This window comes from Mixophyes fleayi, chromosome 7 (genome assembly GCF_038048845.1).
Source record: "Mixophyes fleayi isolate aMixFle1 chromosome 7, aMixFle1.hap1, whole genome shotgun sequence".
In the NCBI taxonomy this organism is placed as follows: domain Eukaryota; kingdom Metazoa; phylum Chordata; class Amphibia; order Anura; family Limnodynastidae; genus Mixophyes; species Mixophyes fleayi.
Window position 1 is genome coordinate 143485866 of NC_134408.1, and position 128367 is coordinate 143614232.

Below are 128367 nucleotides of genomic sequence, written 5' to 3' on the forward strand. Positions count from 1 at the left end.
AGTGCCTTTTGCACTTGTATATGAATTGAACGTGGCTGAGTTCTGTGGCTTGTGCAGAGTAATTGTGCGGATTGTCCGCAAAAAATTGTCGTTTAATCAGTCCTTTAACTACAAACAACTTTGGTTTTGTTATCTTCAAATAACTTTTGCCTTGTACAGCATGCTGGGGTGTGTAGTTCCTCAACAGTTGGCTGGTTTAGTCCTCAAAGGCAGCTTGCTTTCATTTTGGTGTCAGATGCAGTAAAGCGGACCTCACTGGACCAATCCTGTGGCCCAAATCTCCTGGCGGCAGATTCAATATCCAATTTGGACACACAAGAGGCCAGATTGCTTCTGGCATAATCAAATCCTATCCGTGCAGTCAGAAGTTTACCGCACAAACCTGTTGATTGCAGTCATTCTTCGATCAGATTTACCAAGCTACAATTTACCTGCAATGCTCCCAGTGATTTTAATCAGGTTATTGTTGGGCATCTGTATCATATTGTGTGCTCACGCTGTGATATCGGGTGGATTGTCCATTATCCCTTTCAAGTTCTCAGCGTGTGGTCAGCATATCAAATTTCCAGGATCCTACGGCCATTCTATAATATAAGAACATAAGGGTCTAAATTATTGTAGATTTCTAGAGGCAAATAAAAGGAATGACCTAGAAAATGATGGAATCCCTATCTGAGTAGACATAGGTAGCTAAAAAGATTTTTTGTTTACTAGTCTATATTTCATTTTGTTTAATACTGAGCAATGTATTTCCTTAATGGTTCCTATCCACAAAAAAAACAACTATTTTGGTAGTTATTGATCCTTTACAACCAGAGTCGGCCCTTTAAATCAGGCACACTTGCCATCTGTCATGAAGCAGGTCCCAGCATTCCTCTCACTCTCTCATACAGATAGCAGTGTGGGGTGCCAGGAATGCAGGTTACACGTGCCCTTCGGCACTGCACGCACTGTCAGTATAATGTTAACACACACTATTTACTAAAGGATTCTGACACAGAGGCCCAACATTCCTTGCCCCAGAACCTTTTGTAACATAGCTGGTAGGTGTGATCCATCACAAGGTGTAATGTAAAGTACGTTATTCCTTTTATTAAGTCCTCTCTACTTTGCAAAACAATCTGACTTCCTCAGAACCAACAGAATTAAGCAGTAGAGCAGTTAGTAATGTTCCATATATTCTGGAAATTGCTTCACGTAACTTTTGTGTCGCGTTAATAACGTCTGTAGTGCTGTTGATCGACTTAAGCACCAGCTCGTTAAACCAATTGAATTTTAAATAAACAGTCATCATATGTTCATGAGTGTAATTTGTGTTAAAATTTTGTCCTGTGAATGTTTTTTTATGACTTTTAGTGCTGTTTATTATTTATTCTTGTATTGTTGTAGAGCGTTATTATAGTTCCTACACTTTAGTCACCTAGGGCTAGATTTACTAAACTGCGGGTTTGAAAAAGTGGAGATGTTGCCTATAGCAACCAATCAGATTCTAGCTGTCATTTATTTAGTGCACGCTACAAAATGACAGCTAGAATCTGATTGGTTGCTATAGGTAACATCTCCACTATTTCAAACCCGCAGTTTAGTAAATATACCCCTTAGGGTCTGATTCAGAGAGAGACACTCGCCTGTTTGTGTTGCGTATTTTTGCTTTTTCCCCCACTGCGCATGACCAAAAAGTAAACGTACACAACTTTGGCTATTCAGACCCGCGGCTCTTCGTCACTTACGACGCCTTACGCCTGAAGAGGGGGAGGTAAGGGGTGTCATAACTTGAGAATTGTACAGTAAGGGTGTTTTTGAGCAAATGTGCATGTACTCAGACTGGGACATAGTCGCAGATATGTCTGAAAAAGCGGCTTTATTTACGGGAAGTCAGGGGTAGGTATAAGTAGCGGATGACAAACACCCGAACTAGTGTACCGCTTGTAATTAGAGGTTTGTGAATGATTCGCAGACGCTTATAGAGACTTTAGTAGTCGCTCAGTAATAGATTAGGATTTTCCGAGCATGTTGTAGCAAAGATTAAAAATAAAATAAAATATATATATATATATATATATATATATATATATATAGATGTATATAGATATACATATATATAGATATACATATTGCCGCCCTTAAGAACCTTTCACGGGAAAACTGAGTCCCTGACCATACATGTCATTCAGACACGCTTCTATGGCCGTACAAACAGGGAATAACAATATTAAACACGTGCGCTGAAATGAAAACAGAACTTTGCAGTACCCACATGACAATTAAGAACCTCCTTTTGTTATTATCCACGTGAAGGGAAGTGCTAGAAGTATGCAACTGAGAATTCTGAATTTATTAATACTTTAGAAGCAGTTTTAATTAGTCTTTTTTTTTTTTTTTTCTGCTGGTAGCAGCTGGGTGCTGGGGGGATGCTGTGTATTTTTTTTCTCATTTTTATTTAACCCCTCTGCTAAAATGCATCCTCTACTCACTGTCTGCGAGGACTGGTTACATACTACCTTAAGGAATTGTTTTTATGGGTTCCTGCGGGGAACAGGTCCCACTGTGAGATCTCTGTGGCAGACCTGGGGTGTCCTTACCACTGGTGGCTCATATTATATACAAGTTAACCCGTGCATGATACTCATGCATTCTAGTCAAATCAAGCTACTTAAGGTGTTAAAAAGGTTCTTGTCATGCATTTGGGCCTAGCCCAGGCCTCCTCAGGGGAAGAGCGTTACTTCCCTAAGCAAGCGCCCGTTTTTGACGTGGTTTTGTCCACATGTCGCCACCTCATCATTTTTCTCCATCACCTCATCCTTCATCTTCATCGCCACATCCTTCATCAAGCTACTTAAGGTGTTAAAAACTCCCCACTGTCACCCTCGGCAACCACCAACCACTCCCAACTGTCACTTGTCCTTCAAGAAATATATAGGTCAGTGTATAACTCTGCCCAGCAGGTGGTGCTGCAGCTTGTTTTGTTTTTTTTTCACACACGCCACTAGGCATTTATATAGTAGATATTGTCTGTGAAGGTAAAATATTTTGTTGCAGTTTTACAGTGGAAAAAACAAACAAACAATCAAATAAAAATCCTTTTCTTCAGAGGTAGCGGTTACCTGCTGTGTAAGGAGGTTGCCATAGCAACTCATCTTATTTCTGTCTCATTTTAGACCAGGCTTAGGCAGGAGGGGGGGGGGGGAGGGTCCCTTGAGTCCAGCTGACCAACTAAAGACAAATAGTTTAGCATCGTGGATTCCATTGGGACTTAAAGCTGAGTCATTTCAATTCTGACAGAGAATATGGCTCAACATAGAAAACTTTTCTTTAGTGAAAAGAATACCTCAAAACATTGTAACGCTTATTCAAGAAGAACTGTTACATTTGTTTGCTATGATTGCAAAAGGCTCCTCTCAAATGTTGACAATTTTATTTTATTTTTTTCTATTTTGAAGCAATTTTTTTATTATTTTTTATTAACAAACGCATTGTCCTCTCCAAGCTAACAGCGTCATAATGATTGAAGCGACCTGGGCGAATGCTGCTGTTCTCTAACAAGCTCACCAGTGTTTGTGTGACCTGGCGGATGTACAATGGGCACGAGTGAGGGCACTGGTGGGAGGGGGCAGTAGGAACTGGGCAGACAGGTATAGATGAATATACCCGCTGCCCACCCAGTTATGTTTATCCAGAATGGTGATGGCCAGTGCATATTGACAACTTGACCCCAAAAAGGTGTAGTCATGACAAAAATGTGTATTTTGAACATGAAAACAGAAAGAAAACTAATTATGTTGAATAATATTATATAGTTGTCATGAAACCTTTATATCTAAGAGGTCTACTTATTCAGAAATATAATTTTTAGTGTTCTCTCGTAACTCTTCTAACAGCTGAAGGCTTCAATTAATTAGCCCCTACAACTTAAGGGATAGGAAAACGACATTTACCGGCATACGTTGCACTTCCCTGTCTTGTACTCACTTGTGCTATTTGTTTCTGCCCATCTGTGAGTCATAACTTAACGTAGCAGTGCTTGCCAGACCGGGGACAGAGGCAATGCCTGGGAACAATCATATCATTAATTCAACAGTTTAGCTTTTATCATCATCATCGTCATCGCCATCATCATCATCATTACCATTATCAGTGTCTTCGTCGTCATCATCGTCATCATCATCATTGCCATTGTCAGTGTCGTCGTCGTCATCATCGTCATCATCATCATCATCATCGCCGTCATCATCATCATCGTCGCCGTCATCATCATCATTGCCATTGTCATTGTCATCATCATCATCGTCATCGTCGTCATCATTGTCATCGTCATCATCGTCGCCGTCATCATCATCATCGTCATCGTCGTCATCATTGTCATTGTCATCATCATCGCCATCATCGTCATTATTGCCATTGTCATCGTCATCATCATCATCGTCATCATCATCATCGTCGTCATCATCGTCTTTGTCATCATCATCGTCATCATCATCATCATCGTCGTCATCATCGTCTTTGTCATCGTCATCATCATCATCATCATCATCATCATTGCCATTGTCAGTGTCGTCGTCATCATCATCGTCATCATCATCATCGTCGTCATCATTGTCTTTGTCATCATCGTCGCCGTCATCATCATCATCGTCATCGTCGTCATCATTGTCATTGTCATCATCATCGCCATCATCGTCATCATTGCCATTGTCATCGTCATCATCATAATCGTCGTCATCATCATCGTCGTCATCATCATCATCGTCGTCATCATCGTCTTTGTCATCATCATCGTCATCATCATCATCATCGTCGTCATCATCGTCTTTGTCATCGTCATCATCATCATCGTCATCATCATCATCATCGTCGTCATCATCGTCTTTGTCATCATCATCGTCATCATCATCATCATCGTCGTCATCATCGTCTTTGTCATCGTCATCATCATCATCGTCATCATCATCATCGTCGTCGTCATCATCGTCTTTGTCATCGTCATCATCATCATCGTCATCATCATCATCATCATCATTGCCATTGTCAGTGTCGTCGTCATCATCATCGTCATCATCATCATCGTCATCATCATCATCGTCGTCATCATTGTCTTTGTCATCATCATCATCGTCGCCGTCATCATCATCATCATTGCCATTGTCATTGTCATCATCATCATCATTGTCATCATCATCATCGTCATCATCGTCATCATTGTCATCGTCATCATCATCATAGTCGCCATCATCATCATCGCCATCATTGTCATCATTGCCATTGTCATCGTCATCATCATCATCGTCGTCATCATCATCATCGTCGTCATCGTCGTCATCATCATGTCATCATCGTCATCATCATCATCGTCGTCATCGTCTTTGTCATCATCATCATCGTCGCCGTCATCATCATCGCCATCATCGTCATCATTGCCATTGTCATCGTCATCATCATCATCGTCGTCATCATCATCATCATCGGCGTCATCATCGTCATTGTCATCATCATCGCTGTCATCATCATCATCGCCATTGTCATTGTCATCGTCATCATCATCATCATCATCGCCATTGTCATAATCATCATCGTCATCGTCATCATCGCCGTCATCATCATTATCATCATCGCCATCGTCATCATCGCCGCCATCATCATCACTGTCATCATCATCGTCATCATTTATTTATAAGGTGCCACATCTTTCGTTGCACCGGACAATGGAACAAGAGTGAATATGATGAATGGATGATGCAGAACGACCATATTTTAATGAACATGTAACTACAAAGATGTGTAGTTTATTATTTGTGGACTTCAAAGTGTACCTGAAACCTGCACAAAGTGTAGGCAGCAAATGGAACAGAGGTGCAATGCAAAAAATCATCTTTGCCCCCCCCCATCTCCCCTGTCGATTTGTGAAAGTGCATCTAGATGTCCACCAACATCCATAGGTTAACAGAAGAGGGTGGTTGAGCGGAATGAAGCCATTGCAAAGTGCGGAGTAGGCACACTACGCTAGCAGTACAAACACAACACTTCATTTTGCGTGAGGTTATTGAAATGAAATAAAGAGGTGGAGAGGGCACATTTTGGGGTGTTCTTTGCTGTGCAGAGGGGCGCAGAGCCCTTTTGGAGGACTTGAATTTTGCACGAGAGTTTGCACTTTTCAGATCTCATCCTTCATTTTCGGAGAAGTGCATGCATAGACAGATCATCCACTATGTAACCTAAGCTTTCAACTACGGCCCAGTGGACAACAAAGGGCCCACATTACCTAAACCCATTTTGTTCCTTTAAAAAAGGATGGGAGCAGGGGCTCAAACCACTATGTTGACTTTAATGTTGTATTTCCACTTTTGCACAGGGCGACTCTTGAAGTTTTTCCGCCACTCCGTAAACCTAGACACTTCTAGGTCGTGTAGGCGTCATCCTGAGAACGGAGTGTAGGCATCATACTTTGTGCACAGGACCATCCAGGTACACCGGTGCAAAACCAGGGCAAAGGAGACCCATCGTGAGTGAGTTCTCTGTACAGCTGTACTGGTGGGGCTATATAAATAGCTAATGACGATGATGATTGTGTGATGGTGATTGTCACAGTATAAGTTGCTGAGATTTGCCTTGCTAGTCAAAAGCCATTTAAATAACCAAATGATCGATCATGGACCCCACGCCCCAGTGAGCCCTGCTGGCATGTTTATTAAAAAAAATAAAACATAGAAAAATTGACTTTGCCTCCCATGTCTTTGGACCACCCTTCATTATTAGCAGAGGTGCCGGAGACATCCGGTTGCTTCCAATTCTCTCCTCGGTTATTTTCAGTCCATGCCTGCTGTGATAATGGACCGATTCCTCTTTGTCAGCTGCGCTATAACACCATATTTGGTCAGCATTAAATTGGCCTCTGTGGGGCCCTTTACACGGCAGTCAGACACTTTCCCGAACCTCATCAATAAAATGCTGATTAAATGTAATTATTGTACTTCATCATTCAGAAATGCTGAAAGCTGATTATTGTTACATCTCAGAGTTCTCTATTTAACCCCTTCCTTATAGCACAGCACCAATGCAGTGCTGGTGTCATGTTAGTGTAATATACTCATTCTCTGATTCACACTAATGACCTCCAGCAGGGGCAAACACAGGATTTGTAGAGGGGGGTTTCCACACTACGGTGCCAGTGGGCGTGACCAGCATGCATGAGGGCGTGGCTATAATTTTAGACAGTGCTTGGCTGCTCTCCGACTCTCCCTATCCCCATAATATACATGGGCAATGCTGCATGCACTACTGTTAGGTGCACGCAGCTCTCCCTTTTCAAGCAGAGCCGTGTGAAGCGGGAGCAGGGTCCAGCCACCTCAATTATACAGTGCCCCAGGCTTGGAGGGGGTTTTCCAGGCACTAGGTACCCCCCCCCCCCTCCTCGGTTTGCCAATGGCCAGGAACATTATGATGCATTGTGAACACCATAACCATCCCTACAGCACTAGTATGTTATCTGTCGTGCGTGTCATGCTTGTGGTTATAATATGTATACATGTGCCTGTGTGCTTCAGAAATGTGGGTGCAAATGGAGCCAGCGTACTTCACATCTCGTAATCCTGAACTGCTTCTAGTATGTTATGATGCAATAGGATTTCCTACGGTACCAACATGAAGGCCTCATCCCCCAACTAATACTATGTCTAAGATGTGCATGTGCTTTGAAGATAGGGCAGAGAGATTCACGGGCTCCCTGCACATAGTGAATAGACAGAACTCTGACGTTACCCTCATGTTTAGGGATTCTACTGAGGAAAGTTCTCTCAGCCTTCTGAGTGACAACTCAACAAAGGCTGATCCCTAATAAAAGACTATGGAACAGGGACCTCAACGTGGGTAGGAACACACGCTCAGCCAATGTAAATAAACAATTGCTTATACAAACAGCAAGCTGTACACCACCAAAATAAGAATATATACACTGTACTGGCCTGAGATCTTAAAAGAAACTGAGAATCGGGGTGCGCAAAATAAGCATCCCGTTGCTTGGAGAAAGAGAGGAACTTTCCAGGTGCAGCAATTTGAGTCTTGGTGACTCAACAACAAACCAATTTCACATCATGGACAGAGACAACATTCATCTCTTGATTGATGAGTAATAAGCGCTTTGCATCGAAACAGGTGAATATGAATATCATTAATGATAAAATGTTAGCAAAGGAGAGTATGTTGGAACCTAAAATATTTCATACCGAACATATAGAAATATGTCTATTAACAAGCTGTTAGTTATTAAGAATATCAAGGGCCTATAGGTGATCACAAGGCTGGTAGAGGCCTATGGGTTAGGATTTGGTCAGTATAGCATGCAGATGTGTTAGCTAAGAATAAAAGGCTTAATAATTTAAGTATACTGCCAGTGCTGTGCTGAAAAGGTTAACGGGGTTTACATCCTGAAAGCGGCAAAGATCAATGCAATATTGATAGAGGTAAATAGATTTGCATGTTTAAATCACAATTATTGGATAAGGAAAATGACTGCGGGGAAAGATAAGGAGATTGCGCTGATGATCATTAGGGAATAATAACGGATATGTCCAACATGATGTCAATCTTTTCCCAATCCCGTAATTCACGCCCGGATGCTATAAATGGTCATTGTCATAAATGGGAGGAGGAGGGTCTCTTGCTCCCAAGAATTTAGCAGCAAGGTACTGGGAGATGACTCTGCCGATTTTGAGTGTATCGTACGCAAAATCAGTCTGCGCGTGCTCAGTCTTTGTTCGTAAAGGACACTTACTACAGTCTACTATTTCGGTGAGGGAACGGGGCTAGGAAGGGGCATTTGGCCATAGTCAATTTATAGTAAGGGCGTGCCAAACCTGAGCGCACACAGCCACGTCCGAATCAAGTTAAGGGCGTCTCAAAGTTACTTGGTTTTCTGCCGTATCACTTGCTCCAGCTACAGGGTTAGTCTAAGTCCCGAGTCCTAGTTATGCATGCTACAACATGTGTTTGCAATTGTGAGCAACTGTAAAAATATCTGTTATGTACAATAGAAATTAAGGACAGCCTAATAAATGTTTTTCCAAGGTATAAAAAAATATATAAAAAAACAATTTCCATGTATAATCATAAATTACTATATTGACAGGTAGCATTAATAGGTTAATATTTTTTTTTCTGTGTGTTCTTTTGAGATTTTATATCCCACATAGATATTGTACAGATACTTTACTGTCTGGTCTAGTACAGCTGAGTAAACCTACAGTTCCTACCGTTCCTTGTTGACTTCAGGAGTACGCAGAGCCGATTTACGTGCGGTTTAAAACAAATGCACAATGCGCTCAGTATGCGTACCTTATTATGTCTAACTTTAAACCCACAACAGATGTCCCTACATGGAATCTAATCCAAATATACTTAAGGTTGGTATCCCTGAGTATCTGGTCCAATATATAATCTTATAATGGATTCCTCAGGGGGACTCCAAATAATGGTATAATGGCCAAAATGAAGAACAAGTCACTAAAGATCATGCTAGACACTGGAGAGTAATCTTCAATACCAACGCAGAGCATAATCTAGATTCAGACCCCCCATCAGTATATGATAAGATTTGATCACCAAAAAGAAGGAGCTGTGGGAGACTATAGTACATCATAGAAATAGTGTACATGTAGTCACTGTCGGACTGGGGCATGGAGAGTCCACCGGAGGACTGTAACACTAGGGGCCCACCAAAGTGGGTGTGGCCAGCCATCAAAGAGGCGAGACCAGACACTAGAGGGATAGTGGTCAGCTCACAAAGGACAGCTAGCACCATAGTGTAGTATATAAAGAATGCAGTTAGTATATAAAGAATTCACAGTCTTGACCTGCCCTTTAGATTGGGCAGAACCCAAAAAAATCTGGATGGTCCCACTAGACTCAGAACATTTGACAGACTGTCCTTCCTGTTCTTTTCACTTTCACCACCTGTGGCTGCTGGTTTCTTTAGTTGCGGCTTGTCTGGATCCTGGAATGTTGGGGGCCCTATTTCTAAAAAAAAAAATGGGTACATTTAGAAAATTCTAACCAGCCCCGGCGTTAAATCAATAGGACCCACAATTAATACTTAGGCCTTCTTCTAGCCCCAACATTAAAGTAATAGTATTCACATTTGATAAATAAATCTATTTCCCTTCCTCCAGACAGCCCTAGCAATAAATTAATAGCAGAGGGCCAAGATTGTAGCACCCCAACATAGGGGGAGGGGAGGATGTGCCAGACTTAGAGACAGTGAAGGAGGGTTGGATAGATAATTGTAGGTAAAACATCTGTATTCCTGAAACCTCCACTAGTAGGAGAACACCATTTGAACTCATGATATGTTGCAAGATGCCACTTTGCTTCCCCAATGATCTTCATCTATCCAACCCTTTAGAAGTTCCCAGAGTACAGGATGTGTTCCTCAAACAGATTCAGGACCACCTGACGGGGTCTCTCATAAAGACAGTTATAGGGATGTACAAGCCATATCTAGAGGAGGAGACCCCCGGCCCTGCTTAATCAGTAATGATCAAGACCTTTAGAAAGAGAGGATCTTGGATTCAAATTGGAAGGGAACTTTACAGGCACTGGAAACCATGGTTAACATTTATTTAATATATTGCCTTCATATTCCATAGCGCTTTACAATTGGACCCAACTCACAAGCTTACAATCTGTAGGACAATACTGGTTTAATACATGAAGTTAAGTCCTACATATTGCATATTGGTCCAGCCAGATTGCATAGGAAGAAAGTGCTTAGTGGGCTGTATGATCCGGTCACACATCAATGTTGGTCAGAGGGTTGATTGAATATAGAAGGAACACAATTCTTATGTATACTGTGTACAGATTGGTAATAGGGTGCCCCAAGGAGGTTAAGAGGGTGGTTGAGGAATATAATAAGCTTGCCTGAAGAGGTTTGAAGACTAGAGGAAAGTCTTGTTGTGCGTGGGAGGGAATTCCACAAAGTGGGTGCAGCCCGAAAGAGAGTCCTGTAACTGGGAAGGGGGGCAGGTAATGAGCGTGGGTGAGACGCAGATCTTGTGAAGAACGGAGGTGCTGAGTTGGGAGATATTTTAAGGCAAGTTAAGAGATGTAAGTTGGAGCAGCTTTGGTCTTGACACAATGTGTCAACAAACAAAGATTACCAGAGAAAGTGCAAGGTGATTTGGATCTACATAAACCTGCTACAATCAGGGCCGGATTAAGGGAATGGAGGCCCCTGGGCTAAGGGGGCCTCCATTCCCCCGTGATCTGATCCGCCCCCCCCTCCCCCGGCACTTACCTCCTTCTCCGGCGCGCTGTGCTCTCTTTACTGAGGAGATCTCGTGAGAGTGAGACTCACGAGATCTCCTCAGTACGGAGACTACAGCGCACCGGAGAAGGACTGCAGTAAAAGTGCTCAGCAGCACTGATCGCGCCGGGAGCGCCCCCGCTCCCAACCGATCAATACTGCTGCTGAGCACTTTCAAGGGCCCCCTGGATGCCATAGGCCCCTGGGCTGTAGCCCAGTTATCCCTATGGTTAATCCGGCCCTGGCTACAATTCATCAGTTTCCCCAACCTAACAGAAAAAAAGGTAGCACCAGAAGCTGTGGGAGTACATACATGATTTGCCACACACAGGACAGAGTTACTTGTTTCATTTGTTGAAGTATATACATATTCATTCTATGGCTGTATGAGTGTGCCACATGAATATGTGTATATACAGCACAGTATTGAAGCAACGATTGTGACATGGTTAATTGCAAAGGTTTATCTAAATGTTAATTGGCCTATAGTGGGTGTTGGTGAAAACAGCACAAGGAAAAGTGTGAAGAGAGTGTGATTAATTAACAAGGTGATCAAACAAAAGTATAAGAAATAGCGAAAGTCTGTAACACCATAAACTCTCTCCTTATTCACACAGCAAGTCACAGCTTACAGATCCGCAAACATTCTCACATTCCGTATTATTTATCGATACCGTAAGTCATAGGGTGAACAATCTTGTACATTCACCTGTGAAACCTGCAAATGCAGCTGCAGGTTCTATTAACCCGAACAGTATGCAGATATAATCATGTATAACCACCAATGCAATTAACACATGATTGACTCTGTCTTGGTGTCACACTTGACTCCACTCTCTGCTTTATTCCTCACATCCAGACTCTCTCCCAGTCCTGTTGACTCCACCTTAGTAATATTGCCAGAATACACCATTTTCTTACCCAGTGTACAACCAAAAGTCTTATCATCTCCCGTCTTGACTACAGCATTCCCCTGCTATCTGACATCCCCAGCACACGTGTAGTCCCCACTTCAATCCATCCTAAATGCTGCTCCACTTTGCAAATCACTACACTGGCTCCCTGTGTCCTCCAGAATCCAATTCAAATTACTCACCCCTCCCCTTCTTAGATCTACCTCTGACCTGCGTCTCGTCTCTAGTAACCACCAGACTGAGAGTTATATAGTGGAAGGAGCAGGGTCCCCCAGCAGCACAGAGTATATCAGGAGATGAGTGATGTGTTAGTGAGGACAGGGCTGCATGTGACAGGGGGAGTGACATGATGTGAGGAGGGAAATAGCGGCAGCAGGAAGCCACAGACTGAGAGTTATATAGTGGAAGAAGCAGGGTCCCCCAGCAGCACAGAGTATATCAGGAGATGAGAGATGTGTTAGTGAGGACAGGGCTGCATGTGACAGGGGGAGTGACATGATGTGAGGAGGGAAATGGCGGCAGCAGGAAGCCACAGACTGAGAGTTATATAGTGGAAGGAGCAGGGTCCCCCAGCAGCACAGAGTATATCAGGAGATGAGTGATGTGTTAGTGAGGACAGGGCTGCATGTGACAGGGGCAGTGACATTATGTGAGGAGGGAATGGAGGCAGCAGGAAGCCACAGACTGAGAGTTATATAGTGGAAGGAGCAGGGTCCCCCAGCAGCACAGAGTATATCAGGAGATGAGTGATGTGTTAGTGAGGACAGGGCTGCATGTGACAGGGGCAGTGACATGATGTGGGGAGGGGAATGGAGGTAGCAGGTAGCTACAGAGTGAGTGTTAGTTAACAGAAGGAGCAGGGTCCCAGACAGCACAAGTCGGTGATGTGAGGGCGTCTGTCAAACTGCTTAAAATTGAAAATTATGGTGTCAGACGCACCTCAATACTTTATACATCCTCACACACACTTGTAAGTTAGTTCTACTGGTTTAGATGTCAGACTTTATGAAACAATCAGAGCAAATTTTCCCATTATTATTGTCTCTACTCTCTCACTATAAAGGGAACAGCAACACCCCTATGAGAGCGCTGATCATTACAGCTTCCAGCGGGGTGAGGCTGAGATCACAAACTAAGTATAACAGACCTAATTATCACTTTCACATATATTAATAGATGCCTCATTCCTGGATTTTTTTAAAGACAGTCTTTGTCTTTTTTTTACGATACAAGAACAAATATTTCAGACTTTTTAAGGTCAAAACAGGGTTTCATATTATTACTTTATATATTCGTGAAAGTCTAGAAGATAGACACAGAAATGTATTTAGACTGTGAGCTCCAATGGGGCAAGGACTGATGTGAATGAATCCATCGAATAGCAGCGGAACGTAATGTAAAGTGCTTTGAGTCTTATAGGGAGGAAGGCGCTATATAGATAAATAATTATAATTATTTGTATGATGTCACCTCCCCATTCTCTTTTTCAGCTCCGAACTCCTGCGCAGTCACTGCCTGAAGAGAGTTGATTATTGCAGGTAACTCACCCTGCAGGTGACAGAATGTTTCAGGAATGGGTTCTGGGGAATGTTTGGGGGGCGGGATGCAGTAAATTTGACCCATACAGAGCAGTTTTGTGTCCTATTCAATCCAGCGAACATAAACAAACCTACCTAGGTAATACTAAGGGTTTAGTGAGAAACACAAAAGGTATAAAACATAATATCAGTATACTTCGCGGGCGGGTGTGCACAAACTGCTAAATTAAAGCTGTCTGAGGGTGGATAACAGAAGATCATCATAGATTTTTTTTTTTCTTGATGGTGGAGTGCAGAGCCGGATTTACACCTCATGGGGCCCTAAGCAAGATATCGGTTTAGGCCCCCCACCCCACTCACACACACACAGTGGCCCCTCACACACACATAATACACACACATAATATATGCACGCAGTGGCCCCTCACACACACACATAATATACGTACACATGAAAAAACAGACAGTATTTAACTTATGTGCAAAATAGAAAACTAATTTTCACCCCTTTCAGTTTAACATGGTTTTGTCCAGGAGACTTCAGTAAGAGATTTCTTGCCTAAGTTTCTTAATGAATTAGGCCCCTGTTGTCATGTGAAATGAACAATTATCAATTTGTAATGCACTAATTGTCAATATGACCCGGGTGTAATGTGACCGTTTACTTTATTTCCCACTTGTTATTCTTTGAGACAACGTACCAGCAATGCAAGCACATACATGTCTATTCATACCACTGGTCTTACCACAATAATACTATTTATTTATTTATTGCTTTTATTATTTTCCAGGTCATGTTATTCAACCTCTCCAGTAAATAAGTTGGATACGCGGGTGCAGTTAGTGATACCCAGCACTATGAAAGGACTGGATACAATGAACAGAGATGAACAGGGTCACTGCATCCAGATGTTACCCAGGGAATTTAAATCCTGCAGCTTGTCGTCTTCGTTAAAACACAATGTTAATAGATAGCGCTGTATGTCTTGGGGATTATGGGCAGGCTTAAGCCCTAACCTAGTTGCCGCTGTATAGATTTAAGCCACAATGCTGATGTCTTTTATGAAAACGTCACATTGTCCCTTTTTATTCACGAGCAAAATATTTATTTTATTTCATCGATCTACGCTGTTCCCTCTCTCTCCCTTGATGTTCGCAACTCGGGATTTTCTTGTGTTGCTTAGTTAGTCCTGACCTTGAGGGCTAAAGACGTTGCTCTGATAATAGCTAAATACAATGCTATAATAATGGCTAATAGCTAAATACATTAATAGATAATATAATAATAATAATAATAATAATAATACAATAATAGATATTAGCTAAATACAATGTTCTCGATAATCCTGCTGTTTATAAGGTCACTAGGTACTAATGGGGCAATTCCCACAAACCACAACCAGATGTATCCTAAACTGCAGAGAGTCATGGTATTAAAACGCAGGCTCGGGTTGGCACTAGGGCAACCGTGGCACTATCCAGAAGTGCTGTTGTGCCCAGGGGCTGGCTGGGTTTGGGGGCACTTGCCCCCCCCGGGCTGGTCCCATAGGGGGCTATCTTGGGCTGGGTCACTGGACAAACTGCATTTTTTTTTCCGTTAGTATGTTCCTAATAGGTTGCTGAGACGGGCTAAAAATTGCCAACCAGCCCCTGGTTGTGCCTGAAGGTTTGTGGGATAGCCTTGGCTCCCAAACTTTGGATAAAATGGGCCCCTCAGTCCTGCTTTTAAAGTCCTCAGACTGACGCAGCCGAACACTCGCTCTCCGTACCAGCTTTTTAAAATCTATTCTCAAATACTATTTTGTAGTTGTAAATAATATATTAGTACTCTACCGTAGTAATATACTTTAGTACCAGACTCATATGCATTTATTAGTTCATCATCATCACCATTTATTTCTATAGCGCCACTGATTCCGCAGCGCTGTATAGAGAACTCATTCACATCAGTCCCTGCCCCATTGGAGCTTACAATCTAAATTCCCTAACACACACACACACACACACACACACACAGACTAGGGTCAATTTTGATAGCAGCCAATTAACCTACCAGTATGTTTTTGGAGTGTGGGAGGAAACCGGAGCACCTGGAGGAAACCCACTCAAACACGGGGAGAACATACAAACTCCTCACAGATAAGGCCATGGTCGGGAATTGAACTCATGACCCCAGTGCTGTGAGGCAGAAGTGCTAACCACTGAGCCACAGTGCTGCCCTGTTCTAGTCAACTAATACTCAGGACTATTAGTCTGGGGTGACACATTGATAAGGGATATAATTATTAGGAGGAAAAATAGGATAATATCTAAAACATTTGGTGTGTCCTGTGTGCTGGGGATTAGTATAGCATTCACCCATGTGTGCTAGAGGAAGTTTGGTTAATGACAGACCCCTATTTTGTTTATTTATGTACCCCTTATAACTGGGTAAGTGCCACAAAACTGGGTGAAAGCAGATGTGGTACTAGTGTTTAAAAAGAGAACATTGGAACCAGGATATTATAGACCTGTAAATCTGCACTTTACCACACTGTCCCTCACTTACTCACTTTTCATTGTTAAGGGTCAATTACGGGAAGGGGTGGTAATTTAGAAAATAATTTTATAACACAATGTCAGTATGGTTTCATGAAGTACCTGTTCTGCCTAGCACATATAATTAGGTTATATATGAGGAGGTAAGTTTCAAATTGCAATCAATGTGATATTGGATTTTGCCAAATCTTTCATTATTCTTCAACATGACCTTATAGATGGACTATGATATAAGGTATCCTTATTTACTGAAGACACCAAGCTACGTAGAATTACTGACATGACATCATAGTAAATTTGCTACATAAAAATTTAGACAAAATGGGACATGAAATTGCAGATGACATTTGATATAAAAAAATGTAGGGTTATTATTATTATTATTATTAATTTTTATTTACAAGGCGCCACAAGGTGTCCGTAGCGCCGTACAGGAACAAACAAATTACAATACAATGGGAGACAGCACAGTACAGTAAACAGTAAGCACAGTAACTCAGTAAGCTCAATGCACAGCTAGAGAGGGCGGGGAAGGGGGAGGGAGGATCCGCAAACGACGGGGCCCAAGAAGGAGGGTGCGAAAGACAGGGAGACCCCCAGGGGGGAGGAGGGAGCGAGAGTGGACGTGGGGTGGAGGACCCTCGAGGAGGAGGGCTAAGTAGCTGGAGAGCAGAGTTAGAAGTGGTGGAAACAGGAGGAGAGATGGCCCTGCTCAGAGGAGCGTACAATCTAAGGGGAGGGGTGGACAGACAGAGAGACGCAGGGGAGAGAGGGAGAGTAGGGGGACGGAGGCAGAAGATAAGGTAGGAAGTTAAGTGGGAGACAAATAGGCTTTAAGAAAAAGGTGGGTTTTTAGGGCCCGTTTAGGGTTATGCATTTAGGCTGGGCAATGACTATGGTACTTACACATTAAATTGAAAACAATCGGGGAAAACTGAGCTGCAAAAGGACAGAAAGGTGAGCGAGTAGCACACAGTGCCAGGCAGTGGCTGCAAAAGGCCAAGCAAATTCTTAAAGATTACCAGCCAGTGTTTGCGCTGATTCCAGCATGTGACAACGTCATCCGCTATCCCTAGTCTTAGGTTTGTATGTTTTGGAAAAAAGGCATCTTAGAGGTGACCTAATTAATATGTACAAATATCCAAGATCATTACAAAGATTTATCAAAATAACTTGTAATCAAGGATAAGACTGTGGACAAGAGGCCATCAGTTGTGAATGAAAGAAAGATGGTTCCATTGTCAGCATAGGGAAGGGTTCTTTTCAGTAAGGGCAATTAAGCTGTGAAATTCCTTGTCACATGGTGTGGTCATAGCAAATTCTCAAACAGAATTTAAAAATAAATTGGATGCCTTTCAGACAAGAAATGGTGTCTGCTGCTATAATTAGTAGAGGAAATAATGGGGGTCAATGATCCAAGGTAATTATGAGATCCAACTGGTGGATTTGTTTTGCCTTCCTCTGGATCAACACATGGGAGGGCTACAAAATTTTATCCCGGGTGGCAAGACTCGACTCGGCAGCCTATTTTAAAGGGAAAGAAATGTAGGTGAACCTGTGACCCAGCCGAAGGTAGCCCACCATGGGACCGAACAAGGGGCAGATGCCCCCACTGCCCCCCAGCCCAGCCAGGATCAACACAATTTTAATTTATAAAAGGTTAACTACGATGTCTGTGTCTTTTTACCCCAACGTGACGTGATCATGCCCAATTTATAGAAGCGCATATTCACTTTTTATTTATTAAATGTGATGTGAATTATGAGAATGAATCTCCTGCTGATTCCTGAGATGCAGACCACAAAATTTGGTTTGCACAGGCTTTGCTATCTGGAAGTGGGGGACAAGTAACACCATTCAGTAGACATGGCCCATAGTACACAGTGTTAGTGAGAAGAAAACCCAGAGTTCCGTCCAGTAACCTTCATTCAGCAAAGTGCATGAAAGAAGTGGAAGAGAGTTAGTGAAAGGTTGAACATGTCTGGAGATTCCATTAACCAACTGCACTAAGTGGAAGCTAATATTGGTGTTGGCAATGTGCGCACAGTACAGTAAATATCAAGATGGTTTAAAAGGGTCACTTCCTTGTGTGTTTATTTGCTTCCTCCTCATTACATCATTTTCAACCTTCTATTGTTTCAGAAACATCTCTGGTGATTTCAACCTTCTTGTTTTATTTACAGGGCACTTGTTAGCTGCATACACTGATAGTAGCCATTTTGTTGGAGTAAACGATGGAGAATTACTAATGACATAACTCATAACTACCAACTTTAGTCTTATTGAAATCTGGACAACAGGGACGTTGGCCAAACCCAAAACACCCTCCCTTGAAAACACCACTTGTGTCTTACACCAATGGCAGGTGGGTGAGGCAGCCGCTCAGCGCGGTACCGCCCAACTTCCTGGGAGTTGGGAGAAACGCGCAGAGTGTTGGGGCAGCAGGGAAGGTACCATCAAATCGGGCTGACCCGTCTAAAGATTTGTCCCTGGAAATTTCTGTGCCTGGAGATGTCACTTAATTTTCAATAGTGACCAACTTATCTACAATAAAATTCTGTACTTTGTATTGACATTGTTATGATATGGGCAGCACGGTGGCTCAGTGGTTAGCACTTCTGCCTCACAACACTGGGGTCATGAGTTCAATTCCCATCCATGGCCTTATCTGTGTGGAGTTTGTACGTTCTCCCCGTGTTTGCGTGGGTTTCCTCCGGGTGCTCTGGGTTCCTCCCACACTCCAAAAACATAGAAGTAGGTTACTTGGCTGCTATCAAAAATTGACCCTAGTCTGTGTCTGTGTGTGTGTGTGTTAGGGAATTTAGACTGTAAGCTCCATTGGGGCAGGGACTGATGTGAATGAGTTCTCTGTACAGCGCTGCGGAATTAGTGGCGCTATATAAATAAATAGTGATGATTATATCTAGTCTTATTCGTTGGGTTTTGTTATGTATTATTTAGTGAAGTGGAGCATTTACGATATACAAAGTAACAATATAAGACATTCTGCAAGCGCGCACAGTCTATATACACACTGCACAACATGACCCTGGATTTGTTTTCAGAATATTGTCAGCTTTGTCACTGAGATGTGTTTTATACAAGAAATGTAAAACTATTAAAACTATAATCATTAATAAAAATATATGTAAAAAATAAATAAATATATTTTATTTTAAATATATAAAACTTGAATTTCTTAATGCGTACTTTACATAAAATAAATTTGTATAGTTTATCTTACTTGCAAACACATGTTGTAGCATGTATGTGTGTAGTTATCACTATCAGTCGGCACTTACATTTGCCCTGCAGCTTGTGCAAGTGAAACAACTAAAAAACGCGCAACTAAGAGTTGCCATGAACTGAAATTGGCCACATGTGTGTGCGTCTTACCTCTGCGTTTTACCTCAGCGCACGGCCTTACTGTACATTGCTCACGTGCGTCCGCCCCTTCCCACGTTACGCCCTTGAAGTTGTGGGCAGTCGAATGCGTCATTTGCATTCGACCATGAATTGCAAACAACTACGTTCACTGGCGTAAGTCTCATTCTGGCTCTTGCGCCAGAGCGGTTTTACATACGTCATGCAAATGGACTTACGTCCGAAAGATGAGTCAGGCCCTGTATATCTAATATGTACACCTACAGCCAGCTGATGTGGGGACTGAGTTTAGGCAGAGGACTGCATACGATCGCCCTCTGCCAAATGAAAAACTGCAGTAAAAGGAATGTTATATACACTGACTCTGCTAGAGCGTGTTTTAACCACAGTTAGATATAGCATGATTCTGCCCCCTCCCCCCAATAACCCCCAAAACAATTAAGAACCAATTGCAAAACTTCAAGATCCATCTTAAACTGCACTGGTTCCAGATCATTCAATTTATATTGATTTTATTGCCAGACAGAGACATGTGCAAAATGTACATTTATCTCTCACCTGCACATGACAGAAGTGGATAGAGAATAATTGGATTTAGTTGTATAAGCTAGTATAGATCCTATCTGTCATATACTACTATTAGTGCATTACATTATCTGTGTATGAGAGACCCACACAGCGTGGATCATTACATTACTTTATAATACGCCCCCTGCAGGCAGCATCATTGTGTGCGGGAAGCTGTAGATGTTCAGTATATTTTTTAAAGTGCAAATGCTCCTAATTGTCTGCAGGGCACTTACAATGGTGAATTGTCAATTATTTACCTGCACGAGCAGACGCTTTGTGCAACAGTTTGTGTAACCGTGCTCTGTAAGAAGGAAAAGTGGAGGTGTTGCCCATAGCAACCAATCAGATTCTAGCTAACATTTATCTAGTACGTATTAGAAAATGACAGATAGAATCTGATTAGCTGCTATGGGCAACACCTCCACTTTTCCTGTTTAGTGGTTTTAGTAAGTCTACCCCCAAAATCTAATTTGGGGAAAGAATCAGGTGTATTACTACAGAGAGCTTCCGAATCCAGCCAACATCTTCCACAGTAAGGGGCAAAGTTTGATGCACCTCTAGGGGTAAATTTATCAAAGGTTTGATTCTAGCTTTCATTTTGTAGAATGTACTATTTAAATGATAACTAGGGGCCTGATTCATTAAGGATCTTAACTTGAGAAACTTCTTATTTCAGTCTCCTGGACAAAACCATGTTACAATGCAAGGGGTGCAAATTAGTTTTCTGTTTCGCACATAAGTTAAATACTGACTGTTTTTTTCATGTAGCACACAAATATCAACTTTAAATTTCAGTGTACAAATAAGCTATCAAGTATTTGTGTGCTACATGAAAAAACAGTCAGTATTTAATTTATGTGCAAAACAGAATACTAATTTGCACCCCTTGCATTATAACATAGTTTTGTCCAGGAGACTGAAATAAGAAGTTTCTGAAGTTAAGATCCTTAATGAATCAGGCCCTAGAATCTAATTGGTTGCTATAGGCAACATCTCCACTTTTTCAGACCCGCAGTTTAGTAAATATACCCCTTAGACACACTAAACCATCTGCTTACCCATGATGTGCAAAAGTAGCAATCATGCTAAAATAGCCACATAACGAACCTGATTCACGTGCAAACACATCCTGCACACAACTTGCATTAAAACAAAGAACATGGAACTTTAGTGTAGTTCTGACCGTATTCAAATCCAAATGGATCTCTAGATACGTTTCCATTTGAATCTGGGTGTCAGTTCGATCTGCCTAAACGTTACTTGCCGTATGTGCGATACAAGCTCACATAATAACATATTCAAAAAATGTATATTATAAAATAAATGAACCACTCTAAACCGGTGGTAATCGAGTGATTGGTGCTGTAAACACTGACACTCTTTAATCCTCCACAATTATTCCTATACTTAACAGAGCGACGAAGGAAAAATAACTACTTACTAGTAAAAAGACAGAGAGTAAATCCGAAGACAAGTAGATTGGACTGTTGTAAATGACATCACTTACAGCTGCGACTTGCAAAGTTCCGAATTTAAAGCGGCAACGCACGGAACCAGGTAAGTATTAGCTTTCAATTACCGGGTGGGTGTAGGGTCTTAACCCTAAGTCCTAACCCCTACCCCTAACCTTACCCCTAATATGTACTTAGTTGCACACACATGTTTTGTGCTAGCTAGCGGCACACATACGTTTGCATGTCCAACCAAAGATTATGCCGGGTCAGTCATTACTATCAGCCTGCACTGTAGCTGGTGCAAATCATACAACTGAAACCAGTACATTTAAAAGAAATCCAGGACGGATCTGTGTAAGAATACTGTGTTCTGCCTATGTCCATCCCTTCCCTTCCCTGTTCAGCCCATCAAGACGCCGGCAGTCGTAGGTCATTTGCGATCGGACATGAATTGCTTCCAATAAGGACATAAGGTCCGTTATTGAGCACGCAAGATACAGCGCACAAGTCCACTTATGTCCAAACATGAATCAGATCCAACATCTGAGATGGAGGAAACAAGCAGCTGTTTCATATTCTTCTTCTGTCCACTGAAACACCACAAAGCATTGACCAAACGCGGTTTGAATTTCATTTGTTACTAAATTACTGTTGGATCCTAAACAGTGATAGATGTCACTGAACAACTGAACTGAACAGTCTGATATATGTAGCACCCTGAATCTCAATATCTCATTTACAGAGCACATCTTCAACATTTCATAGTGATACCTTCCACAATCTATTTTCCAATCCTTCTCTCTAGATCTGCAGATCCCACTTAAAAGCCTAATACAGCCTCAAGTCTGATTTAGTTTAACCCTTTATTTTTTGGACACCTGCAATGGGCAAGAGATCTGTTTCTGTAGCAAAAGTCCTTACAGGAAATCTGTTTACTTGGAGCAAAACAGTGTTTGTGACATCCATGGACGACCACTAATTCTGCTCTAAAAATAGAGGGGGAAAAAAAAAAATAACCATCAGCTGAAACGCAGGTAACTGATTTGTTCTGAGATTAAAAAGCCATGTGTGTAATATTAATATGCTCTGGTGCATATCCTTATGTAGGATACAGTCTGCAAAAACTTCACTAATGAAGACAGAGAGGGGGGGTACTCTCAGTAATTATGGCGCACCAGCTGTCTAGGGTGACTGAGGGCATTCTCCTTGGATAAACAAACACTGTTCTTATTTACCTGTATATAATGATGCTATAGCTTGTATATAAGAGGGTCCCAGCTCTATATCAGACATAGTCCATACATGGGGAATGGGGAGCAGGTAAACAGCATACAACTCTGGGAGAGTGGGATGCTGTGCAGTGATGGGGGTACCCCTGGATGCCAGCTGTGCCCCCTGTGTGTGGTACCCCCAGCAGCACACACATCTCTGTGCATTTGATGGAGTCACTGCCTCCCCCTGCACTGCTGAGTGATGCAGGCTGTGTTCAGTGGAGGCTGGAGCAGTATTTAATTAGACCCTGTGTGTTACTGTCCTCTCCCAGGCTGGCTGCAGCTCTCTCTGGATGTCATGAGACTGCACTGAAAGGCTGTGGGATTGTAGGAGCGATCAGACAGCAGCACAAGCAGCCTCACCCTCTCTGCCAGCAGCACCTCGGTGCCACATTCCTCATCTCACCATGGACCCCTTCGACACGGAGCTCTGCTACCCCCCGGACCCCAGCATTGTCCAGCCCTCCTGTAACGGACAGACAGCCCCGGGACGCCCGGAGCAGGCACCCAGCAAGAGTCTGGAGGTTCCCATCCAAATGGACCAGCAGATGAAGATGAGTGAAAGTGGCCAGTTCACGGATTTTGTGGAAAATAGAGGTGGGTGAGTCCCGGCAACTTCTTTACAGTAGATTGGTGCTCGGGGACCCCGAGAAGCGCAGACAGAAGTTTGGGGGGTTTAGGTCTGCACTGAATGCAAGAAAGTAAAAGAGGGTCCAGCTAGATCAGTGTAGTCTGTGATGCACTATAGGAAACTAACAATTCCTGTAAGACACTAATTGTGTCCTGTGGTCACTACATAGTGTCAGATCTCCAGTATATGGCATCTGATCAGATACATAGTGTTAGATCTCTAATATGTGATCTGTGACCAGATACATAGTGTCAGATCTCCAGTATATGGCATCTGATCAGATACATAGTGTCAGATCTCTAATATGTGATCTGTGATCAGATACATAGTGTTAGATCTATAATATGTGATCTGTGACCAGATACATAGTGTCAGATCTCCAGTATATGGCATCTGATCAGATACATAGTGTCAGATCTCTAATATGTGACCTGTGATCAGATACATATTGTCAGATCTCCAGTATATGGCATCTGATCAGATACATAGTGTCAGATCTCTAATATGTGACCTGTGATCAGATACATATTGTCAGATCTCCAGTATATGGCATCTGATCAGATACATAGTGTCAGATCTCTAATATGTGATCTGTGATCAGATACATAGGGCTAGATTTACTAAGCGGCGGGTTTGAAAAAGTGGGGATGTTGCCTATAGCAACCAATCAGATTCTAGCTTTCATTTATTTAGTACCTTCTACAAAATGATAGCTAGAATCTGATTGGTTGCTATAGGCAACATCCCCACTTTTTCAAACCCGCAGCTTAGTAAATCTAGCCCATAGTGTCAGATCTCTTATATGTGACCTGTGATCAGATATATAGTGTTAAATCTCTAGTATGTGATCTGTGATCAGATACATAGTGTCAGATCTCCAGTATAGGCCATGTGATCAGATACATAGTGTCAGATCTCTAATATGTGAACTGTGATCAGATACATAGTGTCAGATCTCCAGTATATGGCATGTGATAAGATACATAGAATTAGGGGGTAAATGTATTAACATGCGGGTTCTTCAACACCCGCGAGTTCAGCGTCTTCGGCGATTAAATTTAAAGCGGCGCTGCATTGTAAAGGGAAGCCTTTACAATGCAGCGCCGCTTTAAATTTAATCGCCGAAGACGCTGAACTCGCGGGTGTTGAAGAACCCGCATGTTAATACATTTACCCCTAGAGATCTCCAATAAGTCACCTGTGACCACTATATAGTATCAGCTTTTTCATAGGTGATCTGTGCTCAGTACATTGTGTGATGCAACATGAGATATTATTCTTTCCTATAAGACATATGATCACTATAGCTCAGGAATAGTGTTTTATCTAATATGTAAATTGTGATCAGATACTTTGGGCTAGATTTACTAAGCTGCGGGTTTGAAAAAGTGGGGATGTTGCCCATAGCAACCAATCAGATTCTAGCTGTCATTTTGTAAAAGGTACTAAATAAATGAAAGCTAGAATCTGATTGGTTGCTATAGGCAACATCCCCACTTTTTCAAACCCGCAGCTTAGTAAATCTAGCCCATAGTGTCAGATCTCCTATATGTGACCTGTAATCACTACATAGTATCAGATCTCTAATATATGGCATGTGATCACTACATAGTGTCAGATCTACAGGACGTAACCTGTGATCACAACAATACCTTCTCACCTCTTTGTCTGTCTTACCCAGTCTGTTTATTAGTTTACTATGTTTGTCCCTCATTTTGTAAAGCGCTACGGAATATGTTGGCGCTATATAAATAAATGATGATGATGATGATGATGATGAATTACTGATCCCATTAACATCCTTTCTGGTATCACATGCTGCAGGACAATAAGTCACTCAGCAAAGTGCAGGTGTAAAAAAGGAGCCACATGGCCCATTAAATGGCCAGTAAACCTAAAACACAAGTAGCCTTTCCTTAAGAACTAACATCAGTCACAGATAAATATGTAAAAGTTTACACACCTTAACAGAAGTTGAAATATTTAACATTGTATTAATATGTGCTGTGTAGTTGAGTGCAAGCTATTGCTCTCTGTTATCAGCTGTGTCAGACTGAGGAAGACGCTGGCTTTAGTGGTGTTACCTGACAGGAAGTGAACTTCGTGTAGGAAAATATCTTGCCACACAATCACTTTATCTCAAATATGTTTCCTTCTGAAGCTCTACACATATATATATATATATATATATATATATATATATATATATATATATATACATACCATATTGATTGAACTTGTTCTGCAGTCTTATGGAAACTGCATCCTGGATTCCTAGAACCTAATGAATGCACTTTAATGTCGATTATCCCAAAAATACGTAAGTTAATGGAGCTGTATGTACACACTGCCTGACCAGCATTCACTGTGCTTTGCGTTACTTCTCAGTCTGATATAATGTACTTCTATGTTAGCGCTAATACAGTACATCATACACTATGCTGCAGGGAGGCTCTGAGAACACGTCTAACATTCTGCTTAAAGCAATGACAAAGTGCAAGTTTTTATCTATCCTTTACCAAAAAATTGTGTCTCAATGTCTGTGTGACGGAGACCTGAGGACTCACACTAGTGTATGATCTATTTATAGACTGTCATATTAGTGGGTTATCCCAGTACAATCCATATAAGATGTATGTGTCATTTTAAAAATAAGTATAAATGAAAGTTTAGCGTCTTTGAAGTGGTGCAGGTTCCTTATTCCCAGTTTAGACAAATACATGAGATTGACAACATTCCAGGATAGATGCAGATTACACAAGTCACACATCAGTGTGTTTAACATTGCGTGAGTCAGTGACGACCCAACTCAGAAGTGCCCATTGCCATACAGCTAGCTGCTGTCTATCTGTGACCTGTTATCTGCATTTATGTGTGACCTGTACCTCAGTGTGTGTATGTGTGTGTGTGTAAGTGTGTCTGTGTGTGTGTGTGTAAGTGTGTATGTGTGTGTGTATATGTGTGTGTGTGTAAGTGTGTATGTAAACGTGTTTGTGTGTGTCTGTGTGTATACGTGTGTATGTGTGTGTGTCTGTGTGTGTGTATATGTGCGTGTATATGTGTGTGTATACGTGTGTGTATACGTGTATGTGTGTGTGTTGGGGGTAGGTGCTTTCAGCTATTCAGATGTTTCAAGGGCAGAATGAATAATTTAAGACAGAGTAAGATGTGGAAGCATAAAATCAAAGCGGAGCCATGGCCGGGTCACATGACCAGTTAACCAGAGAGGTAACAAACTGCATTAGTACTGAGAGCAGTGTCAGGTTATTAATAGATATTCATATATTGATCACTGTGAGCTGGACTGAGATGGGTAGTTAGATAGATAGATAGATAGATAGATAGATAGATATGAGATAGATAGATAGATAGATAGATAGATAGATATGAGATAGATAGATAGATAGATAGATAGATAGATAGATATGAGATAGATAGATAGATAGATAGATAGATAGATAGATATGAGATAGATCATACTTGCCAACTCTCCCGGAATATCCGGGAGACTCCCGCATTTTGCGAGAGTCTCCCGGACTCCGGGGAGAGTTTGGCAATCTCCCTGAGAATTTTGTTCAAACGCCGCGATTCCCGTTTGGCTAAAATGCCGTGATTTACGGAGCTCCGCCCCCTACACGCCCACCTCCCTCCCGCAGCTCCCGGAAGCCATATGAAAAAAGTTGGCAAGTATGAGATAGATAGATAGATAGATAGATATGAGATAAATAGATACCGTAGATAGATAGATAGATAGATAGATAGATAGATAGATAGATAGATAGATAGATAGATAGATATGAGATAGATTTGAGATAGACAGACAGACAGACAGACAGAGAGATAGATAGATAGATATGAGATAGGTAGATAGATAGATAGATAGATATGAGATAGATAGATTGATAGATAGATATGAGATAGATAGATAGATAGATAGATATGAGATAGATTTGAGATAGATAGATAGATAGATAGATAGATAGATAGATAGATAGATAGATAGATAAATAGATAGATAGATATGAGATATATTTGAGATAGACAGATAGATAGATAGATAGATAGATAGATAGATAGATATGAGATAGGTAGATAGATATGAGATAGATTTGAGATAGATAGATAGATAGATAGATAGATAGATAGATAGATAGATAGATAGATAGATAGATAGATAGATATGAGATATATTTGAGATAGACAGATAGATAGATAGATAGATAGATAGATAGATAGATAGATATGAGATAGGTAGATAGATATGAGATAGATAGATAGATAGATAGATAGATAGATAGATAGATAGATAGATAGATAGGAGATGGATTAGATAGATAGATAGATAGATAGATAGATAGATAGATATGAGATAGATTTGAGATAGATAGGTAGATAGATAGATAGATAGATATGAGCTAGATGGATAGATAGATAGATAGATTTGAGATAGATAGATAGATAGATAGATAGATAGATAGATAGATAGATAGATAGATAGATATGAGATTTTTACTGTATACTGTATTGAGATTACTGTGATTCGGACTTGACCCTTTCACCGCTGATGCAGGAGCCTTCTGCTGCTCTCTGATTTTTTGTATTTGTTAGTGAGATGAAGGGTTAATATCGTCACAAGCCCTTTCACTAAATATAGTTATTGATTGTCAGCGGATGATTCAAGCCCCCTGTACCATAGGGATTTATCAAGCGGTTTACAAGGGATTAAAAAGGGAGAACAAAGGCAACTGATGACCATATGGCTGAGACTCTGGCTCGAATAACAGCCGGATAATATAATAGATGGGACCGGAACCTGTACAGTCCCTATAGGAACCAGCCGAGCCCGGTAGGGGGGATGTGTTTAATATGCCTACACTATATATATATATAGGATACAGTTATAGAGAGCGACAGACATAGATACAGATGGGATGCGGAGGAGGCGGAAATCTGGGTCTATTTTAGGATTTATACTCTGCTCTATAAATGTGCCTGATGGGGGAATATGCTGTTTCTCTCTCTACAATAAATATATCTTTGCCCAGAAATAATTGTATTTGCTGTAGATTTCTTTCTATAACTATTTCCAAATCACTTGAAACAAACCCGGTGTCCATCATTTTGCTACATAGCAACAATGCAATGTATCAAGGCAGGCTTAGACGGTGTGGTGCGGCTACGGCTACTCTAGAACTACAAGTTCCAGCATGCCCTACCAGTATGTGATTTAAACTCTATGGTGAGAGTGAAAAGGAATTACTAGGATATAAGAAGTGCTGGATTTGAGAGCAAAAATGAGCCCTATTGCAGACGCGATGAGCATTGTGGGTCCCAGAATTATTATAATATATAATGTTTATATAAATAAGCTCAATTGCCTTTAAAAACTAAATTTTTTGCCAGCAATGGGACTTTTTACCCTTTCATATATATATCTTATAGGTCTCACAAAGAAACAGCCACCACCCAGCCAGAATACTAAACACAGCCAGTGTCGTGAGCACAGCCTAAGTGGGTGTGGTTTCCTATTGGTCCATGAAGGCCACACCCCCACGTAGATTATATCTGATGACATTACTGCTCTCCAGGTCACTACACTGATAATGATATCCATGTATTGCATACTTGCCAACTCTTCCTCGTTGGCTTCAGGGAGATCCCGGGGGAGGTGGGTGTGCGTGGACAGGGCTTGATGAATCGCTAAGCTTACACGATATTTGCATCATTAAGCCCCACCCCCACCACTTATCTATTGCAGGGGCGAGAACCGGGAGGTTGCCCTGCTCTCCCAGAAATACGGGAGTCTCCCGGACATTCCGGGAGAGTAGGCAACTATGCGTTAAAGAAAAGCAGCTAATGAATCTCTAGAGACTGAAGTGTCTTTTACATTTCTGTCTCCATTACTGAAGTCATGTTGTCTTACCTGTCAGTCTTTGATTAAATCTTGGTCTCCATGAAAATGGCCACCTCCATAGGCATCAATACATGGACATAGGACACAATTTCTGAACTTTGTCATCATGCAACAGATGGCGAAGCCAACCACGTCCTGTACTGGCTCAGCATCAGGGAGAATGCCAGACTCTTCAGGGAGTGAGGGAGATCACCCCTATTTCAGGGAGTCTCCCTGACATTCAGGGAGAGTTAGCAAGTATGATGTATTGTAGCGTTATACGCTATATAGATAGTAGGTGATGAATTAGAATGAACTAAGAAATGCTGAGAATGACGTGTGCCCGTGTTTTTCTTTTCCCTTTTTTTAGGATTATTAGAAAGCAGCACTAAACTAAAGCCTCACGAAGCTCAGAACTACAGGAAAAAAGCATTATGGGTATCCTGGGTTTCCATCGTGGTCACACTGGTATTGGCGGTAGCGGCTTTCAGTGAGTATACCAGACCTTCACCTATAGACATTACAGACATATGTTAGATTACATAGTTGCCAAAAATGTTTAAAAAATTCCAGGGGGACCGGCTGTTGAGTCTGTGGATCAATGCAGGTTACATGCAATACTGTCTCAGCGGACCACAGAGAACTACAAGGCCCATCATGTCATGTTCACAGAAGTAGATTATTTGGCACAGTAGTTACCACCATGTCTGATTCTGGTGCTGTCGCTTTGAGGCCGCATGCGGCATTTACAGATTGATTACGATATTGAAACACGTGGGGTTAGCATTGGATATGTTCAGAAAACAGGCCACTCCCCCTTGTGTCACATGACTATATCTGAATGCATTGATCTGTTTACCGATGTTCATTCATTGATGAGCCGCTCTGATCAACAATAAAAACCCAACGTAATTCGATTTTTGCATCCATTTGTATAGTAACGAAAATATCTCAATGTTTTATTTTATTGATGTTATATGAGCTTGGGGACGATGGTGACATTAGAATAGCTACTAAATAAATAGCCCCGTGATATGTAAAATAAGACACTCATTTAATTTTTCAGGGAAAATAATTGTACAATTATTCTTTTGCGCTATATAATGACATGTACTCAACGAACCAATCTTTCCTCCTGTTATGTACAAATAATTACTGGTTAGGAGAGAAGACAATAAGTGTTTAATAACAATAGTGAAGTATTCTCTGCATTGGAGAATAGACGTGTGAGCAATCTGCAGCACACGACCAGAGGGCAATTGTGTCAACTCCCAAGAGGGATTATTGGAATTTTCCCAAGTACTCTCTGCAAAACTTAGCATACATTACAGGAAGCAAAGCAATCTATACGGAGAGAATGGTCCAGCCACTACGGTGTACAGAAATACATTACCATATTGAATTGAATCAGGATAGATGCATAGAGGAACAGATGGTATGGTGAGCTGGGTTTAGTTGACGTACTGAAGTGTGAATAGAGGGTTTTCTCTCTTATCTGACGGCTTTAGAACAGGCGCCATTAAAATATGCAAATATAAGTTATCTTTTTATGTGTGTTTTTGAAATACTAGAAGAAAGGGGAAAGTTAATGGACAGTTGTGGTTATTCGCTAGTTTTAACTTGTTCTTGTTGGATAAAAGGGAAGAATTTTAATTTATCTATGTAAGTGGCTAAATAGAATTTGACAGGGTTCCTTTATTGCATAAGTTCCAACATTTAATTATACCGCCGTGGTTGCCTAAAAGTTGTGAAAATATTTATCATATGACTTTGCACTGAATTTGTTAATTTGGCTCTCAAGCATAGTTGCCGTCCATCAGTAAATTTTTAAAGATATATTGTTAAACTTCCCAGACATTACAGTATTGTATATTGAACTACCAAGCTAGTGCGTCTGAGACACTGTGGGCTTATACAATATTTTCTTTCCTTTCCTCCTATAATTGTAGAACTTTGTTTCAATTTTGGAAACTTTTTGCTTTGAGTGAAAGATTCAAAACTGTTCAGCAGAAATATTTATTATTACTATTATCGTTTATTTATAAGGCACCACAAAGGGTCACAGCGCCGGTCATAGAGGATATATAAAACAATACAAGGCAGCGCACTACAAACTAAGCAGTATAGTAGAATACACAGTAAAAGAATAAGTGAACCAGCAGGAAGTTCAGAACTCAGCGTGAATAGTCTCTTACAATGACTTGAGGAAAGAGGCAGGAGAAGTGGGGGACAAATTCACACAATCGGAGTCTGTACCCAGGAGTGTAGGCACAGGGAGCAGTAGCAGAGCCGCTGGTTGGAGATAGGAGGGAAGACACAGGCGATCTGGCATGAGTAATGAGAGGAAGAGCTTACAATCTAGAGGGGAGACAGTGGCGCACGCAGGGGGGGGTTTCTGAGTCTCTAGAAACCCCCCCTGCGCTAACTAAGTGGCCACTGTCCTATACAGCAGCCGTCAAAGAAGCATCCGCCACCGCCGCAGACGCTTCTTAGACAGCGCTGGCAAAACGGAGCTGCTGCGCATGCGCAGCAGCTCTCTCTGGGTTTTTTTTTTGTTGGTTTTTTTTTGGGTCGGCGGGGAGAAACCCCGCCCCCGACAATCCTCCATGCGCCCCTGGGAGATGTAGGTGAACAGGGTGACACCCAAGGAACAGAACAATGAGGAGGGGTAGAGAGCCTGACTGGGAAAGGGAGTGAGTTCCAGAGGAGGGGAGCAGCACGGGAGAAGTCTTGGAGATGGGAGTGTGAGGGGGTAATGAAGGAGGTTGACAGGCAGGGGATCGTTAGGAGAATGGAGAAAGCAGGAGGGAGTGTGGAGAGAGATGAGAGAGATAATGCTGGAGCTGTAGTAGGAGGTGGTGGGGGGTGGATGAGGAATTTATAGGTGAAAGTAAGGAGTTTGACCAGGACACGATAGCGGAAAGGAAGACAGTGCAATGACTGACAGAGGAGGAATTTGGTCTTAAGAGTTTCGTGTTCGTATCATCCCTCAACCAATCACTGCGCAGAATGAACCCACGCTGTTGTCCCAACACTATTTCTAGACTATAACTTCGGCAAAATGCAGAATTTACAAATGCTGAGCTGAATGTTAATATTGTAGCGGAACTGAACGATTGTATCATTAACACTTAGCACCTCTGTTCCAACGCAAATTCGCCCCATCTCTGTGTTTTGTTATAACATCATTTTGTGTTGTTAAAAATACTGCCCGTCAGGAACACGGGGAGAACATACAAAGTCCACGCAGATAGTGTGTGGTGGGAATCAAACCAGTGGTCCCAGCACTCTGAGGCTGCACTGCTAACTACTGTGCAACCTGCACGTTTTGTAGCTACAAAGTAACTACAATACTTTCAATGCTGTGCAAGGCATTAAACATATGAAAGTTAACATTTGGCCAGATATGTTTTGCCTCAGACAATGTCGAATAAAATCTTATTAAAATGGTAACTTGTACAAATGAATGTGACCCATAACTATCACTAGACTGACTTTCTTTAGTGAAACGTTCCAGAACAGAAGAAGAAAAGAAATGAGTTTCTATTGGGGCAATCTGTGATTCTCCTGTTATATTAAAATGTATCAACATTATTATTATCCTTTTAAAAAGTAAACATTACTCTCTATTGTAGAGTCATCCTTTTAGTGAAATATTTAAAAAAAATGCAAAATAACAATGTCTAACTGCTATTATGCTTAATTTATTTGTTTATTATACTTATTATCATATTAGTTTTATCTCCTCTCTTTATTCACTTGAATGTTTGTGCTATAATTCAGCACTTCCAATTATTCCTGAATTATTTATCTTAGGTTACTAAGCAACTACTTATCAAAATTCTAATATACAATATCTTAAATCAGCTAGATCCAATTAAATCCTCTAATTTCAATTCAGATTTGGGTCGATACCGATTGTATGTATTATTTGGAGTTAGCCAACTGTGTTTAAATCTTAAATAATGGCACCTGATTGAGTGTTGTTATTTCCAAGTGCCTAGATAATCTCATAGTCATTGCATTGTAGGAGAGAATCTATCAGAGATTGTGTTATTCATATTATTCGTCACTCATTTATACATTGTAGGTGACACCAGACCGTTGTCATGCCTCTATAACTATAGGTTATTGACCAGGTCTTATTATTAGCTAGACACTGCTGTGAATTTTAATTATTAAGAGGAGTAAGCCTAGCGAATCCCGACGCGCGTTTCGCTAACTCGCTTTCTCTTTTGCCTAGATAAGTTTAATGAACAAATACATTAAACATTACAGAGAGGGTTAGCAGTTAAATCCTGCTAATTTATTCCGCTTTATTTTGAACTTGATTCACTTTATTGTTTTTTAAAAAAAATATGTTTTGCTGAAAGGATGACACTACAAGAGAATGAAGTAAAATTTACTTTTTAAACAGATACTAATGAAGTTGATACATTTTACTATAACAAGAAATTCACAGAGTGCCTTAATAGAAGCTCATTTTCTTTCTTTATTCTATTTTGGAATGCTTCAATATTCATAATGCCTGAGAAGTATAGAAATGTTTATACTTTACTTTGGCATTTTATAATATTTAATAGTATTTCAGGTCAGTGATGACTTGGTGTGGAGGATTCTTTTTGTATTCATTTTCTTTGGTGTAGAGATACTTTGTGTTGTTTGCGACTACAGGGCGCTATTACATGAGAACTATTGGTACACTAGGGCTAGTTTAGTAACATTGTATTTAGGTACAAAATTTGCACTAAGCTTTAGGAACCAATCAGATGCTGGCTTTCATTGTGTAATGTGCACAAGAGAGTTAAAAGCTAATTGATGATTGGTTGTTTGAGGTTCACTGAAAATGTTGTATCCAAATGCAATGATAGAAAATGAGTTCTAGGGCCTGATTCATGTTTGTATGTATGGCCCATTTGCGTAGCTGATGTTGCATGAAACAGCTCTGCGCATGTCCAGAAACGGATATTACGCCAATCAATGCCCCAGTGTCTTCCTTTTTAAAACCATGGTACTTTATGGAACTGCCTGTACTTGTGTTTGGATTATTACAGATTATTAGAGATGCTCAGGCTCGGTTCCCCGAGAACCGAACACACACGAACATAGCGGCTCGGTACTTTCGCACGCCCTTGGAATTGAAAACGAGGCAAAATGTAATTGTTACATCGTCGGATCTTGCGAGCTTTGAATTCTATAAGTACCGCCCTCCACGGCGATCCAGCACCATTTCACAGAGGGACACAGAAGGGGTAGCACAGTTGGCAGTCTCTAGTGCAGTTGGGCATCGCATAGGTAGAAAAGAAAGAGGAGGGGTAGCAGTGTTCTTCAAAGTCTCCAGTGACATTCAGGAGAGCTCCATTGCTCCATTGCTAATTGTCATTGCTGAAATAGAAATAATAGGTCTGGCAGGCTTGGTCTTCTAAATCTGCAGTCTTTGTTTGAAAGTGTATGAAAATAATATTGTGACCTGTGAGGTGGTCAAAATTGACTGCAAATGACTTGAAATTAGTGTTATTGAGGTTAATATAATGTAAGGGAAAAAAAGAAAAAATATGTGATTTTAGCAAAAAAATTGGGATTTTAGAAAAAAAATCGGAATCCAAAACCAAATCCAAAACACACAAGGGCGGTTTTGCCAAAACAAAAACACGAAGTTAATCCAGATCCAAAAACCAAAACCAAAACCAGTACACGGGGGTCAGTGAACATCTCTACAGATTATAAGACAGCCATGGAACACAGACCAACCATGTCTGGCTGTCGTAAAATTACAATACATAATAATATACATATTGATAGTTAATCTCTGTGGACTTCTATTTTTAATAAAAAAGGTTAAAAAAAAAAACAATTAAAAGACATTAAGCATTGAAGAGCAGAGCATTTTTTCTGTGATATTCTTCTGCTATCCTTATCCTTAGATTTTTTTTGATTTCGCCCTTTAATATTCATCCATTAAGATTTTGCCCTTTAATATTCATCCTTCACCTATCATTACCCAATGGCTGCTGTTTAAATGCCTGGCTTGCCCTATTATTCGTTTACCTCTTATGTCACATCCTTAAAAACTTTTCCAGCGCTCACTAGTGGATAAAGAGACACAAAGATCACCATGTTTTTTTTTTTTGAACAATCCTTCTTGCTAACTGACAGGTGACAAGTTTTGTGATAGAAATAATCCCCCATTGTTGTAGCTCAGCCTCTGGTGTAGCCTAAGAGCTGGATACACTTCCAGGGATCGATATTATACTCTGGATGTATCAGTCTGTGAGTGAAGGTTTATTAATCTGCAGTTACTTTACATTCTGACTTTAAATTATTCATATACACAGCATCATTTTTTTTCTACCTTTAAGGGAAATTATACCCATAATTTATGTGAACTAAATATGTCTTCTCTGTCTGTTACATATATGCACCTGCGTTCACATGCATAGGGAGATACAATATCTTATAACAACATTTATCTTGTGCTGATTTTCTACTAGTGTTTAGTGTAGGTAATCCAAACCTCCCAACATTTCCCACATTCTTGAGGTAGAACAAAGAAATAGCTGGGACTGAATTAGTTCTATCTATCCTGTTATACAATCTATAATTATATTGTGCTGGTTTGAGCTGAATAGTGTGATAATTGTGTTATAGTCACAAAAATAAATACCAACCGGGGTACTATGTTTGGATAATTGAATAGAGGAGTTACGTCTGTCACGAATATACCAACTAGAGGCCATATATTAATCAGAGTGGTAGGAGGTCTCCACACTATGGTTGGTGAATGACTGTAACTATCTACCAATCAGAGTGCAGGAAGCTGTCAGACCTCCTCTACATCACTCTGCGAGACACCTTGAGACAAGTGATAAGTAATTCATTTCAGTCGCCATCAGAGATGTGGGGTCTGTATAGAAAATCCACCATGTGTGGGGTTGGGGTGTGGAATTAAAAAGCAATTGGAGATCTGGTAGGGTCATTATATCATTAACAGGAATGAGGGGGATCTCTAGGTGTGCCATCCTTAGATCTGCGGTCCATGTAACAAACCCACCAGAGATTTAGGGTGGTCCTTTTGTAAAGCCAGCAGAAATTTGGGGGTCTGGAATTGTATAGTGGCCCCCAGAACAGATTTGGCATTGAATAGTAGGCACTGGTGTGTATTGTGGTATGACTAGTGGTCATTATAATGCTCTATGTATTGTATAGAGGTCGCTAGAATATTATCTGCATTGTGTATGGTTTATTAAGATGCCCTCTCTTATTTATTGGTCACTAGGAGGCTACCTGCATTGTATAAAGGTCATTAAAATGCTTGTATATCTATAAATCTTGTTAATTTGTAAAATTGTAATCTGTCACTAGAAAATATGTGCATTGTAAATCATCGGTAGAATATTGTAAGTATTGCATAGATGTCACTGGAATGCTCTCTCTGTTTTTCTGTTGTATTATGTGCAACTAAAATGATCTACATAATGTATAGAAGTCACTCTCTGTTGTAAACAGGTCACTAGAATGCTCTCTGTATTGTATAGAGGTCACTAGAATGTCCTTTCTGTTGTATTGGGTGTCACTAGAATGCTCTGCATATTGTATAGAAGTAATTAGAATGCTCTCTCTGTTGCAAACAGTTCGCTAGAATGCTCTCTGTATTGTGTGGAGGCCACAAGAGGAAGGGAGAAGTACATGCATTTTTAACGTCTTATAAACTATATCACATATCCATACCTCCCACTTTTTTCAATTGGGAATTGGGGAAAATGTACAAGCGCCACTGAACACGCACGTACCAGAAGAGGATGCTATCACGCTACACCGGGGGGGGGGTGACCATTTCACATTGGGGAGTGCCATACTCCGCTACGGTTTCCAGCGTTGCGCTGTCCCCCAAGCAATAATTGGCTATAAGTATATATACATTTCACAGTAACATAATATTTCTCTAGAAGGAGAAACAGCTTTTTCCGTTGCCGTTTTTGCTGAGCAAGCTTCCAGAGACAGTCTGGGACACTCCCCGTCTCCTAAGGAGCTTCTAAGATTGATTTTGCTGTGCATCCGATTTATGCTGCAGGTTTAATGTAACAAGAGAACTCAGCTTAGTAAGGAATACAAGACAAAGCAGCTTCACGTGAAGAGCATGTACCAGTGAGAGTTATAACGCTGCTGTCTGTCCGTGCAGCCGTCTGTGAGCCCTTGGAACACATCTTGGCCACAACTGTCGCAATTAAACTGGAGACATAATTATGAAATATCAGAAACAACTAAATACAGTTATCTCAGGAGGCAAACAGAACGAGAGAACTGAGGTTACTTATAAAATAAATAATTATTCTCAGGGGTGGGGAGGGAGCAGTAAAAATAATATAACATATATTATATCTATCACTGTATTTTTTTGATATAAACTGGAAGCTCAGACTGGGTTGGGCCCCCGAACATGTTCAACGGAACAGAACAAGCTTCAGAGCGATATGTAATTAAGCCTCATAGTTTAGCCACTGTAAATAAGTATACAGTTTTTCGATTGGCCAAGCCAGGTCATGTAAATATCTGGATCCTGACTTGTAATGATGGTGAGAAACTGGCAGCCAGTTAGTATTGAACAATAAATTCAATGAATATGCATGTAAACAAAACAAACATTAATCAAATCAACAGAAAATAGACTTACTCAAAAAAAACAGTTAACCCTCAGTTAAGCAATCTTATATGAATCAGCCCCTGATATGTAGAGCATACTGTAAAAGTAAACACTACGGACCTCAGTCATGACCGTCCTTTTGCGTAGCGTATTTTGCGGGAAACTGATATTACACCAGAAAAACCAGTGACATGCAATTCATGGCTGAATGTAAATGACACTTACAACTACCTGTGTCTTCATGGTGGAGGGAAGAGGTTGAGTAACATAGGCCGTGTACAGTACAGGCATTACAATAACGTAATGTGTTCTTAATGTGTGGTTTCATAGAACGCCATTATATTGTATCGTGCAATGCAACGTTCACGTTGATGAAAAGTGAGTGATTGTCAGAAAAAGTATCCCAAGTTCAATTCACTTGTACACATTAAACATTTAAAATCATCCACTTGTACATTGTCTGACACGGGTTGGGTACGCTTGATCGATGTGGAAAAATCCGACATCGACAAGCCCTACAAATAAAATTCGAATTTCTGCAACACTGATTGTAAAATAAACAGACTTACCTTGAAGCCGACGCTGGAGATCTCCCATTGGATCACCATGCTGACAGCAAGTTAACCCGATTGGACAAATGTTCAGGACTGCAGCTTGATTCGCGATGTCTGTCAATAAAAAATTTAATGCGGCAATGTCGGGTTAAGTGTTTAAACACTTAACCTTAGGGGTCACCACATTGCCGCTTTATATTTCTCTTGACAGACGTCGCGCTGACATCAAGCTGCAGTGCTGAACACTTGTCCAATCGGAATAACTTGCTGTCAGCATGGTGATCCAATCGGAGATCTCCAGCGTCGGCTTCAAGATAAGTCTTTATTTTCCAATCGGTTTTTCAGAAGTTCGGTTTTTCTTTGTAGGGCTTGTCGATGTCGGATTAGAAAACGATTACCACCGGTCTAACACTACTAGGGGCTTAAAATATAGGAGGCAAACCCTGTGCGAACATGCTTTGATTATAAAAAATTCTATTTGATTACATTTTCCATACTTCCACTTCCAAATTTCCTTTTCAACCACTCTGTATAAATGTAATACAATGATCGAAAAAGATTTATGAAGGAGTACGTACCTTTGAAATTGGGCTAGACAACGACCTTGACCAATGTTCTAACCTGTAACTGAGCGGTCGGTCATAAAAACATTAATCTAATGGAAAATCTAGCCCCCCCCCCAGAGCTGCTTTGAGAATCTGCTGTTCTGTGCAACCCTGCACAATGAATTTGTTTAACACCGTGAGAGACTACAGTGGGCATGACTCCACCTGAATTGTGAACATCTGTCTTCTCAATTTAGTTCTCAGCATTATAATGATATAATTCCCTTTCATAAAACAACTTATTTTCCCTTTAATGACATATATACATAAAAATAAATGAGCAACATTGATTTTCAAGGGAACATATCCCCCCCTCCCCCCCTCAGACCCAGAGATCAATATTGTCTGTTGCTGATTGGATAAGCACCTCGTACTTGTCTTACTGGCAGCGGGATGAGATCAGCTGACACGACGATTAGGACCATTTAAGGCCTCTTAATCATCATTTAGACTGTCCACTTTCTTCACTGTTCGCACTAAACTCTGCAGTAATTCCAGTGATTTATCTCTCGCTCGTCCATCATTCCGTTATTTATCTACAACAGTTTATAAATAAGAGGGGAGAGGGAGATCAGACAAATTAGAGTATCGGTCTTCACTCTATGGATTAGTCATGAAGTTCTCTGCTGTAAGATAAAGATAAGCTACAACCACCAATTCAGTATGCGGTATAAAATTTATTATTACTTATTTATATAGCGCCATTCCTATTAGTGCTGTACAGAGAGTGTGTAGTTGTTCACAGCAAATAAATAATCAATTGAATTGATTTGAACAAAATATAGACAGGTTTGCTTATTGGTGTCTCACTGTTGAATCATATATAATCATATAAAATATAATAAAAATTAGGTGGTAGGTGTGCATGTGTCTGGTGAAATCACTCTGGGATCGAACCACGGCTTTAATTATATAGTCTTTGTTGCAATCAGGTGATTTTCAGATCGCAATGGGTCTGAGTCATTAAGGAGAGCAAAGCACAAAACATGAGTAACTTTGCACCTGGGCAAAACCATGTTGCATTGGAGGGGAGGTAAATTTAAAATGTGGGGACAGATTTATAGTTGGGGTAGGACATGTCCTAGATTAACTTTAAATTTCAGTGTAAAAACAAAGCTATCAAGTATTTGTGTCCTACATGAAAAAACAGCCAGTATTTAACTTATGTGCAAAATAATAAACTAATTTGCACCCCTTGCATTGTAACATGGTTTGCCCCGGAGAACATTTACTCCTTTTTTTTGGGGCCAACAATCATGTTTTCATTGCCGACGCGTACGTTATAAGATCCTTACACTGTGCATACTTCTGGACTTGGAATTCTGTCGAGATTTTTGTTTCTATTCACCAGAGTTTCAATATATTAGCTGCTATATTAATTATCAATCGCTCAATGAATATACCTCTAGCAAGAGACTACAGACTATTTTTAATTCATGTTTAATATATGTAAATCTCTCTGTTATCCCTACATATGTCGTTTTGCATATATAAAGGTGGTGTTTTAGTCATACTTACCAACTTGACAAAGTTGGTTTCCGGGAGAGGTGGGGGTTATGGGGGCGGGGCTCCAAAATGTGCAGCATTTTGGGCCCGCCCCCTGTGACGTAATGACGCAAACATTTTGACAGCGGGGGCGGGGCCAAACGCTGCGATTCACCGGGAATCACTAGGAAGTGGGCAGATCCGGGATATTGCCACACTCTCCCGGGAGTCCGGGAGACTCTCGCAAAATGCGGGAGTCTCCCAGACATTCCGGGAGAGTTGGCAAGTATGGTTTTAGTAAAGTGGAACAGCTCTCCCTGAGGAATTCCCATTGGACGATAAAATGTTGGGGGAGGGGTTTCATCATCACATCCATTCTTTAAGGGGGAGATCCAATTAGCTGCGAATAGTAATGTCCGCCATCATCTAATGATATTTACATTGAATTCATCACATAATTAAATTTTATTCAAAATTTATAGAATTTTTGAGGGTTGGGTTAACAAAAATTTCAATGAGTTTCACTAAGTCCATCAGATTCTTTTCACACTGTTGAGACAGGGAGTTTGGGGACTGTGTTTTTTGAAAGTACATCTTAATAGTATTAGTATTAAATTACTGGTGTTAGCAACCCAAAAACAAAAATCAGTGTGGTACGGTTTGGATTTGGGACACTCTAAACAGGTAAAAAGATTTTGAATTCTGAAATGAGGTAAATTGTTTCAGTCCCTGCCTACGTTTTAAAGGTCAGAAGTTGTAGTTTGATATATTTGTTATAAGGATATCACTGGAAACTTAATATTTGTGCTTACACCACAATAGGTTCATTATGTAATAGCCAGTTCTTATCAGACGTGTGCCTAGCCATTCTGTCGCCTGAGATACAGCCTGAGTGTCTTCGCTTCTTATTACATAATATACTGACTGTTATAAATAGCTGTATTAGTGTAGAATACACTATAACAGACGGATATTGTCACTCTTTTCATTACCTTAGACACACGGCCATCTGAACAACATTATGGGCCCTATATATATATATATATATATATATATATATATATATATATCACTTTTATTTTCCAAATCCCCCTTAACTTACCTTTCAATGGCCCTGTACTCCGAGTCCAATCCTCTTCTCTTCTTCGTCGCTGTCCTGCGCTCCTCCGTGCTGCGCTCCTCTGTACTGTGCTCGCAGCGAATGTCAGTTGTGATGACATCATCACGCCCGATATTCACTGTGAGCGCAGCACGGAAGAGGGGACCAGGGAGGGAGCCGGTTCACCACCTGACCTGAACAGTCAGGTGACTGCAAAACAGGGGTAAGTTTTTTATTTTTTTCATAGGAGTCATGCCTCTGCCCCCCTTGTCTGCTGGGCCCCCGGGCACCTGCCCATCGTGCCCAGTCTGAAAAGTGGCCCTGCTTAGACAGGGATGTTTCTTCCCCTTTGTTCTGCAATTTCTGTAGCAGTCATAATAATTCCAGACTTACAGTCATCCAGAGCATCTGACTGTCACCTTGTTATACATTACAGACATGTGGCTGTGTAACTGTCCATTTACGTCACCCCCCCATGGCTAAGGCTTTAGTGATTCCCAGGATAGTCCTGAGTTCTAAAATGGAACTTTGAAAATCAGATTGTTTATAAGGACTATAACACAGGACTATAAAACAGCTCAAAAACGCTGCTGATCTTCCCAGACGCCCTGGACCGCGGGGGCTGGGGTTTGGTCTGTCGTAGTACAAATGAAAAAGCAAAATTCCTGAAATATCCCTAAAAAACCATGTCCCAAACCCATGCCGCCAACCACCTTTAAATAGTCATAGAAGGGAGTCTTTTGACTTCTCTTCACCAACCAATGATAAGCGTTTTCCCATGGTTAGACATTCACAAGTGGCCAGTTTAGGAGAATGTTTGCGATTGGATGGCCAGTGAAGAGGAGTCTGGGGTCTGCTGGTTTTGTGCTTTTAGCGGTGTTAATGTGCTGGTGGGTAATTTTTATATGGCCATTAATCGTTTTGGTTTTTTTAATTTGCATTTGGACTGTCGGACCTAAAAAGAATACTTTTTTTTTTTCAGATTTAATAAAGTGGTGAACAAGGGTTATTGGGAGCCGTTTATTCAATTATAGCTTAGTTGTTATATTTACCCATTTGGCATAGTTGGCAGACTTGTCAGTTATACTGGGTCCAGGGTGTGGTGAAGTTGCCAATCAAAATACAATTGTCATGTGATCATTGACATAGGTCAGCCCACTATACACTAGGACACCTGGGGTACATTGATCAAACCTAATTAGAAAAAGTGGAGGTGTTGCCTATAGCAACCAATCAGAATCTAGCTATCATTTATCTAGTAACTAGATGCAAGATAGCTAGAATCTGATTGGTTGCTCTGGGCTACACCTCCACTTTTCCTTATTAGAAGCATTGATACATGTACCCCCTGTATTGGTAATGTTTTGCAGTATACGCTGGTTCTATATTTGTCACTACACAGACACTTTTCCAAGTTAATACTGTATTATTCATATATTTTAAAACAATTTCTGTGTATTTATATTTTCTTTTTAAAGACAGTACTAGAGCCAAAATGTTTATTTAAAAAATATCAATTTTCATTTTGTTTAGAGTTATTGGCTGTATTTAGAAGATCAGTTTTGAATATCAACTTTATCAATGGACTAAGGATCAGATTCAGTTTTGATACAATTTATATGAATTGGATCGGTGTTTAAATATTCTCATGTTATGTTGGATTTTATTGATTAACTTTTTTTGTGCAAGTTGATATATTTATTTGCACTTCTTATATATGGAGATCTATGTGATTGGTCAGGTTACAATTGTGCATATGGATTGCATTTTGTTTATAGATGATTATATTTTATGATTGAGATTACACAGATTATGTCATGAATATAGTGAATAATTATTAAGACAAGATTTGATCCTCTGATGATTTAACTATTAGTTTTCATATTGGAAAATGGTTGCATTCTGGTATTAATTCATGGTAGATGATTGCATAGTGATTGATTAGTTAGATACTGTTCTCTGATCAATTGTTGATATATATCTGGCTTCTTTTAAATATTACTCCTCTATTTACTTCATCTCTTCAGCAACTTCTCTTTAGCAAAATATTAGTTGCATTCTGACAGCAAACAGAGTGCAAAATTTACATATAAATTCTCTTTCCAGTGTTGAATAAAATGTACCTAGATGAAGCAGAAAGGTAATGGCTGGAGACCAGTTGCCTCCATTTTAGAGGCTGTGCAAAAGTCAGGGCATCCTAATGGTCTGTGGTCACCCGTTACTCTGGGCACATCTACCAAAACGTGCAACCTCTTGAAGTTCATTAGCATAATTTGTTCCGTTAAACAGAATCTTGTTTTTGCACTGATGAGCTGAATTATACATTAAGTATGAAACGCCTTGAATTCCTCAAATCAGACAGGTCAACTCCTCCTATCAGTCAGGTCAACTCCTCCTATCAGACAGTTCAATTCCTCCCTCCATACAGGACAATTCCTCCTGTCATACAGGTCAACTCCTTCTATCAGATAGGTCAACTCCTCCTATCAGACAGGTCAATTCCTCCTATCAGACTGGTCAACTCCTCCTATCAGACAGGTCAACCCCTCCTATCAGAAAGGTCAACTCCTCCTATCAGACAGGTCAACTCCTCCTATCAGACAGGTCATTGCCTCCTATCAGACAGGTCAACTCATCCTATCAGACAGGTCAATTCCTCCTATCAGACAGGTCAACTCCTCCTATCAGACAGGTCAACTCCTCCTATCAGACAGGTCAACCCTTCCTATCAGACAGGTCAACTCCTCCTATCAGACAGGTCAATTCTTCTTATCAGACAGGTCAATTCTTCTTATCAGACAGGTCAACTCCTCCTATCTGACAGGTGAGCCCCTCCTATCAGAAAGGTCAACTCCTCCTATCAGATTGGTCAATTCCTCCCTCCAGACAGGTAAACTCCTCTTATCAGATAGTTCATCTTCTCCTATCAGCAGGTCAACTCCTTCTATCAGACAGGTCAACTCCTCCTTTCAGACAGGTCAGCTCCTCCTATGAGCAGGTCAACTGCTCATATTGGAAGAAGCAAATATATGAGGAGCTATAGAAGTGCAAAAATGGTGCATATATCAAAAAGGAAGACAAAACCGAATTTGTGCTGCACCTACGCATTTTTCTGTGCTTGTAAATAACATTCTCTGCCTCTGAATGGCTGGTGTAATTCATTGCCAAATCCTCCGGCTAAACGTATCTGGCAGCCCTGCATGAAATAAGTTTTCCGTTGATAATTCGTGCATCGTAGATGAGTAATATAAACAGAATGTTGCAAGCATTGATTTAGCCTTATCTTGTTTAATAACGCTGTTCCCTCATCTGTTCCAGACTTGACACTAGTATGAAACAGATTTGCATAATTGTAAATAGATTGAAGTTTTTGTACAATGCTCAGCTGTTGTTGAACAGAAAGGGTATTTTATATAGTGAAATAATTACAAGTCTCTCCGGGATATAAATTACATCTGGAATGACATTTGACAATAGTCATAATTCCATCAGCTTTGTATCACCACAAATAGCAGAGGGAGATGTATTTTATAGCTGGCCTGTAACCTCTCAATTACTATACATGAGATTTTCATCGGGCTTTGGTTAACGGTGGCTCTCCAGCTGCCTTTAAATCACGACAGTCAGCCTGCTAGCTAGTGCCTAGAAGAACATAAAATCAGACTGAGACAAAGTCACACTATGGCTGAGCATACCAACCAATCAGCTTCTAGCCATCATGTTCTACAATGTACAGGATAGATCATAGCTAGAATAAGATGGGTTGCTATGGGCAACAACTTATTATTTGCAAAATCCATTATTTATTTTACAGTGGGCCTCATTTAAGAAGCTGAAAGCAGACAAGGCAACAATGTAAAGTTATTCGTAACTTGCACCAGTCCACCGTCATTTCCGCCATAGGTTTGCGGAGGGAGATGGCGCCAGTTGTAGGGGAGCAGATGTTTGCAGCGGCCGATGGGTGGAGTGAGGGCGTTCTAGTACGGAGTATGTGCACCATTGTGCCTAGTTTTAAGGAGCAGAGCATATTTTTATGAGCAAGGTTATTAAAATGCGATAAAGGGGGTGGAGATGGCACACCTTAGAGGTGTGAGCAAAAATGAGCGTTCATTTTTACCGTACTTGCGGTAAAATATGTGCGGCCATGATGTTCCGAGGATCCCTGGGTCCCTCTAGATTAATTATACTGCACAATAATCTTCAACATCTGACATACAGAATCTACTGGATATATGTCAACAATATTTCAGAAAGAAATCTGTTTCATATTGTAAGAAATTCTCCTGAATCCGCGTTGATGCCGGGTGGATAAAGAGATATAGTGATATCAGAATTCACAAGTGGATTCCATACAAGATATAGATTCAGAAATTGATGGAGAAGCTTTGTTATTAATTACTGTAAAATAAACAGAGGTGGCTCTGCAATAGCTATTACTAGAGATAGGTGGTACGTAGGCTGTGAGAAAGAAGCCGCTGGAGCAGAGTTAGGATTTTGTGGTCCTCCGGCTGTAGAACTACAAGTCACAGCATGTCCTACCTGTCAGCTATAAAGCAGAGGTTCACCATGTCCCGGCCTTGTAATGCAGAGTACACTGCAGGTAGGTAGCCTGTGGCCATCTAGCATGTTGTGGAACGACAAGCGTCACATAGATGTGTTCAAAACATGCTGGGACTTGTAGTTCCATAACACCTAGAAAGGGTTTCCTCCGGGTGCTCCGGTTTCCTCCCACACTCCAAAAACATACCAGTAGATTAATTGGCTGCTATCAAAATTGACCCTAGTCTGTGTGCGTCTGTGTGTGTCTGTGTGTGCATGCTAGGAAATTTAGATTGTAAGCTCCAATGGGGCAGGGACTGATGTGAATGAGTTCTCTGTACAGCGCTGTGGAATCAGTGGTGCTATATAAATAAATGATGATGATGATGATGATGAAGGGTTTGGAACCCTTCAAAATATTTCTGCTGACACTTTTATATATTTTATTTTTCTTTACTGATCCATTATCATAATATATCAATATATGTCCAAAGCGCAGAAGCAGCATCTACTAAAAGTAGAAATAATTACAATAACTAATATAACCCTTCACTGTGTATTACTGTAGTATCAGGATCGGGGTCTGTTATTTGTTTTTACTGACACTTAAGTAAACTGCTACTTCTTTTTATTGATTATCAGTAGATGTACTGTCAGTCGGTGACCCTGCACCCTGGGGTATAGACAAGGTGAAGCATTATACATCTAGATACAGCGCGGCCTCTATTATATCCATCTGTTTATTGCACAGATGAATCAGACCAATAGGGTTTCTGCACAGACAGAGCAGAGTATAGGAAGGATCCAGGCTCTTTCTATATTAGCATTAGCTGCTCATTGTTCCCGCTGTGAAAGTGAGAGTTTTTATTACTGTACGTTTTATTTATATTCCTGGTTAGGAAATGTACAATATGGTACAATATTGTGCCCCAGTGAGCAGATGAATGAAATTGTTAGTCTTAGAAATATAATGTTAATGTATTTGTATATACTCAATTGTGGGACAATTCACACCATAAAGAAACTGGATCATAGAGAGGTAAGTCATTACTGGAGTAAATTATAGAGAAATAGGGGAATGGATCATAGAGAGGTAAGTCATTGCTGGAGTAAATGATAGAGGAATAGTGGAATGGATCATAGAGAGGTAAGTCATTACTGAAGTAAATGATAGAGAAATAGGGGAATGGATCATAGAGAGGTAAGTCATTACTGGAGTAAATGATAGAGGAATAGTGGAATGGATCATAGAGAGGTAAGTCTTTACTGGAGTAAATGATATAGGAATAGTGGAATGGATCATAGAGAGGTAAGTCATTGCTGGAGTAAATGATAGAGGAATAGTGGAATGGATCATAGAGAGGTAAGTTATTGCTGGAGTAAATGATATAGGAATAGTGGAAGGGATCATAGAGAGGTAAGTCATTGCTGGAGTAAATGACTGAGGAATAGTGGAATGGATCATAGAGAGGTAAGTTATTGCTGGAGTAAATGATATAGGAATAGTGGAATGGATCATAGAGAGGTAAGTCATTGCTGGAGTAAATGATAGAGGAATAGTGGAATGGATCATAGAGAGGTAATTCATTACTGGAGTAAATGATAGAGGAATAGTGGAATGGATCATAGAGAGGTAAGTCATTACTGGAGTAAATGACTGAGGAATAGTGGAATGGATCATAGAGAGGTAAGTCATTGCTGGAGTAAATGATATAGGAATAGTGGAATGGATCATAGAGAGGTAAGTCATTGCTGTAGTAAATGATATAGGAATAGTGGAATGGATCATAGAGAGGTAATTCATTACTGGAGTAAATGATAGAGGAATAGTAGAATGGATCATAGAGAGGTAAGTCATTACTGGAGTAAATGATAGAGGAATAGTGGAATGGATCATAGAGAGGTAAGTCATTGCTGGAGTAAATGATAAAGGAATAGGGGAATGGATCATAGAGAGGTAAGTCATTGCTGGAGTAAATGATAGAGGAATAGTGGAATGGATCGTAGAGAGGTAAGTTATTGCTGGAGTAAATGATAGAGGAATAGTGGAATGGATCATAGAGAGGTAAGTCATTGCGGGAGTAAATGATAGAGGAATAGGGGAATGGATCATAGAGAGGTAAGTCATTGCTGGAGTAAATGATAGAGGAATAGGGGAATGGATCATAGAGAGGTAAGTCATTGCGGGAGTAAATGATAGAGGAATAGGGGAATGGATCATAGAGAGGTAAGTCATTGCTGGAGTAAATGATAGAGGAATAGTGGAATGGATCATAGAGAGGTAAGTCATTGCGGGAGTAAATGATAGAGAAATAGTGGAATGGATCATAGAGAGGTAAGTCACTGCTGTAGTAAATGATAGCGGAATAGTGGAATGGAGTTTTTAGTTTTTATTTATAAAGCTGTCTTAGAGGTGTAGGTGGAATAGTGGAATGGAGTTTTTAGTTTTTATTTATAAAGCTGTCTTAGAGGTGTAGGTGGAATAGTGGAATGGAGTTTTTAGTTTTTATTTATAAAGCTGTCTTAGAGGTGTAGGTGCCGAATTACAGTGGACCTGTGCACAGTTGAATCAACCATTAGATGGCATGTATCAAGACTCATAGGAGTGCAACCTACCATTTCACTAAGAATCAGTGACATCACTGTACCTTTGAGGTGTCTGTAGTCCTGAGTGAATTCATAGGCAGAAAATTTGTTCAGCCCATTTACAGTAGGTAAGGGGTACACTTTAAGATCTTTATGGATCTGGAGAGGAAAATTATGATAAACCTATTCTGACCACTCAACTTGTTTGAATGCCCCCCCCCCCCCCTTCCCTGAACTTTCCCAGATTAACGTCTTCCCCAGTAATGAATAATTAAGATCCCCAGGGCATACACTCATCTTTAGTTCTGGCGTGTGTTTCCTACTGGGCGAGCTGTCATTTCTCACCCCTGTCTAGAAGATACGTCAACCAAAACAGGTCCAGCAGACGTTTGGTGAGCATTTAAGGCCAAACCTGTTTGTCAAAAAGGGTCTGGAACTCCATCAACTTGACTGTCCTTGAGTGTTGTGAGAGGACTCCAAGGGCTAGATTTACTAAACTGCGGGTTTAAAAAAGTGGAGATGTTGCCTACAGCAACCAATCAGTTTCTAGCTGTCATTTTGTAGAATGCAGCAAATAAATAACATCTAGAATCTGATTGGTTGCTATAGGCAACATCTCCACTTTTTTAAACCCGCAGTTTAGTAAATCTAGCCCCAAGCGTCAGTCCTGAGAGTGGATGCAACGAAATATATCTAAGTCATGTTGAAGTCTTATAACTTTTCCAGCAATTGACCTTCCTGCAAGGAGACGATTAAGAGCAGTGGGACTTTTCTTAATGTCATATACTATATAAACCTCCAGTGAAGGTTATAATTCAATCCTAACATAAGGGAGCAGCATCTGAATTAATGACATGAAGTACAATGTGAATCCTGTGCTGACAGTTATCTAAACTTGTGACTGAGCCATGGCCTTTAATTTTTCGGCTGATTTTCTAAAAAAAAAACAACTTGCTACTGTGTTTTCACATGTGCTCAGGCGCTTGTTTCCAACGGTTCTAAATTCATGATTATTTCCCTGGTGATGCAAATCCAATTTTCACCTTGGCTTCTTTTAATTAACTAAAAGAATTCTAAAATATACCAGGTAAATCAGAATATTGACCCAGTTTTTGCAAACCAAGACATACACTGTTTTACAATAAAGAGGATGAGTTCTAGGCGAATGCTGGGTGGTACCTGGCTGAGACAGGGGTCCCAGAACTGGATGTGAGCATTAAGTGACTGGCTCAAGTCCTACTTTGGATTGCCCTCTTCGGCTAGGTACGCCCTGTTGCTGAGTCTCCCGGGCAATAGCTATAAATATTTTGATACAGTCGTGGATTTCAGTCTCCTTTAAAAATAGAATTCCGCTCACTAGTAATGGCTGCTATCTTTAATATTATGTATGGAACATATATATATGAAACATGCATGACCATAAGGAACGGACTAAACAGGATCCAGGGGTAGGTTAGGCTGGGGGGCATCTGTCCCCCCGGGCTGGTCCCATAGTGGACTACCTTGGGCTGGGTCACTGGGCCACATGAATTTTTCTTTCCGCTAAAATGTTCCTAATACGCTGCTGAGTCGAGTTTTGCCCCCTGGGCAAAAATTTTCCAGCCCTCCCCTGACAGGATCTATCTGAATTTGTACTTTTTTTTCTTTTATATCACAAATTGTTTTTGCGCGCACTCATTTATTTTCGTTTGGTTGTCCATATTATTCAGTTTTGCAGACACCTGGAAATCAGCATAGATATGTCTGACTTTACAATACCACTGTAAAAATGTGTCTTGTTTTGGGATGCAATTTCTGTCAGTGTTTTAGATGGAAATTGAGTCCACCTCTACATTCATGGTCAAAAGTTTTGAGAGTGACACAAATATTGGTTTTCACAAAGTTTGCTGCTTCAGTGTTTTTAGATCTTTTTGTCAGATGTTGCTATGGTATACTGAAGTTAAATTACAAGTATTTCATAAGTGTCAAAGGCTTTTATTGACAATGACATTAAGTTTATGGCACTTTATGCAAAGAGTCAATATTTGCAGAGTTGGCCCTTCTCTTTGAAGTCCTCTGCAATTCGCCTTGGCATGCTGTCAATCAACTTCTGGACCACATACTGACTGATGGCCACCCATTCTTGCCTAATTAATGCTATAGTCAGGACAGTTCTGGTTGCGTGTACTGTGTATTCTACATTGTGTTCAATGCAATCAGAAAAGTAGTGCAAGCGTGTAAGCGCCTGCGGGGAACAGGACAGACGCACACAGAAGAACTTACTTTGTAAATGATGGTCACCTCCAGTCCGCTTCCGATGTCCTAGCCGCTGTCCGATCCCAGCAGATCAGCAACCGCAACCCTTGTCACCTCCAACCACGTCCCTCTAAGAAAGAGACAGAGATTAAGGCCGTGCCTACCAGGTAAGGGCTGTCCGAGAATACGGCAATGAACAAGGACACTCTCAGTCCAAGCCCTCTTGCCGCCTCCTCGCTTTGCTCTTGCCAAGGCACGGGGGACTACAGGCACTTGAGACCAGGACTAGTCCTGCCTCAAGTACCTCGCACACCTACCGGTGAGGGTTAACCGAAAGGATAATTGAGCGTGATACTCACCGGGACACTCCCACTTCCGATCCGGTTCTCCTGCACCTCCCCGACACCTGCGGATGACAAGTAACAGACAGCCTCCCTCTGCACTCTCAGTGAGACTAAGATGGGCACCCACAAAACTAAACTGGCTGCAACAGCGACCCGACCCTAACAACGCTCTAATGGTCGGCAACGCAACTAAGTCAAACAACTATGACTAACTAGGTGTGGTGCACTAACGGAACTGCTCACTTACATACTACGGGGAACACCAGCCGGTGTTCACGGACTATACCGGAGGGAGGTTCCTAACCCCCTCACCCAGGTCTAACCAAGGAGACTGTCTCCTTACTATGGGGTCACCCACGGACCCTAAGGAACAGCTGCACCAGGCCCGGCTGAGGCTAACTGGAGCAGCCCACTAACCCGGGAGTCAACTGCCGCACGGAACAGCCGATCGAAACTGAACCGCCCGACTGCCTGTACTCGGGTATTGAACACGTATCCTTGCACCCGGAACCGCCAGAGAACATGCACAGAACTCGGGCTTGGGGACCCTCAACCAGAACCACGGGCCGCCCCTGGAACTGAGTTAAGCTGTGCTGCACTGCCACTGACTCACTCAGTCATCCCCTCTGGATACCAGCGTGACCCCAGGGACCTAAGGGACGGGAAAACTTTGTGTGTTCTTCCCTGACTATGTTTAAGCTGGTAACTACACCTGTCCCCACAGCACGGGTTAGTACAGGACAACACAGGAAACAAGAGCCTACCTTTAATGGGGGCCTGACATCTTGCACCTGGAAACAATTATGTAGCACACCCAAAAATATAGTAATACAGGCAATACTCGCCGCACAGACAGAATAAATACAGTAATACAGTACTTTGCATGCTACTCAACAGAGTACACAGCTGCTAGCCAACCAGACGCTTGCTACAGCACCAACAGGAGCCTCCGCTCTACTGTACCTCTTACTCTCAGTGTACTCACCTCACGGCCTACACTCACAAGGCTCTCACGCCTCTAACACACCACCAGGGCCTTATCCCCTACACACCATGGGCCTCTCTGCCCAGCTACATACAGAGCCTTGTGCTCTGTCTATGGGCCGTAGCCCCCTCTCTAACTCAGGGCTCTGAGCCCACTAACTAGGGCCTTGTGCCCTGCTACCTAGGGGCACTAGCCCCTACCTACTTAGGCCTTGTGGCCTCCCTCACTCTGGGCACTCGCCCACTGCCTAACAACTAGGGCCTTGTGCCCTTTCCAGACTAAGAGCTTATAGCCCCCTGACCAGGCCATGTGGCCTCTCCTATAGCCTCTAGGCCACTACCTAACTAAAGGCCTTGTGCCCTTATACACCTGGGGCTCTGAGCCCCCCTGCCTAGCTAACTAACAGGGCCTTGTGCCCATTTAGACTATGGGCCGCTTGCCCAGTACCTAATAGGGGCCTAGTGCCAAACGCCCTGAGCATTGTGCCACTAATACATGCTCCACGGGCCTTGTGCCTGACCATGGCCACGGGCCTAGTGCCCGACCTAAAGCTGAGGCTACTTACCTGCTCTGCGCAGGAAACTCAGCTTGCTACGCCGTCTTGCTTCTTCTTTTCCAGGCCTTCCAGACCCTCCAGCCGGCGGCGCCTCTTCTCCTCTTCTGCGCTGTTGAAGGCTGCTTGGCGGGGCGTTCTTAGCCCTTACAAGGGCTCCCAGCGGACGATCTCTGCTCCGGCGGCTTGCTTGTATTCTTCTTCTGCCTCTCCGGACGTCTGCTCTTCTCCTCCGCCAATGGACTTCTGAAGAAATGACTTATATAGTCGCCGGCGCAGTGTCATCACTAGGTGCCGCCGCGAGCGCTGATTGGCTCGCCTTGGTGCCAATCTTTCAAATGGCCGGGCGGGAGCCGCGATTGGCTCGCGTATCCGGCTGCTGATTGGCCACCGGGCAAAGATGAGCCCTGATTGGCTCATCCTTCTTCCGCTGACAAACCCTAGAAGAAAGAAGCGATACTCACTGGCGCTGGATCGGTGAGTACTTCTCCCTCTTCTAACTTCACCCGCTTGTAGGGCACCGCCATCCGGGGAGTCTTCAGCCCCTCCAGGGTCACAGCGACAGCCGGAATCTTCGCCGGCTCCGGGGACATCTCCACAAGCGCACTTGTGTCTGTATGTTATAGACATTCATATATTTATACTGGAAATGTGCGTAGTTGCTGTGACATTTTGCACTAAACGCGTTTCACAGTGTAACAACTCTTTTTTGCAGAGATGCAAAGTTACGGCAATATATAATCTCAGAGCACCGGTTTTGTTTTGCCATTCCACTCTCTATTAGTAAATTCACATTTCTGTCCATTCAATCTGCTGTGTGGGGTAGGACTGGGAATACTTAAGGCCAAATTCTGAAAGCGAAATGCGCAACATTTACTGATAGAGACAAATATTTCGCAGATCAGTGTTGAAAATGTTGCTCAACTCTATACTAATCCTTGTGCCCTACGCACCCCTAGGACTGCCTAGGACTGCCTCTGACTTTTGTCCTCTGTACCCTGTACCTCAATTTCCGCCATATGATGGCTGAGCAGTGTTCATTCTCCCAGTATACAATGTCTCTAATGTTCAGAATCACCAATTCACTTCATGATAGAGGAGAACGCTCCAGGGATGTTGAATGGAATATCTGGCACTGCATATTTGTTTACTTAGAAGTAATTAATTATGACTGCAATACTGACACATAGCTCTTTATTATTACACATTATTTCTGAAAGTCATAGTACTGGCTTAGTTAAGGGCAGACTTTATTTCTAAAATTTGTTCCTGTTGACCGGAGGGGAGAAATGTAACGGGCAATACATGGGATTTATTGTCGACGTTCACTCCGCAAAAAGAGCCATATACCATGCACACAAATATATACATAGATAAATCCTGCCCTGCCATAGCCGACAAAACAAATCTCTGCAGAGAGGAGCCTGGTCGTGCAGAAGCCTGTAAAAATACAATGCACAATTACTGCAGCAATATACTCATCACTCACACTGGAGATGCATTTAATAGGGGTTCTCAGAGGGCCAACTATCTGTAATATCACAGCGCAAACAAAATAAACAGTTTTGATTGATGATATAAAAAGCAGAGAGTACAAATGATGGAAACTTGAAATGAGGGTAAGAAAAAGCAGAATATTTAGTTAAATTTGCAAAGATACATATATACAAGCTGGGCCGGGGCTACCACTAGGAGAACCAAAGTCAATGATGGAAAACAAGCGGGGTGCGGCCCACCGAGCCTTCACCTACGGCCCCCCAGCCAGCTACCCCCGGTCTTATTATAATAAGGCAGACCAAATGTGGGGGCGTCTAGGGCACCCAGAGTGCTTCAGCCAGCCCCGTGTACAAGTCTCTAAGTTATAAGTAGTCTGAAGGTAAAAACCTCTAGCGATATAGTGCAATTATAAAACGTTCTGGTGACTGAGCAATAATATGAGAAAAACTAGTCACATCAGGTGCGGAATTGCAGCGTTAAGGTTCTCAAGTTCCGCTATTGCGTTGACATTATGCGGAATAGCCGCTCCACTCTGCGTTTGGGAAATATATAGTCTACGAGTAAGGCTGTGGCAACAATGAATTAATTCTGATCCATGGTCGGGATTGAATGCCAGCCAGAATTAAAATGATAGGTGCAGCTCTGTGTGAAACAGGGCCAAATTCAGCTGTGTGCGGACACGTGTTCGGAATTCGGAATTAATCGAGTGTTCCACGGAACGTTGAAAATTCTGCTCATCGTCAATTCAGATATTCCTTTTCTTTTAATAATAATGAGACACATTTCTGCTCGGTATCTAAAAGAAATAGGTATTGTTATTTCTAATATTTTAAACACTTTAAAAGTTTACATTCTCTGATAGAAAAAAGGAACATGATTTACTGTATGTTATATGGTGACTACTGTGTCTTGAAGGATAATAATAATAATAATCTATTATAATCTATCATGTGCATTATTCATATAAATTTGGATTTAATTATTTTTTTTTTTAAACCAGAAATGTACAGTAAAAATCAAATAATTTTTACAAAGTTACATCCCCGTAGGCTTCAAATAAGTACCAAACCCGGCGCTATTTCTTCATAAATGAACGTCGGCCTCCAGCACAACTCGTATCACAAGATGGATATTTTTATTGTACTATTCTTAGATCCATATTTATTAGCCCTCCTTCTGCTTGTGTGTGATATATCATTCCCCCCCCCCCCCAGTTCACTCCCGCGAGTTATATTTATAATTCACGCCGGACGTGATCTGCATATTCACGTGTCACTTATTTACCGAACAGATGCCTAAAGTACATTGTTGATTTCAAAACGTCACTTGTTATAGCTTCTGAACGTTCATCATTCTGGGGAAATTCATGTCCTTCTGAGTTTACCAGGGGCTGAAATATCTAACACTTTAATAAGATATTATTCCATGTACATTGTACAGGCTACCGTCCGGGGCATTATTCATTTTAAGAAGGATGCTTAATTACATGCAAAGGAAACTGTATTTTTTTTTATGACCATTGTGTGTTTGTGTAATGTAATCTGTAACCCAAGATGCCTATTCTTACCTGAACTTCTTAGTACATACAATGGTTCTTGTTTAGAATTAGGAGCAAAGCAAATAAAAAGGGAGCAAATTTGCTCCTGGACGAACCATATTGGAGTGCAAATGCATTGACTTTTTTGGCGTGCAGAGAAAATACTGTCTGCTTTTGCATGCTACACATAGATACCGGGCAGCTTTATTTTCACACCGCAATTTAGAGTTGAACTAGGCCATGGCCACCCCCAGCTCTAAATCAACAACGAGGAGGCAGTACAGGTGCTTGTATAATGCTAGAAATAGATATACAGCTGATTTTGCACTTTAATCAGTATGTCTGACCTACAGGGCCCCCCTGTGCTTGCCTATGACTCTATGATGTATGCGTGTTGACATATGCTGTCGTCGTTCAGACTGTCTTCAAGTCCTTGTATCATGGGAGTCCTAATCATTCTGTGTTACCATAGCAATGGAGAGTGATGAGAACGGATTCAGTAAGAACCGGACAGTAATATAATATAGGTTTGGCTCTGCATAGTATATCACCTTAATATATATTCATGCACATGGATAAAGAACATTGTCTTTTGTTTACTTTTTATTCCTGGTTCGTTTGACTATCACGTACGTGGAAATCTATAGACACGGGTTAGACAAAGCAGTAAGTTGACCCATAATGTTACAGGCAGTATCGTTGGGGGAGTTGCGTGTGGCTGAGCTACCACCACAATGTTTTATTGGTAAATTGCGGCGATAAGCTTATCGTGATGATAAAAAAAAAAATCACCCTTATGGCTGCTCTTTGATAAATATGACCACTGTCCTAAAGATGAGCGTACAGCTGTCTGTAAGGGTTTTTGGGGAAGTAATGATTTTCCGTATTTATACAGTGCAGTGCCAAAAGTATAAAAGTGACAAAATAGATAAATACAAACAACAGATTTACAAAATGACATAATTAGAGTGAGGGCTTACATTCCAGAGAGAACGGGCGAACACATGACGGGATATTCAATTCAGCGCGGTCCGCAGAAACACATCGACGCAATGTTGAGGATGGAATCTTCACTAATGTTTCTTCACATCCCATAGAAGAGCACAGAAAACTGAGCGAAGATTACTTAACGTAATAATGCATCCATACAACGAGGTGATGTTTGGCGACTCCTCGCTCCTTCAAACCCTGCTTGAAAATAAAATGTATTTTCCTTTGTAATTATTTAGAAATAAAAACAAATTTTGCACATCAGTCCTAAAACACACACTGCATTTTCTGTTGTGTTATTCTTTAGTCTGGAGACGTGCCAATGGAACTCTCAGTGGTAATGCAAAAATGACATTGCTTATTTTTGCATACTGACAACTAAGCCTGTCGCACTACTAGGCTTTATGTAGATTAAGTAATAGCAATCACAAGAGGCCAGTGTAAGATTCAAGGACAAGAGACTGGAGATATGATATCTAAACAAAGAGATCTGCTGCTTCCTTGATAAAGATGTAGCAGAGGACCACACGCTTCATCCAGGGTTACATGGCAATGACTGGCTGATTGTCAGCTTTTGGGGGTAGATTTAACAAACTTTCTATAAAGGAAAACTGGAGGTGTTGCCCATAGCAACCAATCAGATTCTAGCTGTCATTTATCTAGGACATTCTAGAGAATGAGCGCTAGAATCTGATTGGTTGCTATGGGCGACACCTCCACTTTAGAAGGTTTGATAAATCTACCTTGAAGTAAGAACAGCAGCTCTGAAAGCTGATTTCATGCTCAGCTTAACGATTATTACTGTCTTGCAGCACAAAGAGATTATAAGAACTAATTATTTCAGTCAGATTTCAGAAGGGTTCTTATCAGTAATTATTTTCAGTGAAGGAGATACAGTACGTACAATAGTAAATTCTACTTGTCACCTACACCTCCTGAGTGCAGCAGTTTTGTGGGTTTCATCAGAGTACGGTGGTTTGCTCCCATGGTCCAAAGACATATTGGCAGGTCAACTGGCTTCGGGCTAAATTAGCCCCGGTGTGTATTTCATGCTGATGGAAGAGAAATTAGGTTGAAAGTTCCACATAGGAAGTGTCTGATATCATTGATAAAAATGTTCTCTGTACATCACAATGGAATATGGTGGTGCTACATACATATTTTTTTTATAAGGTGCCACACGAGTTTCAACGCATCATAACTAGGGGTTAGAACATACAGCAAAATGACAAAAATGACATAAGTATAAAAGTGTATCATCTACAACATTAAACCCACCTGCCTAATATTGTGTAGGTCCCCCTCACGCCGCCAAAACAGTTCTGGCCCGTCGAGGCATGGACTCCACAAGACCTCTGAAGGTGTCCTGTGGTATCTGGCACCCAGAGCCGTAACGAGGGTGGTGCGGGCGGTGCCATCGCCCAGGGCGCAAGGCCAAGGGGGCGCAGCAGCCGCCCGCTACCTGCCCCAATACCATAATGTGACCTCCCCGGCCGCAATGTGTAATAAGAGGCGGTGACCGGTCAGTGACAACTGGATGTCCGCCTCCCGTATTCTCCTCCGCTCATCATCACTTCGCAGAGTTACTAGATTTGGTCCGCTCCGGCCGCTGTAGCCGGTTTCTATGGAGACGCCAACTCTGGAAGTGCTGGCCGCAGTCAGTGTGAAGGGGATCAGCGCGGACCGCGGAGTACATACAGGACTCTGTAGCCGCTGGTTGTGCAGGGGGGACGAGCTGCCGGGATGCTGGAGCCGGGCGAGGAGAATGTGTGGGAGAGTGAGAGGTTATCACCAGCACCAACCACAGGCCAGTATATAGTGTGCACTCCCAGTACCGTCCCCAGAGTAGTGATATAACATAACCCCAGTGTAGTGATATAACATAACCCCAGTGTAGTGATATAACATAACCCCAGTGTAGTGATATAACATAACCCCAGTGTAGTGATATAACATAACCCCAGTGTAGTGATATAACATAAAACTTCACAGCAGGTCACATATTCATATCTCTCTCTCTTACCCCCCCCCCCCCCCCTCCTTTCAAATCATGCCCACTACAGTTTATGTAAGTGCGTATATATATATATATATATATATATATATATATATATATATATATATATATATATATATATATATATATATATATTCAGTAAAGTGCTAGCCACACCCACTTGTCAAATGCCACTCCCACTTACATGGGGGGGGGCGCCGGTGCCCTGTCTCGCCCAGGGCACCAAAATTTCTAGTTACGGCACTGCTGGCACCAAGACGTTAGCAACAGATCCTCTGTAAGTTCCGAGGTGGGGCTTCCGTGGCTCGGACTTGTTTTTCCAGCACATCTCACAGATGCTCGATCGGATTGAGATCTGGGAAATTTGGAGGCCAAGTCAACACCTTGAACTCTTTGTCATGTTCCTCAAACCATTCCTGAGCAATTTTTGCAGTGTTGCAGGGCGCATTATCCTGCTGAAAGAGGCCACTGCCATTAGGGAAGACCATTGCAATGAAGGGGTGTACTTGGTCTGCAACAATCTTCAAATAGGTGGTACATGTCAAAGCAATATCCTCATGAGTGCCAGGACCCAAGGATTCCCAGCAGAACATTGCCCAGAGCATCACACTGCCTTCTTCCCATAATGCATCCTGGTGCCATCTCTTTGCTAGGTCACCTTCTTCCATTGCTCCATGGTCTAGCTCTGGCGCTCATGTGCTCATCGATGGCGCTTTCGGCGGTGGCAAGGACAGAGGTCAACGTGGGCACTCAGACCAGTCTGCGTCTACCAACATACCAACATACCAGCTCCCTCCACTATTACTACATACAAAAATGCAGGCAAATAAAAGTTATCGCTACAGTATAATCTCTGTTCTTATATTTCAAAATTGAAATAAAATAATAATAAACCCTACTTATATTTTTAATAAGTGCCACTGTTGCTTTTAGAAGTGGGTTGAAGGATGATGTGATCTTAGAGTTGTCACAATGTTACTCGTCTAAAGAGCTATTGTGACAATTCTGCTCCGTGCTTGTCATGTTTTGCCTCAGCATATGTTTCTGCATATCAGTTTTGCTAATGTGCAAAGTTGTGTGGGCGTCTATTTCAACTTCTTATTATAAGCGTTATCTTAGAACAGACACTGGTAAAGCTCCTGGCATTGTAGAATTAGGAGCAAAACCAGACAAATTGTGAGCTAACCATTGATGTAAATATGAGTCCCTGTAAGGGGTTAACATTAAAGTGTACCTGTTGCCTACACACAGTGGAAGAAGCCGTATCAATAATATTCATGAGAATGCAGCTTATCAATTCACTAGGGGTTGCAACATCATTAAGACGCTTTGTGGGCTGCATTTTAAAAACCGTTTGCTACACATCACGCGTTTCGCTGTCCAGCAACTGAATGGAACAGTCCCTGAGCACTCGACTGGAATTTTGCTGGTCACTGATACTCAAACACCACCAAGGGATGTAGAGAGTTATTCAGGGGTTGGAAGTCAATAATGTATGTTACATTTAATTGAAGGAAATCATGTTATATACCTTTAAGACAGAAAAGTTAAGAAAGCGAAACGAAAATGTTTAATGTGTAACATTAAATATAATTGAACGCTAAAGTTTAGAAATTTCATGGAACTAGGATGTAAACGTAAAACAAAGACATCCAAGGTAGTATTTCCTCTTGTGCTTCACCTGAAAGACAGCAGGAACTAACGGAGGTAAAAACGTGACTGAGAAGATGGTAGCAAGGGATTTGGGCTTTGGAGAATTGGGCTGATTAGATAGATAGATAGATAGATAGATAGATAGATAGATATGAGAAAGATAGATAGATAGATAGATAGATAGATAGATAGATAGATAAATATGAGATAGATAGATAGATAGATAGATAGATAGATAGATAGATAAATATGAGATAGATAGATAGATAGATAGATAGATAGATAGATAGATAGATAAATATGAGATAGATAGATAGATAGATAAATATGAGATAGATAGATAGATAGATAAATATGAGATAGATAGATAGATAGATAGCATTCTGTGCTGTGAGTCTGTACATTCCACATACAGATGAATATATGAGATCCAGATCTCTCTGACTGCATTGTGTATAACACTCTCTCTGTGCATTTTATTGTACAATATCTATCACATATTCTCCCCCCAGAGACAGGACCCTGTCTACAATCCATGACATTCCTGCGTTACGTGTCGTACCTCTGCCAGTGACATTTATACAGAGATATTGTGAAGGGAACGGTTCTGCTGACAGGTGAAGAATGGGACATGTCCTCTCTAGAGCTGCAGCATCTATCATCGCTGTGGGAAAGGTCATACACAATACAGACATCGACGGCCTTATTTCTTCTCCGTGGTATAAATAAAATCTCAAGACCTCACTGGCGGGCGCAGAGGTAGAGAACTGAGACCTCCAAGTACAACATCTTCATCACACAACTACCGGGAACCACTAGATCAGCTTTTAGTGCTATAGGTCCAACATTTTTTTTCTTAATGAAAATATATTACTCAGTGTGCCTTAATGACAAAATAACGCAGCCCAGTAACAAATGTGCTTGTGTAACACAACTCAACAACTTTTGCAGAAATGTTTCCGGATATGCGTACGAATTTGCAGGTCACGATGACGGCATTGCCCTGTTCAATGGGAGGCGTTGGACGGCTTGGGAGTGTGAGTATAGGTCATATAGGTCCGCTAAGCACTTTTTCCCTTTGCAATCTGACTGGTTCAATATGCACATAGGCAAACTGAGGGGGTGGGGTTTCCTAGTGCCTGGAAACTCCCCTCCAAGCCTTGGGCACTGTATAACTGAGGTGGCTGGACCCTGCCCCCGCTTCACACGGCTCTGCTTGAAAAGGGAGAGCTGCGTACGCCTAACAGTAGTACACGCAGCATTGCCCATGTATATTATAGGGATAGGAAGAGTTGAAAAACAGCCAAGCACTGTCTAAAATTATAGCCACTCCTACATGCATGCTGGTCACGCCCACTCGGGGCGTGGTATGGAAACCCCCCTCTACAAATCCTGCGTTTGCCCCTGATGCAGTATGCGGCACAGATCCCATCGGTGCCCGTGCGTGATTTTTTTACTTTATTTTTGGGATGTGAGTGAAAATGAGCGGAGGTTTCTGTAGAAATTCTAAATTCTGTGTCCCCGCGGACTGTTCCCTTGGCGGCTAACTGAATCTGCCCCAATTATATATATGATCTATTGATAAGAGCCATCTATATGGTCTCCCTCACCCTAAAACAAGTGGACCAAGCCAACCATATAATGCAGTGATGGTCATAGCTGGAGGTCCACGTGCTTAGTAGACTTTCCCAAAGCCCGTGGGGTTATCGCATAGTTGTTGTCAAAACGGTCGTAAATATTTTTTTAAAAATGTGCACAGAAAAATAGTGTATATCCATCCGTCTGGAGAAGTGTCCGCCTGATTTATGACATCTCATCATCCCCAGTGTGTATTTGCACCTGCCCCGTAGCAGGGGCAAAAGTTACGCCTCCTAACTGACGTGTTTCGGCAGATCTGCGTGAGCTGCATTAGCGTATGAACGTATTTACATACTTGGCCAACGTTAGAACGCCCCCAGGGGCAAATGCAGGATTTGTACAGGGGGGTTTCTACACCAGTGGGCGTGACCAGCGTGCATGGGGGCGTGGCTATAATTTAAGACAGTGCTTGGATGCTCTCCAGCTCTTCCTATTCCCTAATATAGATAGTCCATGCTGTGTGCACTACTGTTAGGTGCACGCAGCTCTCTCTTCTCAAACAGAGCCGTGTGAAGCAGGGGCAGAGTCTAGCCGCCTCAATTATACAGTGCCCCAAGCTTGGAGGGGGTTTCCAGGCAATAGGAAACCCCCCTCGATTTGCCTACGGCCCCTTCCCTCCCCCGTCTTGCCTCTCCAGGATAAGCGGCCAGGATGTTATTGGTGTAACATGAAAAGTTCCAAACCAGAAGATGGGGGGAGGGTAAGTAATGATGGTGAAGGTCAGCACTATTAGCAAGTTCAAAAGAGGCAGAGGTCAGCAAAATATACCATATATATATATATATATATATATATATATATATATATATATATATATATATATATATATATAAATATATCAAATTATATCACCAGATCAAGACATTAAACAGTACTATAATTGGCCAAAAAACAAAACGTATTAGATTTATAAGAGTGGGTTTTCAGAAGAGGGACTTCTCTGGGCCTAAGGAGAAGCAGAGGGTACATTTGTGACATAATTATCTTTAACGAATCTCAAGGATTCCAATACGGGGTCAAAATGCCATTTTTGGAGAAAGGGCTCTGACTATAATTATGTCTTCTGAGGAGGCAGCCATCAGCCTTTTATATTCCTCACAATAAGGAAGGTCTAACCACATCTCCCGGTAGCCTCTCTTCCTCCACACGCAGCGTATATATTTCTTCCATCCCAGCAAGGTGTTTCAGCATTCGCTGTCATAATTACCAGGATCTGTGCGGCTCTGCTCAGACACATCAAAGAAGTTCTGCAATTAGACGTTTTACAGCCGGTCCTGTCTTGAAGGTGTAGGGAAGGTTTTATATTAACACATTTTCTCATGAGACCAGCTCAGCGGGTGTCTGTATAGCCTCAGATTTTAATAGCGCGCACGCTCTCTTTTTATCATTGAAGCTACAAACAGATCCTTCATCTGCCATTTCTATATTCTCCTATAGCACATACGTGTTAGATATGACACATGGTGAATATGCAGTTAGTTACAAACAGCATGGAACAATTGTCATTCAGTGCAGCAGTGTCAGTGAATGTAACTGCAATTATGAAGATGTTCTATCATGGATCATCTCAGGGGCAAACGCAGGATTTGTAGAGGGGGGTTTCCACACCACGCCGCCAGTGGGCGTGACCAGCTTGCATGGAGGCGTGGCTATAATTTTAGACAGTGCTTGGCTGCTCTCCAACTCTTCCTATCCCCATAATATACATGTGCAATGCTGCGTGCACTACTGTTAGGTGCACACAGCTCTCCCTTTTCAAGTAGAGCCGTGTGAAGCGGGGGCAGGGTCCAGCTACCTCAATTATACAGTGCCCCAGGCTTGGAGGGGGGTTTCCAGGCAGTAGGAAATCCCCCTCGGTTTGCTTATGCATCTGAGGGGATAGTGTCTGCTAAGGAGATGTCAGGATAAGCAGTGTGTCTAGGAGGGGATGTCACGATGGTGTAAAATAACCTTTCGCTGCAATTTACCCTTTTAATGTCACCCAGGCCAAGTGCGTCTGTGATACTGGACCGGAGCGGTAAGGACTAACTTACCTGCAGAAACACACATATATACCTGTCAGGAGAGGTATATTGTGCCTCTGCTAGACGGCAGGTGCAAATACTCTCTGATGATGGTGGCTTGGAATAAACCAGGGGCGAATGCCGCACGTTTCGGCTCTGCATATTGGGGGGAAAACGCTGCAAGCACTGTTATTTACGACCGTTTTGCAAATAACTCTCCTCTCTATTCAGCATTATTGAAGAGGACTTGATGGATTTCCCATTGGCATGGTAATTAATTAAACCTGTGAAGCACTTCACAACATGGACATGCTTTTGAGCTTGGAGCAAAACAAAGAAAAGTAGCAACTTTGCACCTGGGTAAATCATGTTACAATGTAAGGGGTACAAATTGGCTTATTTCTTTGCATGCAAGGAAAATACTGTCTGTTCTTTCATGTAGCACATAATTACTTGAGAGCTTTATTTTGATACTGAAATTAAAGTTGGTCTATGACCTGCTGTATCCCAGCTATAAATCTGTCCCCACGTTTTAAATTTACCTCCCCCTCCAATGCAACATGGTTTTGCCAAGGTGCAAAGTTACTCCTTTTCTTTGCTCCCGACTCAAAATCAGGCCCCAAGTGAACAGTATTGTATGATAAGGAATCGTGTAGTGTGGATGGTAGAATGAGGACTCTCAGAATGAAAATACATTAATCCTTTCTTCTACGGGGAAGTTAAACACTCGGCCAAAATCACGACCTTGTTTGAAAACCCAAGACGTTGGTGAAGAGTCCGGACTCCTGAGATTTGTTGACTACTAATGAGCGCGGTCAACTTCAAAGGAAATCCACACAGGTGCCTGTAATTGGGTTTAATCAAAAATTCAGGAATTGTCTTCAGTTCTCTTCAGTTCTCAGCCAAGAAATACTGAAATTATAAGATGGGAAAACATGAAGGATTGGGCAGCAAGAACACTCTAGAGAAAACACAATTATCAAGAAACAGATACATTCAGTACTGTGAGGGAAATGTCAGATTCATACATTGTGTTGTGAAGTCTGCTTCTTAATGTCACAATAAATACTATGAAAAACATAGAGTTCTAGGGTCTGATTCATCAAGGATCTTAACTTAAGAAACTTCTCATTTCAGTCTCCGGGACAAAACCATGTTACAATGCAAGGGGTGCAAATTAGTTTTCTGTTTTGCACATAAGTTAAATACTGACTCTTTTTTCATGCAGCGCACAAATATCAACTTTAAATTTCAGTGTACAAATAAGCTATCAAGTATTTGTGCGCTACATGAAAAAACAGTCAGTATTTAAGTTATGTGCAAAACAGAATACTAATTTGCACCCCTTGCATTGTAACATGGTTTTGTCCAGGAGACTTAAATAAGAGGTTTCTTAAGTTAAGATCCTTAATGAATCAGGCACCTAGAACTTATCTCCTATCTCGGTGTGTTTTCCCTAAATTATCTGCTGTATATTTCCATAAAACTGTGCTGAGCCCCATCAAGTAGCCCTCTATTCACCAATGTATTAGTATTAGTGTACAAAGTAAACTGTGGGGTATATTTACTAAACTGCGGGTTTGAAAAAGTGTAGATGTTGCCTATAGCAACCAATCAGATTCTAGATATCATTTATTTAGTACATTCTATAAAATGACAGCTAGAATCTGATTGGTTGCTATAGGCAACATCTCCACTCTTTCAAATCCACAGTGTAGTATATATACCTCTATGGTTTTTCCATGTCATAAATGACCCATAATATAGAAACATACTTTAATACATTTTATTACTGCACAATATGCTATATTAATGTATTATATACTAACACTGCATTACCATAGGTTTATAAAATGTATTTCTATTTTATTAATATGTAAAATATATTATTACTGTGTATTATCATCTATTATTATTATTATTATGTAATATCACATATTAACATAATGTATTATTAGACATTTACACAATACTTTGTCCCATATTAACATTATAATATAGTACATTCATTTAATATATTATCATATTTCAACAATATCTATAATATATCAACATTATGTTTTTACTAAAGATTAATCCAGTATATTTTCCCACATTATTATATACTATATATATATAAATATATTCTTATATGGAGGGTAGATTTATGAAACCTTCTAAAAAGGAAAAAACGGAGATGTTGCTGATAGAATGTACTAGATAAATGATAGGTAGAATCTGATTGGTTGCTATGGGCAACATCTCCACTTTTCAAATCCCCCAGAAAACTCTCAGCTTGATACATTTATCCCTAGATCTCACTGAGCATTTTTGTGACCATATAAATGGACCAGACTGTAGCCAAACCGGTCAGAGAATTCCAAGGAGTCCTAATATTATAATTATTACCCTTATTATTAAAGAGGAACTCTGTTCACTAGTAATGACTGCTATGTTAGCATCGAATATTGTGTAGAGAACATATATAATGTACATACATGACAATACAGAACAGTCTATGTAGTAACTATCTAATGTTGTACAGTCTCTCTGAGAATTTGAACACTAAGGGCCTGATGTAGGGAAGCAATTTACACTGAAATCGTTTGTGTAAATTGTATCCCGTAATTTACATAGGATTCCGATTCTCACTTATCTTTAGATCTAAAATACTATGCAAATTGCACAAACACACCTCTTTATCTGCCTTACGGCCTGTGTGCATAATACACTTAAGTGTGTCAGTCACAGCTGCCCTGTAAAGTAGATAAATGAATAAATAAATTAATATTAAAAAAAATAAAATTGTGCTTCTCCCCCCCCCCCCAAACAGCACTAGCATTGGTAAAGCTGTTTGGGAGGGGGTGTAGACCTTCTTTTTTAAAATTTAAATATTTTTTTACTTTATTTTATTAATACTGCAAGGTCTGTTGCACCAGGAGAAAGCACCATCAAAAGAGACGTCTCCTAGAGACCTATCTGTGGCTGCTTTCAGCTCAGCATAGCATGTAACGTGTGCGTGAACACGCCTGTACATTGCCAGGCTCACCCACTGCCTTCCCCGTTCCACCTCTAAGCACAGAGAGATGCAAGAGGGATCCGTCTCAGTCTGAGCGCAAACTGAGGCGGATCCTTGGCTAAAAGAGCTTTAAGCGCTGATCAGTATAAAGCGCTGACATATTACATGGCTCTGTACATTGAGTGAATGACAATTCAAATAAATAGCATACATGAAACGAGAGGTAAAGATCGCTCTGACCATATGAGCTTACAATCTAAGAGGTGTGGAGAACAACTGATACATAATGTAGTGGAATAATAATTGTTGCTGGTGGTGGGTGTGATTATCGACCACCAATAATAAAGAAGCTACCGGCGATGTAGTACGGTTAGAATGAGGAGAGACCGAGGACGGTGGAGACATGAAGCATGAACCAGAGATTGCCAGGCCCTTCTCACCTCATGGTCCTGTATCGGCTAAAGACAGGGGAGGGTTGGAAATTTTTATCTCGGGGGTCTGAGATTCGGCTTCAATTGGAATTGGGCAGATACGGGAGAATGCCCTATTTTCCCGGAAGCCCTTTTGGACATTGTGGGAGAGTGGGCTATAATAGAGAGTATACTCTATAATCCATAATCATTTACACTACAGGGTGCATTACTCTTTATAGTAGACACGATTTCTTAATGAACACAGAGCAGCGATGACAAACATATATTATCTTACCTTCTACATTACATAGATTAATACAATGTATCTCTTTCTCTTTCAGCTGTCTCAGTCATGAGATACAGCGCTTCATCCTTCGGATTTGCAGTAAGTGACATTCAATATATGTGTTTTTATAATTACCTTATCTCCTGCCCATTATATATCATGTGTTATTACTTCCTAGTCTCCCCCAGCTATCCACGCCTAGTGTGATTGGGGAATCGGATTCAATGTTATATACTAAGTAGGATGTCATCAATCTTGTTTGTAGTTCAGTTTCAGAAACTTAAAAGAAGCATTGTGATTGGCTGCTAAGGATTACAGCATCTGGTATTAAATAAGATCATATCTTGATATGTGTGTTTATAGTTTAAACAATCCATAAAATAACAATTTAAAAAAATTACCAATAAAATTAAGAAACAGATATCACAAGAAAACCCAATCAAATTACCAATGTTCCACTTGAGTGTAATAAACTTAAATTTGTAGGGAAATGTATGTTCTGATTTTAATCTATAATACAGTAACCTGACGGAGATATTTATCAGCGAGGAATTTGTCTGGTTATATTTTTTCCTGCATTTTGACACCTAGGGGTATATTTACTAAACTGCGGGTTTGAAAAAAGTGGAGATGTTGCCTGTAGTAACCAATCAGATTCTAGCTGTCATTGTGTAGAATGTACTAAATAAATGATAGCTAGAATCTGATTGGTTGCTATTGACAACATCTTCACTTTTTCAAACCGGCAGTTCATACCTTTCCACCCTCATTCCGCCTTTCAATACGTAGGCAGCCCTAAATGTCATTTGCGTTCGGACATAAATCGCATGCAATTGTGTTCACTGGCGTAAGACCCGCTCTGGTGCACGGGCAGAGCTATTTCACGCAAGATACGCCACGCAAACAATCTTACCGCCATGAAACAAGCCCAGTGTGTCTATCCCACAGGAGTATCTGAGGTGGTCTCTACGCCACCCAGCGGAATCTGAGCAATATATCGCAGATTTCATAAACAATCCCACATAAATTATTCAGGACTTTGATTTGGAATGCTGTTAATAAGTCATCCCTCGTGTGATTTACAATGTGGTTTGGGCACCAGCCAACTGCAATAGTCACTTAAATAAAGAAATAAATTGTGATTGCTGCTTTCTGTACCATAATTGGACTATTCTAAAGATATCCATTGTTTTGCATCATTTCAGATGACTAATTGTCTTCTCTTTTGAAGGAGAATTCATAAAATCCTATTTTCTTTCCTCTCTATATTTTGAGATATGAAATTTAAAGCAACAATCATTTTAAGCCTTTGATCAGTTTTATTTTGTGTCAATTTTACAATATTTTGGTATGCAGGGGTGCAGTTTTAATTGTGTAAATTAATTGATAAAAAAAACTGTTTATAGGTGAATGGAGAAATGAGTGTCTATATCTGACTCCACCCACGTTCCATGCAACCAATCCCATTGTACATATAAACTGCAGGGGTCACTGTTGCTTTTCCTGTTCACGAAGAGGTTAGGTAATTGTTAAAAAGCTCTCATTGATAACCAACATTTTAAAGAGGAAGATTTCACCAATAAATATATGTAATGATTCATTTTTATAATAAAGTTGGATTTTAATTAACTGAGGGCCTGATTCGTTAAGGAAAATTAAGTAAAAAATTTGAGTAAGTTTTCTCCTGGACAAAACCATGTTACAATGCAAGGGGTGCAAATTAGTTTTCTCTTTTGCATATAAGTTAAATACTGACTGTTTTTTCATGTAGCACAGAAATATCAACTTTAAATTTCAGTGTACAAATAAGCTATCAAGTATTTGTGTGCTACATGAAAAAAAAGACAGTATTTAACTCATATGCAAAACACAAAACTAATTTGCACCCCTTGTATTGTAACATGGTTTTGTCCAGGAGACTACTTACTCAATTTTTTTTTACTTAAATTTCCTTAATGAATCAGGCCCTGAGAGTTTATCTTATTTTATTGAAAGACTAGGGGCTAGATTTACTAAAGGGCGGTTTGATGGAACTGCCAGTTTTTGCTCGTTTTCTTTTGCGGTTTTAAAATCGCCAGATTTACTAAAGTCCAGACCACCATTAAAACGTCCAGAATGAACATTTTTAAAGACCACCACTCTACAGATGGCCATCCCGATTTCAACGAACATACAAACAGCCGGATTTACTAAGCTGGGGTTTGAATTACCGCTGCAAAATAGCCGTCCAAACCGGCAAAACAGAAGGGGTTGTGAGAGGAGAGATTGCACCATGTTGTTTGTGTTTATATTGCCATTCATAACATGAAAGGAAGCACCATTGACATATAAATTATGGGGCAATCATTATTTATTGATTAAGGGGCAAAATTAATGTATTAATGTATGGGGGAAACTTTTATTTTTCATTATATTAAGGGGGCACTATTATAGCATTATTTTATGGGGAAAATATGAATATATTATTATATTAACTGTGCTTTTTACTATTTTAATACTATTTGATTGCTAATGAGGGCAATAATTATTTACAATGCACACACGTGGCATTACATAGTGCCCCCATAATACTAATAATACAATCGTTTTTCCCCCTTAAAATGATGAAAAATAAAATTTGCCCTCATAAGTTAATTATTAATTAATTTTGCCCCTTTATCAATGAATAATGATCCCATGTATTCATATTCCGCAAGATTCCATATAAACTATAAACTAATGTCCATGGAAGGTAGAACGGGAACTTTCTAGTTTATGCAGAAACTGAACCACTGTGAAATTTATATTCAACACCAAAACTATTATTTCCATCTGTAAATTTTGTGCCTAATTAATCAAGGAACGTGAGTCCCGCGACGTGCCGTATATCGCATGAAATTGCTCTGTGAAGACTCAGCAACCGACTATATGCCAATCAACACAAGCGCATGCAAATCAAGTTTGAACGCAAATGACACTCCTGACAGCTGGCGATAGGGCATAATGGGAAAGGGAAGGGGCGTATGCTTGAAGGGACTAAAAACACAATATTGAGATAGATTAGTATGTCGCATTTACTTTAATGTGTTATTTATACCAGTACATGAAGAAAAAGCAGCTGTAGAACCAGTATGTTTAAGTAACACTCAGTTTTGTTTTATTTTTCAGTTTGATGCTGTTCTGGACGTTTTATCCTCCGTGATTGTCTTATGGCGTTACAGCAACGCTGCCGCTGTCCACTCGGCGCACAGAGAATACCTGTGAGTACAGACTGCTACATTACTATTACAATGTTGGTAGAATCCTATTGAATGTTTTTGATTATTTCCTTAGAAAAGATATATAGGATTGTAATATTTAGTGTTATGGTCCAATATTACTCCTCTTTAATGTGTTGCTCACTCCAGTCACAGTCTATGACAATAACACGGACAATAGAATCAACAATGACACCTGTTTGCACTAAGGAGCCGAGTAACAAAATTAGTAAAGAAGAGAAACATTGTAACAAACTTTAAAGTTCTAATAAATATTCTGTTTAAAAGCTGTCTATATATATTGTAACTAGGGATGAACCAGCTCCATAATTCATGAAAGTAATTATACAATGAATATAGCTAATCAATATCGACAGCTGTAAATAGGTGTAAAAACAAATAAAAAGTTATATTGCATAAAATGAAACAGCCAATTAAAGGGAAGACTATGTCTTTGATTTAATTATTTATGCATCGAAAACTCTAGAATGTTACTGCTGGTTCTGTATCCAGATAGAATTCTCAGTATGTCTTCTTATTTATTACCCCCATAGAAAGCACCCCCCCCCCCCCCCTCATTTTTTGAGAACAAAACTCTCTGCCAGCGATGTAACGGCTTCTGTCGAGCGTTAAAAGAGAATTCCTGGGGGTAAATGTATCAAGCTGAGAGTTTTCCGGCGGGTTTGAAAAACCAATCAGATTCTAGCTATCATCTATTTAGTACATTCTGCAAAATGATAGCTAGCATCTGATTGGTTGCTATAGGCAACATCTCCACTTTTCAAACCCGCCGGAAAACTCTCAGCTTGATACATTTACCCCCAGGTGTTGATTGTACATAGCGGCAGAACTGCGCAGACATTGAAGCAAAACACTGAGCTATTTGCACTGTCATTTGTCAACAGAGGATTTGAAAAAGTGGAGATGTTGCCTATAGCAACCAATCAGATTCTAGCTGTCATTTTGTACATTGTACTAAATAAATGCTAACTAGAATCTGATTGGTTGCTATAGGCAACATCTCCACTTTTTCAAACCCACAGTTTAGTAAATATAGCCTTATGGTTAATACACTGAAGCAATGACGTCCAAAATCACTGATTATGAGCGATGACATCAGAGAGAATTGTTTCTACAGATATTATTTATGGTTTATACAATAATATCACTTGTGTATTATATAGAAATCATCTCCCTGTTGATGCTGTTTAGCTTCTTTTTTTTTATCGTAATGTAATAATAGTTCTCAATTTGTGACACTCTATCTCCTCTGCTATTTTATGACATAAGACTGGTTGTAGTCATTATGATTTTAATGAATATTTTAATAAGTAATTCTGTGTTTAGGGACTAAGGATAGAGACGTTCCCTGCGAGACGGAGCCTTGATAACTCATTATTTTGCTGCTGCGGTGAGCACGTCAGTTGCTGGGGATAATGAGCAGAATGTGAATTCTAACGAACGTTTAATGAGTCGCCCTCGGTTGCTAAGGAAAGTGTTATATTTGTTAATAAGACCAAGCTGTGCGGAGGCAGGTTCTTCCTGGATCCTTCGGTGATCTTATGGGAAGATCAAGTGTTCTTACCGTATTATTTGTTAACCGCTGGATACAAGTGTCCACCGACTCATTTACTGCTGACTTGGAATGGCACCGTACAAGATATCTTCATTATTTGAAGGGTCCTCAGAGTTTGGACCATCTTGCGTCTGGAGGACTTTTAGCCCTTGAGCAGAACTATGAAAAGCAAATTTTGATTTTTTATATCAAGCCGTTTATTAGCACAGAATAATAAAAAGGAGGCGTTCCCCATATCAGCCAATCAGATTACAGCAGGTGTATAGTTCGGTTTAGAACAGGAAAGCTAATATTTGATTGGCGGCTATGGATAATGATATATTTTACAGTGTGGTTGACTTAACACCCAGCTGTGCTCAATATCTAAGCTTGGAAGTCCTAATGGGTGGCATTAGAACTACCTGTAGCCAATCAGATCCTTGGTTTTTTTACACAGCAGAACAGAGTATTTCAGTAGATGGATATAATGAACTGCGCACATGTGTGATCTATAGCAATTTGTGCAGTGTACCTTGTGTGAAATGCCCAGTAGGTGCAGATATATCCTTCTATGGAGTCTTGTGCGATTGCGGCATTAACTCCGTCCTGCACCTGTAGAGGCGGGACCAGATTTAGCACAGCCATGCCCCTCCTTCACTCTGGTTAGTCCCGGTTGGCCCCACCCCCTCCCTTGATCGGACTTCTCGGCTGCAATTCAAAGGTAGGAAGTTTAGTGCTAGGAATGGGACAGGCTTATTTTGTCCTGATCTCCAGATTCTAAATCATACTTGCCTACTCTCCCGGAATTCCTGGGAGGCTCCCGAATTTTGGGGAGTCTTCCCGGAATCCCGGAAGAGTAGGCAAAACTCCCGCATTTGCCGAAATTCACGGCATTGCATGGAGGGGACGGGGTTTAACACGTCATTAAGTCCCGCCCCCTCTATTCAATGCCGTGAATGTCGGCATTTTATAGTGGGGGCGGGGCTATGGTGATGTGACGATGACCACGCCCCCCTCCTACCCCCTGTCACATGACTTCTCCCCGGGAATCTTTAAAGTAGGCAAGTATGTTCTAAATTTTGGGAGATATGGTACAGTAAACAATCAGTTGAATGTCAGTATCTGCATTTACCTGAGGAACATTTAATATAAATATCAGTGTCATATTTACATGGGGGCTGATGGAATTGCGCAAATAATTGCACTTGAAGCTCAGTATACCGTTCACCTCTTTTTTCCCAGACAGAAAATGTTCCATTTAACGTTGCCAGAGATCTGTATAATCACACAAGGAAAATGAGTAAAGACAATATTAGAAACGAGAGCAATATTACAAATAAATATTCCTGTGGAATCTGGAGCTGTTTGTTCTCCTAGGTGCCAGACAATTGACTGATCACCACAAATCAGACAGACAGGCTCCGGTAGGGGCTCAGCTTGTTTCCCCCTCAGAGGGAGAGGCCGCGCACCGCACACAATCTGTTCCCCCAATCTGTCCGCTCCTGTGCTCATACAAGTGCAAACATTTGAAAACCCCTGCATGGGTGTGTAATTACAAATATTAATTGCAAGATAACACAGAAAGACCTTGACTTGCTTCATAGTAACTGGAATTTATTTATTTGCAGGACTACATATTAGGTTTTTTGATCCTGACTTCATAACTCCAGATTTGTCAACTTCAAATTTACTTTTAAATGAGGATTGTCAGGAATTTATTATTGCCTCACTAAAGGGTTAACTTTGCGCAGATCTCACTGCCAAAATGTTCACCTCCATTCCAATGCTTCAGTTTATTTAGCTTGTTGCCTCCAGTGGGATGAATTACATTTTTGGAAGATACCTTCCAACTGTCCCGATTTCTGGGCTCTGTCCCCCATGTTTGTCCCTTGCGTGAGAATGTTGGGGGAAGGGAGATATGTAATGGGCATTACAGCGCTAATTGTACATACTTGCCTACTCTACCGGAAATGTTCAAATCTCTCGAATTTTGGGGAGTATCCTGGACTCCTGGAAGAGCAGGTCTCGCTCCTGGATCTTACCAACTTTTGAGGCGGGGCTTGCTGATGTGATTTGTGTCATCATAGCCCCTCCCCCGCAGAGCTCTGCATTGCACAGCAGGGGCAGGATCACAGTGTTATGATAATGTTTCCATGCACCCCCTCCCCACACATTTCCACTCCCGCACCAGCTAGTATGGCTGTACATGTTTATTCAACCCAAAGGTGGTACTCTCATTGATTGGAGTTAGAGCCATTCTAATACCAGAGATACTTTGTAACTTGAGCTTGGTTTATGTATACTAAAATGTTTTGTAATTTGTTAGGAATCTCACTATAGTTGCAGCTATTAAAGACGAAGACTATTTAGCAATTTTGGCAGAGCACACGAAAACATGTGTAGGGCATTGACTATCAAATATCAAAATAATATTTTTTTAGAAATGATTTATTCTACAAAATACAGTTTTTTAAAATTCAATAATGGGAGACCTATAGATGAGATATGTGGCATAATTACCGGGGTGTAGCCGGTGAGGAGCCCGGAGGTAGGGGGGCTTTTGGGCATTTTTTGGATCTGGCCCATGTTAAGTAAGACTCCATTTTTCCCCAGCAATAAGACTCATTGTCTGTTGATACATATGCCCCTATGCAGGGGCAGGGGGGCTGGTCCTATAATGGGCTACCCTGGGCTGGGTCACTGGGTTATCTCATGCTTGTCAACTCTCCCTGAATGTCAGGGAGACTCCCTGAAATAGGGGTGATCTCCCTGAAGAGTCTGGCATTCTCCCTGATGCTGAGCCAGTACAAGACGTGGTTGGCTTCGCCATCTGTGGCATGATGACACAGTTCAGAAATTGTATCCTATGTCCATGTATTGATGCCTATGGAGGTGGCCATTTTCATGGAGACCAAGATTTAATCAAAGACTGACAGGTAAGACAACATGACTTCAGTAATGGAGAGAGAAATGTAAAAGACACTTCAGTCTCTAGAGATTCATTAGCTGCTTTTCTTTAACGCATAGTTGCCTACTCTCCCAGAATGTTCGGGAGACTCCCGCAATTCTGGGTGACCTCCCGGGCGAGCAGAGCAACCTCCCATTTCTCGCCCCATAGTAGATAAGTGGTGGGGGTGGGGCTTAATGACGCAAATATCGCGTTGTTTTAGCCCCACCCCCTGCTGTAATTGGCCAAAATTGTGACAATCGTTTAGGGTGCGGGGCCGAAATGATGTGATTTGTCAAGCCCCGCCCTCGCACGCCCTCCTCCCACGGGATCTCCCTGAAGCCAACAAGGAAAAGTTGGTAAGTATGGGTTATGTGCAATTTTTTTCCTTTAAAAAGGGTAAATGTAAAATAGGCTGCTGAGACGAGTCGACCCCCCCCGTGCTAAAATTTGACAGCCCCTTCCTGCCCCTATATCCAGCTAGATAAACATGCATGAACACATGTGACAGCCTCCATGTGGCCCTTCGTGCCTTCCCCTGTGGCCCCTAGCTCTTTCCTGTTTTATTGTCAGATGTGTTTGTTGTAACTTGTAACACTTGTTTTTACAGATAGGTATCTCTTTCTTTAATGAAAGGTATTGTTGTACTTATTACTGAGATTTAGGTTAACGTACGGGCCATTGGAAGGTTAGAGCGTCACCCCTACGGCCCTGTAGTGTACCAGGTTGTCCGTCACTGATCTACACTGTCTATCTCATATCTATCTACATCCAGAAAGATGAAAATTGTCATCTTCTAATTCAGGGATTCATTAAAATATTGAATAAACATTAAGCCTCCCTAACGACACCTGATTTGCATGGTTTTTGGATTTTTGTCTAATTAGGTTTACAACACGTCATTTTTTAGCAGGAAATGAGTAATGTGTCTATCTCTAGCTCTGGCACTATATTTCACAGCTTCGCCTGGATGTGACAGCGCAGCTATTTTAAAAGCGTAGGAAAGTGGCAGATTCTCGTGTCACGTGGCCCCATAATTATATCTTAAAAATGATTTATGCCAAGCAGCCCATCTGATACCCTGGCACAGATTGTATGTACACGACACGTCCTCCACAGCGCATAGATTACTTTCAACGAGGAAGTAAACAAATGTTTTATTGGAAAACAGCTCACGTGTATCTGTATTAACGGACCGTACGGGGGGGTCGTAGTTTTTGCAATCGAAGAAAAATGTCCGACGCCTGCAGAGCAGAGGAAAGTATTGACCCAGCTTGTGTTAGGTGCATTTTGTGCACGTTTAGCTCATTTAAACAGGAGTCAGGCTCATCCGTCGTAGTGGCAGGTAATCCATGCATACGTTCGGTTGTATTTAACCAAATACTGGAGCAAGGTTTGTTTCCTATATTTCTGTTCACCTTCAATTTTTAAATAACGCCGGCAAATCGCCGGTTTAAGATAACCGCAATGCTGTTTCATTTTCACCTATCCTTAAAACTTCATATACTCATTAGTTTTATTTTTCTTACAACAAGCAAAGCCTCAGTGTTGGATAATTAATAAGAATTTGTAATCGGTCACATCCTAGATTCTAAAATCTTCTGGGGTAGATTATATTTAATTAGTGGATTGGAAGGATTAGGGCCCCCAAAGAGCGCTCTTGGACCATAGCTTCCAATGTTCATGTTCTTTTTCTGGTAACCCATTATCTCCAGTCTAACAGGCATCTGGTGGTCTCTCGTAAGAGGGGGTTGAGTACTATGAAGGACCTGTCTTTGGATTCCAGTTGCCGCGTTCCCTTGTGTCCTCCTTTGTACACAGGAGATAGCAACTCTTTTTAGGCACGTGTGAGCAAACAAGAGCTTATTATATTCACCCTATCGTTTAGGGATCCTCTGTAATAATTAAACACGTGTTTGAGTCCACTATCATGACATCAAGAAGCATGTTGGTAAACACACTAAAACTAGTATGTTGTATTTAAGCATTATTCTCTCTGACCTGAGTTGTTCATGACTCTGGTTATTTACTTGTGACCCTGATCCTGACCTGGTTTGTTGTATATCAACTAGAGATGCTCAGGCTTGGTTCCTCGAGAACCAAACACACCCAAACTTAGGGGATCCGAGACGCGTGCCCTCAGAATTGAAATCGAGGCAATACGTCATCATGACGTCATCGGATCTTGCGAGTTTAGGATTCCTTTTTAAGACCCAACATAGCGGGGGGTGGGAGCAAGGGCGGACCCCCATTTTTCTTTTCTGCCACTGCTGTGTGCCAATGTGTCCTAGATGTGCTAGGAACTGCCGTGTGTTTGTGTCGTTGCTCTGTCACTTACCATCCAGCCAGGTCGCTGCAGTATTTGTCCGAAAGTGTATGAAAATAATATTGTGACCTGTGAGGTGGTCAAAATTAACTGCAAATGACTTGAAATTAGTGTTATTGAGGTTAATAATAATGTAGGAACAAAAAAGGAGCAAAATTATGTGATTTTAGCATATTTTAGCAATTTTTCTAAAAAATCCAAAACCAAAACCAAAACACAAGAGGGCGGTTTGCCAAAACCAAAACCAAAACCAAAACACGAAACTAATCCAGATCCAAAACCAAAACCAGTTCACGGGGGTCAGTGAGCAACTCTAATATCAACTATAATTCCTGTTATTTCCTCCTACATGGCCTGTTTTCTGCTGAGTCTAGTTAATAGGGCTGTGACCTCTCGCTTCCCCGTAGTGAAGACAATCACTCTTTTATTGGGGGTTCCCGGAGGTTTTCTTTAGGCCCTGTGTCTAAGATTTAGTCAGTGCCAATTGCCAACACCTCATTGGTTTCCCATACAGGACAATTCATTAGACATCCATTACGTGTAGCCATAGATGTACATTATACTCAAACATGTCAGAAAAAAACCTCACTAATGCCATAAAAAAAACAAAAAACCTAATCTTTTCATTACAATATTTTCTTTCCTCTCCTCACAGTGGCTGTCGTTACCATTTATTTTTTAAACCAATATAAAGCTTGCTGAATCTGTCTCCCCCTCTCATTTGCATACAATGAAACTGGAAAACCAGAGGCGATTTAAATAACTAAAAGAAAAATAAGCATGGCTTGAGGAATGACAAAGCTTATATTAATATATAGGAGGTTTGCATTGCACTCCTAAATGCAAAATTGGGACAAGCCCGCAACTAAATGACAGTACCGCCCCAGGGGCAAACGCAGGATATGTAGAGGGGGGTTTCCACACCACGCCGCCAGTGGGCGTGACCAGAATGCATGGGAGCGTGGCTATAATTTTAGACAGTGCTTGGCTGCTCTCCAGCTCTTCCTATCCCCATAATATACTTGGGCAATGATGCATGCACTACTGTTAGGTGCACGCAGCTCTCCCTTTTCAAGCAGAGCTGTGTGAAGTGGGAACAGGGTCCAGCCACTTCAATTATACAGTGCCCCAGGCTTGGAAGGGGGTTTCCAGGCACTAGTAAACCCCCCCCCCCCCCTCGATTTGCCTATGCGCCCTCTGATACAGACCTACTAACGGAGTCCTGCATACAGAAAGTTAGTTCTTTTAGCCTATGGAATCATTTTGGTTCCTCATTCACACCCGACCGACATAAAACTGCTTTACAAATAGGATGAGTGTTTGTTCCTTTGCTCACATCCACCGTTGCGTTCTTAAAGTTTAGAAGACGGCGTGATGTATTTTGCATGTGTTAAAGCCCACTACCGATACAATACATTGTATTAGTAAAAAAAGCGCAACGCATCACACCTGCATGAAACACTAACACATCACTAAAACGCACCAAAATAATGCGTTAATTCTATTGCATTGGTTTGAGCATATGTGTGAACGAGCCCTTAGTCTGCAGTGATATTTCCTATAATGCTGGTTTTCTTACTGTGTCGGTGACACGGTTGCTTTTAAATTGATGCATATTCTCTGCAGCACCAATAACTTCTTTATAAGTTGTTGTCTTAATAAAATCCAGTTCATAAATTATTCATTGTAAACCCCATGAGGAAGTAATCATATTCTCTGGGGTTTAACTCACCCTTGTATGCTTTGTGTAATATATGCGTTAAATTCTAGGCTCTTCCCCAGTAGTACTTGTGCCCAAAGGGGTATCTCAGACAGCGTCAAGGGGTACTTTACTACAACTCAAAGCAACATTACAAATACAAGCAGATTGTGAAACAGACACAACTAAGCAGAATGGGTATTTTTAAAACATTCAAATACATAAGGAGTGGCTTGGTATCCATTTAATCATATTTGGGGGGGCACTTTGATAAAATTTACACACACTAGGGGGTAAATAATATAAATGAAGATGCCAGAGGGTACTTGGAAGACATTTACACCTGGGCACATAGTAAAAAATGCTTGAAAAGCTCTGCATTAAATAATCATGTGAGTAGCTAGTTATATCCATTACTTCTGGGTACCAGTTGCTCACAGGATGTTGCTTAGTTGCCAACATTCTAAAATAGTATTTCCAGGAATACTTTGCTGCTGAACAAGTGCACCTTAGCCCGCCCCTTGCGTCACTGTCTCAGTATACCTTGCAAAAGTCCTGGAGAAGGGGAAAGGGGGCGAGTAAGTTGAATGCAGTAGTGATGTGTACGTGTGTACTGGGAGGTGCAACCTAATTAGATTTGGATGTATCCCCAGATACCCTTCTTAGGACTTCCGGGTCCCTGGTGTGACCCTCTAACCTTCAGATGAGCCACACATAAAATAATATATTTAATCAAAGAAACAGATACCTTCATATGTGTAATAACATATCAGAGGGTATTCCATACTGGCCAAATTTGGTACAAAGCTATCTGGGAGGGGGCTCCGCCATGAAGGTGTGGCCAAACGAATGTTGGGCTCCGTCCCCTGTCAAAATTTGGCCTATCAAAGCAGGGGGCGGGAGCAATGAAGAGGGCAGGCTGCGGGAGGTTGCCCTGCTCTCCCGGGAGTCCGGGAGAACTCCCAAAAATTCGGGAGTCTCCCGGACATTCTGGGAGAATAGGCAACTATGGGGTATTTTAGTGTTACAATCTATAACAAACAAATCTGACAGTAAAGCGGGAAAGAGCTGAGGGCCGCAAGGGAAGATTGGGAGGGGCGGCTGTTGCCCATCACTGGTCTGGCAGCGTCTGATTGGCTCTTTGCCCTGTACGTCACCTATTACAATCCATTCTGATTTCTTAATTGTCTTTTCCATTTGGACTATTGCAGGAAAGAGGATTCCCACAGGAATCTAATAAGCAGCAAAAAAAAAGGATGTGGGGGTGTTTGTATGCAATTACATTTATATGTAAAATGTCACGTTCACATTTATTAATAACATTGTGAAGATACTATTCTTCCTGTGTATTTGACACTTCCACAGATGACATAATCTTATCGGATAGGATAACGTGACTCTCACGTTTATAACTAACACTGCCAAGCCGCCCCGTCTATATTGGGTGCTAAGTAGACGCGTTTGTAAGCCCTATATAGAAATAAACCTGCATTTTGTTTTGGATGTCTCTTGAGAAATGCACGACTCAAAATATCTGTGTCAGACTGCAATTTTTGTGGCTGAACTTTTCCACGTACGTTTGAGAAGCAAAATGTTTTAAACTCTAAATCATGCCATATGTGTGTGGCAAAGTCCAGCTGAATTTCATGTGTCTTTTGCTGTTCTGTCTAAGCAGTTTTGTTTAGAGGGATCAACACGTCCGTGATTTGAATGTAAAATATCAGACTGGTGAAAAAACTAAAAACTATTTTTTTAGGAGTTTATACCATACTTGCCTACTTTCCTGGTATGTCTGTGAGATTCCTGAATTATTGGGAGACCTCCTGTACTCACGGAAGCGCCATCAAATCCAGAGCCAGATTTAGACCTCATGGGGCCCAAGGCAAGATACTGGTTTGGGGCCCCCTCCCTGAAAAAATCCATAGCACTATAGTTTTTAGCATAACATATACCCCTATTCAGGGGCTGGCCGGCAGACTTTAGCCCAGGGGGGCAAGCACATAGCACTGGCCCATAAGTAACGGAACATTTTAAAAGGTTGGTCTCACCGACGGCCTTGGGAGGGCCCTCTGGGTTGCCTAGGTTGCCTAGTGGTAAATCCGGCCCTGATCAAATCTCCCGGAAATGGATGGGGCATAATGACGCTGATTAATCCAACAACACTTACCCCCCCCATCTTGACACCGAAGGACCCCTTCCTGACGAGGATCGATGACAACTGATGTGGCAAGCGACTGGAAGCAATCCCGATGAATGGAGAACCCGCTGCGACTTCATGACGTCACTTACATCCGCAACGCTGTTATCGCTGCTGTTAGGGGAGTAATGTAAGTATGCGTCCATGTACAATGTACTTTACAAAGCGTTGTACATTGTACATGGACGCATACTTACATTACCCCCTTAACAGCAGCGATAACAGCGCTGCGGATGTGTGACCTCATGAAGTCGCGGCGGGTTCTCCATTCATCGGGATTGCTTCCAGTCGCTTGTCACATCAGTCGTCATTGATCCTCGTCAGGAAGGAGCCCTTTGGTGTCAAGATAGGGGGGTAAGTGTTGTCGGGGTAGTCAGCATCGATATGTTGACTACCACTGCCGGAACTGCACTCACTGGGCTAGAAAGAGCGAGTAGATATTGCGTGGTGAAGCCAATAGTGAATAGCCCACAGTCTCTCCCTCTTACATCTCCAGTACAGGATCAACCTTGTGTCTTCCTCTCCCCCACTTAGGAGCTGATTTATCAATGATAAATAAGCCCTACTGGGGCAAACATGGGGTTTTTAGCTGGCAATAGTGCTTTTATCTCTTTACGAAAGGCTTACCGGCGGAGATAACGCTGCGATCACCGGTGATAACCTCCTGCCAGCCGTGGCTTCCCCGTGCAAATTCTATTTCAGAATTACTTGATAAACAGTGCCAGTCTCTTGCTGCCTAGTCATTCTGAGACTTGTAGTGCCACAGCATCCGGAGATCCAACAGTGTCCAAGTCTAAGATAGGTTAAAAGGGTGACGGACAAGAAGGGAACTTACAGGAGTGGACTAAGAAATAGACAAGACAGGGACAAGCAAGAGGGACAGGACAACGGGTGACAGACAAGAGAAGGGCAAGAAACAAGAGATATAAAAAATAGGGTCAGGCAAGACACAAAGGAGTAAATGTATCAAGCTGAGAGTTTTCCAGCGGGTTTGAAAAGTGGAGATGTTGCCTATAGCAACCAATCAGATTCTAGCTGGCATTTTGTAGAATGTACTAAATAAATGATAGCTAGAATCTGATTGGCTTTTCAAACCCGCCGGAAAACCCTCAGCTTGATACATTTACCCCAAGGTTGTTTAATGGGTGGGTGTTATTGGGGTGGCAGTGACGAGTGTTAGGATTGCCCTATCTTAAGATTGTTATGCAAGCATCCTTTAAGTTCCAAATGTCTTTATTTAACTGCCCATGCAATTGTTTGTTTACCCCTCCTAAATACAGCTTAGTTATTTTACAAACGTCATTTCATCAGTGCCCAGACTGAAATATACAAACGATCCCATTCTGTCTGTGAGACGGATTACTACTGCCATTTAAAACATCACTAACAATTCATGTATTTTCAGAACATCTCTCTAATTCCAACAAGAGCCCGCGCCGTAGAGGAGGAGGAAGGGGGGGGGGGGGTGTAATATTGGCTGGTATATAGTGCAAGTAAATTTCCTTTGGACATCGTAGATCTGCAATGCAGTTCTGGGAGGAGAGTGTGATGCACATCCGCTATCCCTTGTGTTTTACTGTGTGCCTGGGTGTCATATTTCCCACAGTAAAATCCATAGAACGACTGTGTGTGTGTGTGTGTGTGTGTGTGTGGCAGATTGCGGCCTCGGAATAAGACAACGCAGCCAAATAGTGGGTGCCCAGTGGACGCTGCACGGCGTGCCGATGCGAGAGGCCAGCTGACGTCAGCCGTTATAGGAAAAGCTGCCGAGCTGTGCAGCCCTATGGCACGACTCAGCTGCGGATATAAAGCCTCTGCTGTCAGCAATAGAGTTATTTACTTATTATCATTCCGCAAAACTCTCAGAAAAATAAATCGAGTCCTACGTACCTAGTTACAAACCTGTTTCCCAATTCATTCCTTGTGCATAGATTTATTGCTTGTGACAAGGACACCTGCTTCCAAGGACATCACAACGCAGACGTATGCTTAGCCTAGGAGAAACAGGAAGGCAGAGTGTTCATATCGAAGGGGACTTAACAGATAAAGCAATTATAAGTGTTTGTGCCTCTAACGTGGAACTCTAACTGTTCACCACCTAGTTTTTATAGTTGATTGTCGGTTAAAAAATAATTAAGGTACTTTTGAACTACTGTACCTAAATGCAAATTAAGGGGTAGATTTATGAAATATAAAAAGGAAATGTGAAAGTCTGATTCTAGCTATAATTCTCTAGAATGTACTAGATAAATGATAGCTAGAATCTGATTGGTTGCTCACAGCGCTGGGGTCATGAGTTCAATTCCCGACCATGGCCTTATCTGTGTGGAGTTTGTATGTTCTCCCTGTCTTTGCGTGGGTTTCCTCCGGGTGCTCTGGTTTCCTCCCACACTCCAAAAACATACTAGTAGGTTAATTGGTTGCTAGCAAAATTAACCCTAGTCTCTTTCTCTCTCTGTGTGTGTGTGTGTGTATAGTAGGGATGGGGCAGAGACCGATGTGAATGAGTTCTCTGTACAGCGCTGCGGAATCAGTGCCGCTATATAAATAAATGATGATGATGATGATCTACCCCTAAGACTAAATCGGGGATTGAATTGATAACCAGACCATAGAACTTCCTCATTAGATTGTCAGCTCTAGTACTACCTGGCTAATCATCACACACTTCACACTCTAATTATGCCAGAAGTGCCCACCACACATTATATCACGAATGGCCCCACATATCTCTCTAACAGTACTCCAGTAATTATAGCTCCCATATTGATTATACCAGCAGCGCCTCATACATTAATTATACCATCTGTTTCCTACTACATTGATTAAACCATCAGTGGTTCACACATTGATTATATCATTAGAGCCCAACACTGATTATACCAGGAGTATCCATATTGTGGTTATCTTGTATACCAGCAATAATATACAGCCACATAGATGCCATTTATGATGTCAAGATTCAAATGCCACATTTAATGCCCAGTAACATCTAACATCCAGTGATAATGTTCAGTGAGATTTAATATCCAACAACAATACCCATTAATATGTCAGACAGACCAGGCTGCCGTTAGTGCTTTCCGTGCCAGGGCCAATTTTTAGTTCCAGTCCAGCCCATCAGTAATAATTATGGCCAGTTAGATACCCTATAAGGTGCCCTTTAGTTGTCAGTGGTGGCAAATAAGATGCCCATTAGTAGCCAGTAAAGGTAGTATGCCCAATAGCAGTGATGGGCAGTAACAAGCGGCCCCGCTATTTACCCACCTGCCGGAGGCACGAGGAGTAGCCTCCGGCCGACCCGCTTGCCCATTTTTGTCCTTGATACTTTTTTTTTCTAATAAAGATACTGTGTCAATATAAGAAGATTTACAGCAGCTTCCTTTGGACGCTGTGAGCTCGGTCACGTGCTTGTTACATCCCGCGTTGCTTGTCGGCGGCGGAGGAGCCGCAGCAGCGCCCCTGCACGAGAAACCTGTGATCAGTAACCAGGAGGAGCCGAGGATTAGCTCGCCATTACAGAGACACAGGAGGAGATAGTTCTCTTACAGAGGATAGTCAATGGCCTAGGCTAGCTTCTGGCTCAGCCTCCGTATGTCTTAGGAAGACAGAGGACCCTTGTTTTATAGAAGAGAATATTTCCTTTCACGTGTTTCAAGAATTGATTCTAAGATTTCCTGGATGATATAAAAATAAAAACATAGTAAGCTCAGCATTAACCAAATAATCACAACCCTTACATAAGTCTAACATTAACAGATGTACTGATTTTAAACCTACAGCAAGCCCTTACCATTATCATTATTATAATTATTATCCTTTATTCCTAAAGCACTGACACATTACACAGCAATGTACATGGACGGGATCATGACACAAAGTACATACAATGACCTGAAACAGAAGGTAAAGATGGCCCTGCCCCAGTGAGCTTACAATCTAAGAGACACAAGTCCTATCTCGTTCTCCAAAATTAAATCAGTGCTTAACACAGCTTTGGTTTTGCCAGACAGCGGGCAACACGGCAATTTTGAAATAAAGAAGGGGTCAGGGGGCACGTTGTGGAGGCCTGGTGGTGTCACAAGGGGGCGTGTCCATGTGGGATATAGCCACACCCTCTGATGGCATATCTAGAGCCTTTAAAACAGTTCCCTACCCTAGCGCTGCCTCACGTATTAGTATGCGCTGTGCAGAGCGGCACCGAGCTGTCAGGGCGGTGGGCCGTTCCCCCCAGAATTGGGGGTGTGCTGCTTAAATTAGGATGTAGGAAGCACGGTTATACAAGAAAAAGTATATTAATCTTAACGCAATCTTCATTTTGGTATGCCCTAGCATATTTTAGGACATAATTGTAAGTTACCCCTTGTGGCCCACTAATGTCTTAAAGATACCCTTCTTATTTGGTACACCCCCCCCCCCCCCCCCACACACACACACAGATACATACAATTACAATTTTAGCTTTATAGTTTTCTTTAGTTTCATTTTTAGTTTAAAAAGTGACAAAATTTCTAGCTTTCTACTCTTCATTAATATTTGGATGTGACATTCAGGTTAGGAATTATATTCAGTGATATCAGGTGCGCTGGACGCATCTCCACGGAAACGATTGGCGCCTGTATAGGTGACAGTATTAGAATCATGTCATCTCCATGGAAACCATCTCTCTGCACAATATGAAAGATCAGAGAAACGATTTGATGATGGGAAACGTATATGTGTAAGGAGAAGTGACCCAGCGGCACGCTGGCAATGTGTCGGAACAGATTGAATTACTAAGAAAAATTGGAAACAAATGGAGGCCTACGCAAGGACGTAGCTGAGATACAACTGAGAGCAGCGGAAAATGGGTTATTATTTTTTTTATACGTTAGAGAAGCAGCGGATACCAGATAGAGACATGAGAGTAAGGAACAGATGAACGATTCTCTAGGAATTCAGTTCACAGAAGGAATTCACTCTATGAGCCAATTGGTTCTAATTTTACCCAATTGATTAAAAAAAATTGTTATCACTGATTCAAACAAAGAATTGATTTAAAAGATGTTTTAAATGTATAAAAGGTTGTTTATAATGTAAGTTTGTTTTTTAACGATTTTTGTTTTCGTGGACTTTGTTGTTTGAAACAATGGGGTCTAGTTAGTCAAAGGTAGTTAAGCCCTAAATAATGTGAAAATGGGAGTTTTGACAGGATTTAGGGTTTTTCCCTATTTACCAAAGCACTTGGCCAGAGAAGACAATCCCTGGCAGTCGCACAGGATACCAGGACTGGCGACTCCTCTTACCGCCGAGTGTCGTTTAGTCGGCCCACCGACATTTTCTTAACATATTGGCCAAAAAAAGATTTTCAATCGCTGTGATAAGCAGTGATCGAAAATCTTATTAACATAGAGGTCTTAGTAAATATTCCCCATTATTTTAAAACACATCTTTGTTCAGAATTTCCTTATTCCTCGGAGCACTACCCCCTCTCCCATAACATAACAGCTAATTGGAATTCCTATGTAAAAAAACATGAAAGTGGTATTATGTATCAGTCTATACATATGGAATAAGAGTGGATACTGAGTTAGAACCATCATAACAGGGGCAAACGCAGGATTTGTAGAGGGGGGTTCCCACACTACCCGCCAGTGGGTGTGACCAGCATGCATGATGGCGTGGCTATAATTTTAGACAGTGCTTGGCTGCTCTCCAACTCTTCCTATCCCCATAATATACATGGGCAATGCTGCGTGTACTACTGTTAGGTGCACGCAGCTCTCTTTTCGAGCAGAGCCGTGTGAAACGGGGGCAGGGTCCAGCCACCTCAATTATACAGTGTCCCAGAGTTGAATGGGGGTTTCCATGCACTAGGAACCCCCCCCCCCCCCTTCGGTTTGCCTATGCACTATGTTTGGCATTGGAAGCGGGTGACGAGAGGCAACTTGTGAAATTCAGTGCAGTTTGAGAATTTGCGCCACAAATGCGATTTTTCATATGTCTCTAATAGCGATGACTTTTTAAGAGCTCAAGTTAATTCCAAAACTCTCAGCCTTGTATTCTGCTTAATTCCACAGAGCCTGCGTTATCCTAGGAGTGATATTCCTGCTGTCATCGCTCTGCATCGTGGTGAAAGCTATCCATGACCTTTCCGTCCGGATGCTCCCAGAAGTGGTAAGATATGTTTCCCAGCTTATGAGATTAATCTGTCCAGTACGGTCACTGTGTCTCTCTTCTTTAACAATGACAGTATACCTAGGTGCTGACCAGAGAGGGTACAGACAACCAGCACTGTGTATACCATCAGTCAGATTGTTATTCCACTAAAGCAGCTGTAACAGACCAAAAAAATCTAGAACTCCCAACTGTCCTGATTTTGGTGGACTGTCCCACTGTCCTGTCCATCATTTAAATTGTCCAGATCAGTGGAGGAATTTTTTTTTTAATTAATGTAATTAAAAAAAAAATGTTTTGTATTAATGTATTGATGGCCATTTTGTTACAGCGCAGCCTCCTGGTCAGGAGGAGAAGTGCTCTGAGGGAACAACCTGCACAGAAATTATTCCTTCCCCTGAAGATCCTGCTGATCTTATGGCAAAAATTCAATATATTCTGTGAACACATGCGAGGGTCTGGGGGGTTAAAATTAGGTTGTTAATATTTCAGGATGACTGAGTGGTTGTTTTGGGGTCAGTGAGGGTCAAGTTATTTGTGAGTGCCTAGGGTATTTAGGCTGCCTGTGTGGGGGTTTTGTGGTGATGAGGCATTTCAGGTGTGTGTTTAGGTGTTATGGGGGTAACTTGAAGTGATTTCGTGTGAGGCTTAAGGTGATCTGGGTGTTTTGGGGTTATTTGAGCAAGACACACCCACTTCTCGCAAAAGACATGCCCACTGAGCGGTACGAGACACGCCCCTCCATTTCAGGTATATCGGTCACCTACACACACATAAACCTCTCAACATTCAGAATCACAAAACTGGGACAAAATAAGCCCCCGTCCACTGTTCCATCTACACTCTGCCCACCAATGCTCCATTTTAGGTAAACCTCATCCACTTTTGGTCAAGTCCCCCCCCCCTATCACTTTTGCAGGATGTCCCCATAAAATTGTGACAGTTGGGATCTATGCTCACAGTGGAGGCAGCCATTTTTGTAGGCTCAAACCACATTCATGAGAATGCAGCCAATCAATTCACTAGAAACTAGTGACATCACCAAGGCCTGGGGTGCACTTGGCTCCGAGTGAATTGATGGGATGAACGTTGGTGCAGCACAGATAACATGGCGTCCAACTGGAGATGCTCACTGACCCCCGTGAACTGGTTTTGGTTTTGGATCTGGATTAGCTTCGTGTTTTGGTTTTGGTTTTGGCAAAACTGCCCTCTTGTGTTTTGGTTTTGGATTTTTTAGAAAAATTGCTAAAATATGCTAAAATCACGTAATTTTGCTCTTTTTTTGTTCCTACATTATTATTAACCTCAGTAACACTATTTCAAGTCATTTGCAGTCAATTTTGACCACCTCACAGGTCACAATATTATTTTCATACACTTTTGGACAAATACTGCAGCGACCTGGCTGGATGGTAAGCGACAGAGCAATGACACAAACACACGGCAGTTCCTAGCACATCTAGGACACATTGGCACACAGCAGAGGCAGGAAAGAAAAATGGGGGTTCGCCCTCCCTCCCACCCTCCGTGATGTTGGATTTTAAAAAGGAATTCAAAACTCGCGAGATCCGACGATGTAACAATGACATTTTGCCTCGTTTTTTAATTCCGAGGGCGCGCGAAAGTACCAAACCGACTCGGCTTGGTACTCAGATCCCCTAAGTTCAGGTGTGTTCGGTTCTCGAGGAACTGAGCCTGAGCATCTCTACTTCCAACACTGTAGGTGACTGGTCCTCTTTAAATACACTGAACATTTATTTTGAAAACAAAATGAGCTGTGTTCATTAAAGAAGTGGTTTTTGCACCAAAATGTATTTCAGTTTCCTCTCTCGTGACTGTAGTGTAGCAAAATTGCTTTCAAAAAATTGCTTCTCTATCACATTTATCATCATTAGTTGTCACCAATGATTGTTGGTTTTTTTTTACTAAAAAGTTGCCAAAACTAAGAAGAAAGAAAGATGTTTTCAGTCACGGGTGTCACGTACTTGCCTCTTTTTTTCCCTCCCCTCCGGACGATTGTGAAGGGGGAGGTCAAAGAGGCAAGAGCAGGGAAAAGCACCATCGCGACCCTGCTCCCGCAGTGCAGTTCTGTGATTCGCTTCACCGCAAAGTGTGGGGCGTGTCCACGATGACCCAAATCGCTGCAAATCTTTTCATCACAGCCCCACCCACTTCTTAAGAAAATAGGGCGGGGTCAGACATTAATCAAAATATTCAGAAAATATCTTCTGTTTCTGTCGGCTGCAATTCATGGCAGATTGTAGCACAAGAAAAACATTCCTTTGTGACTATACTCCGCCCAGCACATGTTAAGATGAACGCCTCCGTTTCCCTCTCAGGGGAACCCTAGATTTGCAGAAAAATCGGAAGAGGTGAATGCGCGCCACAAAAGTGTTAATGTCACATCAAAGTTCAGCCACCTATCACCATAAAGTCACCTCATTATTTAAATAATTTCAATCATCCTGCTCCTGAAATATCTTTTTTGCACTGTTCCACCAAACCTGGCGCACTTACTTCGTACTTGGCAAAAAATGCTGACTCCTTCCAGGGGAGGGCTGGCAAATTTTAGCCCCGGGGGCAAGACTCAACTCAGCAGCCTATTTTAATGGGGAAAAAATGCAGGTGGCCAAGTGACCCAAACCAAGGTAGCCTACTATGGTACCGGTCGGGGGGCATATGCCCTCTGCCACACAGCACAGCCTGCCCCTGACTCCACCCAACATTCCTGTTGGCAGGTGGAGACTTCTATTTCTCCAGGAAATGTCGCCATCTTCGGCGCGCACCTGCGCAAATCATGCAGACGTTCTCCCCTTGTTTTCCTCCCACATTCCAAAAACATACTGCTCTACCTTTGAGAATATTTCCCATAGTGATCGAATTAATTCCAGTTATTTAAGATGTGGGTAGAAAGTGATTCTTCTTGTTTGGGGAGGGGGCGACAATTACCTTGACATGAACTGTATGTGATTATATCATCTGCAGCCGCCAGAATGACTCTGTCCTCCGCTCCGTCAGTGTCATCTGAATGTGCCACGTTTATTACATTTTAGCTAATTGGGAAAATGAGGAAGACAAAAAAAGGAAGTGACTCAAGAACCAGATTATCTATTTGTGACATTGGTTTATAAGCCACATGAAAACGAGGCTAATTGCATTTCCTGGGCTCAGCATCAGATGCTAATTAGTGTTTTAATGCAAAATGGAATTAAACATGGAGCAGGAACAAATATTTCTGTATGTTCATTATACATCTAGTCTTTTTGCAATTAACCACATTAGCTCTAAACCCAAACTAGATGAAAGCATTGCCACCGATGCAATGAGCAGCCTATCTGGCTGGAATGGTAACATGATTATTAAAATGCATCATCATCAATGCAAACTAGATTGTTATGTTCAAAAGGTAAATGATAGAGATCCTTGGACCTATGGGTTTAGCTGTCTCGTTACGTCACAGCTCCCCCACCTGGTGAGGAGTGGGTATGATGTAGATTGTGGAGCGGCTCTATCACGATGCCCAATATATTTACATACGGGGGTGGGGGGGGACTTTTTCCCGGTGATGTCTCCTGAATGGAGATTGTTTTGTACACTTACTAGGCACTATGTACAGGGGCCAACGCAGGATTTGTAGAGAGGGGTCTCCATGCCACACCGCCAGTGGGCGTGACCAGCATGCTTCGGGGCGTAGCTATAATTTTAGCCAGTGCTTGGCTGCTCTCCAACTCTTCCTATCCCCATCATATACACGGACAATACTGTGTGCACTACTGTTAGGGGCACACAGCTCTCCCTTTTCGAGCAGAGCCGTGTAAAGCAGGACATACCTCCCAACTGTCCCTACAATCAGGACAAAGTCCTGACTGAGTGTGTCAGAACAGTTGACAGACTGTCCTGCACTCTCCTACCTGTTCTTGCTGCTTTCAATACCTGTTGGGGAGAGATGGCTGTGAACAGTGCAGACAGAAACGATCTGCACACAATCTGCAAAGTGGCTGGTCCCGGGGCAGGGTCCATCCACCTCACGCATTCAGTACCCCCGGAGGAGGGATTCTAGGCACTAGGAACCCCCCCAGGCACTAGGAACCCCCTTCCCCTCCCCTTCCCGGTTCGCCTATGATGTAACTACTACTAAAACCCAATGTTATAGGGTCATTTTAACATGAGGACACCATCGGTGTTTAGAGATGTCCAAATTATTCGATTTGGTTCCAAATTCAATAGATTTTTGGGTTTGACTGCCGTGGTCAACCTGCCCGTTAATGGTCAACCTCAAAATCAAGTTTGCAGTTTGAAGATCGAGTTCACAGCTTGCTGTTTAATTAAAAAAAAAAAGGCAAAAAAACCCAACAAAAAATAATACAATCTGGTCTCACTGCAACAGACTTTCCCCATCTCCTTTCATCCTCTTCTGGTTTCATTTGGATTTTCCTCCAGGTTTCTCCTCTGCGACCTTCACCCATTGACAGGTTTCTAATATTACTTTCCTCAATGACCTTGCAAAATATGACCCTTTCCCCTCGCACACCTATCACCAGTACCTACAAATACGTCCTTTCTCCCAGTCCTCTGTTACCAGAATCTCTGCCAGGCCATTACCGGCATTTGAACACCACTGACCCCTCTTAAAGGGTTCTCTGTTTTACCAAACAATGTTATCCTCCACAGGATCAGAGAACTCCTCACACAAATGCTCCTGGGAAGGGACCTCATTGAGAAGCTCGATGCTGAAGACTGGTCAGATATTTGGGCCTGAGTAGTGAAATCCTCAATTAGCATCCGAATCAAGGAGAATGCTTATACGCTTCTGTACCGATGGTACCAAGTCCCAATGAAACTACATAAGATCTTCCCCAATGCGTCTCCCCTTAGTTGGAGAAATTGTCATACTCTTGGCACATTCCTTCACATTCGGTGTTTCTACCCGGTCCTATGGAGATTCTGATAACATGACGCATAGGGGGAGATTTAATTATATTATTACCGTTACTACAGTAATTTCAATGCTGATTTTTGCTCACAACTCCCTATTTTTTATATATATTGTTTCATATCCTCAGTGATTGTTCTGTGTTCACTTGTATAGTAATTGTTTGTACTTGTTCTCCAACTTGATGGTCAAAATAAAATATTATTTAAAAACAAAAAACATAATAAACTATAAATAGAATAAACTATAAAAATTTTGACTGTTCTAGCTAAAAGGGCTTTGCCCTATACATCAAGGGGTGCTATCAACAGCCTCCGCTGGCGATAGAAAGCTGCCAGCTATTTGACAAGGATTTTGGCGCGAACAGAAGATAATGAATGGAAAAAAATATGTTTTTTGATTGGTTAAAACATTTCTTAATTTGACAATAGCTATATTTATTTTGTTTAGAATTTCATTTTTGTTATTATTTTTTTTTAAAATAGTGGAACTGAAAGCCCAAATCTGACAATAGGTGATTTTCTATTGCTCTGTGTGTTTGGCCCATAAGTATTTCCATATAGAAGCTGACAGTCTGTGTCCTGGTGTCTTTATATGGTCACTGGAATTCTTGGCGATGTCTGTTATCCTTTTAATTTACAGGAGGCGTCCATTATCATCATCATCATAATTTATTTATATAGCACCACTAATTCCGCAGCGCTGTACAGAGAACTCATTCACATCAGTCCCTGCCTCATTGGAGCTTACAGTCTAAATTCCCTAATATAGACACACACTCACACACAGACAGGCAGAGAAGGAGACAGACAGAGAGAGAGAGAGACTAGGGTCAATTTTTGATAGCAGCCAATTAACCTACCAGTATGTTTTTGGAGTGTGGGAGGAAACCGGAGCACCCGGAGGAAACCCACGCAAACCCAGGGAGAACATACAAACTCCACACAGATAAGGCCATGGTCGGGAATCGAACTCATGACCCCAGTGCTGTGAGGCAGAAGTACTAACCACTAAGCTGCATTATTCCATATAGATGTATTGTCCGTCTCCCTTAAAAAAAAATACAAGTGAAATGTTAGTCAATGACTCTAATTCACCTATTTATAGGCAGACATACAGTATACATTACTTAGTACGCGAGATCTTATCCCCACTTTTGCAGAGGTCTAAGAATCGATGTATCATGTAACTAGTCTTATATTACAGCCCCCCCTGCTGGTGACTAGACACTATTACCGCTGCTCTTGCTGGCATTAATATGTGACAGGGAGGATGGAGTTAATCCTTTGCCTTTGTTTTAATATAGCATATTTCTCTCATGGGACCGAAAGCTCTTTACAATACTGAGAGAACGGCGGCCGCTGTCCTGGGTGCACTCAGCAAGCCACTGTTCCCTTTCATCTGCTCCGTTAATGGCTTCTTTGCAGAGGTTACAATCTGATTTCATGGCGTCTGTGACCCAGAGGACATTGAGTGTTGTCCAAGGTCACTGTAAAAAGCAACACGATGCTGAGAGTTTTGGGGCATTTTTATAAGGACTATAGGTTTTGTAATTGTTTTTTTTATTTAATTATAACATTGTACAATACAGGGCAGTGTGTGCAACCATCGGATGCCATACATTAATGTGAGCCTTAATATGATTCGTGCAATGCAATGGAATTTGAGATGACAGTAAAATGTAATTACATTACATTACATAGGTCTTACAGTGGTACAGTGTATTTTTACAGATGAAGGTTACCAGCATCATACTAATTTGAGGAAGCTCTAATTAAAATATATTTTAAAAACCCCAAACCCTTGCAATGTCTCCGTTTCGTATGATATATTGTGCCAGTGTGTCTGGTACGTTGGCTCCGTACAGATAGTCACTATATTTGCTCTCATTTTCAATTGCAATATCTGGGAAGATAAACCAGTTTATAGCTCTTGGATGAGGGAATGTCAGACCACCTCCAATATTTAGCTATTGTCAAATTATCTTATAAAAATGTGGTCTGGATGAGTACTTGCTCTGTGTCTGATTAAACTGAAGTCCTTATTTTAAAGAACTGTTGGGTCGGGGCAACACGGTGGCTTAGTGGTTAGCACTTCTGCCTCACAGCACTGGGCTCATGAGTTCAATTCCTGACCATGGCCTTATCTGTGTGGAGTTTGTATGTTCTCTCCGTGTTTGCTTGGGTTTCCTCCCACATTCCAAAAACATACTAGTAGGTTAATTGGCTGCTAACAAATTGACCCTAGTCTGTCTCTGTCTCTGTGTGTGTGTGTGTGTTAGGGAATTTAGAGTGTAAGCTCCAATGGGGCAGGGACTGATGTGAGTGAGTTCTTTGTACAGCGCTGCAGAATTAGTGGCGCTATATAAATAGCTGATGATGATGTTTTGGTAAATCCTGTGTATAAATGTTAGTTGGGTTCGTTAGTTACCAGCGAATACATTTAATTGTATTGGTATCTTTTGGACTTTCTCCCAATTCTCATCACTTATGAGGCCTACCTCATCCTCAAACAGGGAGGTATGGCTATATCCCACTAACAGCGCTTCAGGAGGGGGAGAGGGGGTTGTACGAGCAGTACGGGGGAAGGGGGGCTGGACCTGTTCTACTAAAAAATAGAAGTAGCAATTAGGTAAAGTTAGACCTTCTAGACCGAATTTCAAAAGGTGATCTACCTGAGTCTAGGTATTGAGCCGCTCAAATCAGTTTGGATAAAAGGTTACATATTTGTTTAAATAAGATCTTGGGGACAAAAACTGGGGAGTTGATAAATATAATTTAAATGCAGGATTTTTGACCAAATTAATTCTACCCACTAAAGATAGTGAGAGTTTGTCCCTTTAATATACTCAATAATTAAAGGAATAATATATTCCATTGCATCCAAGCTTACTGTGACCCCTAGATATTTCAATTGACCTTGGTACACTAGTTGGTGAGGATGTGCTGATGTTCAGAGGTTTTCTGTGTCTTTTTGGAACAATACCAAGATGTGCCAGCTGATTTCAATCCCTGAGAGTTCCACATAAAGGGCTCACCGTGTATGTTCCCATAAACTTCACATCAACCTTAGAATTCTAAACATTTGCATGCAAATAAACACACGGAGACATGTATAAGTTATTAAAAATTGCCAGAACTTTTATTATGATTTTGTATTAAACTAAAACCTATGATGGCGGAGAAAGGGCACTGCGAGACAGCTCTCAAGCTGATAACACTATCACATGGGGACTGGCGCAAACCGCCGTAAGTCCACAAACCAAAGGGAACAAATCCCATCGCCACTTGCGCTGAGTTGGCGTCAGAGTGACTGCCCCTTTCAAACTCACGCTGTCCTCCCTCACTGAGCCGGACAGGGACCCTCCTCACCGAAGGACCAAAAAAGGAGTTACTGGTGCCTCTAAGGGGACAGTGACCTGCGACCAACTACCTGTGCGCCCACTAATCAGCCGCTGAACGCAGTGCCTTCCTACCGCTAACGTTAACACATAAGTACTCAAACTGAGGAGTGGGTGGGTGGGATCTCGTGCTGCAGAGTGAAGCAGACCAGGAAGTACATCCTACTATATTCAATGAAGGTCCCTCCCACAGGAGCTGCCATTGGTCGTTCCCAACCCTATGTTAACCCCTTCAGGTAAGTGTTCAGCTTGCTACAAACACTGTCGCCCTTTAAGTGCGTTCATCCTAAAAGCCTCACTTGTCAAACAAATCGATAGCTGCAAATCTGAGTTTTTTTTTACAGAGGCCTGGGGGTCAACAATGTGCACTAACATTTCATCAGCATAAAGGGAGATCTTTTCCTCCATCCCTCCAATTTCAAGGCCTATAAGTCCGAGATTGCTTCGCACCCTTCGCTGAAAGAAAGAAGTAGATATTTGATATCCTAAAATGTGTCTTTTGGATTTGTGTACAGAACTCTGGTCCAATACAAACAGTTTGGCCCAATGCCCATTTTCTTCATGGTCACGGAAAGTCCCATTCGCTAGCGTTCTACGCCTTGCGGGCAGTGGTTGCGCTTGTGCCACACAGCGCTGGGGTCATGCTCCAAGCAGGGACCGATATTCTTTGTACAGCGCTGCGTAATTGGTGGCGTTATATAAATATACAATAATAAAGTCTTGGCATCATCCGGGGAGGAATGATTTATGAACCTGAATTATTATGTTGGACGTGAATATTCGTGTATAATTTCCTACTCTGCTAGTGTCTGTGGATCTGCCAATCCTAAACTCTGCTTGGTCTTGTGTATATAGTTCTACATAGGCAGCACGGTGGCCTAGTGGTTAGCACTTCTGCCTTACAGCACTGGAGTCATGAATTCAATTCCCGCCTATGGCCTCATCTGTGTGGAGTTTGTATGTTCTCCCCGTGATTGCGTGGGTTTCCTCCGGGTGCTCCGCTTTCCTCCCACACTCCAAAAATATACTAGTAGGTCAATTGGCTGCTATTAAATTTCCCTTAGTCTCTCTGTCTGTGTGTATGTTAAGGAATTTAGACTGTAAGCCCCAATGGGGCAGGGACTGATGTGAGTGAGTTCTCTGTACAGCGCTGCGGAATCAGTGGCGCTATATAAATAAATGGGGATGATGATGGTGATGATAATCATTTCATTAGAATTTTGGCAAGTACATTTAGAAGTAAAACGAGATGAAAGGACACATGTTTAGAGGGACCCTTCCCTGGTTTGAAAATGAGAATTGAATATTTCAGTTTTGGGTCTGTTCATTTTCAAATCCTACTCACGCATTTCACTCATTACACAAATCACTAGTCCTGATTTTCATACTTATTTGTTGGCTGCAAGAACGTACCATCTTTCTCCTGAATGAATCGCTGTTTGCAATTAAGCGTAGGTTACTGTTGTAAGATATTAAGGAAAGACCATTGTATAAGAGGTGAAATAGGTCATAATTTGGTTTTCCAATTAGTCGCATATAGGGTCTGATTCGAATCGGAATGCAACTTGCACATAAGTTGCATTTTAAAAAGCAAGCACAGAACTTGAGAAAATGAGGAAAGAATGTAAGTAAAGGAACGGAGAGTGAAGGGGGACAGAGTGTGAGATACTGAAGGGGGGGACAGAGAGAGATGCTGAAGGGGGGGACAGAGTGAGATGCTGAATGGGGGGGACAGAGAGAGATGCTAAAGGGGGAGACAGAGAGAGATACTGAAGGTACTTCTCTGTACAGCACTGCGGAATTAGTGGCGCTATCATAGGCAAACCGAGGGGGGGGGGGAGGGTTTCCTAGTGCCTGGAAACTCCCTCCAAGCCTGGGCCTGGACCCTGCCACCGCTTCACACAGCTCTGCATGAAAAGGGAGAGCTGTGTGCACCTAACAGTAGTGCACGCAGCATTGCCCATGTATATTATAGGGATAGGGAGAGTTGGAGAGCAGCCAAGCACTGTCTAATATTATAGCCACGCCCCCATGCATGCTGGTCACGCCCACTGATGGCGTGGTGTGGAAACCACCCTCTACAAATCCTGCGTTTGCCCTGGGCTATATAAATAGCTGATGATGTTGATCCTGTACATAGGGCTCCACCTACCATAGTAAAAAGTGTTTCCATGCTGATCAGGGCCGGCCTGCTGGCTCTATGGAAGGGTACACAAAGAAAACAGAATGACCTCCTCCCAGAGGCTACAGGCCCATGCTGAAAATGGGGCTGGAGTAGGAGGGGAAATGAAATCCTCCAAAGTCTATCGGATTGTATGTGCTGCCTGGTTAGTTAAATTGATGTAATAAATCAGAAGACTTTATGACGTATTTGTATCTCTATATTAATAGAAGTAAACACATGTACTGGGACAACGGACATGTCACTATAGATCTGTACTTATTACTTGGTCTCTATAGAACCAGGGAGGAAATAAAGTACCCAGATCACATCCCGGATTTGGCTGCTGACTCCGCTAGAATTGAGAATGGATAGAATGCCAGGCGGTTGTACAATGAATCCCTATTAAACCTGGCAGTCATTAATAATGAGTTATTGTGACATAATTTCAGAGCCTGACTGGTATTTAAAGATTGATGATACTGTGAGATTTAATCAAGGATCTGTTGTGGTTTCTCATTACCGTTGAATAATGTTGGTTCAATTTAAATGTGAACAAATCTTTTATGAAACCGGCCTCTAGAAACCATTTATATTTTGGGCAAAATATAAACAGTGATTTATCTGACTGTGCATTGAAGCGGATACAATGTTTCATGTAACAAAGATCTTAAGATATTAAACTAGCAAGATTTTACTCTACAAGTCAGATAAAGAGATCAGAAAATGATTACTGATTTTTATGTGGATGATTTGGAAAATCAATCTAATTTGTAGTTGTGTTGTGCCTTAATATGATGGCTTGGTTAAAGAGAAGTAAGGCCACACGTTTACATTAATAGTCATCAAAGGCTGTGCATTATTGAGCTGAACTGCAATATTTACACTAAATATGCTCATCTTGATCTTCTATCACTCATCGGCAGCAGTGTGCCGTGTTGGGAGTGAGGTATTTCTCCAACAGAGCAAAAACAATGTGACTGACAGTTTTGCAGACTTGTCACAGTAGCTCAAATGACTGCATTCTCAGCTTAGAGATGTGGGATTGGTTACATTTCTAACAATCATATGATAAAGAACATACTGCCTGAAGACAAGACATCTCAGTGGAACGTAGTATAATGTTGTGTAGAAGTCACGTCTCTTGTAGGGATCTCTAGAAGTTTATTAAGATCTGTCCTCACCCCCTGCACACAAGCAAGGCTTTTGTCACACACCTTAAGTAATATTTTCTCTTAATATTCATAAAACATTCAGTCTTAACCCAAGAAGTAATAGGGAAGGGGTAGGCACTAGAGTTCGGTGCTTGGGTGTAGTCATGCTTCGGAGTGGGAGCCCAGCATAGAATTCCACAAGAGCATCTTATCACCCTAGACCCTTTGCTCTATGGAGTATCCACAGGGGTGGAACTAAAATATCAGTTTGATTGGGAGGAACCGGAGCAATTTCACAGGTCAAACACCCATTTTTGCTGACAAAAGGGCCCCATAGTTCTGAAACTGTATGAAAATAAAAACCAAAATGGCGCTAACCTCGCTCAAATGTGCAAAGCTTCATTGGTAAATTAATGCTATAGTCGTCCAAATGAACTGTACTAGATGTGCATCATAAAACACCTAGATGGGACGAGAGGTAGGAAAATATGTGAAGAGGCGACCTGCAAAAATGTAATCCCTCCGACCGCTACCCTTAAAACATTTCAGTTTTTCTCCTAAAATACTGCTTGGTTTAGCATCATTTATGGCCACATTAATCGCGAGAGTTACTGAAAATCAGGACTGTTTTTCTTACATATGAATGAGGTAACGCCACCTGGTGGCACATCAGCAGGGGCAACGCAGGATTTGTAGAGGGGGGTTTCCGCACCACGCCGCCAGTGGGCGTGACCAGCATGCATGGGGGGCGTGGTTCTAATTTTAGACAGTGCTTGGCTGCTCTCCAACTCTTCCTATCCCCATAATATACATGGGCAATGCTGCGTGCACTACTGTTAGGTGCACGCAGCTCTCCCTTTTCAAGCAGAGCTGTGTGAAGCGAGAGCAGGGTCCAGCCACCGCAATTATACAGTGCCCCAAGCTTGGATGGGGGGTTTCTAGGCACTGGGAAACCCCCCTCGGTTTGCCTATGCGTCAGCTGATTTTGTGCCGCATCTTGGATATTTTGCGTGTTTTAAGTGACATTCAAAAAAACCTCAAATGTCTGACAGGTCACTATGGTTTTAGTGCAGATTTGCTGCTTCAAGCAATGTTAGTGAATGACCCTCTTTGAAGTAGATTTCTCAAACCTTCTTAACTGAAAAAGTGGAAGTGTTGCCCATAGCAACCAATCAGATTCTAGCTATCACTTAACTAGTACATTCTAGAACATGATAACTAGAATCTGATTGGTTGCTATGGGCAACACCTCCACTTTTTATTTTTAGAATGTTTGATGAATCTACTCTTTTGTGTTTTAGTTATAGCTTCTATTTTAGCAATTGTGACTTCTGTCTGATTGGAGAAATGAGTCACTTGCTGTATTTCCAGCCCAAAAAAACTGCAGAATTTGGGATTTCAGCTGCGCTTCTATTTGCATCGACAGTCTTTGTGTTGCTGTTTTGCACATTGTGCTGAGAAATTTCTAATAATCGTCTGTACTCTATATTCCTCCAAAGAGCTGCGCACTCAGTTCTAAAAATACAGAGTAAATCCTGAGAGAATGGAACTACTGTAGAATTTAATTTGGCAATGTAATTACTATTGCTCGCATGAAACGACCTTACTTAATCCATCAATGTATTATGAATGAACCAGGGATCAGCCTGTAAATTTGTATTTCCAATGTCAGGACCTGAAAACTCTCAGCAACCACAAAGAATGTGTAAGTCTGCTACTACGATTCAGTTTAATGCTCTTTTACCGCGGAGAGCATGTAAGTACACCGCTGTTATATTTCTGTGGAGCAGAGGGATGAACGTGAGGACCAATCAGACGCCTCAATCTCTGTGACTGTGGCTTATGATAGGTCCATCCGCTCACTCCCCCTGCACAATACCTGCAAAATGCGTTTTGGGGCCACACAAAAAAACAAAAAGAAACTGTAAGAAGCCCAATGTATTATGTTAGATTTAAACCAGGGATTCTCAATCATATTATAATATGTACCTCAGTATGATGGTAAATGTTTAACAGGTATCCTTTAAATTTTGTTTGTACAAAGTACCCACTAATGTTTATACATTTATATCAAGCCACCCCTTATGCATTTAATTGTTTGTTTTTTTAAAAACCCTTCTGAAAATTTGTTGTAACCTTTACTAATATGTTGAATGCTATTTTGAGTTATAATTAACTCCTTTGGGGGGAAAATAAAATGGGGCATATTTAAGACGCATCACTTAATATGAAAGATCCTCATCGTATTGATAAGGATTGAACTATCTAATATATATAAGCCTAGCGGCGTGCGTTAGTGTGTGTGTGTGTGTGTGTGTGTGTGTGTGTGTGTGGAAAAAACTATTTTCTCAGAAAGGGCTCATCCAATTGACATGAAATTTGGTATACTGACATTGTTTGACCAAAAAATTATAATAGTGAAGTCAGTTAACTTCCATCATCCCCCCTTCCCCCCGTGGGAGGGGTAGTAAAGGCTAAATTGGGACACGCAGGAGTTGTTGGAGCGGAAATCTGCTGTTTCACTGTTAACACTTTAATACTCTGATTGGTTACAGGGTTTTAAAGCCACGCCCACCTCATCACATGCCTGTCAGTGTAACGCGTTTTGTAGAATTTGTGCTATTTCTGTATTTAAACACACCTAGAAATGGAAACAAATGGGGGAAACATATAGGTAGAACTAGTATGAAAACCGGTAAAGTGAATCAAAATCCTAATTTACTTTGTAAAACTTGCCAAGTGTTGAAATAAGAACCTGACTCACCTTAGGTGACCGGATCATCAGCATTAAATCATTGTCTCACCCAGTCTGACACAGGGAATTTTAACAAATTTCTGGAGAAGTCTATTTGCAGACTGTAAGAAAAAGAGAAAGTCATTATTTTTAATAGGCTTCACTGACAAAAACAATATGGGGAAAGAAAATGATATCATAAATTACACCGTCATGTGACCTCTCCACGACTTTGCTGCATGACAGAAGCCAATTAAATTGCATTAAATTTCTGGTGATATATTTTGGAGACAGTTCTACTTTTCTGTTGAAAAATTTGTATGCTCTTCTCCAGTTCCACTCACGAGCTCTAGCCAGATCTAAAGGGTACATTAGCCTATTAAGTGTAACAAAAAAAAGTTTTTGTTCTCGCTAAGAATAAATATAAAATAGGGTGATTGTTCAGTGCTCACACACATAATAGGACACTTGGTAAACACTTGAAAAGCATCTGTCGCCTGTACATATTTCCCATTTCCTTGATTGATTGGGGCAAGGGACGTGGCCATCTCGTGATGGGGGAGTGGCCACACCCTGGGGGCGTGTCTAGTGGTTTTACCCACCTCCCTCCAAAAACCCATTTATTGTCGGTCACACCCCTTCACCCCTGCTCTACAGAGCAGCAGTGAGCAGGACGTAAATGTCATATTTGGGAAATAGATGTTCATGGGCGAGACAGAGCCCTCAAATTGGGTCTGTCCCACCTCAATCAGGACAGTTGGGAGCTATGCCTTTTGGATGTGATAGTTAGTGGACCTTGGAACACTGCAAATCCCATTATTCCATGTTCCCTTATTTTAATTATAATATTCTTTTTGCATTTTAGTTACTCCTCTTTAATAAATAGGATTATTATTATTTATTTATATATCAACAATGATATTACACAGAGCTGCAGAGAGAATATGTAATCGTTCACATCAGTCCCTTCCCCATCAGAGCTTACAATCTAAATTCCCCAACATACACATACACACACACACACACACACTATATGGGCCATTTTGTCAGTTAACCTACCAGTTATGTTGTGGCCTGTGGCACGCAGACGCGGGGAGGACATAGAAATGCCACACAGATGGGGCACAGGTCAGAATTGAACTCATGACCCCCCCCCAGTGCTGTGAGACAGCACTGCTAACCACTGTGCCAACACACTAACCGATAGAATACAACAAAATTGCATTTATGAGGCAGAAAAAGAAAAATGTTATTAAGTAATTGGCCAGTATTGGACAAGTAAAATCTGGGACTCTCCTTTCAAATAGGGACAGATGAAAAATGCATTCAGTGCTGTCATTAGTCCTCCTGGACTACTCCTGGATCCTGGGTGGAGGTGGGGCTTAATGACACAATTTGCATTGTCATAGCCACGCCCCCAATGCGTGATGACACAAATTGCATCATTGCAACAGCATGGGGTGGGGCCACGGTGATGACATCACTCCACCACCCATCCTCCACACTTGCTACCTGACCTCTGTGATCTCCCACAGGGGAGATGCAAACAGTTGGCAAGAATGATATTGGTTCACAAAATGGCTGCTTCCAGGGTGCACTTTAAGGACATTAAGGCCATTTACAGATATTAGTGGGTATTTGGAAAGAGATATATTGAGAAACCAGGCAGATAATAACATTACAGGGACAAACGGACGGGCATGAAATCAGATACACACCAGATCCCGAGTATTGATGGGAAACAACCATTTCCCCTCGTGAGAGGAATAGCAATGTGTATATAACAAACAAGGCGTTTTATCTTGGTCCGTGTGTTTATATAGAAGCCGGTGCCTAAACGTGGATAATTTAATTTATATGCTAATAAGTGAGTTTGATATATTTGCCGAAATTAGCACTCTATCCTTTGCACATATTAACAAGTCCTGGTTATTAGAGTGTCAGTAAGAATCAGCACATGGACGTGGGAGATGACAGTGGAGGGATATCACGTCCGGCTCGCCTGCATTATGCGGATCCGTAGTGTGAATACATTGAGAGCCAGATCTGTGAGGGGAATAGTAATTAGGGGTTAACCGTGCCCAGGACGACGAATCCATCTGTCCCCGGAGACCCGGTGAACAGCTGGTCGGTGAAATGGGAGGATAGTGAAGCAGACAGGTGCTTGTGTCCAAAAGAGGGACAAGAAACATATTATCATCATCATTTATTTATATAGCGCCACTAATTCCGCAGCGCTGTACAGAGAACCCAGTCACATCAGTCCCTGCCCCATTGGAGCTTACAGTCTAAATTCTCTAACACACAGAGAGAGAGAGAGAGACTAAGGGACATTTTTGATAGCAGCCAATTAACCTACCAGTATATTTTTGGAGTGTGGGAAGAAACAGGAGCACCCGGAGGAAACCCATGCAAACACAGAGAGAACATACAAACTCCACACAGATAAAGCCATGGTCGGGGAGCAAACTCATGACCCCAGTGCTGTGAGGCAGGAGTGCTAACCACTAGGCCACCGTGCTGCCCTACCCACAGTCCTTGGTGCTCCCTACACTCTGCCAACTGCCGTCACCACACTAGCAACCTGATTACCACTTAACACTCCCCCCTCATGGACTTTCATCGTGGCTGCTCCCCACCTCCTGTGGAATGATCTCCCACGCCTCAATTTAGCCTCTACGCTCCAAGGCTGCAAGTGTGCACTACCGCTTCTTTATTTAAGCCTATCAGCCCTCCTCCTAACTCCGTTTCCTCGACAATCTCCTTCTCTTCCCCACTCGGTACCCCCTATCAGGGTCTCCCTCTTTCCTTTAGGATGTAAGCTCTCAGGAGCTGGGCCTTCTTTCCTCGTGTTCTCCTTCTACTACTCCATCACCCTCTGTACCTGTTGTCCTGCTTCCCTAGCCTTGTCTTCTGCAGCCCAGGCTGACTTGCACGTTGAACATCACCATTACTCACACTCACCGTCCCTTAATAAGTTAATCCGCATCACCATTTTATTTGTGTGTAAATCGTTTATACTGTACAGCAATAATGTGTCATTAATCCAGCACTCTTGTCTTGCAGGATAACTTTCTCTTCAGCGTCTCCATTTTAAGTGGAATCTTGTGCTCTTTGTTAGCTGCGGTTAAATTCATGTTGGGGAAAGTGCTGACAAGTCGAGCGCTGATCACCGATGGTGAGTAAGAGAAGTGAAACGCGTGGGTTTATCATATGTCTTGGTTTCCTAGGATAGTCCTGCTTCCTGCCAGTGGCTATTTTGTAAATACGTTATTATTATCGTAGATTTGTAAGGTGCCACAGTGCTTCACAGAGCACTATTAGAGAGCTCTGAGGACTGGGTTTGGGAAATCCTGCAATAGATCATTAAATGCCAGCTTGACTAACTAGACCCTATTGAATCTTTGCTAATCTACAATGCTTAGATATTCTATCTCTCAGTTCCCTCCTTGAAATTTTTTTCTTTATAAATTCCAGGGATTTTTAACATTTTGTTTGATTCTTTTTTTTATTCTTATTGTCGCTGTGAGGTTCCGAATAGTAAATAGGTACAGGAGATTGTTTCTATGCTTGGTAGAAGAGCTGGATGTTACTATGTGGCTGCGGCGATGAAGGAGTTAACATTTCAGGTGCAGGAAGTTTGGCTACAGAGCAGCCTCCAGCCGGATGTAATTACAAGCAGGACTGGAAGCTGCTCCTCTCTCCAGCCGACAGATGCTCCACCACACAACTAATATCATTTGTGCTCAGCCACGGCTACCAGCCCACACTTTGATAATGGATGGGGAACAAGCGCAAACCACCGAGGAATAGCTGAGCCCGTTATACAGAAGCAGACAGGAATAATTCCTAGCTGAAATAAAGGCAGTCTGGGCTGGGAGATTCCATCCTGGACACAATGTAACACATTTCACGGAATCTTTATTGCAACAATGTATCCACAGGGCTGGTAGAGGAAATGTACTAGACGCTACATAAATGTGATTTGTACAGTCGGTGTGTTTTAACATTGTTGAAAGTGAAGGTGTAATTCCATAATTTAGATGTATGAGTAAATCCATGTAGAACGTGCAATTTTGTACCTTGGAAAAACCAGGCTGCACTGCAGGAGGGGGAACTTAAAATGTAGGGACATAATTAGATTTGGGGGCTCAGCTATAAATTGCAGTCTATCCCTTACATAGGCAAACCGAGGGAGGGTTTTCTAGTGCCTGGAAACCCCCCTACAAGCCTGGGGCACTGTATAATTGAGGTGGCTGGACCCTGCCCTCTCTTCACACGGCTCTGCTTGAATAGGGAGAGCTGTGTGCACTTAACAGTAGTGCACGCAGCATTGCCCATGTATATTATAGGGATAGGAAGAGTTGGAGAGCAGACAAGCACTGTCTAATATTATAGCCACACCCCCATACATGCTGGTCACGCCCACTGGGGGGCGTGGTGTGGAAACCCCCCTCTACAAATCCTGCCTTATCTGATTTATGAGTTTCTGCACAATCACTTCTTGTCTTTTCAGTATTTTCGCTTTCTCCTTTTGAACCACTTTTTGGTCCAACAAGAGCGATTCTTTCCTTCTCCTTCTTTTCCTTCGGGTCTGTTCTTGCAGTGTTCTTGCCATAGCGAGTAGCAGAAGACCACAAGATACCCGTCGTTCTACAGTATCCATTATATTAAAATGAATCGCTAATGTGCAGCTCAGAACGAACGCACACTAGTCACACAGATGTGTTATAGAATGGACAGCGATGATGTGTTTCCTTTTCCTAAATCTGACTTTGTGGGAGTACAGCCCTTTGTTTCAATTTCTACGGCATATCTCCATAGGGAGCCAATATATTGTTTCAGTGTGTACGGAATCACAACCGTTTGAGCCAACGTTATGTCTGACCAAATTCATTTAAAATGCGCATAGTGTGTACGCTAAAATCGACTGACCGATTGGAACTTAAGTCGTAGGTAAATTCGTTGTAGATAGCACATCGGTCGGAAATTTCTGCAGTGTGTACCCAGTCCTTGTGGATGACCTCCACAAGGAGCAATATTTTGCACCCCTTCCCCTATGTAGATGCACTAAAATTTAGGTTTATCTGTATAAACTTCCCTGTGTGATCTGCATGCAGGCTCTTTGCTTACTGTCAGCGAGTGATATGAATATTAAAATTGCATTATTTTTTATAACTACATATTATTATTGATAAATAATTATTATTATTATTATAATATTTCATGCTGATGGAAGGTAAATTAGATTATAAGTTCTATATAGGAAGTGTCTGATATCATGGATAAAAACGTTCTCTGTACATGACAATGGAATATGGTGGTGCTATATACATATTTTAATTACTAAGCGACACAAGGGTTCCACAGCACCGTACACAAAGGTTAGAATATACAGTGAAATTACAACATTACATAAGTACAAAAGTGAATACAAACAACAAATTTACATTATGGCAACCCTCTAATTTACATAACTATTTAAGGAAAACAGCAGGAGAGAGGGGCCTTGCTCCTGAGATTATTATGTTATCAATATCACGAAACAGTCAGCTACATTAAACAGCCGTGCTCAGTAACCCGTAGGGTCTCACTCAGGAACGAGCCCAGCTAAAGGGCATGATGTAGCACATGGACAAACCAATATGCGATGCAAGGGGTGTAAATGTAATTTTATTGCATGCAGAGAAAATACTGGACAGACTGAGGTGTGCCTTGGTAACCATGGCGTAGGTAAAGGAAAGCACCCCGATCTGTGCCCACAGATGCTAAAAGGTTCCATTAAAAAAACTAAATTGTGTGGAATAATAGTGTAGAACGTCTGTGGAAAGTGGAAAGTGCTATCAAAAACCATGTTGGTTATTGCAGCAATGATGTGTAGTGAGCTTTCAACAGACAATTTCAGGCAGGCATCCTATTTCAAGTACCAGAAATTATTCCAGTAAGATGTAGTACACAGCATCAGGATTTTAATTGGGTAAAGTTATTTTACAGGGGAGTTACACTTTGAGATTTTAGTTCTGTCAAACCCTTCCAGTGCCAAAGGGGGCATTTATTCCTGTACGGCGTGGAGCCATCCCTGACTATCATTACAATTGCTAACTGTAATTAAATATTGATACTCAATAAAGAGAAAGAACGCAGCACGGAATGGTTATAATTTCAGTCCTTAAATTTTATATATCTCTTCTGGCTGAGAACGACATACAGCATACATAACAAGAGAAGTGTTGCTGTGCCATTGTGTGTACTTATAGATTAAGAAGAGTTATTGAGAATTGCATCCAGCATACAAATGATTATACAGGAAATAAAATATGTGAATTCTGGATTTCTGAAGCCGCTGACTCGTGTCTTACGACCAGCATTGCCAACCACTCGTAAATTATCAGATAGTAAGAAAATATACACCCGTCCCCAAGAAGAACAGTAGGTTTTGGTGTAGAATTATAATGTGTAAATGTTTAAATCACACTGCAAAGAGCCATCCCTGTAATTAGGAAAATTACAGGGAAACTGTAACTTTATATATATCATCATCATCACCAGTTATTTATATAGCGCCACTAATTCCGCAGTGCTGTACAGAGAACTCACTCACATCAGTCCCTGCCTCATAGGAGCTTACAATCTAAATTCCCTAACACACAGAGAGAGAGAGAGAGACTAGGGTCAATTTGATAGCAGCCAATTAACCTATTAGTTTGTTTTTGGAGTGTGGGAGGAAACCGGAGCACCCAGAGGAAACCCACGCAAACACGGGGAGAACATACAAATTCCACACAGATAAGACCATGGTCGGGAATCGAACTCATGACCCCAGTGCTGTGAGGCAGAAGCGCTAACCACTAAACCACCGTGCGGTGTGTGTGTGTGTGTGTGTGTATATATATATATATATATATATATATATTTATATATATATTATATAGAAACAGAAGGTAAAGATGGCCCTGCCCCAGTGAGCTTACAATCTAAGAGGCATATTCAATTAGGTGTAGGCATTGTGGTAACATGTGGAGTGCGCATTGCCGAGGGTAATACGATACTGCAATAAGGCAAATTTTCCTTTTCAACCCTATGGGAGTGTAGCCGCGATGCCCACACCTACATGAATATGCCCCTAAGAAAATATATAAATATATATATATATATATATATATATATATATATATATATATATATATATATATATATATATATATATATATATATATATATACACACACACACACACACACATATATATATATATATATATATATATATATATACATATACATATATATATATATACACACACACACACACACACAGTATATAACCTTCTTTTTTAACATCCAATTATTCTTATGTCCTGTAGCCTGTAAAGTGCTTCCCCCGTTTTGAATCCCCTTAGGATGTGCCAGTAACAGGAGACAGTTTCCCTTTTGATGTGCTGGACAGGTATGAAATATTCATCAAGAGATATCTACCAGGGCTGTGTAATTATCACTGGAACACACGGAGTCAGTTCTGCTCTCACTAACAGGCGACCTGCACTAACTGTTGGCTTTATGCAGACTTTATTATCAATGTAAATGTTATAAACCTAAATGAAGTTCCGCTGTGTACACAAAACAACATGACTTGTGGCACTTAGGGAATGAATCTAAAATCCATATTTTCTGAGTTACAGACAATGTGATATTATGAGCAAACTCAATGGTCCTCTCTACGCATAAATTAAGTGTGCATTGCGCAGTGTGCCCGTACTTGTGACATCGCAGGTTACAAATGCAGTAAAATATACAGATATAACGGTAGACTATCTCTGCTGAGTGTGGCACAGTAAGAAAGCCCGCACTGTGTAATCAGTATTTGCCTATGGGTATTTTAATGCAAGTTTCTTTACAGGATTTAACTCTTTGGTGGGCGGAGTCATGGGGTTCTCCATTCTCATCAGCGCTGAGGTTTTCAAGCACAACTCTTCCGTCTGGTACCTCGACGGCTCTGTGGGGATTCTGATTGGACTCATCATTATGGCCTACGGAATTAAGTGAGTGCTTATTGTATCCAGTTGTATCCTTTCTGTTCTCCTTCCTGCGGAAGCGCAATGCTTTCAAACTCCTCGGCAGAATTTAATAATGGATCATCCACAGGCAATTTCATTCATTTTTTTTCACTGAACGTTCATAATGATGGCCAAATAGTTTCCCTTGCCTTGAAAATCACCTCCTTATTAAATACTCCCTTATGTTATATAAAACTACCTATATTAACCCAGTCCTGATTAATGGTCCAGCTGCCAATGCCCCTTGAGATCATGTGCTCTGTAAGTTAGTTTTCTTAGACAACCTATGGCTCGTCAGCTGTTGTGGAACTACAAGTCCCTTCATGCCCTCCCATTGGCTAGTAGGACACAGATTGCCTATGTCTGGCTTAGGCTCTTACTGGCCCCACTTCTTGTCATTCTAGTTGAGTTTCCTCTTCTTTATTTTTCAATATTTTCCTCTTTCCTGGTTTAGTAATTGTGATCTTCAAAAAACAGACATAGTCAAACACAACATGGTCGTCTTGTGGGCTAAACCACTATTCAATAGAATCCAGGCTTATCAATTCACCAGGAGCCGGTGATATTGTTCAATGCTGCCACTGGTTCCTAATACATTGTTGGCTGCACTTTTATAAATGTTGGTGAAGCCCATCATGTCTGCCCCATAACATGTAGGCGATGTTTCCACTATTACCATTCATCCGCTAAATCCTGGATTTGTCCTCTGTTTGAGTGTTCTGGGTCCTGAGCGGTATTTCTCTGGGGTCGAGTCTGCAAATACATCCTCCAGCTGCCAGAAGCATCTTCTAGTGATCAGTTCCTGGCTGTTGTTCTACCAATTAATATGTAGCAGCTTTCACTATTAACCAATCACAGGCTGCTTCCTACAGATTGATCACTAGAGTGAGTTTCAGGTTACAGGAGCGTGTGAGTACCTGAGTAAAGGTGCAACTGTTCTCGACTCGGCACATGAGTGGAACTGTGCTCTACTAGGCGCAAGCAGGGTAAGCGGTGGTCTACTGGGCGCGAGCAGGGTAAGCGGTGGTCTACTGGGCGCGAGCAGGGTAAGCGGTGGTCTACTGGGCGCGAGCAGGGTAAGCGGTGGTCTACTGGGCGCGAGCAGGGTAAGCGGTGGTCTACTGGGCGCGAGCAGGGTAAGCGGTGGTCTACTGGGCGCGAGCAGGGTAAGCGGTGGTCTACTGGGCCCAAGGGGAAGTTGTTGGCTACCGGGCACAAGAGGGGAAGTTGTTGGCTACCGGGCACAAGAGGGGGAGCTGGGTGCTACCGGGCACAAGAGGGGGAGCTGGGTGCTACCGGGCACAAGAGGGGGAGCCGGGTGCTACCGGGCACAAGAGGGGGAGCCGGGTGCTACCGGGCACAAGAGGGGGAGCCGGGTGCTACCGGACACAAGAGGGGGAGCCGGGTGCTACCGGACACAAGAGGGGGAGCCGGGTGCTACCGGACACAAGAGGGGGAGCCGGGTGCTACCGGACACAAGAGGGGGAGCCGGGTGCTACCGGACACAAGAGGGGGAGCCGGGTGCTACCGAGCACAAGAGGGGGAGCCGGGTGCTACCGAGCACAAGAGGGGGAGCCGGGTGCTACCGAGCACAAGAGGGGGAGCCGGGTGCTACCCAGCACAAGAGGGGGAGCCGGGTGCTACCGAGCACAAGAGGGGGAGCCGGGTGCTACCGAGCACAAGAGGGGGAGCCGGGTGCTACCCAGCACAAGAGGGGGAGCCGGGTGCTACCGGACACAAGAGGAGCCGCCGGGTGCTACCGGACACAAGAGGAGGAGCCGGGTGCTACTGGACACAAGATGGGGAGCTGGGTGCTACTCAGCACAAGAGGGGGAGCTGGGTGCTACTCAGCACAAGAGGGGGAGCCGGGTGCTACTCAGCACAAGAGGGGGAGCCGGGTGCTACTCAGCACAAGAGGGGGAGCCGGGTGCTACTCAGCACAAGAGGGGGAGCCGGGTGCTACTCAGCACAAGAGGGGGAGCCGGGTGCTACTGAGCACAAGAGGGGGAGCCGGGTGCTACTGAGCACAAGAGGGGGAGCCGGGTGCTACTGAGCACAAGAGGGGGAGCTGGGTGCTACTGAGCACAAGAGGGGGAGCTGGGTGCTACTGAGCACAAGAGGGGGAGCCGGGTGCTACTCAGCACAAGAGGGGGAGCCGGGTGCTACTCAGCACAAGAGGGGGAGCTGGGTGCTACTCAGCACAAGATGGGGGAGCTGGGTGCTACTCAGCACAAGAGGGGGAGCTGGGTGCTACTCAGCACAAGAGGGGGAGCTGGGTGCTACTGAGCACAAGAGGGGGAGCTGGGTGCTACCAGACACAAGAGTAGGAGCTGGGTGCTACCGGGCACAAGAGGGGGAGCCGGGTGCTACTCAGCACAAGAGGGGGAGCCGGGTGCTACTCAGCACAAGAGGGGGAGCTGGGTGCTACTGAGCACAAGAGGGGGAGCCGGGTGCTACTCAGCACAAGAGGGGGAGCCGGGTGCTACTCAGCACAAGAGGGGGAGCTGGGTGCTACTCAGCACAAGATGGGGGAGCTGGGTGCTACTCAGCACAAGAGGGGGAGCTGGGTGCTACTCAGCACAAGAGGGGGAGCTGGGTGCTACTGAGCACAAGAGGGGGAGCTGGGTGCTACCAGACACAAGAGTAGGAGCTGGGTGCTACCGGGCACAAGAGGGGGAGCCGGGTGCTACCGGGCACAAGAGGGGGAGCCGGGTGCTACCGGGCACAAGAGGGGGAGCCGGGTGCTACCGGACACAAGAGGGGGAGCCGGGTGCTACCGGACACAAGAGGGGGAGCCGGGTGCTACCGGACACAAGAGGGGGAGCCGGGTGCTACCGGACACAAGAGGGGGAGCCGGGTGCTACCGGACACAAGAGGGGGAGCCGGGTGCTACCGGACACAAGAGGGGGAGCCGGGTGCTACCGGACACAAGAGGAGGAGCCGGGTGCTACTGGACACAAGATGGGGAGCCGGGTGCTACTCAGCACAAGAGGGGGAGCTGGGTGCTACTCAGCACAAGAGGGGGAGCTGGGTGCTACTCAGCACAAGAGGGGGAGCTGGGTGCTACTCAGCACAAGAGGGGGAGCCGGGTGCTACTCAGCACAAGAGGGGGAGCCGGGTGCTACTCAGCACAAGAGGGGGAGCCGGGTGCTACTCAGCACAAGAGGGGGAGCCGGGTGCTACTCAGCACAAGAGGGGGAGCCGGGTGCTACTGAGCACAAGAGGGGGAGCCGGGTGCTACTGAGCACAAGAGGGGGAGCCGGGTGCTACTGAGCACAAGAGGGGGAGCCGGGTGCTACTGAGCACAAGAGGGGGAGCCGGGTGCTACTGAGCACAAGAGGGGGAGCCGGGTGCTACTCAGCACAAGAGGGGGAGCCGGGTGCTACTCAGCACAAGATGGGGGAGCTGGGTGCTACTCAGCACAAGAGGGGGAGCTGGGTGCTACTCAGCACAAGAGGGGGAGCTGGGTGCTACTGAGCACAAGAGGGGGAGCTGGGTGCTACTGAGCACAAGAGGGGGAGCCGGGTGCTACCGAGCACAAGAGGGGGAGCCGGGTGCTACCCAGCACAAGAGGGGGAGCCGGGTGCTACCGAGCACAAGAGGAGGAGCCGGGTGCTACCGGACACAAGAGGAGGAGCTGGGTGCTACTCAGCACAAGAGGGGGAGCTGGGTGCTACTCAGCACAAGAGGGGGAGCTGGGTGCTACTCAGCACAAGAGGGGGAGCTGGGTGCTACCGGACACAAGAGGAGGAGCCGGGTGCTACCGGACACAAGAGGAGGAGCTGGGTGCTACCGGACACAAGATGGGGAGCTGGGTGCTACTCAGCACAAGAGGGGGAGCCGGGTGCTACTCAGCACAAGAGGGGGAGCCGGGTGCTACTCAGCACAAGAGGGGGAGCCGGGTGCTACTCAGCACAAGAGGGGGAGCCGGGTGCTACTGAGCACAAGAGGGGGAGCTGGGTGCTACTGAGCACAAGAGGGGGAGCTGGGTGCTACTGAGCACAAGAGGGGGAGCCGGGTGCTACTCAGCACAAGAGGGGGAGCCGGGTGCTACTCAGCACAAGAGGGGGAGCTGGGTGCTACTCAGCACAAGAGGGGGAGCTGGGTGCTACTCAGCACAAGAGGGGGAGCCGGGTGCTACTCAGCACAAGAGGGGGAGCCGGGTGCTACTCAGCACAAGAGGGGGAGCCGGGTGCTACTCAGCACAAGAGGGGGAGCCGGGTGCTACTGAGCACAAGAGGGGGAGCTGGGTGCTACTGAGCACAAGAGGGGGAGCTGGGTGCTACTGAGCACAAGAGGGGGAGCCGGGTGCTACCGGACACAAGATGGGGAGCTGGGTGCTACTCAGCACAAGAGGGGGAGCTGGGTGCTACTCAGCACAAGAGGGGGAGCCGGGTGCTACTCAGCACAAGAGGGGGAGCTGGGTGCTACTCAGCACAAGAGGGGGAGCCGGGTGCTACTCAGCACAAGAGGGGGAGCTGGGTGCTACTCAGCACAAGAGGGGGAGCCGGGTGCTACCGGACACAAGAGGGGGAGCCGGGTGCTACCGGACACAAGATGGGGAGCTGGGTGCTACTCAGCACAAGAGGGGGAGCTGGGTGCTACTCAGCACAAGAGGGGGAGCTGGGTGCTACTCAGCACAAGAGGGGGAGCTGGGTGCTACTCAGCACAAGAGGGGGAGCTGGGTGCTACTCAGCACAAGAGGGGGAGCCGGGTGCTACTGAGCACAAGAGGGGGAGCTGGGTGCTACCAGACACAAGAAGGGGAGCTGGGTGCTACTGAGCACAAGAGGGGGAGCCGGGTGCTACCAGACACAAGAGGGGGAGCTGGGTGCTACTGAGCACAAGAGGGGGAGCCGGGTGCTACCAGACACAAGAGGGGGAGCTGGGTGCTACTGAGCACAAGAGGGGGAGCTGGGTGCTACTGAGCACAAGAGGGGGAGCTGGGTGCTACCAGACACAAGAGGGGGAGCTGGGTGCTACTCAGCACAAGAGGGGGAGCTGGGTGCTACTCAGCACAAGAGGGGGAGCTGGGTGCTACTGAGCACAAGAGGGGGAGCCGGGTGCTACTGAGCACAAGAGGGGGAGCCGGGTGCTACCAGACACAAGAGGGGGAGCTGGGTGCTACTGGACACAAGAGGGGGAGCTGGGTGCTACCGGACACAAGAGGGGGAGCTGGGTGCTACTGAGCACAAGAGGGGGAGCCGGGTGCTACTGGACACAAGAGGGGGAGCTGGGTGCTACTGAGCACAAGAGGGGGAGCTGGGTGCTACTCAGCACAAGATGGGGAGCTGGGTGCTACTGAGCACAAGAGGGGGAGCCGGGTGCTACTGAGCACAAGAGGGGGAGCCGGGTGCTACCAGACACAAGAGGGGGAGCTGGGTGCTACTCAGCACAAGAGGGGGAGCCGGGTGCTACTCAGCACAAGAGGGGGAGCCGGGTGCTACTCAGCACAAGAGGGGGAGCCGGGTGCTACTGAGCACAAGAGGGGGAGCCGGGTGCTACCAGACACAAGAGGGGGAGCTGGGTGCTACTGAGCACAAGAGGGGGAGCCGGGTGCTACTGGACACAAGAGGGGGAGCTGGGTGCTACCGGACACAAGAGGGGGAGCTGGGTGCTACTCAGCACAAGAGGGGGAGCTGGGTGCTACCGGACACAAGAGGGGGAGCTGGGTGCTACCGGACACAAGAGGGGGAGCTGGGTGCTACTGGACACAAGAGAGTAACATTATATTCTTTCTTTCAGATTGCTAGTGGACATGGTTCCCAGAGTGAGACAGACGCGTCACTACGAGATGTTCGAATGAAGAGACTGACACAAACTAATTTTCTCTGCAAAACTTTCCATCACTAATGGCGACAACAAGTCGTTCAATGGTGTCCTCCCTCCCCCCACCCACTTATATGGTTGGGTGTCATCAAACACAGCAGAAAAAACAAAGAAATTATATATGACCCACTTAGGAATGATGAAATCATTATTTACTGGACTGGTATGTGAAGATTAATCACATATGAATGAAGAGTCCACAAGCACAAACCTTCAGAAATTGCGGACACAGGTTTGCCCAACGTACGGAATGATCCGTCCCTCGGAGACATCTCTAACAATGGATACATTTAATGAAGCACACGCTAGAAACTACAGGATATTAACAGCAAATTCCATAAAAAGTATTTTTATACATATATTATCTGTGTGTGCATGAGTCCAATGAACTCATTCAGGCACTTGGATGCTTTTTAACTCCACAACCATCAAAATTCAGGTGCACATATAGAAAGCAGTATATTCAGATACACATAGAACATTCCTCATTCTATAAAGCACAATTTATTCCCCATCATGTACAGAGCTCTGTTTTCATTTGGAAACGGTAATGTACAGAATAGAGTATATGTATCTGTCTCTGGGTTATCAGTGTTCTATACAACTTGGTGCACAAAAAGGGTATTATAACTAGTAATTATTCAAAGCTGTCCCACTGGCAGCCCACAGACCAGGGGCCTGATTCATTAAGGAATGTAAAGCAAAAAAATGGAATGGTTTTGCCAAGGTGCAAAGATACGTTACATTGGAGGGGGAGCTAAATTTTAAATATGGGGACAGATATATAGTGGGGGTAGGGCACGTCCTAGAACAACTTTGCATTTCAGTGTAAAAATAAAGTATTTGTGTGTTACCAAAACTCTTATCCATTCTCTCATCATCTCCCGTCTTGACTATTACAACCTCCTGCTATCTGGCATTCCTGATACCCATATATTCATCATCATCATCATCATTTATTTATATAGCGCCACTAATTCCGCAGCGCTGTACGGAGAACTCATTCACATCAGTCCCTGCCCCATTGGAGCTTACAGTCTAAATTTCCTAATATAGACTCACACACTCACACACAGAGACAGACACAGAGAGAGAGAGAGAGAGACTAGGGTCAATTTTGATAGCAGCCAATTAACCTACCAGTATGTTTTTGGCGTGTGGGAGGAAACCGGAGCACCCGGAGGAAACCCACGCAAACACGGGGAGAACATACAACCTCCACACAGATAAGGCCATGGTCGGGAATCGAACTCATGACCCCAGTGCTGTGAGGCAGAAGTGCTAACCACTGCGCTGCCCTATTCACACTTCAATCCATCATAAATGGTGCTGCAAGACTGATCTTCCTCTCTCACTGCTCCACATCTGCTGCTACACTTTACAAATCCCTACACTGGCTCCCTGTGTCCTCCAGATTCCAATTCAAATTACTCACCCTTACCTACAAAACCCTCAACACCACCCCTGCATATATCTCAAATCTCATATCAAAATACTCTCCCTCCCACCCTCTTAGATCTACCTCTGACCTGCGCCTTGTCTCGTCTCTAGTAACCCATCTCACTCCCGCCTACAAGACTTCTCCCGTGCTGCTCCCCACTTATGGAATTCCCTCCCATGCTCAATCAGACTTTCCCACAGCCTTCAAATCTTTAGATACTCTTTGAAAACCCATCTCTTTTTAGAGGTGACCTTATCCACAATAACACTACTCACACTAGTGCACCCTCACAACTATCCCAATCTCCACTCTGAGCCACACTCGCTCCTCTTGTTTCAGCTGTGCCCTCTTCCACATAGAATGTAAGCTCTCTAATGAGCAGGGTCCTCCATACCCTTTGTTTTCATGTCTGCATTTATTTTGTCTACTTTGTATGTCCCTGTTTTATGTATGTTCTGTTTTCCCTACTGTACGGTGCTGCGGAACACTGTGGCGCCTTACAAATCTATGATAATAATAATAATAGATGAAAAAACAGCCACTATTTAACTTATGTGCAAAATAATAAACTAATTTGCACCAATTCATTGTAACATGGTTTGTCCAGGAGAAAATTTACTTCTGTTTTGCTTTACTTTCCTTAATAACTCCGGCTCATAAAGGTATTTTGAGTTTCCAGCAATCATCCCAAGCCTCTGTCATAGGAATATCATATTTTTAATAAGCCCTTGTTCTTGAACTTGTAAGCAGCCCACACCATGAAACACTGCTCTAACTGAAACAACGTTCAATAATAGTATACATGATACCATACACAATCCAAAGCCTTAGCATCCATTGCATATGTCCTGAAAAAGGTCCCTAAACCTAAAATACAAGTCAATAACATATGTAAAGAGATATTTGCATATGTCTGTAATGGTTTCCACACCATGGTAAAACGTAAGATGTTTGAAATTGTATATAAGTATTTAAGCTGTTACATATATTAAATGTAAATTTTAAATAACATTTCATATAGGAATTCCCACGTGTATAGAAAGAAAATAATTGTCCAACAATTGCTTAGCATTGTTCCTGTCCCCTAATCATGGGCGAAGCAGCCATTTTGTGAACTGAACCAATATTCAGCCTGTCAGTAAACTAAAGGAAAAGGAATGGTATTGTCCATAGCAACCAATCAGATCATAGCTATCATTTATCCAGTACATGCTAGAAAATGAGAGCTAGAATCTGATTGGTTGCTATGGGCAACACCTAATTTTTAGAAGGTCCACCCCTCTGAATCAGTGACATTATTGCCTCAGTCAATACTGATATATTGGTTCAGCCCTAAAAATGGCTGCTTCCGCCGTGTGTACAAATAGTGGGTGTGCTTGAAAGGTCTTGTATTTTAGATTTTCACTTCCTTTTAATGCTCATTTGATGATGGGAACCTAAATAGCATTTACTTGAAAGTTGTTTTTCCACAGATTCCCAGAAGTCATATTTACACGTTATCTTTATATCACTGTCTCAAACACATATCATGTAGTTATTAAATATATCTATATTTTTTATTAAATAAAAATAAAAAAGAAGGATGCAATAAATGGGTAATTAACACAATCAAAATATAAAAAAAAAATCCCATCATTCTAACTGGATTTCACAAACTAATTGGAAAATCCTGAGAAAAGTCCTGTCAGGGCGCGGTGTGTAGTTTTGTAATTGATAGGTGATATAACAGGCTGTGTAATGTATATTGTGAGCGTAAGACGTAGAGGGATGTTAGTGTACAGTACCTAATCTACATGTATCGTTTTAGTGCTATATAATAGGAGATTTTTAACAGGGTCTAGCAATGCAAAACAGCGGTTAGAAGCAAAGCAGAAATTACTTTTATCCATACATGACATTTGGGAGAGTATCCCATCTTCCTCTCTTTTGTGTGAAGAGGGCAGCGTGGCTTCCGTGACGCGTTTTGCGTCATCAGTCGTCACCGTGGCTCCTGTGATGCAATTAGCCCTATATCCTTGATGACGTGTTTGCCCCATGTTGTGGCAATGGGCGGGGCCATGATTGTGCCAATGTCATTGTCACGCCCCCCCACACTTGTCGAGGGGATCCAATACCTAGACTCTAAATGTGCAATACATACTACATACAGATTAATCAGAGTAAGATCAGCTATGTTTTATACTAGTAATTGACTGAACTCATAAAACAATATTCAGCCCAGTCAGAACCTTCAGATAATATTAATTTATTGGTTTGTATACGTCCTCTTGTCACTTTTACTAAACGCATGGATTTTTGTGCCTTCTGTGCTTTTTAGCAATGGATTTGTGTCATCGGGCAGAGTAGTTCATTTGCCCTTGGTTATGACACTCCCCTTGTTCACTAAGCTTAGGGGGAAGTAGCCACAGTTATGGGCACAAGAAGGCATACGGTATATTTTTTTTTGGTGTCAGATCCCGTCTAATGATAATCATATGTAGGTGAGGCGACAGTTAAAGTAGCATCAGGGTGTGTGTGTCTATGAAGCTATAAGTTCGAGGCTGTGAGAATACTTAACCCCCAAGTTAACAATTTTCACTTTTGGTGACCATCAGCTAACCGCAAACCCAAATAAGTGAACCTTTGCTAAGACTCGTTGAGTTATCCCCAAAGTAAAAGTTTCAGCAGGTCATGTCCAAACCAATACATCAAAGCAATATGGTGGCATAGCCCTTTAAATCTAGAATACATTGAATAAAGATGTGGTACAAGACTATGTTGCTCACTACTCCAATACTAATGTAGTACTTATGTGACTGTGATGTAAATTAGCAGAATATATTTAATATTTCCTACAGGGAAAGGGGGAGATGAATTAAATGCACAAAGGGAAACGTTTTCAAAACAGTGAAATATTAGTGTCTATATGTTTAATAGGTGCCCGTCTGTTATTTTTGCCTTTTTTCAAACATCTATAGAACACTTTATGAATATTGCACATGTACATATTACAGACAAGCATATTCCACGTTAATCTCTTTGAAATTAACAAAATTGGACGAAATCCGGTTTTACAAAGTTTCCTGTTGAAAAGACTATTTCTTGGTTGGATATTGTTCTAGGTAAAATGATTCTGTACCGTGTTATCTAAACCAAACTTTTCTCGAAATCCGATCGCCTTGTAAGTAATTTCTTTTTACTTGTACTTGTAATTAACATTTACAATGTATTCCCTGAATGTATTGTATATTTTAATGTCTTCCTAATAGAAGGAGCATTGAACTCTTTGCTGTTAGAGGGTTGTTAGATTGCTGGAACCCTTCGATAACAAAGGGAATGAGCTACAATCTTTGAACAATAAATATTTATTCTAAAATAAAAAATTTTTGTTGTTGTTGCTTGTTTATTATTGAATATATTTTATACTGTGCTAAACATTCCCCTCCAAAGGGTAATGGATCAAATCTAAAAAGAAAAATTGGAGGTGTTGCCCATAGCGACCAATCAGATTCTAGCTATCATTTATCTAGTACATTCCATAAATTGGTAGCTAGATTCTGATTGGTTGCTATGGGCAACGCCTCTACTTTTCCTTTTATTTACTCCCAGGTCTCTTTAGAATGTTCACATTTGTTATCAATAATTTTCAACTAACTGTTTTCTGAAAACTTAGATTTTAGATCATTTTTATTGTTTTGATTCTACTATAATTATAATCACATCAGAACGCATACAAATTTCAGTTGATCAAAAGGAAAATAACTGTTAACAGTATGAATATTTATATAAATATTTATTTTCAAATATTTTTTTTTTTTTTTTTATATATATTAATTACATAAATAAAGAAGATTTTGATGCGTATTGTACACACAATGCATTTTTATAGTATATCTTAGTAGCATACAGTTCTGTGCTGGCTAATGGCATCCATAAGTGTAATTGTGAATTGAAAGGCTATGCTGTGACAGTTATCACTATCAGTCTTTGCTTACACCTGTCCTGCACTATGCGCAAAAGATACGGTTGAAAACAAGCGTAAGAATATATATCAATACATACGGCAAAATAACTTGTCTGTATATAATTAAATCAGGTAAGACCGGTGGTAATCGTTTTTTTCCAATTACCACTATTCCGACATGCACAACCCCTAAAAAAGAAAAACGAAATTATGAAAAAACGACATGAAAATAAACAGACTTACCTTCAACCCGACGCTGGACATCTCCGATGAAAGCACCATGCTGACAGCAGCTGATTCCGATTCAACAAGTGTTCGGCACTGCAGGCTGACGTCATCGCGACGACTGTCAATTCAAATTTAAAGCGGCAATGTGGGGAACCCTAAGGTTAAGTGTTTAAACACTTAACCCGACATTGCCGCTTTAAATTTGAATTGACAGTCGTCGCGATGACGTCAGTCTGCACTGCCAAAATGGGTTTTCCCATATAAAACACTCCTCGAACATGCAAAAGTCTTCCTATTAAAAATTTAGGCTGATGCCTAATATTTGCCACCTCTGATGATGCCTAAAATCAATCCCATTTGCAAGGATACATAATGTCTACAGCCACTGTAACCTGAGAACGTCTCCATAAACACACTCTTTCCACCCCATTAAAGCTCATTTAAATATCTCATCCAGCAACATGAAATCGTGTGTTTGCATGTGGCGGCAATACCAGGTGCCTGAGTGCACCCAGCCCACCCATGGGAGATTGCCCCAATCCATGCAGCACTTTTCATCAAAGCAATCAAACATTTGGACTCCATGCAACTGCCATCTTTGCATGAATGTCCATGTACTTCCTGGGCAAAGGGTCTTGTGGAAAAATTGATGCATCTCGTTACATAACATCTATACATTAGTCAATCAGATGTTCATTAGTGATTTGTGGTAAATGTGTGTTTTCTATAATGCTACTTAATAAAGTAAAATGACTCCCTTGTTTGAGTAGTGATAATCAGCCAATATTATCCAATTTGTACAAATATAAAAGGGAAAACAATCAGCAACAAGGTTACCAACGATTAAAGATGTAATCACAATACATTTTGTAAATGAATAAAAAAAACAAGGAAAACAAAAATGCCTAATCAAGTTTAAGACTAATAAAGCACCTGGCAAAGTTGGCTTTCACCCATGAGTGCTGAAGGAACTAAGTTTGGTAATTTTGTTTTTCATCATCATGGAGTATTGTATGGAGAGCCTTGATGTAATGTAAATTGATGCCTGTAGTGGTGCTGCATTGGAATCCAGGGTTTGTAGAATCATTGGCGAAGAAGAGGAGTGGGGTCGTGGAGGTGGGTGGTGCAGGCTGCTGAAAGGAACGGGAATTAAATGTTAAGAGAGCTGGGGAAAGATATGTATTAGTTAATTTCACCTGTATAGCCTTATTAGGATTGAGGTGAGGTGCAACGGACAAGAAAAAAGAAAGGAGAAGAAAAACAAAAAAAGGAAAGAAGGAAACGAGGTGGAAAAGGAAGAGAATAGAGCAAGGAGAAAATAAAAAAGACAAATTAGAATGCTGGAAAATGGGAAAAGCAAAAGAAATAGAAAAACCAGAGATGCACCAGTGGGGAGGATAATTAAAAGAGGTGAGTATGGTCCTTGGTACGAAATAGCAGATTGCTTTTTGTACAGAACGGATAGGTAACCTGACGCTTTACTGCTGCTGTGAAACTAAAAGTCCTTGCATGCTACGCTAAATGTGAAACATTTACAAGCACACACTAGGATACTGTAAATACACATATATTATACGTGTTTTAACTTTTTCTTATTTTGCAAAAGAAGTTTAAATAAATATGGAATGTTCTTTGATAATTAGTTTAGAAATGTATTTGTTTGAAGTGGGTGTGGCCAAATTACAATCATACGTAACAATTTTATTTAAAGGTTTGTTAAAATATTCCTTAATTACATCCAAGCTTAGAATTGTATTTCTTTCGTTAATCTTTCAACATTATAATGTTAATGTGCTGGGTTCTATACTTAAAAAAATATATATTTTCAAAAGCTTGTAACTTTAATTCACTGATTAATTCACTAAAAGCACTTGTTGATAATGATGAGTAAGTCACAAGACAGTGTTAGTAACTTTGACTATCATGTTACGGTGATCTTAAGAACAAATTTTAGAATTGTTTAGAAAGACATTTGTGAATTCCAGTCACTGTACATATACAAACACTGCATTTTCCTGTTATGAATTAGATTTTTTCCCCGTATAAAATGGAATCATCAGTAAGACAGGAATTGTCAGTAGTCTAACAAATTGCAAAAATAATTCTCAAAATGATGGAAAACAAACGAAGGATCATTTGAAGGGACAAATGGAATTAATATGGTGCTTGAGCGCCATCTTGTGGAAATATGTATCCCCACAGTTCTAAGAAAATGTCTCACCCCATAGAGGTGCAAGCAGAAATCTGTGTTACTTTTTACAGTAATACCAGTAAAAAAGTGCGTCCACGTTGCTCTTAGGGACATTGCGGACAATTGAATCTGCTCCTAGGAGTCTAATCCAGGGTACTGTATAACAATAATCTTGTTGGCTAAACATGTAAAGGTTAATAGTATTATATCTGCATATGCTAATTGTTTAACCCAGGCCTGTTGCGCTCTTCTATCCCTGGTTAAACACTACACCTGGCGACAGATCAGAATAACTTGTCTAACTTATAGAACAAGTAACATAAATATGCATGGCATACAATATCATATGTTAACCAATGCATAGGAACAACAAACAACAATAAACTGTAAGACAGCCAGACAATGACAGTTCAGAGTACGCAGAAAGAGGCGATGGATCGCATGTGTCTTTATGCTTCAATCGCATGAGTCAACAAACTGCACCGCCTGGACTCACACATGGTGAGTGGAGGAAATAAAAGTACCCAAAAAAGTGGGCGCAGTAAACAGGATCAGAATTCTTGATTGATAAAAGGAGGGAAGGCACTGACATGCTGGTGGTAACGATAGTGGAGAACGGAGGACATGAGGGAAGAGGGACCTGCTCATGAGAACTTATGATGAACGGGAGTGAAACAGAGAGTGGGAGACAAGGGGAGTGGGGCGACTTAGGAGAGCTGATGAGTGGGTTTTAAGAGTCCACTTGAAACCTTGGAGAGCGGTAGAGAGCCTGATTGTGAGAGGGAGTGAGAGGAGCAGCACGAGAGAAGTCTTGGAAGCGAGGCTGTGAGGAGGTAATGAGTGAGCAGGAGAGGTGGTGGCCATTGGCAGAACAAAGAAGGCAGGAGGGATTGTGGAGGGCGATGAGGTTGTAGATGTAGGGGGGAGAGGATTGGGTTAGGGCTTTAAAACTGAGGGTAAGAAGTTTGCTCTGCACTCTGTAGGGAAGAGGGGGCCAGTGAAGAGAGTGACAGAGAGGACAGGTAGATGTAGAGCGGCGGAGAAAGAAAACTTAGATGGGCACCAGCTTTGAGGCCAAATTTGAGAGGGGAGAGGTGGGAGGATGAGAGACCAGGGAGGAGGATGCAATAGTCCAGACAAGATATGACACACGAGTGGACTAGAGTCTTAGTTTCTGCCAGGGTGATAAAGGATCTAATACTGGAGATGTTTTGAAGGTGGAAGCTGCAAGATCGGGAGAGGGATTGGATGTGGGGAGTGAAAGAGATGGAAGAGTCAAGGACAGGTCCAAGGCATTGACATTTGGGGACAGAGGAAATGTTATCAATGGATAGAGAGAGATGAGGGGAGGTGAGGGGACTCCAGGATGTGGGAACACGATTAGTTCAGTTTTAGATATGTTCAATTAATGGAATTGTGGATACATCCAAGAGATAACATAGATGGTACTGGAAAGGGAGGAAGTGGAAAAGAATAAAGGAAAGGGGCCAAACACAGAACCCTGGGGTACGCTGACAGGTAGCGGAAGTGGGAGTGAGGAGTAGATATGTAGAATGAGCAGAGAGAAAGGTATGAGGTCAGCCAGGAGATGAGTGTCATGTAGGCCAGAGGAGTGTAGGATTGTCAGGAGGAGAGGGTGGTCGACTCTGTCAAAAGCAGCGAAGGGGTCCAAGTGGATGAGTAAAGAGTAATGACCTTGGATTTGGCAGCAAGAAGGTCACCAGTGACTTGGGTGAGGGAGGTTTCAGTGGAGATTTATTAAAATGAAGGCCCAATACTCACTGACCCTTGTCAAGACCAGATAGCCAGGCAGAGCTTAGGGCAGTGTCTATTCAGGAGACCTTATGCTGAAAACTGGTCATTGCAGTCAGTGGCAGAAAAGAAGAACAGAAGAGGAAAGTAGAATTACTGGAAAAAGTTGTAGACACAAGAAAGCGTGACTAAATTGGGGGAGGGGTCAATTGATGGTCCCCCCCCCCCCTTTGATTTGGGCTGTTGTATAAATGGGCAGTGGTTTTAAGGACCCCTTGTTAATTACACATGGCCTCTTGGTGGGTGCCATAGTTGCCATCTCTAGGGGTTCCATTAACTAGAGTTGGAAGCAATTTCATCTTTGGACGTTAGTCCATTGGTGGGGTTGGGTACGTTTATATGGTGTGGAAAATTCCGACACCAAGGATTCCTACACTTAAACTCCAAATCTGTGAAAAACCGATTGAAATATAAGCAGACGTACCTCCATACTGACGCCGTAGATCTCCGATCGGAGCAGGATGCTGAACGCGAGTGATTCCGACTACTCAGGTGTCCGTCGCTAGACTTTGACGTCACTGCACTCTCTATCACTTTTAATTGAAAGCGGCAATGTCAGGACCCCGCAGATGAAGTGTTTAAACACTTAACCCGACATTGCCGGTTTAAATTAAAAGTGATAAGTAAGAGAAACTTCTCTTGCAAATAAGAGAAACTTTTAAAAACACATTTTATGTACAGTGCATATTAAGAACATGTAATATTATTATTAAGAGTTTATTTTATTTTCTACAAATAAAATGTTTTTCCGCATGCGTTCTGATATTGCACCTATACATGTGTGTTTCCTGCAGTCTGGTCTGACTGTTAATAACATCTGGCAAGTAACGTTTAGGCAGCGAGTACTGGTGCCCAGACTCGGATGGAAACGTATCTTTAGCTGCCCTTGGATATGAATACGGTCTTACAAGTTACGTGTTTTGGGCTTTTTTTTTAAACACAGGTTGCGTTCAGGTTACGTCTGAACATGACTCAGACCCCGAGAGCGCATTTGCGATATAGGAGAGCAATAAAGAGAGTAAAGGAGGGTGTTGAAGGGGTATTTTTGATTCAAATAAAAGTATTTTTAAAAAACGGTGTGACTGTGTTCTTGCTATTTTTCCTTGGCCACTACAGGTCCCAGCAGTCAGAAATTGTGTATCACCCTATCTTTTATTTTGCCGGGGCCCGTTTTGCACGTATCGCACTAAGGTGCAAAACTTTATTTCTAGGCGCACTGAGCGTGCACGTCTCACACACACACACACACACACAAATGATTAATGTGAGGTTTATCAGAGCATTATCTTAGCAGAAAAAGTGAAATGTTTATTTGAAAGGGGGCAGTAAAGTGGCTGGAGGTTAAACTTTGAGGTGAAGTTTACAATTTTGCACTGTGTGCCCCTATAGATTTTGATGCCTCCTCACATACCAAAGGGCACTTGTAAATTAGAGAGCAAGTATTCCTAGCCCTAGGCTTGTAACGTCCGACAGCACCATGCTGCGTGACAGCGTCCGACAGCACCATGCTGCGTGACAGCGTCCGACAGCACCATGCTGCGTGACAGCGTCCGACTGCACCATGCTGCGTGACAGCGTCCGACAGCACCATGCTGCGTGACAGCACCATGAGGAGGTGACTAAGAATTACGTCACTTTAAGAAAAAGCTCCGCCTCCTCTCCTACCTCCGCGCACTGCCCCATTACATCTTCAGGTGTTTGGTTCCAGTCTCCCTAACAGAGAACAGTAGAGACCTTTTTATTGATGTATCTGTTGTTGGGGTGTTTCTGTTTTTGTATATTCATTATTTAGCTCAGTGAACAAACCGATAAACCTTTTTACAACCAATAGCTTGTCCAGTGTCATCATTTTCAGGTTCCAACAATCACATTACAAATTTTTGGAAATAAAAATGGCAGCATAGGTGGATAAAAAAAAAAAAAAAAAAAAAAAAATAGGGGGGGGTGCGATTTTGAATAAGCCTCAGCTGTATGAATAGAGGGGTAAGGGAAGGAGTTTGGGGAATTGGGTTATCTGTGAGGATCTTCAACTTTCAGATATTAGACTTTATACCATACGTTTTTGTTAGTAGGGGAAGGGGGGGCAGTTGTTCTTAAAGTCACGGGAATGTCCAAGTATGACTGCTATTCATCAGATTTCTGCCCCATAATGCCCCCCCCCCCCCGAAAAAAAAGACAACATATCCCAAAAAATTTATGCCTAGAACCTGTAAATGCCACCCAAAAAAA

The 128367-nt window shown here is 42.2% G+C and overlaps 1 protein-coding gene across 1 annotated transcript; it reads left to right on the forward strand.

Moving 5' to 3' along the window:
• Positions 1-22944: 22944 nt before the first annotated feature.
• Positions 22945-117294, forward strand: TMEM163 (transmembrane protein 163). Its single transcript, XM_075180960.1, has 8 exons — positions 22945-23559; positions 29857-29976; positions 68200-68243; positions 71292-71383; positions 88164-88260; positions 105709-105820; positions 110539-110680; positions 116440-117294. The coding sequence occupies exons 1-8, from the start codon at positions 23370-23372 to the stop codon at positions 116498-116500; spliced, it is 858 nt and encodes a 285-aa protein (XP_075037061.1). The 5' UTR covers positions 22945-23369; the 3' UTR covers positions 116501-117294.
• The last annotated feature ends 11073 nt before the right edge of the window (positions 117295-128367 follow it).

What these genes read in the sequence shown, in the direction of transcription:
- TMEM163 (XM_075180960.1), top strand. Translation starts at nt 23,370, where the DNA reads ATGGACCCCTTCGACACGGAGCTCTGCTACCCCCCGGACCCCAGCATT. An exon ending in TCGGCGCACAGAGAATACCT is followed by an intron (nt 71,384 to 88,163) that starts GTGAGTACAGAC and finishes TTAATTCCACAG; the next exon opens with AGCCTGCGTTATCCTAGGAG. An exon ending in TCCGGATGCTCCCAGAAGTG is followed by an intron (nt 88,261 to 105,708) that starts GTAAGATATGTT and finishes CTTGTCTTGCAG; the next exon opens with GATAACTTTCTCTTCAGCGT.